The sequence below is a fragment of the Neoarius graeffei genome, chromosome 12 (genome assembly GCF_027579695.1).
Source record: "Neoarius graeffei isolate fNeoGra1 chromosome 12, fNeoGra1.pri, whole genome shotgun sequence".
NCBI lineage: Eukaryota > Metazoa > Chordata > Actinopteri > Siluriformes > Ariidae > Neoarius > Neoarius graeffei.
This window is the reverse complement of record NC_083580.1, coordinates 75841410-75969110: the sequence shown is the minus strand read 5'-3', so window position 1 is coordinate 75969110 and position 127701 is coordinate 75841410. Positions and strand designations below refer to the sequence as shown.

The window sequence follows — 127701 nt, the reverse complement described above, 5'->3', positions numbered from 1 at the left end:
GGTTTCCTCCGGGTGCTCCGGTTTCCCCCACAGTCCAAAGACATGCAGGTTAGGTTAACTGGTGACTCTAAATTGACCGTAGGTGTGAATGTGAGTGTGAATGGTTGTCTGTGTCTGTGTGTCAGCCCTGTGATGACCTGGCGACTTGTCCAGGGTGTACCCTGCCTTTCGCCCGTAGTCAGCTGGGATAGGCTCCAGCTTGCCTGCGACCCTGTAGAAGGATAAAGCGGCTAGAGATAATGAGATGAGATGAGAAATCTGTGTGGTAGGCTCGCAGAGACGAGAGTCTTTACATCAGGCATAACACACAATGGCATGTTAATATGGTAAAATATATCATGACCTGCTCTGGCTGGATGCTTGATTGGGTGATGGGAACACACTCCTCAGCAATGATGAGATGCAGATGGGACCCTTAGGGCTGGCCAAGACAATTCAGTTACATTTGACCAGGTCTGGGACATGCGACAGAATGTCTGACGGCCGATTCCCTGCAGGCTACGATAGCCAGTCGAGGTCTCCACCCTCTCCACCAAAGATTCCTATTCTTCATCCCAGAGCCAGCAAGAGTCAGAAAGGCAGAGGTGGACAAAGAACCCAACTTCATTACTTACATCAAAGTACAGATCCCGCAGGCCAAATGTTACTCCGATACAAGTGAAAGTTGTCCAGTCAAATTTTTACTTAAGTTAAAAGTACTTGCTTTTAAAAATACTTTTCTGTCAACGCATCGTTGTATTATTACCACAACGCTTACAAAACCTATCGCCGTTACCAAAGACAGAAATGTGAATTCACAAAACGAACGCATGCTGTGCCGTCATGGTGGTTTAGCGTTAAGCTAGCTAGTCAGTGAAGCTCCACCTGACATGCTAGCAAACTCTTTTCAAACTCAAAATCATATTGGGTAGCTAACGCTACGAGAAAAGAAAGATTTCTACATTGTTTATTTCGCAAGATTATGCTAAAATATATTTCTGAAAGGACTTCAGATAAGTTAGCATGATTCATGTTAGCGTAACTCCGTTTATACATGCTAACTAACAGTGTCCAAGTTAACTAGCTATGTGTAAACATTATATAGAAAATTCTAAAGGGTTCACAAACTTTCAAGCACCACTGTACAGTGGTGCTTGAAAGTTTATGAACCCTTTAGAATTTTCTACATTTCTGCATAAATATGACCTAAAACATCATCAGATTTTCACACAAGTCCTAAAAGTAGATGAAGAGAACCCTGTTAAACAAACGAGACAAAAATATTATACTTGGTCATTTATTTACTGCGGAAAATGATCCAATATTGCATATCTGTGAGTGGCAAAAGTATGTGAACCTTTGTTTTCAGTATCTGGTGTGACCCCCTTGTGCAGCAATAACTGCAACTAAATGTTTGCGGTAACTGTTGATCAGTCCTGCACACCGGCTTGGAGGAATTTTAGCCCGTTCCTCCATACAGAACAGCTTCAACTCTGGGATGTTGGTGGGTTTCCTCACATGAACTGCTCGCTTCAGGTCCTTCCACAACATTTCCATTGGATTAAGGTCAGGACTTTGACTTGGCCATTCCAAAACATTCACTTTATTCCTCTTTAACCATTCTTTGGTAGAATGACTTGTGTGCTTAGGGTCGTTGTCTTGCTGCATGACCCACCTTCTCTTGAGATTCAGTTCATGGACAGATGTCCTGACATTTTCCTTTAGAATTTGCTGGTATAATTCAGAATTCATTGTTCCATCAGTGATGGCAAGCCGTCCTGGCCCAGATGCAGCAAAACAGGCCCAAACCATGATACTACCACCACCATGTTTCACAGATGGGATAAGGTTCTTATGCTGGAATGCAGTGTTTTCCTTTCTCCAAACATAACGCTTCTCATTTAAACCAAAAAGTTCTATTTTGGTCTCATCCATCCACAAAACATTTTTCCAATAGCCTTCTGGCTTGTCCATGTGATCTTTAGCAAACTGCAGACGAGCAGCAATGTTCTTTTTGGAGAGCAGTGGCTTTCTCCTTGTAACCCTGCCATGCACACCGTTGTTGTTCAGTGTTCTCCTGATGGTGGACTCATGAACATTAACATTAGCCAATGTGAGAGAGGCCTTCAGTTGCTTAGAAGTTACCCTGGGGTCCTTTGTAACCTCGCCGACTATTATACGCCTTGCTCTTGGAGTGACCTTTGTTGGCCGACCACTCCTGGTCTTGTGTGAAAATCTGATGTTGTTTTAGGTCATATTTATGCAGAAATATAGAAAATTCTAAAGGGTTCACAAACTTTCAAGCACCACTGTATGTTTGCAACATTATTGCTTGCTCTAAAAGCACAGACAATGGTCTTGAATTTCCTCCATTTGTACACAATCTGTCTGACTGTGGATTGGTGGAGTCCAAACTCTTTAGAGATGGTTTTGTAACCTTTTCCAGCCTGATGAGCATCAACAATGCTTTTTCTGAGGTCCTCAGAAATCTCCTTTGTTCATGCCATGATACACTTCCACAAACGTGTTGTGAAGATCAGACTTTGATAGATCCCTGTTCTTTAAATACAACCCCGATTCCAAAAAAGTTGGGACAAAGTACAAACTGTAAATACAAACGGAATGCAATAATTTACAAATCTCAAAAACTGATATTGTATTCACAATAGAAGATAGACAACATATCAAATGTTGAAAGGGAGACATTTTGAAATTTCATGCCAAATATTGGCTCATTTGAAATTTTATGACAGCAACACATCTCAAAAAAGTTGGGACAGGGGCAATAAGAGGCTGGAAAAGTTAAAGGTACAAAAACAGCTGGAGGACCAAATTGCAACTCATTAGGTCAATTGGCAATAGGTCATTAACATGACTGGGTATAAAAAGAGCATCTTGGAGTGGCAGCGGCTCTCAGAAGTAAAGATGGGAAGAGGATCACCAATCCCCCTAATTCTGCGCCGACAAATAGTGGAGCAATATCAGAAAGGAGTTCGACAGTGTAAAATTGCAAAGAGTTTGAACATATCATCATCTACAGTGCATAAAATCATCAAAAGATTCAGAGAATCTGGAAGAATCTCTGTGCGTAAGGGTCAAGGCCGGAAAACCATACTGGGTGCCCGTGATCTTTGGGCCCTTAGATGGCACTGCATCACATACAGGCATGCTTCTGTATCGGAAATCACAAAATGGGCTCAGGAATATTTCCAGAGAACATTATCTGTGAACACAATTCACCGTGCCATCCGCCGTTGCCAGCTAAAACTCTATAGTTCAAAGAAGAAGCCGTATCTAAACATGATCCAGAAGCGCAGACGTCTTCTCTGGGCCAAGGCTCATTTAAAATGGACTGTGGCAAAGTGGAAAACTGTTCTGTGGTCAGACGAATCAAAATTTGAAGTTCTTTATGGAAATCAGGGACGCCGTGTCATTCGGACTAAAGAGGAGAAGGACGACCCAAGTTGTTATCAGCGCTCAGTTCAGAAGCCTGCATCTCTGATGGTATGGGGTTGCATTAGTGCGTGTGGCATGGGCAGCTTACACATCTGGAAAGACACCATCAATGCTGAAAGGTATATACAGGTTCTAGAACAACATATGCTCCCATCCAGACAGCATCATGGCTGCGTAGAAGAAGGGTCCGGGTACTGAACTGGCCAGCCTGCAGTCCAGATCTTTCACCCATAGAAAACATTTGGCGCATCATAAAATGGAAGATACGACAAAAAAGACCCAAGACAGTTGAGCAACTAGAATCCTACATTAGACAAGAATGGGTTAACATTCCTATCCCTAAACTTGAGCAACTTGTCTCCTCAGTCCCCAGACGTTTACAGACTGTTGTAAAGAGAAAAGGGGATGTCTCACAGTGGGAAACATGGCCTTGTCCCAACTTTTTTGAGATGTGTTGTTGTCATGAAATTTAAAATCACCTAATTTTTCTCTTTAAATGATACATTTTCTCAGTTTAAACATTTGATATGTCATCTATGTTCTATTCTGAATAAAATATGGAATTTTGAAACTTCCACATCATTGCATTCCGTTTTTATTTACAATTTGTACTTTGTCCCAACTTTTTTGGAATCGGGGTTGTAAAACAGGGTGCCCACTCACACCTGATTGTCATGCCATTGATTGAAAACACCTGACTCTAATTTCACCTTCAAATTAACTGCTAATCCTACAGGTTCACATACTTTTGCCACTCACAGATATGTAATATTGGATCATTTTCCTCAATAAATAAATGACCAAGTATAATATCCTTGTCTCATTTGTTTAACTGGGTTCTCTTTATCTACTTTTAGGACTTGTGTGAAAATCTGATGTTGTTTTAGGTCATATGCAGAAATATAGAAAATTCTAAAGGGTTCACAAACTTTCAAGCACCACTGTATGTTTGCAACATTATCGCTTGCTCTAAAAGCACAGACAATGGTCTTGAATTTCCTCCATTTGTACACAATCTGTCTGACTGTGGATTGGTGGAGTCCAAACTCTTTAGAGATGGTTTTGTAACCTTTTCCAGCCTGATGAGCATCAACAACGCTTTTTCTGAGGTCCTCAGAAATCTCCTTTGTTTGTGCCATGATGTTCCACAAACATGTGTTGTGAAGATCAGGCTTTGATAGATCCCTGTTCTTTAAATAAAACAGAGTGCCCACTCACACCTGATTGTCATCCCATTGATTGAAAACACCTGACTCTAATTTCACCTTCAAATTAACTGCTAATCCTAGAGGTTCACATACTTTTGCCACTCACAGATATGTAATATTGGATCATTTTCCTCAATATATAAATGACCAAGTATAATATCCTTGTCTCATTTGTTTAACTGGGTTCTCTTTATCTACTTTTAGGACTTGTGTGAAAATCTGATGTTGTTTTAGGTCATATTTATGCAGAAATATAGAAAATTCTAAAGGGTTCACAAACTTTCAAGCACCACTGTATGTTTGCAACATTATCGCTTGCTCTAAAAGCACAGACAACTTCGTTGCAAGCTTTCTCTTGGAACAAAACATTTATATACCTCAAACTGCTTCTGCAGCTGGTTGGATGGCGAGTTTTTGTAGGCCGTGATGTGGTTCGGTTTTGGCAAACATTTAAAACGAAACGAATCTTTAATCCTTTCCGAAAACTGAAACATGGGTTCTAGGTATGGCCATGGGTGTGTGTGCGTTCCCCAGAAGAACTGCCTCCTTCCATTCTGCCATCAACTGATCGTGTTCAAATAACGCTACTGAGAAATCATTGAACTTGATTTTATACAGTCTATGGACGTGACGTGATCCTAGAGATTACTGATCGGCTGTCTCAGTGTCACCTGTGAAAAAACCAATCGCATTTTAGAAAAAAAAAGAAAAATATCCATTTTCAAAGCCACTTCGTAGTAACGAGGACCTTGACAGAAATGTAGTGGATTGAAAAGTACGATGTTTGCCTTTCAAATGTAGTGAAGTTAAAGTCATAAGGTTCCAAAAAAAATAATCATCAGGAGGGCCCATAACATTATTAAGGACAACACACACCCACAACAGTCTCTTTACACTCCTGCCGTCAGGGAGACGCTACCGGAGTGTCAATTCAATGACTACAAGACTTACAGTTTCTATCCACAGGCTATCAGACTCCTGAACAATACAATACACTAAACACTGCACTCCCCATTCTCCAGCATCCCCACCGCAGCTACCTGCTTGCACAAAGCCACTTTACAAATTAACTCAGGTTTGTTTTTGGTTTTTTCTGGCACCTTTTACCTATTTATAGCTTTCCTACATTTTCTACTTTTATTACTTCAGGGTTTTTTTAAGCTTTTATTTAGTTTAACTACATTTACTACTTGCAGGATGCGATTTGTCAAAAAACCAGAAGGGGGGATGGTTTTTTTTTTTAATCATGAAACGTCACAAAATTAAGGTAACATAACAATAGGCTAACAGCTCAGTAACATCCGATGATATCAAATGAATAACACTAAATGAAAACGAACACTAAACCAGAGATAGTAAATTCATCTTCCTATCTCTCTGACTAAATACACGAACACTAACACAACAAAGTTCGCATTGCTTGTCGCGTTGCTGTGATGTTTCTCTCCCTCCGGATTAAATGGACAGTGACTTGAAAATCACTAAAATACATGAATACTAAATGAACAGTTTGCTCTGATGGCGCAGTTCACATTGTACGCAGCTTTCCGATTTAAACTGTTTTTTTTCTCATCCTTATACTTCCTGTTTCATGGACTGTAACGGATTTGCTTATTTAGTAATTTTAATACAGAATTTACTTTGAAACTATAATCAGACACTCCAACGCCCCCCCTAAAAAAAAAAAAAAAAATCGGCCGCGAAAAAGGCGGCATCCGCCAAAAGGCGCGCTGTTTGCATCCCTGCAGAACGCAAAGATATTGTTATTATCTACAATGTATCTATTTGCTGGGGACGTTCGTAAACATCAAAGCTGCCACTTCGGGTCATTTTGAAAGTGAGTGCAATGTAGACCATAGAAAACTGTGTCACAACATGCCTGTCATGTCAACTTTTTTTTTAGTTTGTTTGTTTTATTGACGGGGTTGTCCCCGAGGATTTTTTTCAGCAGAGATAAAAACCAGAGGGGGGGATGATCCCCACCATCCCCCCCAGCAAATCGCACCCAGACTACTTGTATTCCCTTCTTAGGCACATTTTTGTCATGTGTTTGAGTGTTGTGTGTAAGGAGAGCAGCAAAGTAAGAATATCATTGCATTGTCTGAACTTGTGTTTTTACTGTGCACAACTTCTTGAATCTTGAACGATGATGAATTAGCCTAACTAACTGCATGTCTTTGGACTGTGGTGGAAACCCGGGAAGAACGTGCAAACCCTACACAGAAAAGCCCCCGCCAGTCACTGGGCTCAAACCCAGAACCACCTTCTTGTGAGGCGACCGTGCTAACTACTGTACCACCGTGCCGCCCCAACTAGCATTGGAAAATAATAATAGTTTAACACTTTCCATCCATCCATTAGCCGTAACCACTTATCCTGTGCAGAGTTGTGGGCGAGCTGGATCCTGTTCCAGCTGACTATGGGTGAAAGGCGGGGTACACCCTGGACAAGTCGCCAGATCGTACAGGGCTGACACATAGAGACAAACAACCATTCACACCTACAGTCAATTTAGAACCACCAATTAGCCTAACCTGCATGTCTTTGGACTGTGGGGGAAAACCAGAGCACCCGGAAGAACCCATGCAGGCATGGGGAGAACACATAAACTCCACACAGAAAAGCCCTCGTTGGCCACTGGGCTCAAACCTAGAACCTTCTGGTTGTGAGGCGACAGTGATAATCACTGCACCACCGTGCTGTCTCAACTAGCATTGGAAAATATGTTATTTTCTCAAAATTTAAACTGAATGTTGGCCACTTTCAACAATCATGCATAAGTTACACGCAACACTAGTTTTGTAGTAATTGAAAACATATTTGCATCTTTGGAAATAAACTCCCGTTAAAGCCCGTTGGAAAAAAAAAGTTGCTCACTCACATTGGGACCCATAATGAGCCCACATGGACCCACTCAGTGTGGGCCCCAGATGGGAGAAACCTGGGTTGCCCAAGTGGGTTTTAGCTAGGGCCCACGTGAAACCCACCTTCAGCCCAACTGGGCTTGCCCACATGGGGCCACCATAGAACCCCCGGACAAAACTGACTGGAGCCCAGCTGGGCAGCCCATATCCAACCCATATGGGCTTCTTCCGTCCAGTTGTGTCCTCTAGACCTACAGGTACAAGTACAGTACCGGCTCGACATTGTTTCATCGTCTTCATCCTGCTGGGAAATCTCATAGTCCACACATTTGCACGTCTACATGGCAAACTAGCATTTAGGCAAGAGCATCGACCTTGTGCACATTTCCTGGCCTGCAGCTGCAGCTCACACGTTGCACAAGTGTTTCTGGAGCCGGTGATCAGGCAGTCCATACAAAGGTCAATTTTCCCTGGTCCACTTCCCAACCATGTCCAGTGGGTGATGGTGTGAGTATCTGCTGCTGTAAAGCCCTCTTGCGCACCACTTGCAATGTTGGGTCAGTGAATCTTTACAGCGGGGCAAGCTTTGTTCCCTAGCTGAAGTATTGGATGTCATTTATTTTGTGGGGTTTACTGTATGACCATACAAGAGGCAATCAAACTCTTCCAGTGAATTCAGGATGTCATCATCAACGCAAAACTGATTCCCCATATTTGTGAACACATTCTGGAATTGGGGGTTATCTTGAAGAACGTGCAGTGCTTTGTGCTTTCCTTTCCCATAAAAGGCACTTGTTGAGTCGCATCCTGTGAAGACAGACAATCCAACAAGACACCTACCTGCTTTGCATCCGTGTGAGACCTCTGCTTCTACCTGTACTCTTCTTTCCAGCCATGAAGATGACACAGCCACTCAAGCTTTCCAAAACGCTAAGGCCAACATCTGTATCTGGGCTACAGATTTTTTTTTTTTAATTTATTTGTCACAATGTATATAAATACAGTTAAAAATAAAATTAAACAAGAATCAAGGAATAATAAAATTTCTAAAACTAAATTTTGTGACAGGTAGAAGCTACAGGACTTTCGTCCCAATTGATAAACTTCTATATAAAAACAAATAAATTATATTTGTTAATAAATCTTTATATAACTTAATCTTATTTAAATTATCAAAGTTTATAAGCAATAAAATGGGGTTCAATAGTCAAGTAAAGAATTAATGAGGTTTACACTATGACAGTTGATTATGATAATACAGTGCCTTGCAAAAGTATTCATACCCCTTGAACTTTTTCACATTTTTCCGCCTTACAACCACGAACTTAAAAGTTTTTTATTGAGATTTTATGTGATAGACCAACACAGAGTAGCACATAACTGTGAAGTGAAACGAAAATGATAAATGGTCTTCAAAATTTTAAACAAATAAAAATCTGAAAAATGTGGTGTGCATTAGTATTCAGCCCCCCTGCGTCAATACTTTGTAGAGCCACCTTTTGCTGCAATTACAGCTGCAAGTCTTTTGTGGTATGTCTCTACCAGCTTTGCACATCTAGACACTGAAATTTTTGCCCATTCTTCTTTGCAAAATAGCTCAAGCTCAGCCAGATTGGATGGAGAGCGTCTGTGAACAGCAATTTTCAAGTCTTGCCACAGATGCTCAATGGGATTTAGGTCTGGACTTTGACTGGGTCATTCTAACACATGAATATTCTTTGATCTAAACCATTCCATTGTAGCTCTGGCTGTACTGTATGTTTAGGGTCATTGTCTTGCTGGAAGGTGAATCTCCTTCCCAGTCTCAAGTCTTTTGCAGCCTCCAACAGGTTTTCTTCCAGGATTGCCCTGTATTTAGCTCCATCCATCTTCCCATCAACTCTGACCAGCTTCCCTGTCCCTGCTGAAGAAAAGCATCCCCATAGCATGATGCTGCCACCACCATGTTTCACAGTGGGGATGGTGTGTGCAGGGTGATGAGCAGTGTTAGTTTTCCGCCACACATAGCGCTTTGCATTTAGGCCAAAAAGTTCAACTTTGGTCTCATCTGACCAAAGCACCTTCTTCCACGTTTGCTGTGTCCCCTACATGGCTTCTTATGCCTGTCTTTCAACAATGGCTTTCTTCTTGCCACTCTTCCAAAAAGGCCAGATTTGTGGAGTGTACGACTTATAGTTGTCCTGTGCACAGATTCTCCCACCTGAGCTGTGGATTTCTGCAGCTCCTCCAGAGTGATCATGGGCCTCTTGCTGCTTCTCTGACCAGTGCTCTCCTTGCTCGCTCTGTCAGTTTAGGTGGACGGCCATGTCTTGGTAGGTTTGCAGTTGTGCCATACTTTTTCCATTTTTGAATGATGGATTGAACAGTGCTTCTTGAGATGCTCAGAGCTTGGGATATTTTTTTATAACCTAACCCTGCTTTAAACTTCTCCAGAACTTTATCCCTGACCTGTCTGGTGAGTTCTGTGGTCTTCATGATGCTGTTTGTTCTTCAGTGTTCTCTAACAAACCACTGAGGCCTTCACAGAACAAGTGTATTTATGCTGAGAGTAAATTACACACAGTAGGACTCTATTAACTAATTAGATGACTTCTGAAGGCAATTGATTGCACTGGATTGTATTTCGAGGTATCAGAGTACAGGGGGCTGAATACTAACGCACACCACATTTTTCAGATTTTTATTTGTTTAAAATTTTGAAGACCATTTATCATTTTCGTTTCACTTCACAATTATGTGCTACTCTGTGTTGGTCCATCACATAAAATATCAATAAAAAACTTTTAAGTTTGTGGTTGTAAGGTGGAAAAATGTGAAAAAGTTCAAGAGGTGTGAATAGACACTGTAGCTAATTACATATTTGTTGAATTGCGATAGTTTCAATTTCATGAAGATCAAGATCATGCTTCGTACGCAGAAGTCGTCTGGTGTCTGCCTCTTTGCGATCACAGGAATCGTCTTTGCCCTCAGCTGCCTGACAAATGTCTTGTTTCCAAGTTAAATGATGGCAAGATGGGCCACGAGTCACCTTGATCACTGGACCAATACGGTATGTTCGCTTTCATGATTTCCTGATCTCATAACAAGCACCTGTTTGTTTGTACCATCTGACAGGGACTTTTTCCAATGGCTTGGCTGAAATGCCCTTGAGCAAGGGATCTAACCCCCACCTGCTGTAGCATAGCTGGCCACTGCTCTGGGTATGTGCATGCGCTCATTGCTCACATACACAGTAACCAGGGCTCAGAACCCTAGAGCTACGAGTTGGCGATACCACCAACGTCCAGTGGAATGGTGGGACAGATTACTTACACACCCTAGATTGAGAAAACCACCAAAGGGCCTGGACTAAAAGCTTCAAAATATGGCAATACGGGATGTTGCATGACCAAAAGTACATGCCTTGGTTGAACATCCCATTCCAAAGTTGAGCTTCCCCTTTACTCCTACAACAGCCTCCAATCATTTACATTAAATTTTGGAGCATGGCTGTAGGAATTTACCCATTCATCTACAAAAGCATTACTGATCAGACACTGAGGTCATGAAACAAAGCCTGGAGTGCAGATGGTATTCCAGGCCATCCCAAAAGGTGTTCTATGGGGTTGAGGTCAGGGTTCTGTGCAGGACCATTGAGTTCTTCCACTCCAACCTTGGCAAACCATGTCTTCATGGCACGCACTTTGTACACGGGAGCACTGTTGTGCTGGAACAGGTTTGGGCCTCGTTTCCACTGTAACGCTAGACACTCAAGACGATTGTCCGCTTGGGGAAAGAACCACACGTTGGTGTTTTGGTCACGTCTCCCCAAACCTTTGGTCATATAGCACATGCAAGTCCAGAGTTTGGATTCACTCCAAGCCTAGAAATTTGTGTAAGATCTTTGGGTCAATGTGGAGAAAATTAGATTAAAATCTTATTTAATTCCAGAAGAACTGATCAGTAAAAATGGGAACGTTTGGTGAAAAAGCAGTACAGTGGAGCTCAAAGTGAGCATCAGTTACACGAGTACAGCCCCGTGTCACAGGAAGCTGACTTTTCTTAGAATTCATCTATCATTCAGGAGGTATTATTTTACATGCAGTTCTGGAACAGTAGTTGAGACCTTTTATCCCAGCTTCTGCAATAAATAGAACAGTGCAGAAATAAAAATATCCACAGAATCTAGATTAACATTTATTTCACTCGCTCACTGACTGTTTCGATTGATCTTTTATTTTTCAAGGCCAAAAAGACGACCACAAAGTAACATGAATTTAAAAAAAAAATAATTTTTTTTAAATTACGCAAACAAAAACACCAAACACATGCTGGATTTCCAAACTTTATTGAAAGAGAAGAAAAAAAACAAACACTACAAACTAGAAATCAGAAGTAGCCAATTCAGAAAATCCCACCAAATTTCAACACACAAAATCTAAAAATGCAGAATTTTGTATATTTGAATCCCTAAACAAACTACAAAACATCCCCCTCATTATGAACCTCCCAGCCCACCCTCCCCAAACCTTAAATCCCTCTATTTACCCAGCTCCTCATGTGGATTCCATCCAAAGCAACTGATCCAGCCTCGCGGTTCCTGGCTCTGCTCCACTTTATACCAAAAACTCATCTCATAAAAGAAAAACAACCGCAGGATCCCTTCAGCGTGCGCCTCTGGTCTGGCTCCGCAAAAACAAAAACAAAAAAAAAAAGGGGGGGGGGGAATAAATTTGGTTCACGAAAGGCCAATTGAAAAGGTTTCCTGCTTTTTATCATCTCCATTAAGTGCGGTTTGGCGAGGGGGTTGGGATCCTCTCCTACGGTTCCCGCTCCCGGTAAATTGATCCTGCTCCATGTATGTATCCATCCTTATCCTAATCCTAATCCTGCTCCTGATCCTGAACTGATCCAATGATCCGGCTCCAAGGATCGGGAGACAGTGTGTCCCTCCTCCAATCCAAACCTTTGAATACCAGCAAAATCAAAAAGAGGGATCAAGTTAGAATCACAGCTACATCAAAAGCTTCTTAGAGATTATTATAGGAGCGGTGTATTGTGTGGTTTTTTTTTTTTCCAAAGCATAAAGGAGTATTGAACTATATATATGTATATATATGATAAAACTTTTAAGCACCAAATTAACGTTACACTACCATCATCATCAGACAACAATAACAAAAAAAAAAAAAAAAAAGCAACGTTTCCTTAATGGATTTGCAATTTACATTGGTACAAGTGTACAGGGCAAACCTTCTTCCATCCATCAGTACCTCCTGAGGGGTGTGTGTGTGTGAGATTGCGTGTGTGTGATTGCTCTAGAATGGCACAGTCCAAGTCCACTTAACATGACAAATGTTTTGTATTTGGACAAGCATTAAAACAAAAAACAAACGAACAAAAAACCCTGATGTATGCACGAGCATGGCATCAAGACAGAGAACACATGCATGATTGGCACTAAAGGCCAATTAAGAAAAGATCAAATTAAAAAGAAAAAAAAAAAAGAGAGGGGGGAAAATATAAAAGGAGGGTAAAATGGCAAAGCAAAAACGAATGTGTTACTTCACTAAGAAAATTTAAAAATTACTGAAAGTCTGAAGGGGGAGAAAAAAAAAAAAAACCTGCAATTTGTTTGAAGGTGACTAAAGACGCTTGTCATCATACCATTGCCAAAATTGAAATGCCTGCTCCTCCTCCTCCAAAAACGCTTTATCCTAATATGAATGAACTGTGCTTGACAATCCTTTATTCCAAAGCATTCTTTAATCCTGCTCCTCTGTTGTCTATAGAAAGACACATGAAAAGGTAAAAATAGAACAGTTTTGCAACAAAAAAATCCTAACCAACAAAATTAAAACCCTACTTACCCCATCCCAACCCCTAACAAAAACAGTAGCCAATTTCTCAAACAAGACATTTTTCGCGCATGGATATCTAGCCTAGTCTAACAAGTGTCATACAATGGGGTATGAAACACCAGTTAAAATATGGATGCAGAACAAAAGACATAAGGGAAGAGGGGGAGAGATATGATAAGACAGGATAGAACACTAGGAAAGGTGCTTTTTTTTTTCCTTCTTTTCTTTTTAAGATGAGGGAGGAGGAAGACAAACGGAAACATCCACTTAGCTACATTTCATTTTGATCTTGTTAGCTAAACCACTTTAAAAAAAAAAAATCTCAGGAAATTCCGCTGTAAACCAAAGACATCGATGTTGAGTCAAGAGGGTGATGAAGGACTAGTGTGGGTCCAGCAGAGGGCGACGCAGAGGGTGTGGTTGGAGAGCTAGGTGTATTGTGGGTGTTTAAGTGCGGGAGCGAGAGCGGCTGTGACGGGGGGAGTAACGCGGAGATCCTCTGCTGCGGCGTGGCGAGTAGCTGCGGCTACGGCTGTTGCTCCGGCTGCGGCTTCTGCTGCGGCTACGAGAGCGTGACCGCCCGTAACTTGGGCTGCGTGGGCCGTCCACCTTTACGCGGATGTAAGCTGTCTCGCCCTAGGAAACACATAACAGATCGCTTTCTAACACGGCACCAGCTATGATTTAGTAATTCAGGAATTACTTACCGCTTGCAGACCTGAAACAAAGCGTTAGTTTCACATTTTTCAGCCAAATTTCGCCACCTGGCAATTCTGCCAGCAATCGTCCGGCAGGCGAACACGTGCTTCCTCCGAGACACGTAAAGCCAACCGATCACATCTTTTCAAACTTCCGGTCATGCTGCGTCACAGGGCGGCGTAGCACGTTCAGAGGAAAATGCTATCCGCCCTCTTCTACATACATGAGCTCACGGACACCAATGATTGGTTAGTGTCGCTGTGATAGACGGGGGAGAGAGGGTCTGCCATCCTTCCCTCGCAGACAGCACAGCTAAATTTGCTCCAGGCCACGGATGGCTGTAGCACCATCACTTACTTTTAACATCTGAAGCTTCACCCCACACCACACCACACCCAAGATGAAATAATTGAGGCATATGAACGACAAAAAGGAATATACAGCATGAGTGGTAAGAAAGGGATGTCAAGAACAGTAGAAACTAGCACAAATCTTGGTGTCAAATACACAGCCCAATAGCAAAATCACTTACATTCAAGTAAGCCATTCCTTGGATCCTCCTAGTCCATGTGGCTCCACCACGGGTTTCTGACAACCTTACCTTGAAACATCCCAATCCTTAAGCTATGCCCTGTCCTGTTCTGTTCTGTCCTTCCCAATGGCGGTTCCTATTCAAAAACTCAAACGTACCTCGTGGGACCGGAACTTAGTGTTATCCAGCTTTCGCACTGCGTAGGTCATGTCTTCTTTGCGCACAAACTCCACAACACCGGTGCCATCTCGGAAAACATCAGCGTAACATACATCACCTGCTTCACGCATGTGATCCTTTAGGTCCTGCCAGCTTCCGCTAGGAGGGAGTCCTGTATACCAACAAGAGCGCATTAACACACAGCACTAGGACTTCACCTGCAAGAAGGTAATTTGTTCCCCTTTATTAATAACGAGCCGGATAAAATATGCAGAAAACGGTCATGGGAACAGGCTGAATAAATGAAAATACTTAGAGCCGGCTTCGGTCTCTGAACACAATGAGGGAAGATCTTAAGAACGCACTAACCTGAAACTATGACCCTGTACTCAGAACGGCGGGACGGAGGGCCATATCTGCCTCTGGGAGCCCCAGCTCCACCTCCCGCTCCACCTCTTCCTCCACCTCTGCCACTCCTGGGGAACTCCACCCGCAAACGATAGCCATCGTAGTCATAGCCATCTCTTCCATACACAGCATCTTCTGCATCTCTAAAGAAAGAGAAAGCAAATGTGTTTGACATCCATATACACACACACTGTATCGCTGTTTTTTTTTTTTAAATCCCGATACGCTGTGGTCAGAAATCGCAGGGAAAATTAGGGTTTTTAAAAGTGGGGGAGAGAGAGACAGATTCGGCAAGTCCTTTCAGATAGAGAACATGTGATATCACTGAATGACAAATTTATTCAGTAACTTTAACAAACTAGAACTTTGAACTTATTTTCATAACCTTCAGTTGGGCAATTCCATGTAAATGTCAACCTCACCATGCAAAAATAAAGCAACATGTAATACATCAAAACCACTCCCAGAGATATCACCTAGGCCTGTATTTTACAGATGTGAATAAGTTGAACCAATTTGTAACCAACCTAATACGTCACTGTCAGTCTTTCTTTCTTATAATGTAAAACCCAAGCTAAAATCAACTTTGATCATGTACAATTCTATATTATTGCCACAAGCCACAGAAATGTATGCTAAAATCCACAAAACAGCAAAACAATAGCCATCCTAAATATTATTTAAGAACTTTGATAGTTTTAGCTGATATTTAGAGAGTTTTTCAAAGGGTTATGGTGGTTAAATTGCTGATTTTCTAAACGTATGCCATGTCTATTTCAGACGCGTCACATCCATAACGGAATTTCGTCACATCCATAACGCTGACTTTTCCTTCCGAAACTCTGCATGAAATACAAAATATTTTAAACAAAGGTTTTTTAATATTCACCTTGGACCCCTCTATCAAACGGATATCTCCATTTCGACATTAGGTTTACGATTTCACAGAGTTTGATAAAAATGTACAGTCACCCAAGAAAAGTGATACTTTTGTGGGCAATTCCAGCGTTATGGACGCGACACTTGACACAAAATGGCAACAAATGACCCAGTGCATGTTTTATTGTCTCCCAGTATTTAAACAGGTGTTGCATATTTTAAGGCTGTACCATACTGGAGAAGTGATAGAACAAGAACAATTCCCATAGTACATCTAGGGCATGCCAGAAAATGCCAATAAAAGATGCGTTATGGATGTGACAGAAATTGTAATTAAAGTGCCACATTAGTTTTTCACTACTGCCATCTACATATGTACGTGTACATTATATGTACATGTAATAGTAGAAATGAGGAAAAAGAAAAATTCAACTTTTTAGCGTGAGCAAAGTCATATATGGATTTATAAAATTTCACCATGGGGGGAGGGGGATCCCCCCCATTCCACCCACCTAATTTCCCCTGGAAACCTGTTTCTTTAATCTGTGTACTCGAACATAAAAATGACGACGCCTACAGCGTAAAACCAAAGCCAGATGGAACACTGACTCTTGCATTATGCAACAGCTTTCCAGCTCACATCACAGCAGCTGATCCTTACCTGGGTCCAATGAACCATCACCGATTGCCTGTTTCCCAGCAACCAATCACTGACCACCACCGTGCACAACGGCCAATCACTTATCACCTTTCACTTTGGTTTTCATTTTAAACTCTTCTTGGCGATATTTACGATGAATACAAAACTTTTAATCTATCCGTAACAAGTTCAACTTCATACTTGTTATTCCTAAATCAACTACAAGGTTATTGATGAGGCTTCGTTTTCATTTTAACGATTCCACTTTCGCTTCTCGATTCTGAGCGAGTTCTCATTTCGATTCCAAAAGAGAAAAAGGGAACAAAACAAAATGTTTGACCGTTTACAACAGGATTTTTCACCGTTGTGGTGTTAGACATGCGTGCTAGCTCGCGTCTAAACAGACAGACGTGCTGTTACATTGATGAGTAACAGTCATGTAGACAGGTCATCGCAGATCAATACAATATGTACATCCTTGCAGATATGCAGCTTCTGCTTGCAGTAATAACGGGTTCACACAGAACTGGAATTCTTTTTTTAAGTAAATACAAGCACCATACTTGGTTGGCACTGTGGATTCGATTTTAATTTCGAAGCACATTTTAGTTTTGCTTGGAGATTTTGTTCATGTTCTTGTTATGTGATGATTCTGTAACTATTTAATGGGTTTAAATATATTCCCTTAGGTGTAACCCGGTACAGAAAGTATGAACCAGAACGGGATGGTACATTACGATAACGTTACGTTTTCTAAATATTCAGGGATTTCATACTTAACATCTTGTACTCACACGTATCACTCATGTATTCTTTGATTACCCAGTATTATTATATCCCTTCACATTGTATTAATGTTATATTCACAATATTTTCAATCAAAGTTGATCTAAAAGCCCGGAACTCCAATTACGGAATATACCTCGGCGTGACGTCACAAAGAAATCCTGTGTAGCGGAATGAGCGCCATCTCGAGTAAAATGTGATCACACTGACTGAAAACGTGGGTCATAAAACAGAAGCACAGATCAAAAAAAAAAGATAGATAAGAACTTGAAATGTATACAATGTCGGCTGAAGAAACGAAAAGGGAGAGTCAAGTCGGTTTATTTGTATAGTGCTTTTAACAACAGATGTTGCTACAAAGCAGTTTTACAGAAAAATAAAGACTTTAAACATCCATCCATCCATCCATCCATCCATCCATCACCTGTAGCCGCTTATCCTGTTCGGTAGGGGAAGAGGCAAGAAATTGCAAGATAGATGAATAACTAGTCAAGTTATATGTTTTGACAATAAAACAATATATTTTGTTTTTCTTCTAACGTTATCAAATCATACGTGACAGGTGGGATAACTAACGTAAGTACCGATTAATAAAATGGTGGACATAACGGAGGTCTCCATGAAACTGGAACAAAAAAGATAAGATTATACATTATGTAAATAAACATCATAAAAATGGTATTGCAGAACAGAACTCCTGTTATACATCAGACGGAACAGCATATAAAAACCCGGAAGACACCACATTAAAGTGCATATCTTGGACCAAATTCTTTATATATAGTATGTCCCTCTACACACTCATCCAGAAGGGTAATTTTGCACAAGGCCATCTGTCTACAGCAGAAAAAAATAATAAAATAACAAAACGTGTCTGGAAAAATCCCAAGGGAGTCTGGAGCCAGATTAGTGACGTCACCTGCGAAAGCGCCAGCAGGGTGCGAGAGCTTTGCACGGTTTCAGTGCACAGCCTGTGTAGACCAAGTTTAGCAGCTAACGATTTTGCATTGAAATATGGAATTGTCACCTGAGCGCAATGTGGGAAACGATGAGTGCTAATCCCATCAAGATTGGTATTGCTACACCGTCCTACGATACGTCTGTTAATCATTTAAACGTTGAAGAAATTTGCAGAAAAACACCAGGTCGTTTTCTCATAAATAAACCGCGATGTCACGAAAATCAATGTTTGCCAGGAAACCCAAATGGCAAGTTTTTTCAGAGGCGGACCAATTAATCTCAAATGGCTTGATTTCAGCTGAATTTCTCTGGTATTGCGCAAGGTTAAAAAAAAATAAATTGCACAAAATGCGACAGATATTTGACCAAAGTTTAATATAAAATAGGAGGATTACATTGAGCTTGCTCATGAATTTACCCGTGATATGCACTTTAAAATACGCAAAGGCCTCTGCATGCTCTTGCGACAAGGCTTTCGCAGATAGCTTTTCACAGACAGTTGTAATTTATCGTTGAGCGGGGAGTAATAGGCGTGCGCGATGTTATTCACCGCCACAACGCAAGGGGGCGCGAAGTCGCTAGGAGTAGTTGGTGGGTGTGGTTAGTCGAGTGTTTGTCCTCCGGTTACTTATAATGACTAGAACTGGAGTCGTATAGATGTACGTACTTCCTCACTTCCTCGATCAACCGCTCTTCGTGCTGCTCCATCTTCGCTCGTGTTTTTAAAAATGGCGGTAGTGAAAACAAAAACCGGGAAAGTAGGGAAGCGGAAGTGCGTGTACAGCGGATGTAGAGTGGACCAATCAGAGCCCTCTTGTCTGCGAGGCTTCTGCGGTGGTCAGAATTTTTGGGAGGTGCGCGCAGAGTGTCTGCGAAGGTGGGGGGGCTATGCAGACGCCGTCTGCGAGGCCTGGGCTGTCAGCATAAATTGGCCTTAACGGTACTGTACAGTTTCCGTCCCGTACCGGGTTATGGGGGACGCGTTCCATTATGATTCAACAGTTCTCATTCCTATAAGAAATCAGCTTTCTATTCTGATCTTCATGCAACTGGACAATGTCTAATACCTCTCCTGCTGGACTTTATTATTATTCTTTTTTTTTGTATCTGTAAATAATTTATCTAAAAGTTTTCTATATTGTCTATTCTCTGTTTATCTTGTAATGATGCTACTGGAATTTTAATTTCCCAAAGGGATCAATAAAGCTCTATCTAATCCTATTCGACATTCAAGTGTTTATGAATATTCATGATTATGCAAATTAGACCCTGCGTCATCCAGAGGCCTTTTTGAGCACGCTGACTACTACACCCTGAAGAAAAGAAAAAAAAAGTCTCGCAACACTGGCTTTAATTTCCTTTCCAATCATGCCATATCCTTGATTGTTTAAAAAAAAAAAAAAAGCACAATTTGGATTTAGAGATGTTACTTTAATGCATTCAACAGTTGTTTAAAGCTTAACTCTCGCCCCTCCCCCTCCACACTGTCTCCACAGTTAGCCACCTAGCTAAAATAAGACGCTGAGGCTTTTGCGGTTTTTCTTTTTACCTCGGGTCTTCAAACTCAACAAAAGCGAAAGGTGGTCCTCCTCTTCGGTTTTTCAGGTCGATATCACGGATCGCTCCGTATTTATAAAACACGTCCTCGACGTCTTTGGTGCGAATATCAGGAGGCAGATTCCCCACATAAATCCGACAGTCGTTGTTTCCTGCAGGTCCTCGGATCACTCCACCGCTAGACATATTCTAATAAAAATAAGCAAACCGGTTACAAATATACACTTCAAATAGTGAAAAAACACACAACCGTCGTTATTATTTAACACCGTTTATTAAATTTATCAATATAAACGCAACACTTACCAGAATTTAGTTAACAAAAAGGTTTCCGAACACGCTAAGAACAAAAACACGTCTTACACCTAAGATGGCGCCTTCACGGTTTCCTGCTCCACTGCGCATGCGCTGCAAACCAAGAACGAAAATCAAAATGGCGTCCTACTAAATAGCCTACCGCCCTACTATATAGGCGTACTACTGTTTTATACAGCCTATGTAGTGCACTACGTATACAAACAGGTGCCATTTGAGATTTAACCAGCACGGTCACGTACGTACATGCCTCAGTGAAAGTAATTTTTTTTTAAGTGTAAAATTTTCCATAGTTAATTTGTTTGATTCCAAAATAAAATGCAGACAAAAGACGAAATGCAGGTGCATTTTGTATAAGCACTTTAAATTACCCACTTAAGTCTCTTTTAAATGTCTTTCGAACTGCTATATTTATTTTTAAAGGTGCAATAGTCGATTTTTTTTCTCCATTTCTTACTCGTAGAAATGACCTGGAAGATATTTAGGACATGATTTAAGAAAAAATAAAATAAAATTTAAGCCATGAGTGTACCAAGTGGCTCAGAAAAGCTCACTTCCGGTTCAGAGCCACTTCCGGTCAAGAATGCTAGTTTGTGTTTGGATAGGCCTTCTGTCAATGATTTTACTCCAGGATCAGACTACAGCAATTCAGCCCAATTTCATCATGGCCGATAATATTCCAACGTCAGGCCTGAATATGAACGTTGGGAATGACGAACAGGCCGTGTAGTGGAACATAATCGAAGTATAGCTTTATAGTGACACCATGACTAAAAGTCGAGCATGTCAGAATGTTTTGTTTTTTCTATTTTGACATGGTCCTTCTGTAGCCACGATTGACAATTTATTGACCCTCCTCCATGCAAGAACGTGAATGATGATTGGTGTGGGTCAAACTTGTAGGGTCGCCAATCTCCCGCCCAAGGCACGGCAAGAACGTACGGCACTATAATTGGCTAATCTGACATGGTGACCATCATGAAAGACGAACAGTAGTCTGATCCCAGCATTGTAGACACGCTACAGGCCAGGGTTGAGCCTATGTCGGAAGTTCATGAACATGGATGAGAACTAGGGGGTCACAGCTAATCTTACATAATGTACCTTTAAAGAATTTGCATTCAAAAAAAGAAAACTATATGGATGGGATTTCTCATGCACAGTTTGGATATTTCATTAAACAAATCACTACTTAGATTTCTATATTTTTGTGTCACTGTTCCAGACACATTGTATCTCCATGCCAGCTTTACTTCACTGATGCTCATGGCATTATTCCATAGGTGTTGTTTCATAATATTAAAGCCTTCAAGTAATATTTTCACAGACCTTGGGTTCTGCTTGGAAAATAACAGAAAAAATACATTAATACACAAGTAATATCACAATTACAGAGAAAAAACAAAATACAAATTCCAGATTTTCACATCTGGAAACATCAATCAGATATTGAGCCCATAGACTACACTGGTTATAAATGTAATTTACAGCCTTTTTTCCTACATGTATAAAAAGTCTAAGATACATTTTCCAATAAAAGAAATTTAATCACGTAAACGCAACAAATTATTTTATAAAACAGATCTTGTTTTTACACCCTGCCTTCTAAGTGTTATTGGGGGGGGGGGGGGATACACACACTGGCCATTTTATTAGGAACATCCATACATCCACCTGCTGTCTTCTGCAGTTATCTAATCAGACAATCACAGCACAATGCATCAAATCATGCAGATACAAATCAAGAGCTTCAGTTAATGTTCAAACATCAGAATGGGAAAAATTGTGATTTCAAAGTCTGACTTTCTGTTGGTTTGAGCCAGATGGACTGGTTTGAGTATTTTAGAAACTGCTGATCTCCTGGGGTTCTTTTTCTCTCTCTCTCTCTCTCTCTCTCTCTCTCTCTCTCACACACACACATCTCTAGAGTTTACATAGAATGGTGTGAAAAACGGGGGCGCCGTGCCGTGGGTCCGGGGACCCGGGTTCGGTTCCGACCCGAGGTCGTTTCCCGATCCCTCCCCGTCTCTCTCTCCAGCTCGTTTCCTGTCTCTCCGCTGTCCTATCCAATAGAGGTAAAGGAAGCCCCAAAAAAAAATCTTAAAAAAAAAAAAAAAAATGGTGTGAAAAACAAAACACATTGAGTGAGCGACAGTTGTGTGTGTGGCGCGTGGTGTGGGGGGAAACAAACAAACAAAAAAAACCTTGTTGATAAGAGAGAGGTCAGAGGAAAATGGCCAGGGGTGGGTTTCCCAAAAGCCTCTTAATGCTAAGAGCATCTTAACTAGGAGAGAGAGAGTGCTCATTGTGATGCTCGCTCTACCATTTAACAATGATCTTTGTGCTGCAATGCTTTTGAGAAACCCACCCAGATTGGTTTGAGCTGCCAGAAAAGATACAGTAACTCATAGCAACTCTTTACAACCGTGGTGAGCAGAAAAGCATCTCAGCATGCAACAGCAGAAGACCACATTAGGTTCCACTCCTGCCAGTCAAGAACAAGTTCCTATTAAAGTGGCTGGTGAGTGCAAGTAGCTTGCAAAAAAAAAAAAAAAACCTTCTCTCTCATATACTATAAATATTAAATATATCTCAGCTGTTTGGACAACGTATCTCACTTGTTTCAACAAACGAACCACTTTCTGCAACCATCGACTACAGTGAACAAAGGAAAGCGGCAAGTTTGAGATGTTTCTAAACGTGTATCTGCTGAGAAAAAGAACCACTGATGTACTGAAAAAATCAGGAGATGGAAACGAGGATTATGAAGTGAGCAATGTTCATACAAAATGAGGACAAAAAGGCTCATTCCAGATACTGATACTGTGAATCAGATCATTGGTGCACATCAGTATGACTGGTTTCCCATGCAACCTTTGAGAAGTAGTATTAATATCACTTTTCCAATATATACAAACATTTTAAGCTAGCTGCAGGTCTTTTGTGAGGTTCTTGAGATGTAGCTAGGCTGTAAATTGTGCTGAACCCTGACAAACCTGGTTTGTTGAAAAGGAAGTAACTAGTGATAAATGTCATCGATTCTGCGACAAACACAAAAGTTTTTAAAATGCATGAATGGGCCACATGAACACTGATATGACACTCCTGTCCTCTCCGGACCCCCCAAAAAACACCTGAAAACGCAAATATTTAGATCAGAAGGTGAATTTTAAAGTCGTTTTGCTTTCTAGCCTTTAAACGGAAAATACAGTCCTTGTATCGGACTATAAATATCTCCATAACAGTGTTATATCTTTCGTAACGACTTACAGTGTAATGAAAAATCAGTGCATAGAAACAACATCCACAGGCGCCAACAAATACCGCGTGTGTATTTGTGTTCCCTCAGTCCGTTTTGGCCAGCTTGTCAGCACGTTTCTGTCTAATCTCGTTGACAATCTTTAGCAGCGAGAGCACAATGGGAACACACATGGGCAAGAAGAGAGGGATGTAAATGGCAAACTTCTGGTCGTCAGGAAAGTATAAAAGATGCAAAAGAGAGGGGTCGAAAAACGCTTTCTCAGAAGCCAGTATGGCCTCCCGACTGTACTGCAGGGCAAAGGCCAAGTTCCCGGCCTCCAGCTCAGCCACGGCAGCCTGGACCGACGTCACCGCACTGGACACCTACAACAGGAAGACAAAATATCGCAAATTTTGTCTCCGATGTCTTCTCCATTACACCAGTAGAAACAAACAAAAATGTAATTACCATATTTGGAACAAATTTCAAATATACATCATGTTGTTAAAGAAAGTAACATTTATGGTCTTGGTCTCCTTTTTGAGATAAAAATAGATGACTGCTTTGTGGATATACAGTATAGCCAAGTGCAGAATTACATGAGGAAGGAAACAACAGAACATGCTGTTACAGGAAAATAATTAATGACGTGGTCATTATTTTCCACTAACAGCACATCTCAGGGGTTTCAAGTGGTTCTTTTATACCGCAGCAATTTGCCATTGATTAACCCTGTGTCCGAAATCGCTCCCTACTCACTGTATTGGGCGCTATAGAGGGCTACCGCATGACGTCACCGCGCCGCGAGATTTTGTTAGGCGCCATATTGGAAGACCAAGTACATGCACTCACAATATAAAACAAAGCACGAGCGAGAGTAAAGTGACACGATGGATGATAATTCGGGTTATGTGAGTACATTACCAGCTGCAGAAAGGCCACGGTATGTGGAGAAACTGGCTGTGATTGATGAGTTTGACCCATATAAGACAAGACTCGCGGCAAGGGAGAATGGAAACATAAGGAGGACCGGACACCAATTCTGCCATCTGTTTGCTACCCAGACATTGTAAACTATTTATTGTTTACACCCAGTGCCTACACTGCTGATGACTTGAAAGCCTACAAAGGGCTACAGGCTTACAATTACCGTATTTTCCGGACTATATGTCGCTCCGGAGTTTAAGTCGCATCAGCCAAAAAATGCATTATGAAGACGAAAAAAACATATATACGTCGCACCGGACTATAAGGCCGAATCCCATTTCACCCCTTGGACCAACCCCTTGGCCCTTCCCCTCCATTTTGCGCGTTCACGTGAAGGGGTAGGGGTATCCCAATCCCAGTTAACGCGGAGGGGTAGGGGAAGGGGGAGGGCTTCTGTACCCCTCCAAACGGAGATTTTCCTGGAGCAGACTCCGAACGAAGGGGTTTGAGTGATTTCCCACAATGCCATGCGGATTTCAGCGAGATTTCATGCGGATTTCAGAAAGATGGCGGTTCCCGCGGCAAAAGATTGTCATAAATGTATTTTCTCCATTATTTACGTGTTTTAAGTTGTTATCCAGAGGAAACACGCCGCTTGATTCGCTTTCGAGCTGAGAATGAGCAGCGATTTCTGAAATCCAAGCTGCTGCTAAAAAGCTTTGGGAGTGAGTATTGTTTTCGGTTGCTTGACTGCGTACGTTTTGTTCTGTTATTCTCGCTTTTATTGTTTACATGAGTGTTCTGACACCTCATTCTGTCGGATGTGGTGCCAAAGATATCCCATTCAGTGGTGTTAGTTAACAAATCACACCCTGCCAGCAGAGATTTCTGGCTCTGACTGTAGCGGCTGGTCGCAGCCAATGACGCATTTGGTTGCGTTTTGCTAACGTAAACGCTGACGGAGGTACGCGATGACGTATGCGATCGTTGAAGGGGTATCCCAATACGTAAGGGTTGAATTTCAAGCCCTATCCCTTGTAGCTCAGTTTCAAGGGGAAGGGCCAAGGGGAAGGGCCAAGGGGAAGGGGGAGGGGTAGAAATTAGAATTGGGCCTAAGTCGCACTTTTTTGAAGGGTTATTCTATCCATAGAATCTGTGATTCTATCTGATAAGCGGCGCGCGGTTACTGCGCGACTGCATTGTTTATTTAATAAACGAACAGCTGAGCAGTGATAACGCGCCCTTTGCCCTGCAAGTAGCCTAGTCTGATTATTTTAAATATCTACTACTATCTTTAATACTATCACTATCATTATTACTAATAGCCTATATTATTATTATAACTAATATTAGTAGCCTATTACTGATGCATTAATCAGTTTGCTTTTAGAATATTTTTACCGGTAGGGCTTATTATCGCCCCATGGCTCTTTCATCTGTGTTATTAAAGCTGTAGTCATCATCGAGGAGTGTCATTCTTCATTTTTGTCGAATTTTATTTCATCAAATCAGAGGTCAAGTAGGCTATAGGTATATCATCTCCAAAGACAGGTACGGTAGTAAAAACAACCGTCTAGTGAAAAAAAACAACAACAACCGCTTTTAAATCCCCTACTTAAATCCTTAAAATGAGTCATTTAACTCATGTCTTGTGTGATCTGATCTCCAATGGTGAAATAAACCGGTTGTGATGAGTACAGTCTGTTATTTTAGAAGATAAATGTAATATATAATTTAATATATAGACTAATAAAAATTAATATTTTATAATATAATATCACGACATTACTGTCTGTAACTGTTTGTCACTAAAGCGTTTTCTAAGATCATAATGTCTGATATTATTTTTTATTTTTTTTTACACACACAATAAGCGCATGTGCGTAAAGTTATAGTAAACCATCCCCCGCCTTTTTTTTTTTTTTGAGTCGCCGGACCCACCCACCTCCTGCGTTCTGGGACCTCCCACTTCATAAATTAAGCACTGCCTAAAATCACTACATAACTTATTTAAATAACTATAGGCCTATCATTAATAATAAAACACAGGTCAATCAAGTTTATCAAGCTGATGATTTCACTCCAAATCAGCAAATCCATTGAATTCCTCATCCTCGGTGTCGCTTCTGAACAACTCTGCCTCCAGCGGCAGATGAAGCGCCGTTTCCTCTTCTTCTGCGTGGCTGTCGTCAGACTCAGCATCAGCTCCAGTTATTCCGCGGTGAAAAAAAACCCAAAAAAAAACATATATACGTCGCACCGGAGTATAAGTCGCATGGCCAGCCGAACCATGAAAAAAAGTGCGACTTATAGTCCGAAAAATACGGTATGTTGTTAGTGGCTTGGTTCGTGATATTACAGCTGTTATTAAGAATAACCTACACATAGTTATGGCCAAGGTAATCTTGTTGATATTTATCTTTTAATAATATATCTTTTCAGTTGAAAAATTAATACTTTTTGTTCCTATTAAGGCAGGGGTTCTCAACCTTTTGCAACCTGGGCCCCACCAAAGCTGGTTCATTGCAGTTGGGGGCCCCTCTTCTCGCCCCGCCCTCATCCCCCCCCCCAAACACACTCACCCGCAGTGACGCCACCCGACCTACAGCACCTTATATTGACAGATAGATAGATAGATAGATAGATAGATAGATAGATAGATAGATAGATAGATAGATAGATAGCCCTGGGCTAGATTATTATTATTATTATTATTAGTAGTAGTAGTAGTAGTAGTAGCAGTAGCAGCAGTAGTAGCATTATCCATTCCATAGAAATACATAGGCCTATTATCATTATTAGGCTATTGTTATAATTGGCAGTAGCACCACATTTCTAATCTGCTTTCGGGCATTATTATAATTATAATTATTATAATTATTATAATTATTGTTATTATTATGGCCTATTATCATTACTAAGCTGTTGGCAGTAGTACAAGACTTATGTTCTTTCAGGCATTATTATTATTATTAGGCCTATTATTATTATTATTATTATTATTGCTGTTGTTGGTTGTTGATATTATTATTATTATTATTATTATTATGCTATTATTATTAATAGGCATTATTATTATTATTATTATTATTATTAGTGTTTTTATTAGGTATTTTATTAGGCTTATCATTAGCTGGCTATTGATATCATTGGGAATTGGGACCAGGCGTGAATTTAGGTTTTACTTTTTACTGTGCCTTTGTGATCTGCATTTGCGTTAATGCGAGACCTGAGCCTGCTTTGCCTTACAAAGATCCTCGATTCTTGGCGAAATGTTTGACAAGCACAGTCTCAAGTCATCCTCAATTTGCGCACGATTGCGATATTTCGTTTTGAGCGCAGTCATTTTTGAAAATCCTGCCTCACACAAGTAGGTCGATGCGAATGGGATGAGCAGTTTCAAGGCTACGTCACACAGTTGCGGGTACTCCTGCATCAGTGCTGCCCAGAATGTCGAAAGAGGGCATGAGGTGAAGACTGCCTTAAATCTACTGTCACTCTTCAGCTCAATAAGCTGTTCCTGCATGTCAACTGGAAGTTCGTCAGCAGTACACACAAATGGATCTCGAACCCACGCAAAAGAGCGATAATCCTCTGTGAAGTATGCCGCAAACTGTTTTCTCATTACCGACAGGTGCTCTGACGCTGCTTGAAAGACAGATGAGAAATCGTGGGAAGTGCCTGCATTACTGATAAAGTCTGCAAGGCTTGGGAACATATCACAGTTCCCCCGACTGATGCGGCTACACACACAAGATTTTATGATAGATTGATGATAGATTTTATAATAGTATTGATTTGTATGTAATAGTCCAATGTCCTGCATTTTGACATGGGTAAATGTGTTGCATCTGCTTAGCTACTATAGCCTGTTAGCCCCAGATTTTTTTTTTCCTCCATACATGAAGCCTACTCGCGACCCCCCTGGAGTACCTCCGCGCCCCACCAGGGGGGCGCGCCCCCCCGGTTGAGAACCACTGTATTAAGGTATCCATAATTTAGGTTAATTTATCCAAATTATACATATGTATTTATGATATATGCCTACACAACAACTATGCTTTATTTATATAATAGGAGGGAGAGCAAGCCCCAAACCATCCTAAATTATTATTATTATTAAATTGTAGAAGTCTGGGAGGCTTGCTCCTCATACAGTTATCAACTTGGGGCCAATTTAGCATGTTTTAAATCTGAATTTCTTGCGTTTGCTTACCTCAAAGTGTCCGCAGATCATGCACAGACTTATCCATTATATCCACAGTTTTTTGCCAAGTCTCACACAGGTTTCTTTCAAGTCTACTGTTGGGCCAATAAATCATCAATAAAACAGCTCAGATTTGTTTGTTTAAGTCGTTTGCCACTCCACTTTATTCTCGTGGGTTCACATACCGCTGCCGTTATTTCCCCTAATCACGAGTTTGTTGGTCTTCCAAAATGGCGCAGGGTCCGTTTACTTTCGGTTTCAGGTGACGTCAGTGAAATCCCTCTATATAGTGAGGACGCCATTTTGTAGCGCTGTCCGAAACCTTAGTGAGGATTATTTACACCCTATATAGTGCACTCAAAAGTATCCCACAATGCATCACGAAAAGTAGTGTACAACCGATGGTCACTAACCAAAGCAATATATCCCATCATGCACTACGGTCACGCTGAAAGGAATCAAATTAAAAGTCTCAAATGTGATTTAATAAAAGGCAGCGGCAAAGAAGAAAGTATTCAGCCTTGATTTAAAAGAACTGAAAGATGCAGTTACTTTGTATCGATTAATGCGGGAAATGCGCCCAGTATAATATGGATTTATCACAAAAACACATGCATGTATTTATTATTTTGAAAACCCATCAGCCGACTGATCTGGCACGGTTTAATTGTGCGACAGTAATGATGTAAATACCAGCGCGACGGACTAGTGTCCGAAAGCGGATTTTTTTTTCTTTTTCATTTTACCAATGAGCTCACTACATAGTCCTCTATATAGTAATTCCCTATATAGGGAGTAGTGAACGAGTGAGCGATTCTGGACACGGTACTTTTTTTTTTTTTAATTTACTAAGGAACAAGACATACTATCTGCTTGTTAAATCTGACGTCAGCAGCCATTTCTGGGTCCAAATGCTTGCTTGCCAACGTAGAGACATTGCCACTAGATTTCTCATCTCATCTCATTATCTCTAGCCGCTCCATCCTTCTACAGGGTCGCAGGCAAGCTGGAGCCTATCCCAGCTGACTACGGGCGAAAGGCGGGGTACACCCTGGACAAGTCGCCAGGTCATCACAGGGCTGACACATAGACACAGACAACCATTCACACTCACATTCACACCTACGGTCAATTTAGAGTCACCAGTTAACCTAACCTGCATGTCTTTGGACTGTGGGGGAAACCGGAGCACCCGGAGGAAACCCACGCGGACACGGGGAGAACATGCAAACTCCGCACAGAAAGGCCCTCGCCGGCCACGGGGCTCGAACCCGGACCTTCTTGCTGTGAGGCGACGGCGCTAACCGCTACACCACCGTGCCGCCCGCCACTAGATTTAACAACCTTAATTTAAATAAATAAATAAAAAGCCTAGCGACAAATCTAGCATGTTTTCAGCGCACATTAGTAATTGTCTTGAACTCAATATGGTTCTCCAGCTCACATCACAGCCGCCGTTATACAAGATTAGAAAGCAGGTTCGCTTGACTGATCGTGTAAGGCCCTGCAGTTGTGACCGACCATCCTTTGTCCCGCCCACGAGCAACCGCCGGCGACCACCCTTTGTCCCACCCACAACCACCCATAATCAACCACTGAACCACTCTTTGTCCCACCTTCTTGCCTCTATTATTTGTTTTAAACTTTCTTTTTAGAGATATATTACAGAAGTACTACTAAAAGTGACTAAACGTTTTCCTTTATGATAACTGCATTGACTTTGAACTCGGATCTATTCCAACAACGAGGATTGCAACACCGCGGCATGCTGAGAAGACGAGGCTTGGACCTGGAAACGCAGTAGTTGCATCACGTCCTAATAACCAGGTTATTTATCAGTTTCTACTGACGCTTAAAGTTGTAAAATACGAGTTAATTCCTGTTACACTATAAACAGCTCCAGTGTACCCAATCACTCCTTCACCAGACTCTTTTTACTAAGCCGAGAAACTGCACCAAGAAACTGTGCCAGAAAGCATAACAAGCTGTTCGTTCTCTCCGGTGAGGGGAAAACTTACTGACTGTACAAAGCATCTTTATTATGCCTCAAGAAAATGATAGTAAACCAGATTTATTCTCAAAGCCTACTTCAAAATCAGGATTCCGGCTTCGAACTGTTGTTCGTATTGAGGAGTGATGAAGCCGTGCTGTGAGCCGTGAGCTCCCTCACCTGCTCGGCGATGTTGTCATTTATAACGATGTTGCTGATCTGGTCGAGGAGCTGAGTGAGCGAGGTGATGGTGGTCGTAGCAGTAGCCACGTTCTCTACACTGCGACTCCACAGCAGCCGATCCAGCTCCCAGTCGGCCAATCCCGCGCTGCCTGGGCTCTGCAGAACGAAACCGGGAGGAGGTTGGGTCTTCTGTACTCCCAATAACAGCCTGAGAGAAAGACAGAACTGGGTGTCGAAAAGCTGCACGCTGGATAGTCGTGCAAAACGTAAAAACCGTACACTTCAAGACGGACCTCAACTGTGCCAAGAAGACGCCCATTACTTTGGCCATGTCGATGTTGATATCGACAGGAAATTCCACCTCGGGTCCGTACAGCTCATTCACATTGTACACCTGAAAACAGATATAAAGGAAAACACATTAACCGATTAAAGAAAACATGCACAGTGATGGAGAAGAAAACAGACTGTACCATTATCCCTCCCCAGCGGGGGCTGTGGAAGGCGTTCGAAGGCACTTCCTTCTTCCTGTGGTCTTTGATGAAGAGTGGAGAGTGATGGGCTTCGGGTACATACAGCAGGAAGTTCAGCACCGGGTATGAAGACGCAGCATTGGAGCCTAGGCAAGAGAACACAGCATGAAGTCCCTCATGACATCATCGTTCCATTTTAATTCCAGCAAACTACTGAACGCACGAAGGACGGGTTCTTCTTGCTGGATGCAAATACATTTGAGGTCATGTTAAGCTGTTTAAAAAAAAAAAAAAAAAAAAAAAAAATCACCCGTGTTTGTCTAATCTACGATTAGTTTAATACACGTTCTAGAAAACGTCCAAACCTAGTCTGGCCTCCACAGGATTGATGACGTGTGCCAGGCTGGCTGCGTTGAGAGTGTACGCTGAGACGGTGTTGTCAAAACGAGGATTGACACCCAACACTGCGTAGTACAGGATCTGACGGGAAGAAACGGGTTCGTATTTGTACAACGCAACAGCTAGTAGAAACTGCAGAAAGAAAGATTTATATTTACACACACAATGAACGAAGTACCTGCGAGTCCACGGAGAAGTTTGCTATCGGGGTCAGTTTGTTCAGAAGAGGCTGGATGTAGCTATGAACCGCTCCCTCGATGTCCCAGTGCAGCCTGTGGGACTTTGGGTCAGGGTTCAAGAGGCTGAACGTGATTTCATAACCTGAGGGGCAGGAAAAAGAAATAATACACGTCAGAAGAAAAATCAGTTAATCATCCATTACTGTTTCACAATTCTTGATTCTGATTGGTCAAGATTGCTTTATTGTCATTGTAGAAGAGACACAACAAAATTCAGTGCACTGCCTTACGAAACGGTCCTCAGATAGATATAGATAAATAAAAGATACAAGATTTACAACCATGAAAGATGTACAGACAAAGGTTTACAAGTTTACAAAGATAAAATATGTAATACCGGATATGTACACTACCGTTCAAAAGTTTGGGGTCACTTTGAAATGTCCTTATTTTTGAAAGAAAAGCACTGTTCTTTTCAATGAAGATCACTTTAAACTAATCAGAAATCCACTCTATACATTGCTAATGTGGTAAATGACTATTCTAGCTGCAAATGTCTGGTTTTTGGTGCAATATCTCCATAGGTGTATAGAGGCCCATTTCCAGCAACTCTCCCTCCAGTGTTCTAATGGTACAATGTGTTTGCTCATTGCCTCAGAAGGCTAATGGATGATTAGAAAACCCTTGTACAATCATGTTAGCACAGCTGAAAACAGTTGAGCTCTTTAGAGAAGCTATAAAACTGACCTTCCTTTGAGCAGATTGCGTTTCTGGAGCATCACATTTGTGGGGTCGATTAAATGCTCAAAATGGCCAGAAAAATGTCTCGACTATATTTTCTATTCATTTTACAACTTATGGTGGTAAATAAAAGTGTGACTTTTCATGGAAAACACAAAATTGTCTGGGTGACCCCAAACTTTTGAACGGTAGTGTATATAAGGAATAAAACTTGGAATGGTGTGCTGTTATAAGGGATACAAATACAAAAGACTTCATTGGATTCCCAGACAGGATCTTCAAATCCAATTTACAATATAACGAAGAAGAAAAAAAAAAAGTCTATATAAAAATCTCATCTCATCTCATTATCTCTAGCTGCTTTATCCTGTTCTACAGGGTCGCAGGCAAGCTGGAGCCTATCCCAGCTGACTACGGGCGAAAGGCGGGGTACACCCTGGACAAGTCGCCAGGTCATCACAGGGCTGACACATAGACACAGACAACCATTCACACTCACATTCACACCTACGGTCAATTTAGAGTCACCAGTTAACCTAACCTGCATGTCTTTGGACTGTGGGGGAAACCGGAGCACCCGGAGGAAACCCACGTGGACACGGGGAGAACATGCAAACTCCACACAGAAAGGCCCTCGCCGGCCGCTGGGCTCGAACCCAGGACCTTCTTGCTGTGAGGCTAAGCAACTCATAAATCAATAATAATAAACCTAAAGGTAACTATGATTATTGGTTAAAATATTGCCATAAATTCCAATATGCAAATATTAACTCGTGAGCCGATCACTGAGCAAGTGGTGTCTCAGCCGGTGCTTAAAACAGGCCACTATTGAGGTATTTCACCTGACGTCACAGGGTCATGTGACGCCCCGGTGTCCGCCATTTTGGACGGCAAGCTAGCTAATGTCAACAACAGTAGCTAGTATGTTACTGTAGCAATGTTTACGTTCAGTCATTTGGATGACTTAAAACCTTTCAGTCTCAAGTTTTTCCTTTACTGGATTTACTAGCTCGCCGGCCAGCGAGCCCCGGAGCGCTAGCTAGCTAGCCGGCCAGCGAGCCCCGGAGCGCTAGCTAGCTAGCCGGCCAGCGAGCCCCGGAGCGCTAGCTAGCTAGCTGGCCAGCGAGCCCCGGAGCGCTAGCTAGCTAGCCGGCCAGCGAGCCCCGGAGCACTAGCTAGCTAGCGCCAGCCAGTCCCGGAGCGCGCTCAGTAAACTAGTAAATACAGTAAAGGAAAAACTTATAACGGGCCATGTCTCAACAGACTAAGAAGTTATTTCAATGACATTTAATAACATTTTGTTTATCCTGAGGACCGAAAGTAAATGAAAATGTGAACAAATCTTAGCTGTCAGTGAACACAGGTAAGCGTCGTTCTCTAAGCCTGCTAACCTCAATTTTTGCAAATACCTCTCCCTCTGCTCGCCCTGTAAATGCCCTACGTCGCTGGATAGTGAAGGTGTTTTCTGCATCTCGCTCCTTTTTCTTTTATGTTTTTCGTTTGTCGCCTTCCTCGCATTCAAACTGATTCGAGCCGTGCCGTCCAAAATGGCAGCATCACATGACTTGGTCACGTGAGTGAAATACCTCAATAGAGCAACTCTATCTCATCAGGCAACGAGTTCCAGATTTTTACACCTCTGTAAGAAAACGAGTTCTAAGCTAGAGCAGTCCTGCACTTAGCGAGGTGCAACGAGTCCCTTTTTCTGGCATCGTAGTCGTGAGTTTGCGATCTCTCATTGAACATGTTGCACAAATAGCTGGGTGCTAATCCATTAAGGCACTTGTGCATTTGCACACCATCTCTGAGACGAAGACAATCCAATACAGGAAGAAGTTTTAACTGTTTCAGTCTAAACGTGGTCAGATTTCCGCCTTCCTGAAAGAATGCGGGCAGCAAAGTTCTCACTCACTCAGGGCGGCCTCAGCCGAGTCACACGCCTGGAAGACCAGTCCTCATGGTCAGCCATGCAGGACTCCAGCTCGGACGTGGTCGCTGCACAAACATCCTTCTTTAGAAGGTTGATGAATGTTGTTGGTGGGCGGCCCGGGTTCCTGTGTCCATGGGTAGGCTCCCAGAGTAGTAGCTCCCCAGCAGGTAGTTCTTTATGGCGGAAACAGTGGCCGGCGAGTCCCAGCCTCCTCCAGGCCACTTTGTCCGAGATTCTGGGGAGCGTTCCGTATAGATCTTCATTTGGAACGAAGCTCTGCCAGCTGATGTTAAGTGCTGTTCGCAGCATACGAGTGTAGGCACCATCGAGTGACTTTTCAAGGGTCGATGTCAGAGACCAACACTCGCACCCGTAGAGTAGAACTGACTCTACTGTCTTCACGAAGAGCCTGATCTTTAGATCCCGGGAGACACTTGACTTCCAGATTGTACTTAAGTCACTGAGCACTTTCCAGGCAAGGGCTTTCCTGACTTTTAGATCTTGTTCAGTCGAGTTGACCCAAGAGCCAAGATATTTAAAATCTTTGACCTCCTCGATAGCATTCCCCTCACTGGTTACCAGTGGACCAGAAGCAGAAGATGGCAAATTACAAATGATGACTTTGGTCTTCCTGTCATTTAGGACTAGGCCAATGCGATTGCATTCTTTCTCGACGCTAAACAGCAGCCTCTGAGCCTGATCGAAGTCACTGGATAGGAGAGCAATGTCATCGGCAAAGTCCAGGTCTGTTATGGTCTTTTCAGGGTTTCTGCGTGACCGTCTTGGTGTTATTGTGAAGCAAAGTTCTGGACTAATTGAAGTTTGGAGATATTATGCTTACTGGTACCAGCCCATATGGAGGAACAGTAAAACAGCTTGGAAAATACGAGTGAATTGATTACGGTGTCCAAGATCACACCTAGGACCTTCACAGAGTCTTCTACGTTCAATTCTTCTCCAAGGAAAGTCATTACAGGAACTGAAACTTGATTCAGCATTTTGCTTGATCCAAAAACGCAAAATTTGGTCTTCTCTGGGTTAACGAGTAGGCGGTTAGATCATCAACGATGGGGTAGTATTAAATGGTCTATAGCGAAGCTGAATATTTTCCCAGAACATCCCAAAGTGTTTTATTCCTCCTACACCACACCTGTCCGATGACTGCAATGTTCCATTTATTTGTTGTGCTTTTTAAAAACGTTTATAGCTACATTTACTGTTGTCGAAGGGACGTTAGTAATCCAATATACCAGTATATATCCAATATAATTTCAACCAGAGGCTCTGGTTGAAATTATGGATTCTACTATTTTGTGAGGGGCGCAGCACGATTCCAGTCACCTCAGAGAATCCATAATTCCCAGTGCCTGGTATATCTGATTTATATCCCTCATCAAAAACTTCCAAACTAAATGTGTTAACTTTCATCTAGGAGATTGAATCTCAGTATAAACTCACTGGAGGCAGCCACGTTTTTTTACATCGGCGCGATCTTCGATCTGAGCATATGCAATGCATCATGCTATCGCTTTTTTTTTAACATTTAATTAATTTTACCATGCTATCGCCTGCCTCGCCAGGTATGATCATGATACGTAGATCTACACACACAGAAATGCTCGCAGAGCCACAGCCGTAACTTGAGTCAGTTACTAAACAGTTATTTTTGTATTTGAAAATGAGACCAAGCAGGACATAAAAACAAACAAGTGTTACCAGGCAAAACAAACCTCGCCCGGTAGCGCTTATGATGAATATGAAGGAAGATATCGTGAAAAAATAAGTACCCTATGGGTCCATGTAGCTACTGCTTATAAATAAAATCGTTTTCTGATCCCGTGTCCATACAGTAAATATAGCATGCATATATATATATATATATATATATATATATATATATATATATATATATATATAGAGAGAGAGAGAGAGAGAGAGAGAGAGAGAATATATATGAGAGAGAGAGAGAGCACGTGTGTGTATATATATATATATATATATATATATATATATATATAGAGAGAGAGAGAGAGAGAGAGAGAGAGAGAGAGAGAGAGAGAGAGAGAGAATATATATGAGAGAGAGCGTGTATATATATATATATATATATATATATATATATATATAGAGAGAGAGAGAGAGAGAGAGAGAGAGAATAAAATATATATATATATATATACACACACACACACACACAGAGAGAGAGAGAGCTATACAGAGAGAGAGCATATATGAGAGCGTGTATGTATATATATATATATATATATATATATATATATATATATATATATATATATAGAGAGAGAGAGAGAGAGAGAGAGAGAGAGAGAGAGCATATGAGAGAGAATATATATATATATATATATATATATATATATATATATATACACACACACACACACACACACACACATACAGAGAGAGAGAGAGCGCATATATCATATATATAGCATATATATTTATATATATATTTACTTTATGATGCAGCAGCCACAAAAATGAAGCTTAATCCAAAAACAAACAATTAAAAAAAAAAAAAAATCACAGAAGTAAAAAAATATACCAAGTGTCTGTACTTTTTATTATTCTATTCTTACAGTTTTCGAAACTGAAACCTCCGAGCCGAGGCTGACATACACACGCTGTCACCATGACCCAAACTCTTATTTCCCGGAAATGGCCCGACGCTAGAGCTCAGTGGAACGCACTTTCCCTCTGTAATAAGCATAAACATGTCTGAAAGCGATTTCTTTAGTCTCGTCCATTTATTCTGAATGGCGAACCGAATTGTATACACTCACCGGCCATTTTAACCGGAACACGCGTATGCGCAGTGCGTGATCGTTACACTCTTACAGCACGATGACGTAGTGGCTAGCGCCTCTATACGAGGCAGTAGCCACAACAAAATGATTGACATTTTTGGTAACCTTAACTGGATGACTCTCAAAATGTTGGAGGTTCTATTTGAGACCGATGCCCATCTATCCTTAAAGTTTCATGAAGATTGATCCAGCCGTTTTCCCGTTAACAAAAACAATACCTCGCCCCACTTGCTCCATAGCAGGCAAGGTAATTACTGACTCACAAAGCTGTTAAAACTATTGATTCGTGTGGTTAGTTGAAAATCCCCATGGCTGAAATGTTAACGTTTTTGTTTCGATTGTATTAAGGACTCCTATTTTTGTCTTTTATTGTACAAAAAAAAAAAAAAGACTCTAGTCAGCCGTATAGCTTGAAACTGTGACGTCAGTTAATGGTATATCCAGGATATACCACGACTGACTCACACCATATCCTTTTTTTTTTTTGACGTCATGAGAGACATTGCTTCAATCAATGATGGAACTATTTTATGTCACATGAGCCATCCTTATCCGGGAATTTTTTGATGAGAGATATAATTCCTGTTATCACGTACATTACAGCAGCTGTAAACCCTCGTTCCTTCACTAGTCTCTTTTCAAAGTTAACAAGACAAAAATCTAGCCTCAATGAGGCTGTAGCTCATACCGGCCAAGACGCCCATAAAATCGTAAATATGACGGGAGGCGCCGCCATCTTCACAACTTTTATGCACGCCTACCTGGGGAACACTATGCGAGTTTGATCACAATCCAATCAATCTTGTAGGAGGAGTAACGATTTTTGTAAATTGTGGCTGGACGACGACGACGGACGGACGACGCTATGATTGGATAAGGGCCGGATGAGCTAAAATCCTGTATCTTTTCATGTTACAGAGAAACCAAAAAGCGCAAACTCATTCTTGTTCTGAAGACTTTTCCATGGACAAAAACCTCCTGACTGTTACAAAGCACTGACCCTGGAGACTCCGCCCATAATTGTTAAACAAACATTATCTCCTTAGGCCAAACAAAATAATGTGTGTTTCCTGTTTCCTGGGTTTTCAAAATAGGGTAGGTAGGGAAAAAAAATTTGTTTATCCCAAAAGTTTACGACAAATTTTCTAGGGTAGGTAGGAAAAAGTGAGAAGTTTCCTTTGAAAACTTTTTTTGCAAAATACTCATTAAATGTTTGCAACTGATCCCAGAATGTCAGGACTGTGTGATTTGTTGTAGGAAACAATGTTGTAGTTACTCTATACATCTTCATTTGGAAATATTTTTAATTGTTGTGAATATCTTTTGCATTGCAATAGGCTGATTTGACAAGCAAACATTTCTGTCCACTGTGTCGCTTTTTGTTCCGAGGCGAACCTCCATTTTATAGGCACCCGAAGAATCGATGAAATATACTGCGCATGTTCAAGCAGTCATTTACATCCGACCCTTCAAGGCATGAACACAAGGGTGGCCAGTTTTTCTACTTAAAAATCTAAGATAATCATCATCATTGTAACACTAGCAAGAATACGCAGCATTGTTCAGCTATGTATTCGATTGCATCGAACGGTGACCCCTGTCTAGAAATGCCTACGAAATTTGGCTTTGCTGCGACCTTCGGTGTCCGAGTTATAAACGTTTAAAGGTGGGCTGGAGCCATGGATCAAATCAAAACTTAAGTCGCTGAGCAGCGCTTGCACGGTGGCGAATGACTGGCCGAGGCACCGTCCTACCAGGCCGTGCCCGTGCTGGTTTGAAAGGGCTGGGGTAGAGGGAGGTGCGTGTTGGTTGTCAATTTACTCCTGACGGGCCTCGTGTCTTTCGGCAAATACCGAGTGGTTTATATGACACGCCCTAGCAGTTCTCGTTTGACTCGCCAGGTAGGGTCGGGCGCGAGAAATAGTTTGTTTATAAATAAACAAGTTGAAAGTCATAAACAGTTGAAGGGTCACAGTGTTTTTACAGGGTTGGTCGGGTAACCGGAAACACATATTTTGTTTGGCCTTACAGAAAGCTTCACCAGATCACATTACTTAAATTATACAGTGGTGCTTGAAAGTTTGTGAACCCTTTAGAATTTTCTATATTTCTGCATAAATATGACCTAAAACATCATCAGATTTTCACACAAGTCCTAAAAGTAGATAAAGAGAACCCAGTTAAACACATGAGACAAAAATATTATACTTGGTCATTTATTTATTGAGGAAAATGATCCAATATTACATATCTGTGAGTGGCAAAAGTATGTGAACCTCTAGGATTAGCAGTTAATTTGAAGGTGAAATTAGAGTCAGGTGTTTTCAATCAATGGGATGACAATCAGGTGTGAGTGGGCACCCTGTTTTATTTAAAGAACAGGGATCTATCAAAGTCTGATCTTCACAACACATGTTTGTGGAAGTGTATCATGGCACGAACAAAGGAGATTTCTGAGGACCTCAGAAAAAGCATTGTTGATGCTCATCAGGCTGGAAAAGGTTACAAAACCAGCTCTAAAGAGTTTGGACTCCACCAATACACAGTCAGATAGATTGTGTACAAATGGAGGAAATTCAAGACCATTGTTACCCTCCCCAGGAGTGGTCGACCAACAAAGATCACTCCAAGAGCAAGGCGTGTAATAGTCGATGAGGTCATAAAGGACCCCAGGGTAACTTCTAAGCAACTGAAGGCCTCTCTCACATTGGCGAATGTTAATGTTCATGAGTCCACCATCAGGAGAACACTGAACAACAATGGTGTGCATGGCAGGGTTGCAAGGAGAAAGCTGCTGCACTCCAAAAAGAACATTGCTGCTCGTCTGCAGTTTGCTAAAGATCACGTGGACAAGCCAGAAGGCTATTGGAAAAATGTTTTGTGGATGGATAAGACCAAAATAGAACTTTCTGGTTTCAATTAGAAGCGTTACTTTTGGAGAAAGGAAAACACTGCATTCCAGCATAAGAACCTTATCCCATCTGGGAAACATGGTGGTGGTAGTATCATGGTTTGGGCCTGTTTTGCTGCATCTGGGCCAGGACGGCTTGCCATCATTGATGGAACAATGAATTCTGAATTACACCAGCGAATTCAAAAGGAAAATGTCAGGACATCTGTCCATGAACTGAATCTCAAGAGAAGGTGGGTCATGCACCAAGACAACGACCCTAAGCACACAAGTCGTTCTACCAAAGAATGGTTAAAGAAGAATAAAGTTAATGTTTTGGAATGGCCAAGTCAAAGTCCTGACCTTAATCCAATGGAAATGTTGTGGAAGGACCTGAAGCGAGCAGTTCATGTGAGGAAACCCACCAACATCCCAGAGTTGAAGCTTTTCTGTACGGAGGAACGGGCTAAAATTCCTCCAAGCCGGTGTGCAGGACTGATCAACAGTTACCAGAAATGTTTAGTTGCAGTTATTGCTGCACAAGGGGATCATACCAGATACTGAAAGCAAAGGTTCACATACTTTTGCCACTCACAGATATGTAATATCGGATCATTTTCCTCAATAAATAAATGACCAAGTATAATATTTTTCTCTCATTTGTTTAACTGGGTTCTCTTTATCTACTTTTAGGACTTGTGTGAAAATCTGATCATGTTTTAGGTCATATTTATGCAGAAATATAGAAAATTTTAAAGGGTTCACAAACTTTCAAGCACCACTGTATGTAGATCCACCACGAGTTCCTGTGCAAGTTGTTACTATGGAAACTATATACAGTAATCTGGTATAATTTTCTTCAGCTTTAGGGTTGTAAATTCATCACACCACACTGCCACTGATTATTTTCCTAGATCAGCACATCCCCAAGTCTTTTATTCCTTCAGCTAAAGAGCTAATATCAGACCTGGACTGGACTTGATGGCCCTCATGCTGTCGACCAGGCTCTCCTTGCTGACCTGGCTGATGCGGATGCGGTCGCTCAGAGCGCCCATGATTTCCTGGTGGCTGAAGGACATGGTGTCGATCACCTGGTTGACCTGAGGCTCCAGAGCGGAAAGCACCTCCTTCAGACTCCCGGCAAGAGGAAGCGGAGCGGCACGTAGCAGGGCAGTGCGCCACTGACCCACGTATACTTTCACATCCTTTGTACAGACACAGAACCGACGGTTATCATTCTTAATATCAATAACAAACCGTAGCTCATGATTTACATCAGAGGGTTCGAGTTCAGTATCCATGAGCCGAGCATAATATATCAATCAATCAATCAATCAATCAATATAATGTAGGACTTCAAAACTCAAAAACCACACTCAGAGCTGTTTTTTTTTTTTACCCTTAAGTCATTAGCAAGGTCAAAAGGAAAAAATAGTTTCCTGAGAGGAGGAGACAGAGAAGATATTATCAAGATAAGAAAAGAAGCCATGGCAGTAAAAATGTAAGAATATACAATACTGTGCAAAAGTCTCAACCCCCCTTCCTTTCCCCCCTCCCCATACAAACTTTATAAGATTTCTATTTTATGACTTTGACATTGGGCGGCACGGTGGTGTAGTGGTTAGCGCTGTTGCCTCACAGCAAGAAGGTCCGGGTTCGAGCCCCGTGGCCAGCGAGGGCCTTTCTGTGTGGAGTTTGCATGTTCTCCCCGTGTCCGCGTGGGTTTCCTCCGGTTTCCCCGGTTTCCCCCACAGTCCAAAGACATGCAGGTTAGGTTAACTGGTGACTCTAAATTGAGCGTAGGTGTGAATGTGAGTGTGAATGGTTGTCTGTGTCTATGTGTCAGCCCTGTGATGACCTGGCGACTTGTCCAGGGTGTACCCCGCCTTTCGCCCGTAGTCAGCTGGGATAGGCTCCAGCTTGCCTGCGACCCTGTAGGACAGGATAAAGCGGCTAGAGATAATTAATGGATGGACGGACTTTGACATTATCAAGTCAAAACATGACAAAAACATTCTAGAGTTCCAAATATTCATTCCCCCCCCAGCACAAAATTAAATGTTACAGGAGAAAAAAAAATTATAATATGTCTGAGCAGCATATTCCATAAGGAAACACTTTTCAGAAAAAAAAAAAAAAAAAAACACATAATGAAGGCTGCTGGGTTTTGGTGCAAAATGAAGAAGCGAGTCTGACAGTCAAAGTGTCCAGAAGAACTGTGGCTGGTTCTGTAAGATGCTCAGTAAAACCTACAGATCATTTCCTTATCAAACTGCACTCACTGGACCCGAGTGTTGTAAATTTTTTTTTTAAGCAAAGGGTCGTCTCACACCAAATACTGATTTTGTTTCATTTATTATTTGTCAAGCCGAGAACCCTTTATCTGTCTCACGTCCACTTAAGCACAGACTTAAGCACACAGTGAAATTTAACTTCTGCATTTAACCCATCTGAAGCAGTGAACACACACATGCACATACCGTACAAGTGAGCACACACATACCGTACATACCCAGAGCAGTGGGCAGCTATAGCCTCGGTCACAACCGGCCGAACGTGCTCCTACGGCCGGTCTACGTGCAAAAAACGCATGGAGGGCGCGCATGTGACGTGCTGATTTTCGAGCTGTAGACTGGCCACAGAGGTTCTTTGTCATGCCAAACAAACTCTACGGGCGCTTACGTTTTTTTCAGGTTGCAAGACAAACTTACGGCCAACATGCGTCTTTCTCCACGAACAAAAAAAACCCAAAACGCAGCGATTTGGGAAACGCCAAAAATCTTACGGCCAAAAAATCGTACGTCCGGTTGTGACCTAGGCTTAAGCTACAGCACCTGGGGAGCAGTTGTGGGTTAGGGTGCCTTGCTCAAGGGCACTTCAGCCCAAGGCTGCCCCATGTTAACCTAACCACGTCTTTGAACTGGGGGGGAAACCGGAGCACCTGGAGAACATGCAAACTCCATACAGAAAGGCCCCGTCGGCCACTGGGCTCAAACCCAGAACCTTCTCGCTGTGAGGCGACAGTGCTAACCACTACACCACTCTGCCGCCCATTATGGCTTCCTGCTTACTGTTCATAGTATTTTATTTTTTTAAAATGTTGAAACATTACCATACATCTAAAAAACACTTTCAAATCAGTCATTTTTATAATAACGTCACAGAAAGATGTAGCAACGTAAATATTTCTTTACTGTTTGTGAATAATCTTAGCTAATACTAAAAGGGAAAGGACTCTGGACTTTTTTCCCCTCCGTCAATATAAAACTGAATGAACATAAAACATATGTTCTCCAATAAGAGCCTGGATTTAAATCTAGAGAATCTTAATCTGTAGAATGGTATTGAACAGATAACCTTCCTTTGACATTTCTATACCCATTTGACTTTTTTTTTTTCCATCCAGTGTTACTGTACGGTTTCTGTGTCCGTCTTTTTTTTTATACATCTTGTATTTATTCATCAACACATACATTAATTCATATCAGCACAATGTTTTATTGTTTATTATCATTATAGTGTAATATTTGTATTAACACGTTTTAGCATTTCGGGGTTAGAAAGCCATCGGGACGCAAGTCTTGTTCCTTTCATCGTTCACATTTCATTTGTTCGTAATTCATATTCTTCTTCTTTTTTTCCTCTTTCTTTGTATTGTGTAAATATGCAAACCCAAACTAAACTAAATGCAGTTCTAATAATAAGTTAAAGAATGAATTAGTGATGCTGTTTATCCCAAAGTGTCAGTGTGGCATTTTCAGACTGACACCGCAAGTGTGTGTACGAATCTTACAGCTGGCAGCAAGGTGGAGGACTCGGGGACGACGTACACCACGACAGAGCCACACGCACTCTCACTGAGCATGTGCAGAGCACGATCTGCCTCTGTGTAAAAACAAACAGTAAATCTTGGCTTTTTACACCAACACGACTCATGAGCTGATTATATTTCTTAAGGGTTGTTTTACAATCAGGGTACAAAGTTTGTGTCACAGGGGTCCAAAATTCTAACTGATTCAAACTGGTTCTTGTACCAGTTTTTAAGTGAAGGACAAGTTAAAGAACAGATAGGCATGTGTAATACAACCCCGATTCCAAAAAAGTTGGTACAAAGTACAAATTGTAAATAAAAACGGAATGCAATAATATACAAATCTCAAAAACTGATATTCTATTCACAATAGAACACAGGCAACATATCAAATGTTGAAAGTGAGACATTTTGAAATTTCATGCCAAATATTGGCTCATTTGAAATTTCATGACAGCAACACATCTCAAAAAAGTTGGGACAGGGGCAATAAGAGGCTGGAAAAGTTAAAGGTACAAAAAAGGAACAGCTGGAGGACCAAATTGCAACTCATTAGGTCAATTGGCAATAGGTCATTAACATGACTGGGTATAAAAAGAGCATCTTGGAGTGGCAGCGGCTCTCAGAAGTAAAGATGGGAAGAGGATCACCAATCCCCCTAATTCTGCACCGACAAATAGTGGAGCAATATCAGAAAGGAGTTCGACAGTGTAAAATTACAAAGAGTTTGAATATATCATCATCTACAGTGCATAATATCATCAAAAGATTCAGAGAATCTGGAAGAATCTCTGTGCGTAAGGGTCAAGGCCGGAAAACCATACTGGGTGCCCGTGATCTTTGGGCCCTTAGACGGCACTGCATCACATACAGGCATGCTTCTGTATTGGAAATCACAAAATGGGCTCAGGAATATTTCCAGAGAACATTATCTGTGAACACAATTCACCGTGCCATCCGCCATTGCCAGCTAAAACTCTATAGTTCAAAGAAGAAGCCGTATCTAAACATGATCCAGAAGCGCAGACGTCTTCTCTGGGCCAAGGCTCATTTAAAATGGACTGCGGCAAAGTGGAAAACTGTTCTGTGGTCAGACGAATCAAAATTTGAAGTTCTTTATGGAAATCAGGGACGCCGTGTCATTCGGACTAAAGAGGAGAAGGACGACCCAAGTTGTTATCAGCACTCAGTTCAGAAGCCTGCATCTCTGATAGTATGGGGTTGCATTAGTGCGTGTGGCATGGGCAGCTTACACATCTGGAAAGACACCATCAATGCTGAAAGGTATATCCAGGTTCTAGAGCAACATATGCTCCCATCCAGACGACGTCTCTTTCAGGGAAGACCTTGCATTTTCCAACATGACAATGCCAAACCACATACTGCATCAATTACAGCATCATGGCTGCGTAGAAGAAGGGTCCGGGTACTGAACTGGCCAGCCTGCAGTCCAGATCTTTCACCCATAGAAAACATTTGGCGCATCATAAAACGGAAGATATGACAAAAAAGACCTAAGACAGTTGAGCAACTAGAATCCTACATTAGACAAGAATGGGTTAACATTCCTATCCCTAAACTTGAGCAACTTGTCTCCTCAGTCCCCAGACGTTTACAGACTGTTGTAAAGAGAAAAGGGGATGTCTCACAGTGGGAAACATGGCCTTGTCCCAACTTTGAGATGTGCTGTTGTCATGAAATTTAAAATCACCTAATTTTTCTCTTTAAATGATACATTTTCTCAGTTTAAACATTTGATATGTCATCTATGTTCTATTCTGAATAAAATATGGAATTTTGAAACTTCCACATCATTGCATTCCGTTTTTATTTACAATTTGTACTTTGTCCCAACTTTTTTGGAATCGGGGTTGTAGTTTGTATTATAACAAGATCAAGTAAGCAGGGCTGGGAGAAACAAATGAAGTGATTCTCAGAGAGGACAATTTTTTTGGACAATTCAGAATCCACTACTTCCATAGTGCTTTTAAATATAAGGCTGTAAGCTTTGTGTTAGTTGTCTCTAATATTTATGTCCCAATATCTTGACCACATTTTAGGATGAAAATAATCATTTTAGATATGTTACTTTATATTGAAAAATCAGCCGTCTCGGAGAGGACATTTTTTTGACACAATTACATACTAATTTGATCAAAAACTTACTGGCATTCAACATTAAAACTTAACTATGTTTCCAATGATATGGAACCAAATATTTGTTTTATGGTATAAAGAATGATGTAAGTGCATCCCTTTTGGAGCTACCTGTGGTCAAAAAAGCACTTTTTCTAAATGACACGAGTAATTTTGCTAAATATGACATATTGCCATACATTCACCAAAAATAACGTTATCACCAATTTTTTTTTGCATGGTAAATAGAGCGATCACAGGGCTACAATAAACAACCAAGTTTATTTAGTCAAGCCTTTTGATATTGAAGATAATAAGTGTTAAATGTGATTTTTAGCTTGCGTACCCTGATTGTAAAACAACCCTAAATTGTCTACAGTTTAGGAAGTACCTTGAGCTGTGGGCTGATTTAAAGCGTCTTCTTCCATGATCGTAGCCGTGCGATACTTGGTTTCATACCTGTACCGCAGCCCATTCTTAGCTAAAATCATAGAAACAAATCAGCGAACCGGTTTTAACCAGTATATAACCAGTGGGTGGGGTTTTTTTTCCCCCCCATACAAAAGAACCTTTCATTCACTCACCATCTACCTGATGCTCCCGCTCTCTGGTTTGACTGAGCGGGACCTTCTTCTGCTGCTCTGGGCTCAGGGTTCCTCGAGAAAACACCACCTCGACCTCGACGCTCAACTGGAGCTTTGGAGACAAACCAGAAACGCAGCCATCGTGAATACAAAAGGGTAAGTCCAAGCCAAAAAGACCCAATATATACGTAGAAAATTGGTTGCAGCAATATTTTTATTTTAATGGTGGAAGTTACCGATGAAAATATATGCAAATCTAAATTAGTTTTCAAAATTTCAGCTTTCTAGACCCAGAGGGGTGGGTTTTTTATGCATGCCATTTTGAAAAATTACTAAATTAGACTAGAATGCAGCCCCTAAATCCTCACCAGGGATTTTAAATGCATTTTTCTCAGCTTCTAGGCTACACAGAGGTTTTAAATTTTGTTAATATAACTTTACTTGTTGCTAATCTGGTAGGAAAACATAGAGAGTCTTCCATCTAAAAAATCCTGGCCATAGGTACTTCCTAAAAATGCTAAAGGCACTCACGAGTGGGGTTTAGGGCCCTAAAAATACTAGAAAACAAACATTCATCTCCTATCACTACCTGGTCTTATTATAAACCAGATTGCCTGGTCACTTATGCCGCTTTTCCACTACAAACGCGGCTGAGCCGTGCCGTGCCGAGTCGAGCTGAGCGGGGCTGTTGGAGTTGCATTTCGACGACAACCGCGCTGAACCGTGCTGGCTGGAAGTGGGTGGACACATTGGGTGGAGTTAGCGAAAGTGGGTGGACGTCACGTGATGTCGTTAAGCAGCGCAAACAGTGACATCAGTGATCTTTTAAGCGGTAGTCTCACGACCCGAATAGTAAACAATAAACATGGCGGACATGGAGTCGTTAGTGTTGCTGGTCTTGGTGCTGTGGCTTGTTGTCACCGACAACGCCAACAGATACTGGCAAGAGCGTATAGATGAGGCGAGGCGCATAAGGCTTCAGAAATTCTCGTAATTCGTAATTCTTCTTCTTCCGGGTTTACGGTGTTTACAGATCCCAGCGTGCTCGCGGGGCGTGTGTGGGCATGTGAGGACACTCCTCCTCACCAATCAGTGCACAGGGGTGTGTCTGCTCACGCCCCCAGCCTCACTCGGCACGGCTTGGCTCGCTTCAGCCCCACTCCAAAACCGTGCGAGTTTTAGGGGCTAAGCAGGGCTGAAACGAGCTGAGTCGTGCTGTTCTTTGGTAGTCGAAACGCGAGCCGTGTCGGGCTGAAGTGAGCTGAAGCGAGCTGAAAAAGGGTAGTGGAAAAGGGCCATTACAGTGGTGTGAAAAAGTGTTTGCCCCCTTCCTGATCATCAAACAAATTTAAATATTAGACAAAGATAACACAAAATGCAGTTTTTAAATGAAGGTTTTTATTCATCTCATCTCATTATCTCTAGCCGCTTTATCCTGTTCTACAGGGTCGCGGGCGAGCTGGAGCCTATCCCAGCTGACTACGGGCGAAAGGCGGGGTACACCCTGGACAAGTCGCCAGGTCATCACAGGGCTGACACATAGACACAGACAACCACTCACACTCACATTCACACTTACGGTCAATTTAGAGTCACCAGTTAACCTAACCTGCATGTCTTTGGACTGTGGGGGAAACCGGAGCACCCGGAGGAAACCCACGCGGACACGGGGAGAACATGCAAACTCCGCACAGAAAGGCCCTCGCCGGCCACGGGGCTCGAACCCCGGACCTTCTTGCTGTGAGGCGACAGCGCTAACCACTACACCACCGTGCCGCCCAAGGTTTTCATTATTAAGGGAAAAAAAAAAAATCCAAACCTACATGACCCTGTGTGAAAAAGTGATTGCGCCCCTGCACACGTCCCCCCGTTAAAACATATATTAACTGGTTTATCACATCTTTGGAAAGCTGAGTTCAATTTCCTCTAGCCACACCCAGGCCTGATTACTGCCACACCCGTTCTCAATCTAAATAAATAAATAAATAAATAAATAAATAATCACTTAAATAGGACTTGTCTCAGTTTTGCCAGAAAACATCTTGATGATCTCCAAGACTTTCGGGAAAATACTCTGTGGACTGACGAGACAAAAGTTGAACTTTTTGGAAGGTGTATGTTCCATTACATCTGGCATAAAAGTAACACAGTATTTCAGAAAAGGAACATCATACCAACAGTAAAATATGGTGGTGGTAGTGTGACGGTCCGGGGCTGTTTTGCTGCTTCAGGACCTGGAAGACTTGCTGTGGTAAATGGAACCATGAATTCTGCTGTCTACCAAAAAGTCCTGAAGGACAATGTCCGGCCATCTGTTCGTGACCTCAAGCTGAAGCGCACTTGGGTTCTGCAGCAGGACAATGATCCAAAACATACCAGCAAATCCACTTCTGAATGGCTTAAGAAAAACAAAATGAAGACTTTGGAGGAGTGGCCGAGTCAAAGTCCTGACCGGATTCCGGTTGAGATGCTGTGGCATGACCTTAAAAAGGCGGTTCGTGCTCGAAAACCCTCTAATGGGGCTGAATTACAACAATTCTGCAAAGATGAGTGGGCCAAAATTCCTCCACAGCGCTGTAAAACCTCCACAGTGCCAGTTATCGCAAACGCTTGATTGCAGTTATTGCTGTCACGTGACGTGGTACACAAGAAGGGGAACCTGCCGATGACATCACGTTTCACTACCGCGCGGAAATTAAAAGGGTAGGTGACTTTGGTCGCAAAATTAATATACTTGTCGTTGTCAAATTATGTTTGATATATCATTTTGAAGCTAAAAGATTTCTCTGTCTAGTCATGTTGTCATAAAATATATTGTATTTTATGCCAAAGAATACATCCAATGGTGGAATGGCACTTTAAGTATTCTTGTTATTTTTAAAGTACATCTTTAGGACCCTGAATGGAAATGAAGCACAGGTCTGCAACTTGGTAAACAGTTTCATTAATTCAATCACTACAAACATGTGAAATATTATCTTATTTGTGCATCTCACTCTTTTTTCAATCCCAAATCATCCATTTCTAATTCCCTTGAATTTGTTGGTTGTGTATTTAGACCAGGGGTGGGCAAACTTTTTGGCTCAGGGGCCACATTGACTTTTGAAATTTGCCAGGCGGGCCGGGCCAGCACCAAATTCATACATATCGAACATAAACCGGAAAAGCTTTAGTGTTATTGTAAGGCCTTCACTGACAGAGACCCAAATGCAGATCAGATTGACATTTATTTTAGTTCTCAGTCAACAAAGGCAGAGCAGAAAAATGCTTGCAGTTCAATAGATTGGCACTGGATCCATCCAGAAAAGTAACACACACACACACACACACACACACACACACACACACACACACACACACACACGTGACAGTAAGAAAAGTAGCACACTTAATTCTTAAATTACATCTTTGAGCTGCCAGGATGAGTAGGATGCCAGTGTATTTGTATATTTGTATCATTTTATACATACAACTAAATTGCATATCATTAAATTGAACTAAATTACATATCAGTACATATCATTTTTGTACATTTCACTGAACTCGTAGATTTACACCTGAGTGTTTTTTTAACCATCCACTTCCAGCCTGCCAGTACAACCAACCACCATTAGTAGGAGAGGCACCACACCATTCCAAAATGTTTGCAGTTCAACAGTTTGGGTACCACCCCATGCCAACATGTTTGCAGTTCAACAGTTTGGGTACCACCCCATGCCAACATGTTTGCAGTTCAACAGTTTGGGTACCACCCCATGCCAACATGTTTGCAGTTCAATGGTTTGGCACTGGATCCATCCAGCCCACAAAATCAAACAAAACAGCTCAAGAAAGCAAAAAACTCCAAACTGGTTTTCAGGTTCAAAGTCACTCACTGAAATATTTCCAGTCCTCAAAAAAAATCAAAAACACAGGTTCCAAACAGGTTTTCATATTCCAAAAGGCCACTCATAGATCAGAATAACCTCCACAGGCAAAAGTCCAGGAACAGATATAAGCAGAAGCAAGGTCAGCTGCTCATAGCAGACAGGGACATAAATGAGGGGCGGAGCAGACACCCAAAAACACATGGTACTTAAGCCTAGGTCACAACCGGACGTACGATTTTTTGGGCGTGCGATTTTTTTTGTTCGTGGAGAAAGACGCGCGTTGGCTGCAAGTTTGTCTTGCAACCTGAAAAAACCGTAAGAGTTTGTTTGACATGACAAAGAACCTCTGCAGCCGGTCTGCGGCCAGTCTACGGCTCGAAAATCAGCACGTCACACACGCGCCCTCTGTGCGTTTCTTGCGTTTTTTGCACGTAGACCGGCCGTAGGAGCACGTACGGCTGGTTGTGACCTAGACTTTAAAAACAAACACCAGCACTACAGCAGCCACCCACGACAACCAAAATTACTAAGAGTTATACTTTTTATATTATTATGTCTGTAAACATGTTTCTACCATCTTATTACAGCTCCAACATAGTTTTAAAAAGAGAAAGTGTTAATACTCACATTCACTCAGCAACCGCTGAGCTGTATTCGTCCGTGCTTGCGCTGACTGGTTGTTAGCATAATTAGCATGCTTGGAGGAAAAGTGCCGTTTGATGTTATATTCCTTTAAAACTGCAACGGTTTCTTTGCAAATAAGGCATACGGCCTTTGATCGGACTTCAGCAAAAAAAATATTTAGTTGTCCATTCTTTATTGAACACCCTGCACTCACTGTCCACTTTTCTTTTTTTAGGACCACCCACTGTAAAGTTTTATCCTGTGTTCTCGAGATCATCAGTGGCACGGGCGCCAGAATGACTTCCATGGCACGCGCTGCACCACTCTGCAAATGTAATCTCGCGTGAATACGACTGACTGGAAAGACGGATCTCTAGAACACCTGTCTACGTGATAACACTGACGCTTATAGTTTATAGATCTGCTCAATCGCGTTTATATGATTGTCTTCCGCAGGCCGGATTAAAAACGCCAACGGGCCGGATGTGGCCCGCGGGCCGTAGTTTGCCCGCCTCTGATTTAGATGAAAACAGAAAGGAAATAATCATCAAATAAAAAGGGATATAAATCATATGCATGCATTTTAAAATACTGGTGTATACATGATCTATGGAAAATTATAAATACTGATATAGTCTCTGTCAGAAATGCAACTGTAAACAGACAATACAACCAAGATCAGTCATGACAAACATATGAATAGGAGAATGCCGCATCTGTGATCGGGCAATTCCATGTAAATGTCAACCTCACCATGCAAAAATAAAGCAACATGTAATACATCAAAACCACTCCCAGAGATATCACCTAGGCCTGTATTTTACAGATGTGAATAAGTTGAACCAATTTGTAACCAACCTAATGTCACTGTCAGTCTTTCTTTCTTATAATGTAAAACCCAAGCTAAAATCAACTTTGATCATGTACAATTCCATATTATTGCCACAAGCCACAGAAATGTATGCTAAAATCCACAAAACAGCAAAACAATAGCCATCCTAAATATTATTTAAGAACTTTGATAGTTTTAGCTGATATTTAGAGAGTTTTTCAAAGGGTTATGGTGGTTAAATTGCTGATTTTCTAAACATATGCCATGTCTATTTCAGACGCGTCACATCCATAACGGAATTTCGTCACATCCATAACGCTGACTTTTCCTTCCGAAACTCTGCATGAAATACAAAATATTTTAAACAAAGATTTTTTAATATTCACCTTGGACCCCTCTATCAAACGGATCTCTCCATTTCGACATTAGGTTTACGATTTCACAGAGTTTGATAAAAATGTACAGTCACCCAAGAAAAGTGATACTTTTTCTGTCACATCCATAACGCATCTTTTATTGGCATTTTCTGGCATGCCCTAGATGTACTATGGGAATTGTTCTTGTTCTATCACTTCTCCAGTATGGTACAGCCTTAAAATATGCAACACCTGTTTAAATACTGGGAGACAATAAAACATGCACTGGGTCATTTGTTGCTATTTTGAGTTCAAGTGTCACGTCCATAACGCTGGAATTGCTCGATCTTAAATTACTTTTTCATGGTCAAGTATATCATGATTTGTGAACTGTAGGGTACATGTAACACCAAAATATATAAAACTTCATGAATAAGAAGTTGTTGTACGGGAATAAGGATCTCTTAAAAGGTAAGAATCAGCGAATAAGTGCCTCTTGAAGGTATGAATTAGGTGGACACATTTTTGAAAGCACTTTGGCAAACGGAATTGAAAAGCGTGAACCTGAATGTTCAATTGTGGGTGGTAAAAGAGAGCGACTGGACTTGCTTGAAGGTTCTTGAAGACGTTTCACCTCTCATCCGAAAGGCTTCTTCAGTTCTGTCTGACTAGTAGGGAGTATCAGGTATTTATCCTCTCAATATTTATCCTCTCAATAGAGAGGATAAATACCTGATACTCCCTACTAGTCAGACAGAACTGAAGAAGCCTTTCGGATGAGAGGTGAAACGTCTTCAAGAACCTTCAAGCAAGTCCAGTCGCTCTCTTTTACCACCCACAGTTACTATGACCCGGATGACTGAGAATCTTCACTCCATTTCTATTTCAATGCCTCCACAGCTCCATTTCAAGATTATGCAATGCTGGAGAAGCTGTAAAATATTTGCGCAACGCTTATGGACGTGTTATAAAGGATACGACTTATGCACACTACATGGCCAAAACTTTGCGGACACCTGACCACCACACCTACACTACCGTTCAAAAGTTTGGGGTCACCCAGACAATTTTGTGTTTTCCATGAAAAGTCACACTTTTATTTACCGCCATAAGTTGTAAAATGAATAGAAAATATAGTCGAGATGTTTTTCTGGCCATTTTGAGCATTTAATCGACCCCACAAATGTGATGCTCCAGAAACTCAATCTGCTCAAAGGAAGGTCAGTTTTATAGCTTCTCTAAAGAGCTCAACTGTTTTCAGCTGTGCTAACATGATTGTACAAGGGTTTTCTAATCATCCATTAGCCTTCTGAGGCAATGAGCAAACACATTGTACCATTAGAACACTGGAGTGAGAGTTGCTGGAAATGGGCCTCTATACACCTATGGAGATATTGCACCAAAAACCAGACATTTGCAGCTAGAATAGTCATTTACCACATTAGCAATGTATAGAGTGGATTTCTGATTAGTTTAAAGTGATCTTCATTGAAAAGAACAGGGCTTTTCTTTCAAAAATAAGGACATTTCAAAGTGACCCCAAACTTTTGAACGGTAGTGTATGTCCTAGTTGAACATCCCATTCCAGATTTCGTCTGCCTTTGCTGTTATAATAAGCTCCACTCTTCTTTCTGGGAAGGTTTTCCGCTAGATTTCAGAGCACGGCTGTGAGGAGCATTAGTGAGGTCAGGCACTGATGTCTGGGGTGCCGTCAGCGTTCCTGTTCATCCCAAAGAGGGAGTGCTGAGTGGGGTTGAGTTCAGCCAGGGCTCTGTGCAGGACACTCGAGTTCTTACTATCCAACCTTGGCAAACCATGTCTTCATGGAGCTCACTTTGTGCATACGGTCATCCTGGAACAGGTTTAGGCCTTTTAGAGCCACTGTAGGGAAACTAATTCTACAGCATAGAAAGACATTCTGTACAACTGTGTGCTTTCGAGGTCGCTGCTAAAACTTGTGACACGGAACAGGACGTGACACATTGTTGCTCAGGCAGTGACCTCCCCGCAATATGGGACTGGACATACAGTATGGGACAGGATACCTACCTTATTGTCAGTAATGGGATATAATTTGTTAATTAATAAATAATTCACTGAAAAATTATTGTGTTGACTTGACATTTCTTCTTCTCATGTCATACTCATGTAATCTATGGGTCATCCTGGCATTGTAATACTGCGACATGAAGACCAAAGAAGAAATAAATATTAACACATACACACTAATTTGGTTTTCTTCTTTCTTTTGATTATTCTTAACTAACTAGATTAATGTTATCCAAACTATACCATGACAATGAAAACTATAGGCACGGTGGTGTAGTGGTTAGCACAGTTGCCTCACAGCAAGAAGGTTCCAGGTTTGAACCCAGCGGCCGGCGAGGGCCTTTCCGTGTGGAGTTTGCATGCTCTCCCTGTGGGTTTGCTCCGGTTTCCCCCACAATCCAAAGACATGCAGTTAGGTTGACGTGGGGTGCCCTTGAGCAAGGTACCTGACCCCTGACTGCTCCCCGGGCGCTCTGGTGTGGCTGCCCACTGCTCTGAGTGCGCGCACGTGTTCACTGCTTCAGATAGGTTAAAGGCAGAGGATGAACTTCACTGTGCTTGAAGTGTTTGAAGACAAATAAAGGTTTCTTTCTTTCTATAGTAGATTATCCAAACGAGACCATGACAGATAAGGTAAGATCACCCGGGACGGGACAAGAGTTCAATGTCCGTGGCAATTATTCTGGTCCGTAACGGGTTTTAATAATCGTCTGCTTTCACCTTTGTGGCAACGATCTGATAAAGAACCGCAGATGTGTGTGTTCATGGGCTACGCTTATGATCCTTTTCGCCAACATCTGATAAGGAAACAGAAAATTCACAAAAAACACAACTCATCCTTGCGGACATAAAGGAATGGATGAACCATAACAAGCTTAAGATGAATGATTTCAAAACTGAATTCATCTACTTCGGCAGCTTTGCCCAATTACAAAAGTGCAGTTTGGAGAGCATACGAATAAACCAAGCATCAGTGTTTCGTTCTAAATGCATCAAATACTTGGGTGTAGTCCTCGATGAGCAACTAAAATTTAAAGAACTAGTCCTAGCCAAATGTAAAATAGCATCTCTCAATCTCCATAGGTTATCTTCAATAAGGCAGTATCTGTCTTTGGAAAATGCTAAACAACTTGCTACTACTTTAGTTCTCCAATACTTAGACTACTGTAACTCCGTGCTGTCTGGAATTTCAACTGGTCTTTTACGAAAACTTCAGCTTATCCAGAACCGTGCTGCCAAACTTGTCCTCAGAAGGAAACGGTCCGACAGTGCCACTCGTGCACTATATGACCTACACTGGTTGCCAATTGCCTTCAGGATTGAGTTCAAGATCACTCTCTTAGTTTTCAAGTGCCTCCATAATCTCGCCCCGAAGTACCTTAGTGACTTACTTAGTGTCAGGGAATTTACGAGATCAACTCGAGTATCAGGTCAAGGTCTTCTTCTTACCATTCCTAAAACTACACGGAAGACCTTTGCTGACAGGTCCTTTGGTGTTTGTGGTCCTAGACTATGGACTAACCTCCGAGTATCCTTAAAATCATTTGACTCTTGTGAGGAGTTTCGCAGCAAATTGAAAACTCATATTTTCTCCAGGGCTTTCCATAATATGTTGAGTTAAAATTCAAATCATAAACAGTCCCGGTCATGTTCATAGGCTACAAACGTGGCCAGTGGATTTTTTAAGATCTTAAGTTGTTAAATTACCCCTTAATTTCTATTTATTTTCATTTTATTATTCTTAATTTGTTAAATTTATTTCTAGTCGGCATTTTAATTTTACTTTAAATTTTATCTCTATCATTATTTTATTATTTAAAATTATATCTAGTTTTATTCTCATCTCATTATCTCTAGCTGCTTTATCCTGTTCTACAGGGTCGCAGGCAAGCTGGATCCTATCCCAGCTGACTACGGGCGAAAGGCGGGGTACACCCTGGACAAGTCGCCAGGTCATCACAGGGCTGACACATAGACACAGACAACCATTCACACTCACATTCACACCTACGCTCAATTTAGAGCCACCAGTTAACCTAACCTGCATGTCTTTGGACTGTGGGGGAAACCGGAGCACCCAGAGGAAACCCACGCGGACACGGGGAGAACATGCAAACTCCACACAGAAAGGCCCTCGCCGGCCCCGGGGCTCGAACCCAGGACCTTCTTGTTGTGAGGCGACAGCACTAACCACTACACCACTGTGCCGCCCTAGTTTTATTCTATTTTACTTTTTACATTTTGTTAAGTCCCATAGTGTGTATCTATATTGTACAATTATGTGCGCTATATAAATGCTAATAAACTTAAACTTGATGGTCAACTGAGCAACTGGGGGAAGAGAAGTCTCTCGTCTCACTTTACCTCGCTCATTTGCTGTGTGTGTGTGTTTAGTCTATGTCTAGTTCATATCTAGTGTGTTTATACCGTTTATATTGTCTGTTTGAGTGTTTAGTCTGTGTGTAGTTCTTATCTAGTGTTTACACTGTTTATATTGTCTGAGTGTTTAGTCTATGTCTTGTTCTTATCTAGTGTTTATACTGTTTGAGTGTTTAGTCTATGTCTAGTTCCTATCTACAGTGTTTATACTGGGTTTTTTTTTCAATTATTCTATTTTTATTTATTGCATTGCCTGTTTGCACCGTGGGTCAGAGAGGACTGATATTTCATCTGTGCTGTATGTCGAGCATGTATAGCATATTTGACAATAGACTTGACTTGAGAAGCAGTTTTGTGACCAAAAGGTCACTGGTTCGATTCCCTGGACCAGTTTGCAGAGCTGGACTACCATTGTGACCGTCTCAGCCTGGGTTTTGGTAGCAAGTCAGACTGATAACTAATGTATTAATGCTGCATGTGTTGTGTTGAGGAAAATGGACACCTGTAAGGAGTCGAGCTCAGAGATCTGGGAGTATGGGAGCCAGGCGCGGTATGTTTCTGTGGTCTTCCACCATAATGGCAAGCCAAGAAGGATGACCACAGAGGCGATAGACAAGGCAGCATTCCTCCCACGCCGCTTTTCTGGAATTGCAGCACAACAAAACATAAAAAAAAGTCAGTGCTTATTCAACTGTAAATACTCAGACATAAATCTCCTCAAAGTCGCCATTAAACAACAACCTGCTGTTTCTCAGCAGAGGTTATTCTGACTAGATGAGCTTCACGCTTATTTATCCTCCAAATGTCTACAAATAATTTGTTTAAAAAAAGAGTGATTGATATATATATATATATATATATATATATATATATATATATATATCTCGGGAGGAAAACATTAACACAACACTTCCATTTGAGAAAATGTTTATGAGTTTCTCACCTGTCTCCATTGCTACCCCAAATTACTTCCGCATATGACGCAGCGCACTGACCAATCAGAGAAAAACTCTGCATATGGTTAGTCCAATCAAATCAGAGAAAAGGCGGGCTTAGTTTCTTCTACGGAAGCCTTACTAGGACAAGTGGAAAACGGAGATTCACAGAGGACCAGAAGTTGGTATTATTTTATCTTGTGTGCACAAGATAATAACTTTTGCGTACCAGTTAAATGCAATATAAAGTTTTGGAACTTTAGGAGCTGTGTAGAAACATGAGTAGTTTGTTTTGTTATTTTTGTTCTTACTGTATTAAAAAAAATAAACACACAGATGCAAATGTTAAAACAGATGTGTTACTTTTGCAAGTCAAAAAAGAAATTTTCTTTTTCTTCTTCTTTGCCACACCAGGCCCATCCATCCATTATCTGTAGCCGCTTTATCCTGTTCTACAGGGTCGCAGGCGAGCTGGAGCCTGTCCCAGCTGACTACGGGCGAAAGGCGGGGTACACCCTGGACAAGTCGCCAGATCATCACAGGGCTGACACATAGACAACCATTCACACTCACATTCACACCTACGGTCAATTTAGAGTCACCAGTTAACCTAACCTGCATGTCTTTGGACTGTGGGGGAAACCGGAGGAAACCCACGCGGACACCATGCAAACTCTACACAGAAAGGCCCCCATCAGCTACTGGGCTTGAACCCAGAACCTTCTTGCTGTGAGGCAACAGTGTTAACCACTACACCACCGTGCCGCCCCCACAGCAGGTCATTCTTCCCAATTTATGATCCGCATATTTGATCTGGCGTAGGTTTTTACACCGGATGCCCTTCCTGACGCAACCCCCCAACCTATCAGGGTACTAAGTATGCACTAGCTTGTGCAGCTCCATTGGCTGGGTATTTTACCTAATCTGCATGTCTTTGAACTGTGGGAGGAAACCAGAGCACCCAGATGAAACCCATGCAAACTCCATGCAGGTTGTGAGGTTCAAACCCAGAACCTTCTTTCTGTGAGGCGACAGTGCACCATTGCACCAGCACCAGCAAAGTCCTTCCTATGCCACAAGGCACATCGGGCAGCGCCGATCTCCATTTCTACAGCCCTCAGCCTCTTGCCTATTACATAGCTAGGGTTACATTTGTATCATGGTGCCTCACCAGATGGTAGTAGGTACCATTTTTATGATGGTCTTTGGTATAATCTGACCACAAGTAGAACTCACAATCTCCTGGTCGAGAGGTGGACACACTAGATTTGATTTTTTTTAATTAGCTTTGCCATAGCAAGATATATATATATATGTGCATACATTATGGCTGGGAAACCACTACAGCTTGCGCCAATTACAGTGGCCCCATTGTACCGAATCTGCATGTCTTTGAACACTAACCACCAGGCCAACTGCAAACTACCCTGCTGCCTCAAAAATGAAATTGTAAACAAACTAAAAGAAAAGAGAAGGGACTGTTTTTCTGAAGCCTGTAGTTGTCATTAATGGGGCCATGAACTCATTATCTCAAGACCAACAACAAATAATAACATGAGATTTGAAATTATAAGAGAATTCATTTTAATTGCACGTCAAATTCTTTTTCCATCAGCATCACTTATTAAGCATTTCTTATCGAGCATTTCACTTTTGCTGTTACTTTTTTTTTTTGCACCATTCTGCGTCAACTCTAGAAACTGCTGTGTGTGAAAATCCCAGCAGTTTCTGAAATACTCAAACCAACAACCATGGTTAAAATCATAGAGATCACATTTTCCCCTCCATTCTGATGTTTGAAGCTCGTGACCTGTATCTGTGTGATTTTATGAGTGTACCACCACCACGTGATTGCCTGACTGAATAACTGAGCAGGTGTGAATCTGCAATCTTGCCACATGCTTTGTTAATCTGTGTGTGATTCTCCTCTGTTGAAGAAATCCTGCATCGAGTAGAATTAATCGCCGTTTGACATGAATCACTTTGAACTGATGCAAGGTGAAACACCCTGGAGAGAACTGCAGTACTGGGATGGAGGTGTGTGTCTTCATCCATCAGTACTTTCAGTCGCTCCCACACACACACACCTCAGAGTCTGGGCTGAAGTCCCAAAGTGTTGTACTCCTGCATTTAATGGGGTTGGGACATCAATCAACGCTTTTAGTTTCTTTCAGTGTGCCTTTTAAGTGTATTGGCTGAAACAGTGTGGTATGCTTCCAGACTTTAAACTATCGCGTCTGTATCCTGGACATCACTGGATCGTCTCTGAAACAGTTTGTACTCTTGGCACGTTTCCTCCATGTGCCTCAGTGACAAGGTGATGTGAGATCTCAGCTCCAGCGTACTGCTGCGCCATCCACCTCTAATCACTAATCAAGTTACGCTGCACAACTGCAATATCAAACTCTTTTATAGTACTTTAGTGACGTTATAGTAAAAATATTTAATGTCGTACGTTATCTTTTTAAAAGATTTACACTTACATGATACAGTCCCAATCTCCACACAAGCCTGATGACTTGCCTTTTGAAAAAGGGGAGGAGTGATGCTACCACCACCATGTCTTTACAATAGGGGTGGTGTTCTCATGCTTAGCTACACGGATGGTCTTGATCATGGCCCACAAAAATGACTTACTTCACATCATTTTTCAACACATGCCCTATGGTCAGAGCCGCCCGTTTTTGCTCAGGAGACTCAGGTCTTTCAGCGCCTGCAGAACCATCCATCCATTATATGTAGCCGCTTATCCTGTCCTACAGGTTCGCAGGCAAGCTGGAGCCTATCCCAGCTGACTATGGGCGAGAGGCGGGGTACACCCTGGACAAGTAGCCAGGTTATCGCAGGGCTGACACACAGACACAAGCAACCATTCACACCTACGGTCAGTTTAGAGCCACCAATTAGCCTAACTGCATGTCTTTGGACTGTGGGAGAAACCGGAGCAAACCCATGCAGACATGGGGAGAACATCCACACAGAAAGGCCCTCGCCGGCAGCGAACCCAGGACCTTCTTGCTGTGAGGCGACAGTGCTAACCACTACACCACCGTGCCGCCCTGTCTGCAGAACCATGCTGCAGATATTTTATCACTCTGTGGTGGCCAGCATCATTTTCTACGCTGTGGTGCGCTGGGGCAGCAGGCTGAAGGCAGCTGTTGCCAACAGACTCAACAAGCTCATCAGGAAAGCTGGGTCTGTCGTCCTGAGGGTGAAACTGGAGTCGTTGGTGGAGATGTCAGAGAGGAGGATGCTGAGGAAACTTCTCAGTATTATGGACAATCCCTCCCACCCCCTGCATGACATAGTGGAGTCACATGAGAGCACCTTCAGTGGGAGACTGAGGCCACCGAGGAGCAACAGGAATGCCACAGGAGGTCTTTCCTACCAGTGGCCATCAAACTGTATTCAAACTGTATGGCCATCATCTCATTATCTGTAGCCGCTTTATCCTGTTCTACAGGGTCGCAGGCAAGCTGGAGCCTATCCCAGCTGACTACGGGCAAAAGGCGGGGTACACCCTGGATAAGTCGCCAGGTCATCACAGGGCTGACACATAGACACAGACAACCATTCACACTCACATTCACACCTACGGTCAATTTAGAGTCACCAGTTAACCCAGTGGTTCCCAAACTTTCTCTGCTGGGCCCCCCTTTGGTAGATAAGAAAACTTTTGCCCCCCCCCCGACAAAAAGAGAAAAAAAAGATAAACAGGACACACATACACATACAGTGGTGCCTGAAAGTTTGTGAACCCTTTAACATTTTCTATATTTCTGCATAAATATGACCTAAAACATCATCAGATTTTCACACAAGTCCTAAAAGTAGATGAAGAGAACCCAGTTAAAGAAATGAGACCAAAATATTAGATTTGGTCATTTATTTATTTTGGAAAATGATCCAAAATTACATATCTGTGAGTGGCAAAAGTATGTGAACCTTTGCTTTCAGTATCTGGTGTGACCCCCTTGTGCAGCAATAACTGCAACTAAACGTTTGCGGTAACTGTTGATCAGTCCTGCACACCGGCTTGGAGGAATTTTAGCCCATTCTTCCATACAGAACAGCTTCAACTCTGGGATGTTGGTGGGTTTCCTCACATGAAATGCTCACTTCAGGTCCTTCCACAACATTTCGATTGGATTAAGGTCAGGACTTTGACTTGGCCATTCCAAAACATTAACTTTCTTCTTCTTTAACCATTCTTTGGTAGAACGACTTGTGTGCTTAAGGTCGTCTTGCTGCATGACCCACCTTCTCTTGAGATTCAGTTCATGAACAGATGTCCTGACCTTTTCCTTTAGAATTTGCTGGTATAATTCAGAATTCATTGTTCCATCAATGATGGCAAGCCGTCCTGGCCCAGATGCAGCAAAACAGGCCCAAACCATGATACTACCACCACCATGTTTCACAGATGGGATAAGGTTCTTATGCTGGAATGCAGTGTTTTCCTTTCTCCAAACATAACGCTTCTCATTTAAACCAAAAAGCTCTATTTTGGTCTCATCCTTCCACAAAATATTTTTCCAATAGCCTTCTGGCTTATCCACGTGATCTTTAGCAAACTGCAGACAAGCAGCAATGTTCTTTTTGGAGAGCAGTGGCTTTCTCCTTGAAACCCTGCCATGCACACCATTGTTGTTCAGTGTTTTCCTGATGGTGGACTCATGAACATTAACATTAGCCAATGTGAGAGAGGCCTTCAGTTGCTTAGAAGTTACCCTGGGGTCCTTTGTGACCTCGCCGACTATTACACGCCTTGCTCTTGGAGTGATCTTTGTTGGTCGACCACTCCTGGGGAGGGTAATATTGGTCTTGAATTTCCTCCATTTGTACACAATCTGTCTGACTGTGGATTGGTGGAGTCCAAACTCTTTAGAGATGGTTTTGTAACCTTTTCCAGCCTGATGAGCATCATCAACGCTTTTTCTGAGGTCCTCAGAAATCTCCTTTGTTTGTGCCATGATACACTTCCACAAACATGTGTTGTGAAGATCAGACTTTGATAGATCCCTGTTCTTTAAATAAAACAGGGTGCCCACTCACACCTGATTGTCATCCCATTGATTGGAAACACCTGACTCTAATTTCACCTTCAAATTAACTGTTAATCCTTAAGGTTCACATACTTTTTCCACTCACAGATATGTAATATTGGATCATTTTCCTCAATAAATAAATGACCAAGTATAATATTTTTGTCTCATTTGTTTAACTAGGTTCTCTTTATCTACTTTTAGGACTTGTGTGAAAATCTGATGTTGTTTTAGGTCATATTTATGCAGAAATATAGAAAATGTGAAAGGGTTCACAAACTTTCAAGCACCACTGTATTTTGTTTTCAGACTCCATTGCAGTTTATTAATACAAACCTCAACCTTTTTTGAACAAATAAAAGTAAACTGCCATAAACTACAGGTTGCAATATAATTATTTTAGGTATAACTGTTTTCAAGCACCTTAACTGTATAACAGGTTTCTTTTTTTAATATTCAACATTATCAATGCAGTTTTCAAACATTGCCTCTCTGCAAAAATGGGTTTTAAAACATGACCAACTCCCTGAGAAGAAAAAAAACAAAAACCTAAAGATTTGTTGTGCAAAAATGACACCTTTTAATCCTCGCATCTTTTCAGTGACTGGTGTGGGCCTGCTTCATGCTGCAGATCTTCTCAAATCTGGGTTGCAGTTTTGAGATTGCCACTCTGAGTTCATTTTCAATGTCCAGCTTTGATCTGTATCTTGTCTTGATTGAGGTCACAGCAGAAAAACCTCTCTCACATAGGTAGGATGTGGCAAAAGGAAGAAGTATGGCCAGGGTTCTCTTACCTCGCAGTGGGTAATCTTTCTCCACTCCAATCCAAAATGCAGCCAGTGTCTTTGACTGAAACTGCAGCCTTATTGTTGAATCAGAGGTGACATCAATGAACTGTTCCTCCTCTGACGTGCTGGAGTCGGCAGGTGGTGTTGCACTGAAGGGGTCACGGATCCAGTCATATTCTTTGGGATCCTGCAACAGGAAATATTTCTGGAAATGGTTCTGAAGGGCAGAGATGTGTGCTTTCATGCATGGGATCACTGTGTTCTGCAGTTTGTTGCCTTCAATGAATGATTTCAGGTTCTCAAATGAGTCCACATTTCCAACCTTCACTCGCTGCAGCCACATCTCAAGTTTTCTGGTGAATGATGTGATTTTATCTGCCAGATGTGGGAGGTGTGTATTTGTGCCCTGCAACTGCAAATTCACTTCATTGAGTTTCAGAAACATGTCACTGAGCAGTGGCGGCTGGTAGTCTTTCAAACAGGGGAGGCTGGTCGGTTACGATATTTCCAGATTTTAAAAGAAAAAACACATCAATTTTGCCCATACTCTTGCCTCTGATCTGGCTGATTGTTGGCAGCGTCACAAACTGTGAAATAACAGGTGCTTTTGGCCCATTAGCCTACTGTCCAATATACATGATGGTGGTGTTGGGGGGGGTATGTTTTAACATTTTATATTTTAAAATTGTGGCATGTTGTTTAAAAATTGATCATTATTGAAAGCAGCTCTTTGTCAAGAACCTCAGCAGTAACAGCAGAGTGTTCTGGAATAGGCACAAGCACTGACTTTGGGGAGCCAAACATAGAGCTGGGTGCCACACATTTCATTCAATGACACTTTCCCTATATTTTACTTATTTTGACTGAGAAATGTTTTATTGACAATTTTGATAACCCTTCACTTTTAATCCAGGTCTGTAGTGTGAAATGTTCTCGGCTGTGTTTTTGTTTAAAAATGTTTTCCAAATTGTAGCTGTGTTTAATTCATATCCAGAAAAATCTCTCATCTCATCTCATTATCTCTAGCCGCTTTATCCTGTTCTACAGGGTCGCAGGCAAGCTGGAGCCTATCCCAGCTGACTACGGGCGAAAGGCGGGGTACACCCTGGACAAGTCGCCAGGTCATCACAGGGCTGACACATAGACACAGACAACCATTCACACTCACATTCACACCTACGCTCAATTTAGAGTCACCAGTTAACCTAACCTGCATGTCTTTGGACTGTGGGGGAAACCGGAGCACCCGGAGGAAACCCACGCGGACACGGGGAGAACATGCAAACTCCACACAGAAAGGCCCTCGCCGGCCACGGGGCTCGAACCCGGACCTTCTTGCTGTGAGGCGACAGCGCTAACCACTACACCACCGTGCCGCCCTATCCAGAAAAATATATATTCCAATATAATATACTCAGCATAAACATTTTAAATAGATTCTATATTTTTGGTCCATCCATGACATATTACTAAAGTAGCCTATTTACTGTTGTTGATGTGGGTCACTTGCTGTTAGCCAATTCACTTTCTCGTACCAGGAGAGCTGAAAGGAACAAGTATTATTCCCTACCTTTTTCACCAAGTCAATTTGAGGCGTTGGTCTACCCTGCTCTTTAATTTTAATTTTTTCCTCGAAAGGAAGACTGGCAAATGGCTTTGCCAAAATTAAATCAGCAATGCTTGGCATCCGTGCGCAGCTTTCTTGCTAGCTGACTAGCCCCCTCAAGTTCAAGTTCAGTCACTCAAATAAACAAAATTTCTGGAACTAAGATAGCAAACTTGACAACACTATATTTACACTTTATTTACAATGAAAATATATACAAACTAAAAAAGCTGGTAGAAACCGTATGTAATGAATGAAATCGAAATGTAAGCTGATCTCTTACAATACACCACAGCACTTGCGAATCCGCATGGGACTGAACTGAGATTCACCGCTGCCTGTCTATAGTTGAAACGAGCTGTCAATCAAAGAAAATATCCGGCCGCTTTCACCAATCACCAGTCTCCTCACGGAAACTGCCATGTCCCTCCCACTGTGAGGCTGGGAGTCTGGTGGGCGGGCGTTTTTGCAGTATTTGTCCAATAACCGTCTTGCATTTTGAGATTGAAAAGCGCATAGCTCCCAAATGCCATTGAAGTCCACTGAGGCTGGGCTGCATTGTGCTGTCACGAAGGGGAAAAACTCACGCACACATTAGGCGAACTGGGGAAAGTTATAACGGAATGATTTCGCACTGTAGTTGGGTTGAGCACATATATTTCTATGATTCTGGATCTGAAATAGTAATGTTATAACATTGCTATTTTAGATCCAGAATTTTTAGAGGAGGCTGAGCCTCCCTCGTTGTCTTAGAGCAATCGCCCGTGTCACTGAGGTATGCAAGTTCCATGAGGAACTTGTTACAGTAAAATTTGTGGGCAAGATCATTGCCCTCTTACTTCAAAAAGATGCGGATTTCATCTCGCAGTTCAAAGACCCTGGACAGCACCTTCCCACGTGACAGCCATCGGGACTCGCTGTGAAACAGAACAGCTGTGTGGTCGGAGCCCATTTCCTCGCACAGTGCCGAAAAAATCCGGGCTTTGACAGATCGTGTTTTGATGTAGTTGACGGTGGCAATAACGTCGGTCATTACATTATTCAGCTCGGGACTCGGCTGTTTAGATGCCAGTGCTTCGCATTTATGACATGTCATAAATGCGCCTGCCGATGGTGGTGTTGGACAGAGGAATAGTCCTTATGGCCCTTTTCCACTACCCTTTTTCAGCTCACTTCAGCTCACTTCAGCACGACACGACTCGCGTTTCGACTACCTCAGAGCAGCACGACTCAGCTCGCTTCAGCCCTACTCAGCACCCAAAATTCGCACGGTTTTGGAGTAGGGCTGAAGCGAGCCAAACAGAGCCGAGTGGGGCTAGGGGCGTGAGGAGACACTCCCCTGTGCACTGATTGGTGAGGAGGAGTGTCCTCACACGCCCACACATGCCCCGCGAGCACGCTGGGATCTGTAAACACCGTAAACCCGGAAGAAGAATTACGAATTACAAGAATTATGAAGCCTTGTGCGCCTCGCCTCATCTATACGCTCTTGCCAGTATCTGTTGGCGTTGTCGGTGACAACAAGCCACAGCACCAAGACCAGCAACACTAACGACTCCATGTCCTCCATGTTTATTGTTTACTATCCGGGTCGTGAGACTACCGCTTAAAAGCTCACTGATGTCACTGTTTGCACCGCCTAACGACCTCACGTGACGTCCACCCACTTTCGCTAACTCCACCCAATGTGTCCACCCACTTCCAGCCAGCACGGTTCAGCGCGGTTGTAGTCGAAATGCAACTCCAACAGCCCCACTCAGCTCGACTCAGCCCAACTCAGCACGGCACGGCTCAGCCCAACTCAGCCGCGTTGGTAGTGGAAAAGCGGCATTAGTTTGCTGGCTGCAGTGTCATCAAGCATAGTTGATACCATGTCCATAGCACAGGGAAGTACTAATTCCTCCGCTATTGTGTGCGGCTTTTTACACTGTGCCACTCGGTAGGCAACTTCATATCAGGCGAGTTGAGCATTTGCGGGCAAGGATGCAGCTTTAGTAAATAGGGACTGTTGAGCACGGCAGTTTACAGGTTTTTGTCTGAAAAACTCAACTGGCTTGTCTTTGTGCTCTGGATGTTTTGTCTCCAAGTGGCGTCTTAGCTTGTTCGGCTTCAAGCTGTCACAAGCTAGCACTTTAAGACAGACAACGCAGTGCGGTCTCTCCTCATTACCCACTGTTGTACAGGTGAAGCCAAAGACAAGATATGTGTCGTCATATTTTCTTGTCTTTGCCTTGGAATGAACTTGCTTTGGAAGCACATTTGGCGATGCTTCATCCTCTGATTTGCGTTTACGTGGGAGCCCCGCGTCCCCCGCCAAAAACTTCTCCATGTTATGCTAGCAGTGTAATTTATTGATTGATTCATTCATTCATTCCATCCATGCCCCGCGCCCCCCCTGCAATGGCTCTGCGCCCCCCACTTTGGGAACCATTGAGTTAACCTAACCTGCATGTCTTTGGACTGTGGGAGAAACCAGAGCACCCGGAGGAAACCCACGTGGACACGGGGAGAACATGCAAACTCCACACAGAAAGGCCCTCGCTGGCCACGGGGCTCGAACCCGGACCTTCTTGCTGTGAGGCAACAGCGCTAACCACTACACCACCGTGCCGCCCTCCTGCAATATTATGTGCAATATTATGTTTTCCAAACATCATGTGCAATATTTTCACTTTCACCATCAGGTTAGTCTCTTACATAACTTACCTTATTTCTATTGTTAGAATGCTAACTATCTAGGCACTGTTTATTCCCCCATCTTAATTTTGTAGTTTAGCCCGTGATGTAACCGACAGTATTTCTATTGTTATTTTATTGTTGTTCTATTAGGCACTTTTTTTTTTAGGCATTTATTACCCCACCCACGACAGAGTAAGCAGGGCGAGGTATTGTAATCAGTGTGGTTGTTTTTTGTTTGTGTGTGTCTGTTAACAATCTAGCGTCTAGACCAGAGGTGGGCAAACTACGGCCCGCGGGCCACATCCGGCCCGCGGAAGACAATCATATAAACACGATTGAGCAGATCTATAAACTATAAGCGTCAGTGTTATCACGTAGACAGGTGTTCTAGAGATCCGTCTTTCCAGTCAGTCGTATTCACGCGAGATTACATTTGCAGAGTGGTGCAGCGCGTGCCATGGAAGTCATTCTGGCGCCCGTGCCACTGATGATCTCGAGAACACAGGATAAAACTTTACAATGAGTGGTCCTAAAAAAAGAAAAGTGGACAGTGAGTGCAGGGTGTTCAATAAAGAATGGACAACTAAATATTTTTTTGCTGAAGTCCGATCAAAGGCCGTATGCCTTATTTGCAAAGAAACCGTTGCAGTTTTAAAGGAATATAACATCAAACGACACTTTTCCTCCAAGCATGCTAATTATGCTAACAACCAGTCAGCGCAAGCACGGACGAATACAGCTCAGCGGTTGCTGAGTGAATGTGAGTATTAACACTTTCTCTTTTTAAAACTATGTTGGAGCTGTAATAAGATGGTAGTCACATGTTTACAGACATAATAATATAAAAAGTATAACTCTTAGTAATTTTGGTTGTCGTGGGTGGCTGCTGTAGTGCTGGTGTTTGTTTTTAAGTACCGTGTGCTTTTGGGTGTCTGCTATTATAGGTGTATTATGAACAGCTGACCTTGCTTCTGCTTATATCTGTTCCTGGACTTTTGCCTGTGAAGGTTATTCTGATCTATGAGTGGCCTTTTGGAATATGAAAACCTGTTTGGAACCTGTGTTTTGAATTTTTGAGGACTGGAAATATTTCAGTGAGTGACTTTGAACCTGAAAACCAGTTTGGAGTTTTTTGCTTTCTTGAGCTGTTTTGTTTGATTTTGTGGGCTGGATGGATCCAGTGCCAAACCATTGAACTGCAAACATGTTGGCATGGGGTGGTACCCAAACTGTTGAACTGCAAACATGTTGGCATGGGGTGGTACCCAAACTGTTGAACTGCAAACATTTTGGAATGGTGTGGTACCTCTCCTACTAATGGTGGTTGGTTGTACTGGCAGGCTGGAAGTGGATGGTTAAAAAAACACTCAGGTGTAAATCTACGAGTTGAGTGAAATGTACAAAAATGATATGTACTGATATGCAATTTAGTTGTATGTATAAAATGATACAAATATACAAATACACTGGCATCCTACTCATCCTGGCAGCTCAAAGATGTAATTTAAGAATTAAGTGTGCTACTTTTCTTACTGTCGTGTGTGTGTGTGTATATGTGTGTGTGTGTGTGTGTGTGTGTGTGTTACTTTTCTGGATGGATCCAGTGCCAATCTATTGAACTGCAAGCATTTTTCTGCTCTGCCTTTGTTGACTGAGAACTAAAATAAATGTCAATCTGATCTGCATTTGGGTCTCTGTCAGTGAAGGCCTTACAATAACACTAAAGCTTTTCCGGTTTATGTTCGATATGTATGAATTTGGTGTTGGCCCGGCCCGCCTGGCAAATTTCAAAAGTCAATGTGGCCCCTGAGCCAAAAAGTTTGCCCACCCCTGGTCTAGACAGTTGCACCGATTGACTTGAAATTTTCAGGCTAGGTGGGCAATAGTCCGTAGATTACCTGATTTAAATTTTGGCTGTAATCGGGTCAAGGTCACCGGAAAGGTCAACCTTTCGGTCAAAATAACACATTTTCTATTATAACTCAAAAACGGTTGCCGATAGACAAATGTTTACTATTATGAGTATATAGGAACTCCTACTGTATATGGCCTTTCATTTGGCACCATGATCTTTGACCTTGAAAGGTCAAACTCAAGGTCATGGATTTTCAGAGGGCTGTAACTTGAAAACGGTTGATGGTAGACCGATATTTACCATTATCAACTTCTAGGAAGTGCCTTATGAGCTTTCATTTGGCACCATGATCTTTGACCTTGAGTGACCTTCAAAGGTCAAACACAGCCTGGTCATGGGTTTTCAAAGGGCTATAACTTTAAAATGGTTCATGATAACCAGATGTTTACCATTATCAACTTATAGGAAGTGCCATATGGGCTTTCATTTGGCACCATGACTTTTGACTTTGAACAACTTTGAACTGTCAAACTCAAGGTCATGGATTTTCATAGGACTATAACTGGACATCTGATGATTGAGAAATATTACTATTACCACATATAGATATAAAATAAGCGCTGCCAGGCGATGTTTGTTTTGCCTGACAACACTTGTTACCTGTACAGTTTATTTTCAGCTTGTATTGTTCTGGCACAAGATTAATAAAGTTTTCTCCCATCACTCTTTCATAAAACCCAGCTTTGTGGAGCATTCAGGCTCTGGCTGTCCTGTGGACCGCCGCTTCTGCCAGTTCCTTCAGAGTAAACCTCGGCATTGTGGTTGCTTCTCCGGTTAACACCCTGCATTTCTGATCGTGGATTTTTGGTGGATAGCTTCCTCTCAACCATATTCTTTCCATATTTTAACTAGAAGGGCACTCTGAGAACGCAGACCTCCACCAATGCCAAATGCTGCATCTTACAACGTTAGTGAAAGTGTAATTAAATTCATGGATCCACCCCGTGCCTCAGATCCTCTTCAAAATTTAATGGCTTCTTCCTTAGCCCATTCTACACCTTTCCACCAAGATTTATGGAAATCGAGCTGGTTGGTTTTTTTCTTTAAATGACCAAACCCGGCGGCACGGTGGTGTAGTGGTTAGTGTTGTCGCCTCACAGCAAGAAGGTCTGGGTTCGAGCCCCGTGGCCGGCGAGGGCCTTTCTGTGCGGAGTTTGCATGTTCTCCCCGTGTCCATGTGGGTTTCCTCTGGGTGCTCCGGTTTCCCCCACAGTCCAAAGACACGCAGGTTAGGTTAACTGGTGACTCTAAATTGACCATAGGTGTGAATGGTTGTCTGTGTTTATGTGTCAGCCCTGTGATGACCTGGCGACTTGTCCAGGGTGTACCCCGCCTTTCGCCTGTAGTCAGCTGGGATAGGCTCCAGCTTGCCTGCAACCCTGTAGAACAGGATAAAGTGGTTACAGATAATGAGATGAGATGACCAAACCCTGATGGATATTTGGTCCTGGAGCGGTTTTAACAGCTCTTCGGGACTCATGATGGCCTTCTTGGATTCTTCCAGGAACAGGAATATTTATATTGATGTCACCCAACACTAGTTACATACTGGTCGACTCCATTCAGTTAACTCAATCTCTGGGAGAAACCGGTTACACCATATCTAATTCAGTGATGAATACTTAAATTACAACTTTTCCTTTTTTTTTTTAAATAGCCAAGTAATTCTACAAACTATATTGATGTTCCCTACCTCAATATTTAAGTTATTCCATGAAACCAAGTCGTACATGAGCTGATGGCTGACGAGGCGCGTAGCACCGAGTCGACTATAAGCAATGTACGATGCGATTGAATGGAACAACTGTTATTCTATCCACATTCGCTGGATTTTTAGAAAAAGACAGCATTTTTATTTTTTGCAAATTCGATAAATAACTTTATATGCAACGTCTGACAAAAGAGTTTCTACTGAGAATGTAAACAAACTGGTGAAATGACCGGAACAATTTGTGAAAAATGCAGTAATTATTCTTGGAGAGAAAAAAAAAAAAAAAAGTCCTATCAAAATACTTTCACTCCATATTTTGTTACTTTTTTGTACTTTTGTTTCTTTTTGGGTTTTGTTTAAGTATTTATTTATTTTTTTTAAATGTCGTCCTTGGTTGGTTCACCAACACTCCGCCATTTTGTTTTTCTCTACTCACGGTATATGTGCCGACAGCCTAGCAGTAGAGTAGCCAATCAGAGCGCACGGTTGCTCATATCCAGTGAATGTGGATAGAATAATATGGCATATTTTCTATCGATTCATGTCCTATAATCCATATTAAATCCATTTCAGTTGAATATTTCTATAAAAGAAAGATCTTGCCCTGTAATAGTTGCGGTACGTTAATGTTTGATTAATACCATCAATTGCAAATCAGAGTGACACATTAACTAAGATTTTGATTGCTTTATTTTGTATATATTTTTTCCTGATTAAAACACCAAGTGTTTAGGGAATAACACCACAACATCACAGTTTATCCAAATCAGCAGTGACCGCTCTCCTGGAAATGCTCAATAGTTAGGTCCTTACCGGCGCATTAAACCAATAAACTTTGTCTCTGCATCACTGTGCTACAGATGGAGAGGGAGAGCGTAATAGATTCAAGCATACGACACAAACAGCAAACTAATACAGTTAGTATCCTAGGATTATCAAAAACAGTAGATGAGCAATCCATAACACTTTGTACTACAGATTAAATAACGTTCCTCTGTTGGTGGGAGTCAATTGGTCGTTAAAACTGTTGTGATGGACACCGAAGTACACAGTCTCGTCTCCTTCTCATTCCCTCTCTCTCTCTCTCTCTCTCGCTCACACACACACACACACACACACACACACACAGAGAGAGAGAATGCCCTGCTCAGCGTCTACTCTACTCCTACCTTCCTGCAACGTCTCGGACATACAGTACACGACGTCTGGAATGGATAACAATGTTTGCTCTCCACAGTTCTGCACTCACACCCACAGCACATCGACCAGGAGTTACAGGAATAACAAAACATGAGCACTACAGAACCTAGAACTGCATCTTGGAATTGAATACTAACCAAAAAAAAGAAACGTTTTTGAAAATGAAACACAATTTGAATCGGGTGTTAATAATTCAGCCATGCAGGCAACACTATTTAATTAATATTTCAGAACCACTGTCACAAAATGACCTTTTAAGATCTCCTCGTTCTGCTTCTCAACCTTCCCTCCTACCGCGTTGAAGAAATTTTAGCAAGACAGAATAACAGACGACATTTTGACAACTCTTGCACAGAGGACACACAACAGCGCAGCGCAGGCCTGCGATTGACTGGTGGCACAGAGAAAAGAGCTGCTGTGGAAGATACTACTGGTCGGCAGAAGCTGGAGAAAGCATGGAGATGGAGGTGGGGTTTAGTAGGCGTGGTTGGCCACGAACAGAGACTGTGCTGCAGCTCCGGCAGTTCCACTGGACACGTACTTTCCCTGAGCAGCCAGGCCATTAGCCTGCGGGGAAAAGCGAACAGTCACGTTACAGCAAGTAAATGAATAAAAAAAGTCAGTAAATTTCACCAAAGATCAGGTTATATAATCTCACACACACAAAAAATAATTTTTGAACCAGTTCGCCATTGACGACGCACGTCTAGTCAGCCGGAAAACACTGGGAGTGACATATCAGGAATTATCCATACAGGAGACTTTCAGTGGAATAAAAACATGTTCTGTTCCGTTGATTTTTGGTTCGATAGCATGCAATATTGTCAGCATATCGCTTATCCTACGCGTATTACGTCACTCTACCCCAGGGGTGGGCAATTATTTTTTGCATAGGGCCACATGAGAAACAGAAAATTTTGTGGAGGGCCGAACCATAAGGCTGAACTAAATTCTGCATAATATTAATTGTATTTCTTTATATAAAGCAATAAATATTGTTTTTACAAGCTGCTAAGACTGGTAAGAGTATGGAAAAAAAAAACGAGGTTGCCTTACAAAAAAAAAAAATGTCCTTTATTCGATCAAATTTCCCAAAACAATGGTTAACAAAATGTGAACGTTTGTACCATTTTTTTCCAGTCACGTTCACCCCAAAACACAATAAAGACATCACAATATTGTCTTTCTACTCCAAATATCAAGCAAGATACATCGTATTATAATAATGATGCCCACATTTGTAGTCTAATCACCTCATTTGGTGTCTTATTTGTTCAGTGAGAGAAATCTCGTCTCTGTTGGTCTTTAACGAGTGCATCAGAGTCAGGTTGAATGTCTGAGGTGGAGATGCGAAGCACAGATGATCATCAGTCGATTCGGTGTAGGAATCAGATCTACAGATCGGCTCGGGCTCCGGCGCCTGCTGGTGACGTCACACTATGTGATTGGCTGGACCGTTTGAAGGATGACATACAAGTTTGTGGTTGGTCTGGACAAATTACGGAAGTAGTTATCGCGGGATTAGGTTTCGTGGGATTTCATGTCATGTTCATGTCGCGCGCATTGTGTTTTTGTTGAACACAACTTCAAAATAAAAGCAATGCGCATTCAGTCCATGCATGAGGTGAAATTAGAAAATAAGTTTATTTTGTAATTTCTAATTAACCTTACGCGGGCCGGTCAGAATGAACCAAAGGGCCGGATGCGGCCTGCGGGCCGGAAAATGCCCAGGTCTGATCTACCCAATGGAGAATGAGCGTTGAATATGGTTTACGATATTGCATGGTTGTCAAGACAACATGACGTCACGCGTCGGAGACGTCAAACTTCTACGCTAGCGAGCGACCGGGACAATTTGTAAGCAAACATGGCCGCCAGGTTTCCTTCGTTACAAAATATGGAAGATTGAGAGAATTTTGAAAGAGAAAGATGCGTTGAACACCTTTCAGACCCGAGTGTTTCACTGGGAAATACATTGGGACACGGAGAACCAAAACTGTGACAAATCTCTATAGGTCACGCGTGAAGAAATCGACGAATTGTTTCAATAAATTTGGGTCCTTTTTGTTTGTGAACGTGTCTATGATAAAAATAAAAATCGCGTCTTTCATATGAAATACATCATGGATCTGGGCGACACATTTTAAATCAGGCATGAAAACTGGTCAGGGATGAAAAAGGTGAGAAGGGTGCGCGAGTGGTGACGTGGCCTCTGGTGTTGTTTTATTTTGTTTGGGGGGTCCTCCCTCAGAATAAATATTATAGCCTCCTTACTAAGTATACTGTATTGACATTTGCACAAGGACATACAGTACAAATACATGTAGCTATAGTGAAATTATGCCCTGGAAAAAAATGCGAATAATAGAACGAAGAAAGTGGAACACACAAGGAATAGTGATCATTTTTTCCTTTTATTTGCCTGGACCACCAGTGTCTCCATGGCCCGCTTTCGCCGAGTTGCCACGTTTCAGCCTTGCCCGCTTCTCTCCTTCAGCAGTCGGTTTCTTGGCCTGCTGAGCACTGCAAGTTGCTTGAGAGCCATACTTGCTCTGCTGCTGCTGCTTTTCCTCCTTGTTCACCCTCTGCTGGTGTTTGTATGTGGCTGCTGCAGAGTTAATGTTCTTGCACAATGTTCTGTCCACTTCCCCAAACTTCACGTCCTCCCTTCTAAAGAGCTGCATAGCTGTCTTCCCCCTGGACATCAGCGTCTACTTGACCGTCTGTATTGCATTAAATGTTTCCACATTCATGTTGCCACTCCTTTGATCAATTACATCATTCATCAGACTAAATGAGGACTCAACTCTAGGTCCATGAAAGATGGAGAGGCAACACTTAACCAGTGCACCCAGGGAGGGGCACTTGTCTGGTTTGTCGAAGACATGACCCCCACCACTCCACGATGCTCTCTCCCTCCTTGAAGCTGGAGATGGTCAGGTCAACACTGAACCGCACACGTTCCCTCTGGATATCCTGGTCTGCTGGCAAGAGGTGCCCCAGCATACCACTCAGCCTGCCGAGATATGGAAGTACCTGCAGCTTTCAGTTCTTTTTAAATCAAGGCTGAATACTTTCTTCTTTGCTGCTGTCTTTTATTAAATCAAATTTGAGACTTTTAATTTGATTTCTTTCAGCAGGGACAGCACTACAAAATGGCGTCTCCACTATACAGTGCCCTATATAGTGAGTAGCGAGCAATTTCGGACACAGGGACTGTCAAAAGACGCGCGCGCCCTCTTTCGAATGCTGACGTAATCAAGCCGGAAGTTGTTTGTTTTGATGGCAAATCAGGAAAGTTTGAAAAAAGTAGGAAATTCAGTCCGATGACTCAATCCAGCTTCCAGCGGTCTGGTCTGCACTCTGACTGATGTGTGCACGCTCTGGCCAGCAGGAGAAGAGGCGTGAAATGATGCCGCTTGCCCTTCGCAGCGAGATGTACTCGTCGCTATGGCGTCAATATCAAAGCAGGAGGAGGAGGCGCAAACCGGCACGAACTGTCTATGGGTGCGAAGCAACCTAACCCCCCCCCAATTTTTTTTCTCATCGGATCTACACAATTCACGTAGGTCACCCATTTTGGTTTCAAAACGGCGAATTTCGCCGAAAGGTGAGGGATTTTCATGCATGTTAAATAAATATTGGCTAGCTTTTTTTTTTTCCCCATGGTATATCAGATATATTCCATTCAGCTAGCATGATACTGAACGAGTCGAAGACGAGTAGCTGAATGAAATGCATCTGACAGACCACGAAGAAAAAAAAAAAAGCCAGCCAATATTATTATTATTATTATTATTATTATTATAATACATTCCTTTCAGGTGTTCAACACGTCTTTCTCTTTCAAAATTCTCTTAAAATCTTCCGTATTTTGTAACAAAGCAAACCTGGCGGCCATGTTTGCTTACAAATTGTCCCGGTCGCTCGCTAGCGTAGAAGTTTTACGTCTCTGACGTGTGACGTCATGTTGTCTTGACAACCATGCAATATCGTAAACCATATTCAACGCTCATTCTCCACTCGGTAGAGTGACGTAATACACATAGGATAAGCGATATGCTAACAATACTGCATGCTATCGAACCAAAAATCAACAGAACAGGTGTTTTTATTCCACTAAAAGTCTCCTGTATGGATAATAATTCCTGATATTTCACTCTGATGACGTCACTCTCGGCGTTTTCTCGCTGACTAGATGCGTGTTGTCAAAATGGCAAACTGGTTCAAAAAAAAAAAAAAAAAAAAAAAGTGCGCGGCGGTATAATCTAAAGAATGCTACATGATCACACAAAGATATTCAGTTTATCTTCTCATGTTGAAAATATTTTCACTCGTTCACTCATGATCTATACCAGACCTGGGCATTTTACGGCCCGCATCCGGCCCTTTGGTTCATTCTGACCGGCCCGCGTAAGGTTAATTAGAAATTACAAAGTAAACGTATTTTCTAATTTCACCTCATGCATGGACTGAATGTGCATTGCTTTTATTTTGAAGTTGTGTTCAACAAAAATGCAATGCGTGCGACATGAACATGACACGAAATCCCACGAAACCTAATCCCGCGATAACTACTTCCGTAATTTGTCCAGACCAACCACAAACTTGTATGTCATCCTTCAAACGGTCCAGCCAATCACATAGTGTGACGTCACCAGCAGGCGCCGGAGCCCGAGCCGATCTGTAGATCTGATTCCTACACCGAATCGACTGATCATCATCTGTCAGCTGTGCTTCGCATCTCCACCTCAGACATTCAACCTGACTCTGATGCACTCGTTAAAGACCAACAGAGACGAGATTTCTCTCACTGAACAAATAAAAAACACCAAATGAGGTGATTAGACTACAAATGTGGGCATCATTATTATAATATGATGTATCTTGCTTGATATTTGGAGTAGAAAGACAATATTTTGATGTTTTTATTGTGTTTTGGGGTGAATGTGACTGAAAACAAAATGGTACAAACGTTCACTTTTGTTAACCATTGTTTTGGGAAATTTGATTGAATAAAGGACATTTTTTGTAAGGCAACCTTGTTTTTTTTCCAGACTCTTACCAGTCTTAGCAGCTTGTAAAAACATTGATATTTATTGCTTTATATAAAGAAATACAATTAATATTATACAGAATTTAGTTCAGCCTTATGGTCCGGCCCTCCACAAAATTTCCTGTTTCTCATGTGGCCCTATGGAAAAAATAATTGCCCACCCCTGACCTATACATTCACCACTCGAAGACAAACTTCATATCTCCGTGCCGCCGTGTAATAGCCTCTCTGTACGGCTGTTGTATTTTCATAAGCAGTCAGTGCCTTCATGTACAGGACAAGAAATACATGGACATTCAGAAACTGATTATTTGGTGTAAAATTAAAAAAAAAAAAAAAAAAAACGACATGACAAATACTGGGGTCTCGTTTATACAAATATGCTTGGAGCAGGTCTACTGTGAGTGCTTTAACATTTAATTGTTTTAAGTTCCTACAGATGTTCGTAAGTTCCCACACGTATTCCTAAATCCTTCTTACCCATGGACAATCATCTCAAAGCTTAAAATGAGAACAAGTATATTGACTCCACCTTGAGAAAACCCTCAAAGTAGAATAATTCAAATTAATCAAATCAATCGTAGCAATTTTTCTGTTAAATGGTCACAATGCAGCCTAGTAAACTCGACCCAACCGCCTAGCGGCCAAAGATATTTTTTGCCTAGCGAGTGGGTCTAGCCTCGCACCATATAAACAAAAACACCCCGGGCATCAAATCGTGCCCGCCAATCACAACGCAAGGTTTTTGTTTGGATTCTTTGGGCGGGCTTTTGCAGGAGTGACGACAAGGCTGCACGACGCTGGAGAAAGCGCAACAGGAAAGATGGCTACGGCTAGTGAACAGCGCGCGTTTGACTCCGCTTTGGAATCAGTTTTAGAAGAATTAGACTTGGAGTTTTCGTTGAAACATGAGCAGGAAGAGGCTCTCCGCTCATTCCTTTTCAAGAAGGACGTTTTCGCTGTTTTGCCGACCGGCTATGGCAAAAGTCTGATCTACCAGCTGGCTCCGCTCGTAGCCAAAAGGATGGGGCTAGTTTGTGCAGTACGAAGAATTAATAAACAGCTTTGAAACATTACTTTTTGATTGTTTCTTATTTTCCCGTTATTTTAAATTTAAGGGAAATTATTTCACCAAACACCACTAAATAAAAACTCTCAAAAACAGTTTAAGCAAACCCTTGAAAAACACTTGGAAAAAAATGTGTATGTGGTACAGACTCCAAACTTGTGGTCATTATCTCCAAACTTCTTAATATCTAGAACCTGTTTATTAATTAATACGCATTTTGAAAAATTATTTAGTTTCAAGGTCTCCCCCACTGCTTTCTGTCGCTCTGACTACGTCACTGTTGCGCTGATTGGTCAGAGCGTTGGCCTATACGCACAGAGACAGTTTGAAAGACAGCGGGTTGTTCCTCCGACCCGCTTCGGAAATGTCTACGGATCGAGGCCAGACTAAATATTCACATTTAGTCTGGCTTGCCAGGCTAGTCACAATGGACAGCTCTTGGTAGAGGATTAGGACATCTGGAAATTGAGTTCGTCTTGGAAAATACGTTCTCCGTTATAACGCGATATTGGTCTTCTAACAGCGAGTCGCTTGATGAACATTTTGATCAATTCTGTCGTAACAAGCAAACAAGCGCAGGCAGAAACTCCAAAACCCACCTCAGCGCGCTTGATGAACTCCTCCGTGGCGGCTTTCGTGTTCTCCTTGACCCCGCGCCAGGCGCCGAGGGCTGAAGCCTGCAGAGCGCGGCCGTAGGAGAAGGTCAGTGCCCACGGCTTGGTCAGGGGGCAGGTGTTGATGGCGTTCAGGTTGACTGATGCCTCCTCCTCACTCTGTCCTCCAGACAGGAAGGTTACGCCTGGGTGAGAAAAGGCAATCGATTAGCCACACTGTTGAGTAAAGGTCAGCACTTAAACTGTTGTACAAGTGTAAAGCTAATCATCTACTGTGTGGAGACCACGAAGGGATTAAATCTCTCCCTCTCACACACACACACACACACACACACACACACACACACACACACACACACAAAAAAAGTAACACAGGTTACCCAGAATGACGTCCAATATCATTCAAGAGCGTAATGCTAATTTAAGACAAATGCAAGCGCTACGATTCGTTACCTGTGACTGCTGGAGGAACGGTGCGGCGCAGGGCGGTGACTGTTGCCATGGCAATCTCCTCAGAGGAGAACTTGGTGGGGCAAGAGTGTCCGGCGGTCACCATGTTGGGTTTGAGCAGTGTGCCCTCCAGGTAGACATGATGGTCAGACAGAGCCTTGTAGCAGGCAGCGAGGACCTGGAGCACAGTAATGCATCAGAAGGTGAAATGTATTAAGCCTCGGTCACAACCGGCTGTACGTGCTCCTACGGCCGGTCTACGTGCAGAAAACGCAAGAAACGCACGGAGGGCGCGCGTGTGACGTGCTGATTTTCGAGCCGTAGACCGGCCGCAGAGGTTCTTTGTAATGTCAAAAACTCTACGGGTGCTTACGTTTTTCAGGTCGCAAGACAAACTTACGGCCAACGTGCGTCTTTCTCCACGAAAAAAAAAAAGCAGAGATCTGAGAAACGCCAAAAATCGCACGGCCAAAAAAAAAAAAATTGTATGTCCGGTTGTGACCTAGGCTTTAGAATGCATTGTTGGCTTATAGCTTCTGACCACTAGGGGCACTGCTGAGCACCAAATACCATAAAGCAGATCCTTGAACAGGGTTTCTGCAGGCTTGAATAAGTTCAATTTAAGACCTTTTTAAGACCATAACAGGTTAAATTTAAGACTTCTCATATCATCTGTAGCCGCTTTATCCTGTTCTACAGGGTCACAGGCAAGCTGGAGCCTATCCCAGCTGACTACGGGCGAAAGGCGGGGTACACCCTGGACAAGTCGCCAGGTCATCACAGGGCTGACACATAGACACAGACAACCATTCACACTCACATTCACACCTACGCTCAATTTAGAGTCACCAGTTAACCTAACCTGCATGTCTTTGGACTGTGGGGGAAACCGGAGCACCCGGAGGAAACCCACGCGGACACGGGGAGAACATGCAAACTCCACACAGAAAGGCCCTCGCCGGCCACGGGGTTCGAACCCGGACCTTCTTGCTGTGAGGCGACAGCGCTAACCACTACACCACCGCGCCAAATTTAAGACTTATGCCGCACAAAAAAAAAAAAAAAAAAAGAAGATTGGATGAGCCTGAATTACTTTCAAAATAACAAAATTTATCATTCACCAATGAACTCATTACATCCCTAGGGTGCGCTCTTGCATTAATGAGGAACTAAGTTGCAGCGGAGCCAAAGACATCCCGCAAATCACTTGAGGATGAGGCATTCGATTCCGTACGGTTTGCGTGTTGTAGCGTTGCAGTTTGCACGGAGTTAGCTGATACACCGTCCCGAGATGTGCTTGGACCTGACAACGGTGAACAAAATTGAGTCATGGCATGCGATTGTTGCAGACTTTTATGGGCAGCCTGGTGCTTCTCCGCTTTCGCGGGCGATTCCAGTGCCTTTACACCCAGGGTGCTGAGTTTGAGTGTTCTTTTGCACAATGTGCAGTACGCCTCAAACGGATTGTTTGGTACACGTTTTAACCAGTCTACGAAATCATTGCGTTCAAGCCAGCAGTCGTTAAACTTGCATTTGCCCATTTTGCTACAAACCGTGACGATCTCCCTCGCTTCTTTTAGGCTCTACTGTCCAAATGTGCGCGTGCCATGCCCTGTGCATCACCATGCCAACCGGGCTAGACGCCGGATTCCACTGTCTCATTTGTAGTTTGCAGCGTAGCCTACTGATACTAAGTAGGCCTAGCCTATATGACCAATTATGAATATCACCAACGCATTTAACAAAAAAAATGGACGCAAGGATTTAAGACTTCACAAAATTACATTTAAGACCTACAATGCAAAATATGCTCGTATTTTAGACTTTTTAAGGCCGTAAATTAGGATTATCAAATTAGACTTTAAGACTCCGCAGAAACCCTGTTGAAACATGAACATCAGGGCAGCTGCTGGAGACAACGCTGGCTGAAAAGACCAACGTTATAAGAAACTGTTGTGAAGAAAATAAAAAAACAAACCCCCCAAAAAATACTGAAGTAAACTGGCACAACAGAAAACCCTGAGAGATGGCATTATTTTTCCGTTCACCTGTGAGAAGGAATAAAACGGCATCTTCTTTAAAAGGTGCGTGACGTAAAATTTGTGAAAAATAGATCTCTTATGCTTAAAAAGGTGTTTTTGAATAAGATATTTTTTTTTTTAAAACCCATTGAGCCTACCCGCATTTCTACCCACGTACACAAAGTTCCTCCCTCCAAGACTTAGGCCGAATCCCATTTCACCCCTTGGACCAACCCCTTGGCCCTTCCCCTCTATTTTGCACGTTCACGTGAAGGGGTAGGGGTATCCCAATCCCAGTTAACGCGGAGGGGTAGGGGAAGGGGGAGGGCTTCTGTACCCCTCCAAACGGAGATTTTCCTGGAGCTGACTCCGAACGAAGGGGTTTGAGTGATTTCCCACAATGCCATGCGGATTTCAGCGAGATTTCATGCGGATTTCAGAAAGATGGCGGTTCCCGCGGCGAAAGATTGTCATAAATGTATTTTCTCCATTATTTACGTGTTTTAAGTTGTTATCCAGAGGAAACACGCCGCTTGATTCGCTTTCGAGCTGAGAATGAGCAGCGATTTCTGAAATCCAAGCTGCTGCTAAAAAGCTTTGGGAGTGAGTATTGTTTTCGGTTGCTTTACTGCGTACGTTTTGTTCTGTTATTCTCGCTTTTATTGTTTACATGAGTGTTCTGACACCTCATTCTGTCGGATGTGGTGCACGAAGCGCCAAAGATATCCCATTCAGTGGTGTTAGTTAACAAATCACACCCTGCCAGCAGAGATTTCTGGTTCTGGCTCTGACTGTAGCGGCTGGTCGCAGCCAATGACGCATTTGGTCGCGTTTTGCTAACGTAAACGCTGACGGAGGTACGCGATGACGTATGCGATCGTTGAAGGGCTATCCCAATACGTAAGGGTTGAATTTCAAGCCCTATCCCTTGTAGCTCAGTTTCAAGGGGAAGGGCCAAGGGGAAGGGGTAGAAATTAGAATTGGGATTGGGCCTTATAGTGGTTCAACTTGAGTTAGCAACCACGTGATCAAAACGTGCTACGCCGTGCATGTCCGCCACGATGGTGGATATACAAAGCAACCAGGATGGCAGCTGCTGAAAGCGCGTCTGTAAACAATGCTGAATTTTCTCAGCATTACCACGATTTGAACGATCGGGCGAAGATAGAGGTGTCGTTTTGACCCACTTTTTTTTTTTTTAAAATAAAAGGTCAGGCTTTTCTGAAGATGCTTCTACTGACCACAGAGTACAAATACAGGCCATTTCGTCCCATGACCACTTCGTCCAAAGCCTTTTTTCATACGCACGATTGGTTATTTTATATTTCAGGTACTTGTTTGTTCGAAAAAAGAAGGAATTCTGAACGGAATTTGACCGAAGCAAAACATTTTTGTAAAGCAAATGAGTGCCATAGTATGGATCACGTTAAATCTTTAGGTGCCGAGGAATGCTCTCGCGGCGGCTCTATTCGTGAATCCCGGGCCGAGGCGCGGTCCTACTGACCCGAGACCGTGCTCTTTCCAAGGTGGCGGCTTAGAGGGAGGGGCCTGTAAAACTTGGCTTCGCTGGGAGCTTCGTTAGCAGGGTTATTAATTTTTTTTTTAAAGCCGGTTGGATCTTTAAGCGTGGAGCAGCGCTCTCGTGGGGCTTTCATTCTTGAACACAGGAATACCGGAAATATAAAATAATTGATCGTGCGTATGAAAATGGCTTTGGACGAAATGTCCTGATCCCCTCGTCTCCTCTCCGTACTAAGCCTCAGAGTTTCCTCGCTCTCTTTCTGAATTGTGGACGGGATTCCAAACAAACAAACCCCGGAACGTGCCACGGTCACGGTATAGCTAAAAGAATACTTAAAGCAGCCGACAAACAACGAGAGCTGCGCACGCGTGACTACGTTTTGTATGGAATTTTGCTTGACCCTGCATTTGTATTTACATCCACCAACATGGCCGACATCCGGGTTTCTATTTTGCCTTGATGTCACTTGCAAGTCAAGAATATTAACAAAATCCCACTTTTAAAGGAAAATAATCAAAACACCAGCGTGCAGTGGCACAAAACACAAAGCCGTTACCTTCAGCACATCACCGTTTTATTCCTCTTACATGGTTACAATTACACGTCAAAACATTATTTACCTTCTCCGTGACGTACTGGCAACGCTTGAGGTCATGATCTCCATCAGGCAGGATCTCGGGCTCTACGATAGGCACGATGCCGTTCTACAAAAACAGAACAACGAGGATAGAATTACTGGATCTCTCGTTTATCACCATCACTGTACAAACTGCGCAGCTTGAGGTGTTTCAGCGCCCACCTGCTGGCAGATGCTTGCATAGCGAGCCAGGACATTGGCGTTCTCCTTGATCGCCAACTCTGAAGGAGTGGTCTCGCTGATCCGCAGCACACAACGCCACTTGGCGAAGTCAGCTCCGTCCTTCTTATACTGAGCACAGCGTTCCGACAGGCCGTCCAACCCTGCACGCACAAGACAGGAAAATCAGGTCTGACGTCTTCACGACCTCATCACCTACTGAGGGTGCCAAACATGTTCCCTGTGGGCTGGAACCATCCCGGTCAAGGCTCAAATACACCCCGTTAAAAGAATAAAAAAAAGTCTAGGTTTCAGATTAAAGACTGTAAAATGAGCAGAAAAATGAAAGAGTGAACACTTGGGTCACAAATTGTAGTACTTTTATTTGCGAATAATTTTGCAAATTACGTTTCCTGACCCTCCCCCAGCGCTCGAAACTAACGGTGTCCCGATGTCCCGGGGACCATAAAAAATGTCATCGGGACACAAAATTATCATATCTGGGACAATCCCGGGACAATGGAAAAAAATAGACCTAGAAAAAAAGTTCTACATTAATATTATTTACAAAGCCGTAACACACACATAGACATTCACCTAATTTGTCAATTTTAATTTTAAAACGTTAACAGCGAAAAATACATAGTAGCTACACTTTCGATGCACCTGCATCCGTAGGCTACAGAGCAGCGCATTCTGTTCTAGAATCTTCGGCCGGTGTCCGCATTATATGGACTTGGAATGGAATTGCTACCGCACACGCTGCGCCGACTCTTGCCAGAACAAAAATGCTGAAGTGGTTGAAGCGGACCGACCGCGGGGAAGAAACTGAAAGCCCAGACATAACGTCTCCGGGACCTTCAGGATCCAAAGTGTCATCGCCTGGTCTGCAGGCAACGCTAGCAACTGAATGAACTGAATGAACACTGTTAGACACGTTATAAAATACAACAGGAATGATGTGGATGATATTGACGGAAGATACCGTTCAACAGAATAAGTGAGTTTTCTTGGTGTCTTTCTAGTTCAGAAAGTTTAGTCAGTCAGCAGCACAGCTAGGCTCGGACCTGGCACTATGCTGATGTTGCTAACGTTTGCACCTGGCAGCGAAAGTTCATAAAATGGATAACGGAAAGTTCATAAAAATGGATAACGGTAATGGATAACGGAAAGTTCATAAAAATGGATAACGGTAATGGTGAAAATTATAAGTTGGCCTTATAAGTGCCAACAGATATTCAAGGTATAAGTAGATGAAATGAACATAAAAGGGGTCTTATTTTCAACTAAAGTGTACTGCAGATGTAGGGAGTTGAAACATTTTCTGAATGAGCTAGTTGGCCCCTTTAAATAAACGGGTATCTATTCATACAGTGAGATCGCCAAAGTTTAATAAACGGAAAATGCAATAACTGTAATTTTGAAGTAGATGATGTATTGGACATGTGTCGCTTGTGTCTTGTGACTTATTGTAAAAATGATATAAAGGGTTCAAAATCGCATAGTTACAAATATAATAGTAACTTCATATGATAATATTAACCACTGGTTATTTCAGAGAGGAAAAAAATGGGGACACTATTGCTTCCATTCGGGACAATACAACACAGAATTCGGGACCACTGGGGGACACAGAAAAAAAAAAAAGTTAATTTCGAGCCCTGCCCTCCCCACTTCAATATTATGGGCAATTCTGTGATTCAGGACATCCCAAACCGGTAGGGGTGTGAATACTTGTTTAGTAAATGATGTCTTTACCCTGTGTTGTGGTTTCACCATTGGTCCCTGCCAGAGGAACGACACCCTTGTCAACCTACAGGGAAAAAACAATCTTTAGCAGTGGACCGTGAAAAGAAAAAAAAAAAAAAAAGAAAAAAAATTGACTTAATTCCTAAAAGGCAGCATTCTTACCAAGGAACATACAGTACAGTGAGAGGAAATAAACATTCACACGCTTTTCTTGGACACCCTTCATTCTCCAAATACAACAAGTTGAATAGAATTATGCTGCGTTCATGTGCTATGGGAAGATGATATTTTCCCATTGGGAAGTGGTATTTACCAGTGTGTTGTGTTCACATGCTTTTGTTGTTGTTGACAAATTAAAGATGGTGGACCAGATTCAGAATCAGGCCTGTTATTTGGCTAAAACAATCAGATTCAGGGATGAGAATGAGAAATTGTATTTTCAGCTGAAAATTTAAATCGGGGGTCTGGGGACCATCGGCCCCCAGCCAGGTCCAGGGTGGAGCCTGGTCGGGGGTCCAGGGGGCCAAAGGCCCCCGGAAGCTAATGAGTTTTATACATTTTAGACCACTAGAAATGGTCTCAGATTGCCCAGTTGAATAATATTTTCAGTCCAAAGAAGCTTGAGTTTTGGACACTAATAAACAAAAATAGTCTCAATAATGCTCAGCTAAAAACAATTTTTAACTTCATGCTAGAATGAAAGGAATGATGAATATAAATTAAACATATAAAGACAGAATATTTGACATAATCCTGTAAATGTTTCAGTTACTTTATTAAAGAATGCAGTTACCTCTTTTGCAGTGAACTTGTCTCAACAGAAACACAATTTCCCTGTTGAACAGTTCTCTCAGCTCCCAAAGTCACAATCACATATAACCAGCAACACTACTCTAAGTTTTCAACATATTTACAAAGTTCTTTTTCTAGGAATGCTTCATTGCAGAGATGTTTTTTTTTTCCTTTTAGCAGCTAATCTGAATAAGCGATTCGTTTTCTTTTGTGATAATTTTCACCATTTTGAAGCTCTTATTCGCTGTTACATCCTCAATCTCCGGCCTCGTGGAGCGCCATGTTGAATGAGTAAGAAAGCGAAACGCGAAGAACCAACCAGAACGAAGCTTGCATGTGACATTTTGGCCTTTCCTATCTATGCTCGTTTACCATACTCGCGATATTTCTCTCTCAACGGCCAATCAAATACAGCGTACGTTCTGAACTGCCGATGTAAACAGAGCCTTGTTCCCGATGGTTGACCGGGTCAACACATACCTAACCCCCCCCCCTAAATATTTTCTCCTCGGATTTAGACGATTCACAAAAATGACCCCTGGGTTGATAAAATCCGCGGAATTCCGCGGAAAATTCCCATCCCTGTAGATTGCCTTGTTAATCAGCTGCAGCAGGAATACGAGTTATCAAAAGTCAAAAGGTAAATAATGCTGAATATTTCCTCATCATGACAAGTAGAGATTTTCTTAACACACCGAATGCCACGCAGTTTTTGGAAATTTGGCTGTAGCCACAATGAGAGTAGCCAGTATCTAGATCATTGTTGGCGTTCTTTGGACAGCCACAGAATATTTTGTATTAGGTTATAATATACATATTATAACATAATATACATAACATGACTCGTTTAAAAGGTGAGAGTCAGCTTTCCGTAGGTGAAAACCACTTCTTTCTTGGTTCATAAGCTAGTCTTGTACTGCTCGCCGCCATGTTGAAAAGGTTAAAGTTCATCTCATCTCGGCAACCCGTGTATCAAAATTTTCTACGAGTTGCCCAGTGGAAAATACCACAAGAGGGGGCGTTCATGTGTGCTTTCCATGTCGGCGTTTGGTATTTACCATAATTCCCATAGCACATGAACGCAGCATTACCATCAAAGACTTCTACATTTGTTTCACCAGATCAGTGCCGGGTTTCTCAAAAGCCTCTTAATGCTAAGAGCATCTTTAAGAGAGAGAGAGAGAGAGAGAGAGAGAGAGAGAGTTCATTGTGCTGCTCGCTCTACCATTTAACGATCTTCGTGCTACGATGCTTTTAGGAAACTCGGCACAGATTATATTGAACCTGAAGATCTTCTTAGCAGAGGAGTTTTATATGTGGTGTAGGAAAAGAGATGACCGCGATGCAGCTCATTGCTTATGGTTTGTTCCTGCTGCTTTCAGGTCGTCCTGCAACTCCTTTCCAGTGGCTCCTCTCTAACCTTCCTTAATATTAGTCGGAGAGCAGGTTGTAAAATCTTGCCTGATGGACCTGTCTGGTTCCATGGACTTTCCAGCTGCACGTTATCGAACCGGTTGTACCAACCGGGACGTTTAAGATCATTGCTATGGCTCTGTAGTAAAGGTTTTTCCATTTGAGTACTGTTTAATAAGGTTCTTAAAAGGGGAACTGAAGTCATTTTTAAACGTGCTTTATTTCTTAATTAACGTGTTATTCAATTACGTTTTCGGTTTTAGTAACCTTATAGCGTGACTCGTATTGGTAACTAATTGCAATTAAACATTATACTTATCGGCCTATTCAGTTTTTAGCCGTGTTGAATTTAGTTCGTTTGGTCCACAGTAGGCGTCGCTCATCCGTGCGATCTTCACGAGACTTGTGCGAGACTTCGAAACGTGAAGCGTCAGCCAGGTGTCAGTGCCGCCATTTCGAAAACCGTTTTCCAAACGAAATATTGCACAAAAACGAGTTTAAATGACGATTACTGCCTACTTTTTTCAAACTTTCCTGATCGCTACCAAAACAAACAAAACTTCAAGCTTGATTACATCAGCGTTCGAAAGAGCACGCGCGCATCTTTTGACAACCCGTGTCCAAAATCGCTCCCTACTCACTACATAGGGCGCTATATAGTGGGGACGGCATTTTGTAGTGCTGTCCGAAACCTTAGTGAGGATTATTTACACCCTATATAGTGCACTCAAAAGTATCCCACAATGCATCACGAAAAGTAGTGTACAACCGATGGTCACTAACCAAAGCAATATATCCCATCCATTGCGGTCGCGCTGAAAGGAATCAAATTAAAAGTCTCAAATTTGATTTAATAAAAGGCAGCAGCAAAGAAGAAAGTATTCAGCCTTGATCTAAAAGAACTGAAAGCTGCAGGGACTTTGTACTGATTAATGTGTAAAATGCGCTCAGTATAATATGGATTTATCACAAAAACACACGCATGTATTTATTATTTTGAAAACCCACCAGCTGACTGATCTGGCACGCTTTAATTGTGCGACAGTAATGATGTAAATAACAGCGCGACGGACTAGTGTCCAAAAGTGGGTTTTTTTTCTTCTTCATTTTACCAATGAGCTCCCTATACAGTCCTCTATAGAGTAATTCCCTATATAGTGAGTAGTGAACGAGCAAGCGATTTCGGACACAGGGTCACTTTGATTTCCGCTGTACGTTTTACTTCCGTTCTACGATGTCTCGCACAGGTCTCAACGAATCTCGTTTACGGCCGTTGCTTTGGACTGATACATTACAGAGCATATTTCAAAACACTCAACTTGCTCTAGCAGTGACAAAATAGCGATCAAAAACACATTCCGATATTTAATAAAATGAGAAATAGAATTTTGATAAAACATTTGCCTTCGGTTCTCCTTTAAGAACTTCGAGACATCGGGTGTTATTTTGGTGGATACTTGCACTGGAAATGTGTTAAATAAGAAAAATTAAACTGGGAATCCTGAATACTCATTTCACCTCGCTGTTACATGTTGGCCGTGTTAAAGGAACAGTCCACCGTACTTCCATAATGAAATCTGCTCTTATCTGAATTGAGACGAGCTGCTCCGTACCTCTCCGAGCTTTGCGCGACCTCCCAGTCAGTCAGACGCGCTGTCACTCCTGTTAGCAATGTAGCTAGGCTCAGTATGGCCAATGGTATTTTTTGGGGCTGTAGTTAGATGCGACCAAACTCTTCCGCGTTTTTCCTGTTTACATAGGTTTATATGACCAGTGATATGAAACAAGTTCAGTTACACAAATTGAAACGTAGGGATTTTCTATGCTATGGAAAGTCCGCACTATAATGACAGGCGTACTAACACCTTCTGCGCGCTTCGGCAGCGCATTGATATCTGAGCTCCGTATCAATGCGCTGTCGAAGCGCGCAGAAGGTGTTAGTACGCCTGTCATTATAGTGCGCACTTTCCATAGCATGGAAAATCGCTACGTTTCAATTTGTGTAACTGAACTTGTTTCATATCACTGGTCATATAAACCTATGTAAACAGGAAAAACGCGGAAGAGTTTGGTCGCATCTAACTACAGCCCCAAAAAAATACCATTGGCCATACTGAGCCTAGCTACATTGCTAACAGGACTGACAGCGCGTCTGACTGACTGGGAGGTCGCGCAAAGCTCGGAGAGGTACGGAGCAGCTCGTCTCAATTCAGATAAGAGCAGATTTCATTATGGAAGTACGGTGGACTGTTCCTTTAAGGAGAAATGTAATTCGCTGACGGAAAATTTCCTCTTCTGCACCCACTGTCTAACATCTTTAATAATTAAATCATGTAGTCAGTCAAAGAGGCAGCATTTCACTCCAGTTGCCACTTTGTACGGTCACCTAATCCCTAATCCTAATCCCGCACTGGCCATTTTATTTACACTCACTGACATTTCCTCCTGCTTCCATGAGCTCTCAAAAGCAAGATTTTTCATTCATATATAAAATAAATTCAGCATAAGAAAACACTGTCTTGATGTTCTCATGCCACCTGGGTGGATGGGGCTGTAATTATACCTTAATGCCCACGACAATGCCCTTGTCCTTGATAATCTTGGTGAAAGGAGTGCCATCATCTGCCTTCTGGTAAAGCGTCTCATGGAAGAAGATGACGCCGCCGATGCAGTTGTTTATGCGCTCATCAGCCGTGAAGAGGAGCTGGCGGTACAGACGGCGGTTCTCTTCCGTGTTCTCAACGCTGATAGGGTTCAGGCGCTTGGCCATGCTGCCTGTTTGCACACACACACAAATTTATTGCTTCATGCCAAGAGGAACTGCTGCAAACCTCAAACTTCTGTAACCGTTGCGAAAAGTATATCGAAAGTGATTATTACTACTACAAGCCTCATCCGATGTGAAAACTAGTTACGGGTTGTTTTACAATCAGGGTACACAAGCTAAAAATCACATTTAACACTTATTATCTTCAGTATCAAAAGGCTTGACTAAATAAACTTGGTTGTTTATTGTAGCCCTGTGATAGCTCTATTTACCATGCAAAAAAAAATTGTGATAACATTATTTTTGGTGAATGTATGGCAATATTAGCCTGGCAAGCCAGACTAAATGTGAATATTTAGTCTGGCCTCGATCCGTAGGCATTTCCGAAGGGTGTGGGAGGAACAACCCGCTGTCTTTCAAACTGTCTCTGTGCGTATAGGCCAACGCTCTGACCAATCAGTGCAACAGTGACTGTGACGTAGTCAGAGCGACAGAAAGCAGTGGGGGAGGCCTTGAAATAAATAATTTTTCAAAATGCGTATTAATAAATAAACAGGTTCTAGATATTAAGAAGTTTGGAGATAATGACCACAAGTTTGGAGTCTGTACCACATACTTAACATACACCTTTTGTTCAAGTGTTTGCTTAAACTGTTTTTGAGAGTTTTTATTTAGTGGTGTTTGGTGAAATAATTTCCCTTAAGTTTAAAATAACGGGAAAATAAGAAACAATCAAAAAGTAATGTTTCAAAGCTGTTTATTAATTCTTCGTACTGCACAAACTAGCCCCATCCTTTTGGCTACGAGCGGAGCCAGCTGGTAGATCAGACTTTTGCCATAGCCGGTCGGCAAAACAGCGAAAACGTCCTTCTTGAAAAGGAACGAGCGGAGAGCCTCTTCCTGCTCATGTTTCAACGAAAACTCCAAGTCTAATTCTTCTAAAACTGATTCCAAAGCGGAGTCAAACGCGTGCTGTTCACTAGCCGTAGCCATCTTTCCTGTTGCGCTTTCTCCAGCGTCGCGCAGCTTTGTCGTCACTCCTGCAAAAGCCCGCCCAAAGAATCCAAACAAAAACCTTGCGTTGTGATTGGCGGGCACGATTTGATGCCCGGGGTGTTTTGTTGATATGGTGTGAGGCTAGACCCACTCGTAGGCAAAAATATTTTTGGCCGCTAGGCGGTTGGGTCTAGTTTACTAGGTTATGGCAATATATGTCATATTTAGCAAAATTACTCGTGTCATTTAGAAAAAGTACTTTTTTTGACCACAGGTAGCTCCAAAAGGGATGCACTTAAATTAGGGCTGCACGATTATGGAAAAAATGATAATCATGATTATCTTGATCAAACTTGTAATCACGATTATTAATCACGATTATTCTTGATGTTAGGGAAATCACTTAAATTTTATTTCACTATATTCAAACAAACAATATGAACAGCTTTCAGTGCAGAACGAATTTTAAAAGAGAAATTCTGATTTCCAAATGACAAATAAATGAAATTTATCCAAGAAATTACCAAAGGATGAAGGAACTGAAAACTCAATTGCAACAATTACACAGCATTATACTGAGGCCTACAAGTTTTTAGCTAGAAAGACCAGCCTATCAACATGCTCTGGCTTTAAACATGAGCGAAGGCAGGTCACAGCATTGCCTCCAGTGCTAAATACGCTCAATCTGTTACCTACTCTCACGCTATCACCCCTTGAAGAAGATACCGCCAGTGTTGCCAGATACTGCTGACGTTTTCCAGCCCAAAATATGTTCAAATCTGCCAAAATGCACTTAAAACTGCCCAATCTGGCAACACTGGATACTGCTGCACTGAAGCTCTGCGCACTTGGCTTGCTTGCTTATTTAGGCGGAGTAATGAAACCTTACATGCGTCAGTTCGCCCCCTAATGGTTTGGCGGAGTACTGGTCAAAAAGTGCTTGATCAGATATGCAGCAGAGCTCGCATTTTAAACGGAAATAAATCGCAATTTTCATTTAATTTAATCGTGGCAGCCAAAATCGCGATTTTCGATTAAATTCGATTAATTGTGCAGCCCTAACTTAAATCATTCTTTATACCATAAAACACATATTTGGTTCCATATCATTGGAAACATAGTTAAGTTTTAATGTTGAATGCCAGTAAGTTTTCAGACTATTTTGATCAAATTAGTATGGAATTGTGTCAAAAAAAAAATAAATAAATAAATAAAAAAAAAGTCCTCTCTGAGAATCACTTCATTTGTTTCTCCCAGCCCTGCTTAAAGCTACACTTAATCTTCTTTATCTTATAGCAGATTACACAAAACTACCATACACACACACGTCAAAAAATTACCTGAAATCTGTTCTTTAACTTGTCCTTCACTTAAAAACTGGTACAAGAACCAGTTTGAATCAATTTGAATTTTGGACCCCTGTGACACAAACTTTGTCCCCTGATTGTAAAACAACCCTTACACAAGTCGCTTATGGGCGTTGAGCGACACAGGACAGGCTTGAGGAAATATTCGAGCCAGTCGTTTAGATTCTGCACTTTATTGTCGATTCGTACTCAATTTGCATAGAATTGTGAAACTTAGTTCAAATGTACATACATAAACAGACTTGCTTTTTCGCTAGCTCTTAAGAACAATCATTTCAAGAATCATATTGATAAAAAACATTTATATTTTAGTTTAAAGCTAGACTGCCTTTCAGATTTTTCAAGTTGAGGTCATAAAAAGAATTTCTCAACACCCAATTATTTGTGTTCAGCTACTGAATTCGAATCACAGACTTCCAATTTTATTAGTTAAAAAAAAAATTAAAAAAAATTAATGAATTTAAGGCCATGTGGCCCTAAATTCTCCGCTGTTTGTTCCTGCTTCACTGTGACCCAATTCAAGATACAACATTATGCATCACATCATGTGGTGGGCTTTCCTCGTTCACGCAAGGCATTGTGGGATACAAATTTGAAACAGGAGAGAAAAATGGAGGACGTGAGTGCGCGAATGAAACGTGAAAGACCGACTACAGTAACGGAAAGAAAGCGAGAAGAAAAGACGTTATGTTATATACGAAGGAAAGGAAACGCAGGAATTATCAAACTAATAAATATCGGCGGTCAGCGAGCACCTCGGTGTGATCAGCTGTTCATTTAGCGACAGAATGATGGAACTGTCAGTGCACGCTCAAAGGTAAACCTGCGCACATGGACTTCCTCTGTCTGCTCGACTGCGTGAAGTGAGCGATTTCATGCACATTATTTGCTTTAATCCCTTCAAATTAAATAACTTCCCAGTCACAGAATGGCCTGATATTTTGTGAGATATTCCAGAAATAAACATATAAATCACAATGACCACATTTCAGACGGAACTGAATTTCACAAACTTGAAAGGCCGTCTCATTTTAAAGAAGTGGCGACCATCAGGTTTAATTTCAACAACATGATTCCCCAATCTCAGTCACTGAGGTGCCAATAATTCTGCAACAGCTTTTTTTAATAGAAAATACTTGAATCATTTCTAGTTTAGTGGACAAGTGTAATTATAGTCAACATAATTTTTGCCTGTTCACTTGAAAGATGCTAAGAATTGTGTTTTTAGCAGTGTGCAACTTAAAGGAGAACTGAAGCCATTTTTAAACTTGCTTTATTTCTTAATTAACGTGTTATTCAATTACGCTTTCGGTTTTAGTAACCTTATATCGTGACTCGTATTGGCAACTAATTGCAATTAAATATTATACTTATCGGCCTGTTCGGTTTTTAGCCGTGTTGAATTTAGTTCGTTTGGTCCACGGCAGGCATCGCTTAGGCCAAAAAAAAAAAAACACACAAAGTGTGTTTCCGGTAACCGACCGATCGAGAATTTCCGCGTCAAAATTGCCGACCGTAAAGTTATTACAAATTTCCCTCGATATTTTAGTGTAAGCGGCGTTAGTTTGTCATAATTTTTTGTTTCAACGAATTCAAGTTGTGAAAGAAACGATAAAAAGTAAAAATGTTTCGCCACTTCTATCAGCCCTCCTGCATAAACTGAGCCGAGCCGCCATTTTGAATCCTCATTCAAGGCTGTAATGCAAATTGCTTCCTTTTCAGTATACAAGTGCACTTCCATGGCAGGGAAAAACACTACATTTTGCCGCCTATGTAGTCCCCTATTTATACAAATAGGAGTCATTCAGGATTCCACCATGTTTTTGCTCTGTGTTTTTGCTCGACCCAAGTTCGACAGTAGGCTAGGCCGTCTGCTTTTAATGGAAGTAGCCTAGGACGTTATTTTCACTTTATTTCTTGATAAGGTGTTTTCACATTATTACATGAAAATATCATGAAGTATCGCTTCTGGAGATCATAACTCGAACTCTTGCGATTTTTTTTTTTATTCGTTTAAAGATTTAAAACTTATTTTATTATATGTGGTATAAAGGATTCTGTGCCAAAATACTATTTTGTAAGATGTTTACTTATGTTAATTTTTTTGAACAAAAAAAAAAAAACAAAAAAAAAAAACCTTTCCTACCTACCGACCTTATTTTAGTATTTCATGTTACCGGAAACACACTTTTTTTTTTTTTTGGCCTTATCCGTGTGATCTTCACGAGACTTGTGCGAGGCTTCGAAACGTGAAGCGTCAGCCAGGTGTCAGTGCCGCCATTTCGAAAACTGTTAAACAAAATATTGCACAAAAACGAGTTTAAATGACGATTACTGCCTACTTTTTTTCAACCTTTCCTGATTGCTATCAAAACAAACAAAACTTCCGGCTTGATTACATCAGCGTTCGAAAGAGGCCGCGCGCGTCTTTTGACAACGTTGCAAAGTGACCATGTTGGTCACTTTCCCTGTGTCCGAAATCGCTCCCTACTCACTATATAGTGAGGACGCCATTTTGTAGTGCTGTCCGAAACCTTAGTGAGAATTATTTACACCCTATATAGTGCACTCAAAGTATCCCACAATGCATCACGAAAAGTAGTGTACAACCAGTGGTCACTAACCAAAGCAATATATCCCATCATGCATTGCGGTCACGCTGAAAGAAATCGAATTTTAAAAAAAAGTCTAAAATTTTATTTAACAAAAAGGCAGCGGCAAAGAAGAAAGTATTCAGCCTTGATCTAAAAGAACTGAAAGCTGCAGGGACTGTATTGATTAATGTGTGAAATATGCTCAGTATAATATGGATTTATGACAAAAACGCGCGCATGTATTTATTATTTTGAAAACCAACCAGCCAACTGATCTGGCACGGTTTAAGCCTCGGTCACAACCGGCCATACATGCTCCTACAGCCGGTCTACTTGCAAGAAACGCACGGAGGGCGCGCGTGTGACGTGCTGATTTTCCAGCCGCAGAGGTTCTTTGTCATGTCAAACAAACTCTACGGGCGCTTACGTTTTTTTCAGGTTGCAAGACAAACTTACGGCCAACGTGCATCTTTCTCCACGAACCAAAAAAAAAAAAAAAAAAAAAAAAAAAAAAAAGGCAGCAGCGATTTGGGAAACGCCAAAAAAAAAAAAAATTATATATTATATATATATATATTATATTAAAAAAAAATACGTCCGGTTGTGACCTAGGCTTTAACTGTGCGACAGTAATGATGTAAATACCAGAGCGATGGAGTAGTGTCCGAAAGCCTTTTTAAAATTTTTTACCAATGAGCTCACTATATAGTCCTCTATTGAGGTATTTCACTCATGTGACGCTGCCATTTTGGATGTCACGGCTCGAATCAGTTTGAATGCGAGGAAGGCGACAAATGAAAAACATAAAAGAAAAAGGAGCGAGATGCAGAAAACACCTTCACTATCCAGCGACGTAGGGCATTTACAGGGCGAGCAGAGGGAGAGGTATTTGCAAAAATTGAGGTTAGCAGGCTTAGAGAATGACGTTTACCTGCTTCCACCAGGATTGTTCACTGACGTACGGAAGTACACGAAGCCCTCGTCTTTACCTGACTTCGGCCCACATGATCTGTATACCTATGTCGTTAAAAACCCATCGCCATACACAGGTATTGATCTGAAAGCGTATAAGAGTTTGGATACCCACAAATATTTTGTGTCAGGCTGGGTAACATGCCTACATCAGTGGGTCGTCCCTGGAGCTGGTGGTCGCCATCTTATTACAGCTAAGGTTTGTTCACATTTTCATTTACTTTCGGTCCTCAGGATAAACAAAATGTTATTAAATGTCATTGAAATAACTTCTTAGTCTGTTGAGACATGGCCCGTTATAAATTTGCTGTTACCAGGCAATGACCAAGAACTGTATTATTAGGGTTGGTGTAGTTGTAGCAGTGTATTAGCAACTAGCTGTTAGCACTAGCTAATGTCAACAACAGTAGCTGGTATGTTACTGTAACAATGTTTACGTTCAGTCATTTGGATGACTGTTAAAACCTTTCAGTCTCAAGTTTTTCCTTTACTGGATTTACTAGTTTACTGAGCTAGCGCGCTCGGGCAAGCTGGGAGCTAGCGTGCGCGCTGGCCGGCCGGCGTGCATGCTAGCTCAGTAAACTAGTAAATCCAGTAAAGGAAAAACTTGAGACTGAAAGGTTTTAACAGTCATCCAAATGACTGAACGTAAACATTGCTACAGTAACATACCAGCTACGATGTTGTTGACATTAGCTAGCTTGACGTTCAAAATGGCGGACACCGGGGCGTCACGTGACCCTGTGACGTCAGGTGAAATACCTCAATATAGTAATTCCCTATATAGTGAGTAGGGAATGAGTGAGCGATTTCGGACGCAGGGTCACTTGATTTCCGCTGTACGTTTTACTTCCGTCCTACGATGTCTCGCACAGGTCTCAACGAATCTCGTTTACAGCTGTTGCTTTGACATACGGACTGATATATTACAGAGCATATTCCAAATACTCAACTTGCTATAGCAGCGACAAAATAGCGATCAAAAATGCATTCTGATATTTAATAAAATGAGAAATAGAATTTTGATGACAAAAATTTTGCCTTCAGTTCTCCTTTAAATATATAGAAACAAGACAAGGCTGACTGTAAGCTGTTCCTGCATGTTCTGTACAGTATGCATCTGCATAAATAAAAAGTCAGTCCTATCCTAGGTTGTGAAGCGAATCTGCGAGACCTGTGGACTCATCCGCAGCGAGGATGCCTTTGCCGGGTGCGACGATGCGCTGGGCGATGTCCTGCAGCTCCTTCTTCTGCTCGGGGGAGAGTGCTGGGTACTGGTGCGTCATGATGCCTGCTGCTCAAAACAACCTGAGAGAGAGAGAGAGAGAGAGAGAGAGAGAGAGAGAGAGAGAGAGAGATATGCACTGTGAGACTCACTTGCTCATACTGCTCAGGTCCACTAATTTGACTGGACGAGCAGCGAATAACTGTACGAGTCACGACAGCTCTGGTACACATCATTATTTGCATCACACCACTTGTCGGTGTTCGCTACAATAACTCCAATTCAACCAATACTTCGTTAGTTGTAACATAGTACTAACATGTTACTCCAGCAGAGTTAGCGATATCAGCAGCACAGAGCAATCGACGCGTTTTTCATGAACATAAGAAAATTTTTTTTTTTTGGAAAAAAAGAAGGGATGCCATTTTCACCAGATGCACCTTTAACAGGAATGTACATGTGTGGGGCCCAAAGAGCAACAAGCTAGCTAGCAGGCTAATCAGCGAGTCCATGTGTTGGCATGGCAACACCAAGTCTGTAGCATCTTCGAGCTCCGTTTCCATTTGCAAAAACACGCTATTTGGCTGTACGACGTACAGGTGGTCAGTTAATCGATAGTAATTCTCTTGGTTTCTAAAACGTTTGAATAAACGCAACATCAACATCGCAGGAGTATTGCTGTAGTGGCTTCTTTAATATACGCAACACAACGGATGGGTAAATAATTTAAGAGGCTAACGAGGCGGTCGGTCCGTGAATTAAGATTCAATCCAGAATTAAAATTAAGAAACAAAAGCTGGTCGCGTCAATCAGCAGCCGCTACTGTATCGTAGTAGACTCTGTAGCATCGTCAAACATCAAATCGCTGATTTAAAGGAACAGTCCACCGTATTTCCATAATGAAATATGCTCTTATCTGAATTGAGACGAGCTGCTCCGTACCTCTCCGAGCTTTGCGCGACCTCCCAGTCAGTCAGACGTGCTGTCACTCCTGTTAGCAATGTAGCTAGGCTCAGTATGGCCAATGGTATTTTTTGGGGCTGTAGTTAGATGCGACCAAACTCTTCCGCGTTTTTCCTGTTTACATAGGTTTATATGACCAGTGACATGAAACAAGTTCAGTTACACAAATTGAAACGTAGCGATTTTCTATGCTATGGAAAGTCCGCACTATAATGACAGGCGTACTAACACCTTCTGCGCGCTTCGGCAGCGCATTGACACGGAGCTCAGATATCAATGCGCTGCCGAAGCGCGCAGAAGGTGTTAGTACGCCTGTCATTATAGTGCGGACTTTCCATAGCATAGAAAATCGCTACGTTTCAATTTGTGTAACTGAACTTGTTTCACATCACTGGTCATATAAACCTATGTAAACAGGAAAAACGCGGAAGAGTTTGGTCGCATCTAACTACAGCCCCAAAAAATACCATTGGCCATACTGAGCCTAGCTACATTGCTAACAGGAGTGACAGCGCGTCTGACTGACTGGGAGGTCGCGCAAAGCTCGGAGAGGTACGGAGCAGCTCGTCTCAATTCAGATAAGAGCATATTTCATTATGGAAGTACGGTGGACTGTTCCTTTAAGAATTGTATCGTATCATACCCGAGCCTGATGTTTAAAGTCTATCGTCTGGGTTTCTTGACCATCACCGTCGCGATTGGGTTCTTGAACCGGTTCCATTCCGGATCCTTTGAACCTTGGTGCCAGGTCGCGAACCAGCCCACGCTGTAATCAAGGATGCATCAAGAACACGAGGCGTTGCGCGATACACGATAGCAAAGTGCATTGATTATACTTGCGAACTTTCGCTTCGTTATTGAAGATATTCGGTTTTTATTCCATTTTTCTGAAGATGCCTCCTTTTCTGTCGCGTTGTCCATCGCTGCTTTCCGTTTCCTCTCTCAACGAATGGACACGCCCACTTGTGTCACTGCTTTCTATGGAAAACCCAGCTATACTTTGGTTCCCAACCAATTTAGCACGCAAACCAGAGCGGAAGCCGCTCCCTGTTGGTGGAAAAGGGGTACGAGTCACCGTGTTACTATCTTCATGTCTCATCGTCCCATGTTAAATGAGTTATCGCACCATGATTCTGACCGAACTACTGTACATCTTTTTCCAAACATTACACTTGTATGTGATGAGAAAGGATGATCTGAACACCACTGCACTTTGCCTCTGAAGCGAAACAGAAAACGGTGCAATGCATTTCTACACGGCTTTGGAAAGTGTCGAGCTAGCAAACTCGCTCTGGTTAAAATTCCTCCTCCGTTTCCACACAAGCTCCCAGGACAAGGCTGGATTATACAAAACGACGGCTGACGCCCCACTGAGCAGCACAGAGATTACCAAAGAGGGGTTAGGAACTTACGCTTGTCTAAACACTGCTGTCAGAGCTCATTACATTGCTATGTGAGAAACGAAGCGTGTTACTTGAAAGCAGGGCGATAACTTTATCTCAACAAAGAATACAGCTAACACAGGCTTGAATTAGTCTCAACTTTTATCATAAAATCACCAGCCCTTTCCGTCAAGGCTTCATTGACCCTCCGCTCACGTTCTCCTCATTGCTCGCCTCCTGACCAACTGCGTCAAACAAGACGAGCTCGAACCAGCATCAACTGGCTGCGATTAACTGTTGGATGCCTTCACATGGTAAACACCCCATTCCGTTTAACGCTGAGTAAATCGGACCAAAACCTGTGTGTGTGTGGGGGGGGAATTATTAATGAATCAACAGACATCATAGCAGTGAAGCAGCAGGAGTCTCACGTTCCCATCTGCACTCATCCGTGAATCAGCTGCCCTGTTCAACAATCCAAAGTTTCCACTGAAAAACAAAGCCTGAGCCTTGGCAACCCTGCCTCGTTCATTACCACCGTACACCAAGGGCATACGTAGGCCTCCGCTGTTCGAGAAACACTCGTCTCCTTGCCAACCTCCAATAACAGCATGTGGGCTTTCAAAAGAATGGCACACTGCTCAGGATTTAACCCTTTCCTTCCAACTCGCTACTCCATCACCATAATGTCTGAACGGAGTAGAATCTGCTTCCTTGTAAACTCTCTTCGCTTTGAAGGAATAATTTAAAGTGCATATCCTGGACCAATTTCGTTTTTTTTTTTCTAAATATGAAAAGTGTCTCTTTACACACTCATCCAGAAGGGTAATTTTGCACAAGGCCATCTGTCTACAGCAGAAAAAAATAAAAATAAAACATGTCTGGAAAAATCCCAAGGGAGTCTGGAGCCAGATTCGTGACGTCACCTGCGGAAGCGCCAGCAGGCTGCGAGAGCTTTGCACGGTTTCAGTGCACAGCCTGTGTAGACCAAGCGCTCCCATTTCTCTCTCTCATTGTCCGGTCTTTTGGGAAACGATGAGTACTAATCCCATCATGATTGGTGTTGCTACACCCTCCTACGATACGTCTGTTAACCATTTTAATAATTACGCGATAACGTTGAAGAAATTTGCAGAAAACCACCAGGTCGTTTTCTCATAAACAAACCAGCGCTGACGTAGGGTTCAAAAGGAGGCGTCCCACACGCGAAGTCACGAAAATCAAACGTTTCCCAGGAAATCCAAATGCCAAGTTGTTTCAGAGGCGGACCAATTCGCCTCAAATGGCTTGATTTCAACTGAATTTTTCTGGTATTGTGCAAGGTAAAAATAAATAAATAAAAAAATTAAATTGCAGGGAATGCAAAATGTGACAGATATTTGACCAAAGTTTAATATAAAATAGGAGAATTACATTGATCTTGGGGGCGGCACGGTGGTGTAGTGGTTAGCGCTGTCGCCTCACAGCAAGAAGGTCCGGGTTCGAGCCCCGGGGCCGGCGAGGGCCTTTCTGTGTGGAGTTTGCATGTTCTCCCCGTGTCCGCGTGGGTTTCCTCCGGGTGCTCCGGTTTCCCCCACAGTCCAAAGACATGCAGGTTAGGTTAACTGGTGACTCTAAATTGAGCGTAGGTGTGAATGTGAGTGTGAATGGTTGTCTGTGTCTATGTGTCAGCCCTGTGATGACCTGGCGACTTGTCCAGGGTGTACCCCACCTTTCGCCTGTAGTCAGCTGGGATAGACTCTAGCTTGCCTGCGACCCTGTAGAACAGGATAAAGCGGCTACAGATAATGAGATGAGACATTGATCTTGCTCCTGAATTTACCCGTGATATGCACTTTAAAGGAGAACTGAAGGCAATTTTTTTTAATCATCAAAATTCAATTTCTCATTTTATTAAATATCGGAATGCATTTCTGATCGCTATTTTGTCGCTGCTATAGCAAGTTATGAGTGTTTGAAATATGCTCTGTAATATATCAGTCCATATGTCAAAGCTACGGCCGTAAACGAGATTCGTTGAGACCTGTGCGAGACATCGTAGGACGGAAGTAAAACGTACAGCGGAAATCAAAAAGTGACCGACGTCTGCTAATGTTGTCAAAAGACGCGCACGCCCTCTTTCGAACACTGACGTAATCAAGCTGGAAGTTTTCCGTGTGTCCGAAATCGCTCCCTACTCACTATATAGCCCTTCCCACACCTGTGGCACATAGGGCGGTGCCGATCTCCGTTTCCGTAGCCCTCGGCCTCTCACCGAGTACATAGCTAGGGTTACACTGGGGGGCGTGTCCTCTGGTAACCGCAAGAGTTTGACTCCCCACTCGCATCTGTATTGCAGCACGCCTTGCCAGATGGCAGTAGGTACCTTTTTTTTTTTTTAATGATGGTCTTTGGTATGACCCGACCGTGAGTCGAACTCACGATCTCCCGATCGAGAGGCGGACATGCTAACCTGCTAACCACTAGGCCACTCACCGGTTCACTATATAGTGTGGATGCCATTTTGTAGCGCTGTCCGAAACCTTAGTGAGGATTATATGGGAAATGCGCTCAGTATAATATGCATTTATCACAAAAATACATGCATGTATTTTATTATTTTGAAAACCCACCAGCCGCCTGATCCGGCATGTTTTAATTGTGCGACAGTAATGACAAATACCAGCGGGACGGACTCGTCCTTATCCTGTCGTCTTTCCAACTTCTCTATTCCACGCTGGTTCGAAGTCGTATGGAATAATCCCCATCACTGATGAAGCTTGCAAATCTCGAAATTAATCTAAATTGGAACGATATGGCGATCTGGCCGCTGTGTAAACAGTTTTCAAAATGGCGGCGCTGACACTTCACGTTTGAAGTCTCGCACAAGTCTTGTGAAGATCGCGCGGATAAGCGGCGCCCGCCGTGGACCAAACGAGCTACATTTAGCATGGCTATAAACCAAAAAGGCTGATAAGTATTATATAATATGCCAATACGAGTCACGATATAAGGGTAATAAAACCGAAAACGTAATTAAATAACACGTTAATTAAGAAATTAAGCAAGTTTAAAAATGACTTCTGTTCTCCTTTAAGCTAAACACCACTGAATTGTTGAAATTATTAATTTCCCAAGCATTTCTACTTTACAGAACTCGACTGCCTCTACAACACCATTTTTGAGATCCTGATAAACATGTCCTAGTTCCTCCTCACTGCTGGGTCATTTCCTGTCCTTGGCAGTTTGTCAGGTTTTAAATATCTGGCCACAAATACATCCTTATGGAAAAAAAAAAAAAAAAAGTCACATATAGTAACCACGATGACTGAAAACTAGGGCTGTAACGATACACCCAACTCACGATTCGAATCGCGATTTTTGACCCACGATTCGATACACCCACGATTTTTTTTAAATGTATTTTTAAAGTAGTAAATTTGACTTATTAACATTTACTTACTTACATTAACTATTTAATAACAAATAATTCAGACCACTGCAGAGAATGAGTAATATGTATGCAAAAATGAACAAATGTATATCCAAAGATTGTTTTATTTCTCAAAATAATACTGTTGAGCCGGAAGCCCTGTTTTTTTCAGTTCTGAAAGTCATTTTTCCAAATCGTGTAAATCCGTTAAGATTTTTTGGGGGGGGGGGGGGGGGGGGGGGGGGGGGGGGGGCTCTCTCACTGTCTCACTCTCATAGGGCCAATGATTTTCTGTGATCGCGGAAAACAGATGGAAATTACGGAATTTTTATGGTGAAACATTGCTCGCGTGTCAAAATGTAACTGCCGCAGAAGGCTTCCGCCCAAGCAGACATGCCTTCAGTGTTGCCAGATATTGCTAACGTTTTCCACCCCAAAATATGTTCAAAACCAGCCAAAAAGCACCTAAACCCGCCCAATCTGGCAACACTGCATGCCTTTCCGGTCAAGTGATTGTGATTGGCTTGTGGCACACCTAGCCAGCCAATGAGCTGCTTGTTTACAGATTCGCTCCCCGCGTCGCAACCAGAATGGCGAGCGCTTAAAAGAAATGAATGCTCTGCCAGTGGCGAGTGTGGACGTTGCGTGACTCGCAGAAGATTGTCGCAGGTCGGCGAAAAAGCGACTTACTAATAGATATAAAAAAATAAAAGTAATTTAAGTAAGTTTAAAATGTAATTTAAATAAAAAAGTATTCATAAATTGAAGTTTGGAAGCACCTCTGTTTTTGGGCTGAGGAGAAGTTTGAAAGGGTGTACCGCGATTCTGCCTTCTTGTATCGCGATACGGATCGTGGCTCTGCGTATCGCGATTTCGATAGGGGATGGACATTTGACCTCACAGTAATCGTGACCTGGTGAAATTACTTAGCCTTGGAGATATTGTGTTCACAAGGTTTTCAGACAGACATTTGACCTCACAGTGACCTTGACCTTAGACCTTTTGATCTCGAAATCTACTCAGTTCATGTTTGTCCCAAAGCACACAAATGATGAAAGTTTGGTGAAATTCCTTTCATTAGCCTTTGAGATATCGCGTTCACAAGGTTTCGGGACAGATGCACGCACAGACAGATGGCCAACCCAAAAACATAATGCCTCTTGCACCTTACGGTGGCATAAAAATTTTTTATTTGAGATTTAAATATCCCAGAAACTACATCATCTAGACAAATGAAACTGCACAGGTTTAATGCTGAGCAATATAAGATTTATTCCTCAAAATTTGAATGAGAAATTCAAAAAAGGTATGTGGATTCCATAAACAACTTCACAAATTTTTGACTTGTTCGACTGTACTCCAACACACAAAACGCCTTTTCTTTTCCAGTGAATGGCATTTCTATACCTAAAAAGATAAAAACCAAAAAAAAAAGACCCATTTCTACACATGCAGCTGAAATTTGAGGTCGACTGAACAAGAACTGGCAAAGTTATTAGATTGTAATTAATTCAATTTAAAAAAAAAAAAAAAAAAAAAAAAAGAGGGGCACCAATAATTCTGGCAAGGCACTGCCAATGATAAATACCCTACATGGCATTTCAAACATCACAGATCAGAGATCTGCTTAGAAACTGAGCTTCCTTTAATTTCGGATAACTTTTCACGACAATTTTAGAATTTTTCATTTGATTATAAAAAATTTTAGAAGAAATATTATTATTATTATACGTCACCGACTCCCTAGAGTTCGACATTCTGGTGGGATCTAAATCGGAATTCAAATCATTTTTATTCAGGATTTACAAAAAGTAGAAGTAAAGCAACCTACCTCAAGGAAGGGTAGAAAATTGTACGTAATACAAACGTAAACATTTTATTGTATAAATGTCTGCGTATGTTTAAAAAAATAAAATATGGGATGTATAAACTATATATAAAAAAAAAGCAGTAATATAGTTTTAAAAAAGTAACAATTAAATGAGATTACTGTGCTACAGGATAACAGCCAATCAGCTACTTCGTATTCTACTCGTCATGATCACGCTGTGGTTTATACAAGTTGGTGTTTTTTTTTCTCATCATTGGACTAAACGTCTTTTCAGTAAAGCATAAAGTTCTAATAATATACACACGCGCACAAAACCATCAGGTTGAGAATGAAAAGGCTGAACAAATGAAAAGAATCGTTAACCAAATGTTTTGGCACCCTGGCGACAGCGCAAACGACAAGCCTGGTCATAAGAGAGTAAAAAAAAAAGTGTTTGACTCGCACTGTGTTATAACTTCACATTAACTTGAGAATTGATCTAAAGTTCTACGAAGACCAACATCTGCTTTGCATGCTGCTGTAAAGCAAATGCAGGAAAACATCTGGGATCAAGCCCATTACAGTTTATTCAAATTATAAAACATGCAGGAAGAAAATCGAGATGTTTTGAGATCTTCGCTTGAACTGAGTCATGTGACTGCTGGTCATTACAGCGATGCCTGAGCTCAAAATGACTGCCTGTAGACTTGGAGGACAAATACGGGTCCTGAGAAGGTCATCATAAGGCCATTCATCTCATACTGTTTATTTCTGTTTGCACCGAAGCGAATGTTGAGTTCTCAAACCTGATTGGTCAGAAGGCAGAGACTCATTTCATAGAAGAGCGCATACAGTCAGTGCGTTTACATGCACATAGAGAAAATCTAATTTCTCTCCGTAGCTCGACTGAAATCGAAGTTCTAAATGCCATGGAAACGCCTTAGCTCGGCTGAAATCGAACCGAACTGGATTTCTCGTAATCGAGCTACGCGACCTAGATTATGCGATTGTAGCCGAGCTACTTAGTGCATGTAAACCCTATCGAGCTACGTAGTCGAGCTACTTACTTCAGCGCTGCCCCTTCCGGAAGTGACGAGACCACAAGCGGGAAACACAACAGCCTCGGTTGGCATGACAACAGTAGTAGAAACGTGTACTTCTGGAGCAATGAGGAGATAGAGTTCATGCTCATTCAGCTTAAGGAGTTGAAATAAATAAATATCTATCTCGATGTTGCTGTCCTCGTCGTCGTTCTTCTTGTGAACACGGAACTGATAACTTTGTTTATACTCTTGAATAGCTCTTCTTCATGACGACAACCGGAAGTGTACCAACACGATGGGGTGTGTAGCGCCACCTGTGCCTCGGGTGCACAATGTACCTCACACAATAGCTCGATTAACTTGTGTGCATGTAGGATTGGATTTCTCTGGCACCCCTGCTGGGACCCTTAGCTCGATTACCGACAGTAGCTCGATTTGGATGTGCATGTAAACGCACTGACTGAAGGTTTCTGTAACGAGATACTTAACATTTATGGAAGGAGTCACCAATATCAGTGCAAATTTTAGGGTTAGACAAATTAAAACGTACATGAGGTCTAGGAGTAATTTTCTATATATTACAGGTGCACCTCTGGGACTTGATTTCCATCCGGATTGGCCATGTCAAATGGTTTCCTCCGTCCTCCTCTGAGAATATTGAAGGCAAGAACTGCCTCATATTGGGTGGTGGTGGTGGTGGGGAGGCCAGACAGCCCTAATTTAAATATTGCAAAATCACTGGTAAATTGATGTGCTATAAAAGAAAAACACATTAGGGTGTGCTGTTATAGGAAAATAATCCACTTCCTTGTGTTGCAACAAGGCCTCCGATTCACGTCGGTCAGCATCACCCCACCCCGGCAGTGATAACTCATTGTGTATATTCCTTATTCAACATCTATAACATTTGTCAATTCTTGTGACTTTAAAATTATAGGCTTTGTTTTACATGAAACCTGAGCTGTTTTTCAGGAACATGTTCCAACAGACCATCGAGCACTTGACATGTTTTATGAGCCCCCTCCTCACGCCAACACTTCAGTAACAGCTCAGACGTTTCTAATTGCAGTACATGTCTCCCGTGCATCCTGTCACGAACACTGTCTGCTGTGGTTCTGCACCGTGTCACTCCCAGGCTGCCTCCCACTCATGTACCTGTGACATTCATCACAGCAAGAGAGGCTGTAATGGCCACCAGACAGACATCGAGCAGATAAAACAAGATTTACAGCCTTGCAAGAAGCAGCTCCAGCAGGACGGATTCTCCTACTTGATCAACACCAGCTGCATAACCTAACCTGAGGGTAGAGAGTGACTAATCACTGGGATTGAACATACTACATGCCTGAATTACCATGGGAGGTGCCAAAGTCATATAAAACTTGAAAAAATTATTTATTTTGCAACACAGGAAGAAAATGAAATGCAATGCCAACACGTCTGACACTGTGATTAACAGTACCAGAGCACCCCAGGGCACGGTGCTGGCCTCTCTTCTCTTCACCCTGTACACCACAGACTTCTGCTACAACTCGGAGCTGCGTCACATTCAGAAGTTCGCCGATGACACAGCCATCGTTACGTGCATCAGTGGCGACAGAGAGGAGAAGTATAGGAGCCTGGTGTGGTGTTGCCATGTGGTGCAACAGGAACCATCTGCAGCTCAACTCCTCGAAGACCAAGGAGCTGGTCATTGACTTTGGGAGGTCCAGACCAAGGTCACGACCAGTTCTGATCGAAGGAGTCGAGGTGGAGGCTGTGGATTCCTACAAGTACCGTGGGCTGTGACTGGACTTGCAACACCAACCACTTATACAGGAAGGGACAGAGCAGGCTATACTTCCTTAGGAGGCTGCGGTCCTTTAACATCTGCAGGAAACTCCTGTGTATGTTCTATCAGTCTGTGGTTGCCAATGTCCTTATGTGCTGGGGGGGGCAGCACATCCAAGAAGGACGCATCCAGGCTGGACAAACTGATCAGGCGGGCCGGCTCTGTGGTCGGCATGAAGCTGGACTCTCTGGTGACGGTGGCAGAGAAGAGGACTATGGACAAACTACTGAACATCATGGACGATGCCAGTCACCCTCTGCACACCGTCATCAGCAACCAGAGGAGCCTGTTCAGTGACAGAATGCTCCTTCCCAAGTGCAGGACGAACAGACTCAAAAACTCCTTTGTCCCTCACGCCATCAGACCGTACAACTCCTCTCTGGGGGGGGGGCAGGAGGGGGAACAGGAGGACAGAGGACGGGAAGGAGCAGTAGCCTAGCCTAACAATAAGCAACACCGGATAATGTGCAATATCTCTCCTACTGCCCCCCCCATCTTATTCTTTTTATATTTGTATACGTAAATACTTAATTTAACTTAACTATTAGTTTTTTCTCTATTTATCCTGTAATGATGCTGCTGGAATCTTAATTTCCCTGAGGGAACCCTCCCAAAGGGATCAATAAAGTTCTCTCTCAACATACATGTTCTTCCGGTCATCCAAACAGCTTTTTGAAATAATTTTAGTACCAAATATAAGATGTAAATGCAAAGAAAAATCCTCAGAGTCAAAGCTCTCAAGGTTAAGACTGGATCAAGATGGATTAATATGGATGGGTTAACTAAACAGCCAATGACATGCGCAGTAGGACTCTGGATATACACTATAGTCCTATAGAAGCAATGTTAATCCTGTGCATCCAAGATGCGTCACATCAGCGCAGACTTGTCCCTGCTTTGTTTGGTTTGATGTCTGCGTTTTTGCTACGCCGCGTTGACGTTTCCCGTATACGCCATTTTGCGACGGTTTCTCAATAATAGCTTAATGAAATTAGGGGTTTTACAGCCAGGCAAGACATCTCTGGATGATTGCAACTAGTAACCCAGGGGAAGGGTTTAGTCAGTTTTGTTTCCTGTTTGATGGGTTTAGAAACATGTAAAGGATTACTCAACCTCTGGGTAGCAGTTTTTCCGGACAGGCTAGGCTAGGCTAAGCTAAGCTAAGCTAAGTGGCGCCCACTGCTCATGGAAATGTGTACGTGCACATAGGCAGGAACACACCCCTCATCCATCCATCCATCCATCTCCTGAGTGTTCAACCAATGAGAAAATTCAAACGGTTGCTACAAAAATAAAAGTAGGATTGAACTGAAATGAATTAAAAATATTCCCAATCTTTTTAAAATATCCTTTCTGTACTTGAAGCCAGAATGCGGAAGAGAAGGAGGATAATGTCCTAACGTGTCTTCAAGGTTGTTACTAGTGATGGTGCTAACATTTCCCCCCGATGCTTTTCTACAACTAACTAACTAACTAAAACATTAACATTACACTTTATATTGTATATAACCCTTGCTTCCTTAGCTAAGCTACACAATTAGCTACAAAATCCGTATTACTGACTTAAGCATTAGTAGAAACCTTGTTCGCACATTAATTAATTTTAGAAATTATTTACCATACAGATATACTAACATCTTACCTAACTGATGTATAAACGCTGTAAAGATGCTCACTGGCCGACACGCGCTGCTGTTCTGATGCCGCAACGCAACGTGACTACTTACAAAAGCCCTTTATAAATATTCATGAAGCGTCCTCTTCTACGTCCTTACGTCACAAGTTTCGTCACGACGTATGTACTGTACCCTGATCTGAGGCATGTCCTTCTGGCACGTAGGCATTAAGGATGATGACTTGCTATATTGTAAAATGTCTTGAATTTTGCCCCATACTGTATATATAATATTATTATACACACTCTAAACTGCATTTGAATGCACTTCATGGATTATTTTAGGGTTTTTTTTTTTTTCGAATGGATGATATTAATTGCAATAAAATAATACAACTAAAGCTTGTGTTGATATGACCTTCAGGAGGGTGTTTCATCATCCTCAGGTTGCTCCATGAGGTCTTACAGTCTCACAGGGTTTAAACTGACAAAATGTCTGTTATATCCAAGTAAAATATACTTCTGACATGTCAGGTCAGATGAGAAAACTAGTGAAAAACACTTGAGGCAAGTAAATAGGTTGGATTAATTTATATGGTGCAGTTATTTATTATGGGGCGGCACGGTGGTGTAGTGGTTAGCGCTGTCGCCTCACAGCAAGAAGGTCCTGGGTTCGAGCCCCGGGGCCGGCGAGGGCCTTTCTGTGTGGAGTTTGCATGTTCTCCCCGTGTCCGCATGGGTTTCCTCCGGGTGCTCCGGTTTCCCCCACAGTCCAAAGACATGCAGGTTAGGTTAACTGGTGACTCTAAATTGACCGTAGGTGTGAGTGTGAATGGTTGTTTGTGTCTATGTGTCGGCCCTGTGATGACCTGGCGACTTGTCCAGGGTGTACCCCGCCTTTTGCCCGTAGTCAGCTGGGATAGGCTCCAGCTTGCCTGCGACCCTGTAGAAGGATAAAGCGGCTACAGATAATGAGAGAGAGAGAGAGTTATTTATTATATGGAAATCCTAAGCAAATGCAAAACACAGAACAGTTATCTTTGTCTAAAAAAGGGGTCACAACAACAACTTGACCCAAAACTATCTTTATATTCCATCCATCCATCCATCCATCCATCCATTATATTTGCCGATGACACAGCCATCGTTGGGTGTATCAGTGACGACAGAGAGGAGGAGTATTGAGGTTTTTCACCCATGTGACCAAGCCATGTGATGCATCGTTAGGCTGCCATTTTGGACGTCACGGCTCGAATCAGTTTGAAGGCGACAAACGAAAAACATAAAAGAAAAAGGAGCGAGATGCAGAAAACACCTTCACTATCCAGCGACGTAGGGCATTTACAGGGCGAGCAGAGGGAGAGGTATTTGCAAAAATTGAGGTTAGCAGGCTGAGAGAACGACGCTTACCTGCTTCCACCAGGATTGTTCACTGACGTACGGAAGTACACGAAGCCCTCGTCTTTACCTGACTTCGGCCCACATGATCTGTGTCGTTAAAAACCCATCGCCATACACAGGTATTGATCTGAAAGCGTATAAGAGTTTGGATGCCTACAAATATATTTTGTGTCAGGCTGGGTAACATGCCTACATCAGTGGGTCGTCCCTGGAGCCGGTGGTCGCCGTCTTATTACAGCTAAGGTTTGTTCACATTTTCATTTACTTTCGGTCCTCAGGATAAACAAAATGTTATTAAATGTCATTGAAATAAGTTCTTAGTCTGTTGAGACATGGCCCGTTATAAATTTGCTGTTACCAGACAATGACCAAGAACTGTATTATTAGGGTCGGTGTAGTTGTAGCAGTGTATTAGCAACTAGCTGTTAGCACTAGCTAATGTCAACAACATCATAGCTAGTATGTTACTGTAGCAATGTTTACGTTCAGTCATTTGGATGACTGTTAAAACCTTTCAGTCTCAAGTTTTTCCTTTACTGTATTTACTAGTTTACTGTAATTATGATCCGGCAGCTATTTACACCGGATCCAGTGTAAATAGCTGCCGGAGCGCGCTCCGGAACCTCGGCCGGAGCACTCCGGGAGCAAGCCGGAGCGCGCTGCTTAATTTGAGGGGGAGCAAGCCGGAGCGCGCTCCGGCAGCTATTTACCCTGGATCCGGTGTAAATAGCTGCCGGATCATAATTACAGTAAACTAGTAAATACAGTAAAGGAAAAACTTGAGACTGAAAGGTTTTAACAGTCATTCAAATGACTGAACGTAAACATTGCTACAGTAACATACTAGCTACTATGTTGTTGACATTAGCTAGCTTGACCTTCAAAATGGCGGACACCGGGGCGTCACGTGACCCTGTGACGTCAGGTGAAATACCTCAATAGAGAGCGTGCACGTGACGTCACGAGGTCACGTGATATTTGTTTATCTGCCATCTTGGACGGCATGGCCGCTCATAGAACTTAGACGAACCCGTTCTAATTATCAAGTGTGCGGGAGTAGATCTTTCGAGAATGGTTATATCTTGTTCAGCATTTGGTTGTACCAATAGACAGGGCCAAAAGGAGGGCTTGTCATTTTATAGATTCCCCGCAGACGAGGAGAGACGCTGCACCACCTATCACCAAGTTGTGATCAAAAAAATATAACTGGTTTTCACATGGACGTGTAATGTTAATGTTCTTAATAAAATATGTATACAAATGCATAACTTGTTTATAAAGTTCTTCCTATCAGATTGTGTAAAGTACTGAAAAAGAATATGTATGTTATTTTAGGCACATAGAGGTGCAAGAAAATATTTTTTTAATTTGTTTGAATATAGAAGCTGGACATATCTGTGACCCCTATACGTTTATATCTGATATTGAATAATAATTCTGCACAGATAAAGATAGCGTGATTTGTGATTTTTTTTTTTTCAGACAAAAACATACATATTTACAACCCTGTCATTATCTGGAACTGAGTTTAGATTTCGAACATTCTTACGATAAAACGTCCTGCATAGTCTCTTTATGATAAACGTCTTAATGCCACTTACCCGTGAGGTTATCAAGTAGACATTCTTCTTTGGAACCTGCCAGAGGTATAGTTGGGATACCCATCCCGCAACAAAATATTTATAAGCTTCCAGGCTCTTGTAAGCTTTGAGGGCTTTGCCAGTGTAACACGATTCATGATTAACAAGAAAATTGTAAATGTGGCCGGTAGGCCAGATCGGGCAAATCGCCGGCACTGCAGCTCCGAATTTCCCTGAACAAGGATTGCGGCAAGTTGTACGGATCTGCAATCCCCAACCTGGAACACTTCCACGTAACGCTGCCTCACATCACCTTCAAGATGCTGAACAAACTTAGACAAGTTATTGCGCGATGTAGATGGGGTATTTTCCGAATTTTCTTGGGGATTACTCTCTGGATCCATTACGCTCGCGCAAAGTAAACAATCCTGAAGCCGTCCAATATGGCGGAGTAAACACGGACGGGTCACGTGACTGCACATTCTCTATAGGAGCCTGGTGAGGGACTTTGTTGTGTGGTGCAACAGGAACCATCTACAGCTCAACACCTCGAAGACCAAGGAGCTGGTCATTGACTTTGGGAGGTCCAGACCAAGGTCACAACCAGTTCTGATCGAGGGAGTCGAGGTGGAGGCTGTGGATTCTTACAAGTACCTCGGGCTGTGGCTGGACTTGCAACACCAATCACTTATACAGGAAGGGACAGGGCAGGCTATACTTCCTTAGGAGGCTGCGGTCCTTTAACATCTGCAGGAAACTCCTGTGTATGTTCTATCAGTCTGTGGTTGCCAATGTCCTTATGTGCTGGGGGGGGCAGCACATCCAAGAAGGACGCATCCAGGCTGGACAAACTGATCAGGTGGGCCGGCTCTGTGGTCGGCATGAAGCTGGACTCTCTGGTGACGGTGGCAGAGAAGAGGACTATGGACAAACTACTGAACATCATGGACGATGCCAGTCACCCTCTGCACACCGTCATCAGCAACCAGAGGAGCCTGTTCAGTGACAGAATGCTCCTTCCCAAGTGCAGGACGAACAGACTCAAAAACTCCTTTGTCCCTCACGCCATCAGACTGTACAACTTCTCTCTGGGGGGAGGAGGGGTAACAGGAGGGCAGAGGACAGGAAGGAGCAGTTGCTTAGCCTAACAATAAGCAACACCGGACAATGTGCAATATAATGTGCAATATAAAGTGCAATATCTCTCCTGCCGCTGCCCCCCCTTTTCTCCTTTTTCCCCTCCTTCTCCCCCCTTCCCCATATCTTATTTTTTTATATTTGTATGTGTAAATAATTTATTTGAATTTATCTAGAAGTTTTCTCTATTTATTTTCTCTGTTTATCTGTAATGATGCTGCTGGAATCTTAATTTCCCTGAGAGAACCCGCCCAAAGGGATCAATAAAGTTTTATCTAATCTATCTAACCTAATCTAATTATCTGTAGCTGCTTATCCTGTTCTGCAGGGTCGCAGGCAAGCTGGAGTGAATCATCCCACTTTGACAAGTTGGGATGGCTGAAGGTAAAGGATCGTGTATCTCAGATGCAGCTATGTATGGTACATAGGATTGTTTATGGGGGCGTACCCAATTATTTTAGAAATTATTTTAATAGAGTAAATGAAGTTCACCGCTATTCCACTAGGGGAAGCTTAACAGATTTTGTACCACCCAGAGTTAAGACGAATTTGGGTAAAGATTCTTTTCTTTATGTTGGAACTACCCTTTGGAACAGGTTACCTGGTTCACTCAAATCAGTCAGTGCGTTTACATGCACATCCAAATCGAGCTACTGTCGGTAATCGAGCTAAGGGTCCCAGCAGGGGTGCCAGAGAAATCCAATCCTACATGCACACAAGGAAATCGAGCTATTGTGTGAGGTACATTGTGCACCCGAGCCACAGGTGGCGCTACACGCCCCATCGTGTTGGTACACTTCCGGTTGTCGTCATGAAGAAGAGCTATTCAAGAGTATAAACAAAGTTATCAGCAGTGTTGCCAGATACTGCTGACGTTTTCCAGCCCAAAACATGTTCAAATCCACCAAAATGCACTTAAAACCGTCCAATCTGGCAACACTGGCAGTTCCGTGTTCAAGCTGTTAGGCTTGCTCTAACAGACTGTATGGCTACAAACTGTCCTGCACAGACCACTGTTTTGTAAGACAACTTAGGTGGGGTTTACATTAGACCGTATCAGTGGATCATCAGATTAACGTTTTTAAAATGATTAGTGTGCACACAGCAACGCCAATACACGATTCGCGTGCACACAGCAACGCCAATACACGGATACGCTCGGCTCCGCAGGCATCCTGCGCTCCAAATCACTCCGCCCTGAACAGCGAGTGCCCTCTGGAGGGTGCGCACTCCGGCCCTGCGCAGCTCACACAGCGCGCGAGTGAAGTGCACGAGCCACGATTCGGGACTGAGCCGCTGTGTGTGTGATCCCAGCACATATCACTTACCACTTGCAAGTGGAAGGATGGCAAGCCTAAAGACAATCATAACTACACAATGGGCAGTATTTGCATCAGTATTTGCAGTATTTTCATACTTTTATACTCTTTAATGAAAGGTGATACAAGGCGGAAGTCTGCGCCGTTTTTCAGCAGTTGTGTCACATGACCAACGCCAGCGAATCAGGAAGGTGGATGTCACAGTGATGTTGTCCAATGATGACGCCAGCTAGAGCTCAGCACAGCGTATCCGCGTATTCTCAATGTTTACACAGCACCGGAGCTGACACGATCTGGATTGAATACGTGGACCCTGGCGGATTCCCGTTTCCCGGCGTTTCCAGGCGTTTTAATGTAAACGGACAGTGCATCCGCGAAGAAAACAAGACAGATACGGTCTAAAGTAAACTTGGCCTTATTTTGCACAATTGTATATTTTTCTAAAGTCCATTTTTTGCTTACAATTTAACTTATGTCTTAATAAACACAAAAAGTTCAATTGTTTTGTTTTTATTGACATTCTTCAGATGTTGGACATCTATATATATATATATATATATATATATATATATATATATATATATATATATATATATATACACACACACACACACACACACACAAATACAGTGACTTGTTTATGTGCACAATTCACAGCTATGCAACAGCTGTACAGATGTATTTGGTGATACAGTAAGTGAGCAAAATTTTAACAGTGCAAACAATGCCACAAAAAGAAAAAATTCATGCCGTTGTCATGCCGACCGAGGCTGTTGTGTTTCCCGCTTGTGGTCTCGTCACTCGTCACTTCCGGAAGGGGCAGTGCTGAAGTAAGTAGCTCGAATACGTAGCTTGATAGGGTTTACGTGCACTAAGTAGCTCGGCTACAATCGCATAATCTAGGTCGTGTAGCTCGATTCGGAGAAATCCAGTTCGGTTCAATTTCAGCCGAATTAAGGAGTATACATGGCATTTAGAACTTCAATTTCAGTCGAGCAACGGCAGAAATTCGATTCTTTCTATGTGCATGTAAACGCACTGTAAGCATACAAGCATAGGCAGTTTTAAACAGGACTTGAAAAAATGGCTTAGACACCAATCTTAGGCATTTGCCAATTTGTATTTGTTATGTATTATGTAACTGTAATTCTGTTTCTATGTGACGTGTGGTCTGTTGCTACTTGCTCTTGTCTCCTGCTCTATTGCCCCTTTTCCACCAAAGCAGTTCCAGGGCTGGTTCGGGGCCAGTGCTTAGTTTGGAACCGGGTTTTCTGTTTCCACTGACAAAGAACTGGCTCTGGGGCCAGAAAAACCGGTTCCAGGCTAGCACCAACTCTCTGCTGGGCCAGAGGAAAGAACCGCTTACGTCAGCGGGGGGGCGGAGTTGTTAAGACCAACAACAATAACAAGACCGCGAAAGGTCGCCATTTTTAAGTGACGAGAAGCAGCAGCTGTACAAACGCAAAGTCATCCATTATTATTATTGTTGTTGTTGCCGCTGCTGCTTCTTCCGTGTTGTTTTTGCTTTGATAGTCGCGCCAAGGTTTATGCAAACGTAGCGATGTAACTGACGTATACAGCGACGTAATGACGTATAGACCCTTTTCAGTCACGTGACCTTCGTAAATGCGACCGCCATTTTGGACATGTAGTGGACTTCGGCTCAAATCAGTTTGAATGCGAGGAAGGCGACAAACGAAAAACATAAAAGAAAAAGGAGTGAGATGCAGAAAACACCTTCACTATCCAGCGACGTAGGGCATTTACAGGGCGAGCAGAGGGAGAGGTATTTGCAAAAATTGAGGTTAGCAGGCTTAGAGAACGATGTTTAGCTGCTTCCACCAGGATTGTTCACTGACGTACGGAAGTACACGAAGCCCTCGTCTTTACCTGACTTCGGCCCACATGATCTGTATATCTATGTCGTTAAAAACCCATTGCCATACACATACACGCCAATGTCCGAGGTTCCGGAGCGCGCTCCAGCTTGCTCCCCCTCAAATTAAGCAGCGCGCTCCGGCTTGCTCCGGAGCAAGCCGGAGCGTGCTGCTTAATTTGAGGGGAACCTCGGCCGGAGCGCGCTCCGGAACCTCGGCCGGAGCACTCCGGGAACAAGCCGGAGCGCGCTGCTTAATTTGAGGGGAACCTCGCCCGGAGCGCGCTCCGGAACCTCGGCCGGAGCACTCCGGGAGCAAGCCGGAGCGCGCTGCTTAATTTGAGGGGGAGCAAGCCGGAGCGCGCTCTGGAACCTCGGACGTTGGCTCCGGCAGCTATTTATACTGGATCCGGTGTAAATAGCTGCTGGATCATAATTACAGTAAACTAGTAAATACAGTAAAGGAAAAACTTGAGACTGAAAGGTTTTAACAGTCATCCAAATGACTGAACGTAAACATTGCTACAGTAACATACCAGCTACTTGCTGACATTAGCTAGTCAACAATAGCTACTACAGAAGAACAAAGAGGTTACAATGGGTTATTTTAACCTATTTGGTTACACACTCGCCGCCACAGAATGTTAACAGCAATGTAATGCCTTTTCTGGCTAATTTTATTCGTCTTACCTCCAACAAAGTGGTCACTACACAAGCGTTGGTATGCCGAGGGCTGCCAATCTTTCCTGTTAATGGCCGCTATCCATCTTCTCCGTCGGGATCCGATAAAATGATAACCCTTGCCTTGTTTGTTGATGGCTACTACATCCAGGTGCACAACAATATAGTGGCATGATGGAAGTCTTGCTGAAAGTAAAAACTTTCTTTGCTGCTGTTCCTCAATGTTGGCTGTGGTAAACTACTGGTAGTACATGTCCAAAATGGCGGCCGCGTTTGTCGTGACGTCACGTGAAAAGGGTCCATACAGCAACGTAATGACGTGGCTCCACTTAGCCCCGCGAGCTATGGAAAAGCAAACTGTTTCTCAGCTGGCTCGCAAGTTGAACGAGTTGTGCACCAGCACTGGCTCCGAACCAGCCCTGGAACTGATTTGGTGGAAAAGGGGTATATAGGGACCACAATGGAAATAAGCCTGTGGGCTTTATTGTTTTATCCCTGACTATTTATTTATGTATAATTTATGATGCAGTTTGCTGTTTCATATTTTTTATATTTAGAATGGTCAATAAAATCAATCAATCAATCAATCAATCCCAGCTGACTACGGGCGAGAAGCGGGGTACACCCTGGGCAAGTCACCGGGTCATCACAGGGCTGACACATAGGCTACGTTTACACTAGACCGTATCTGTCTCGTTTTCTTCGCGGATGCACTGTCCGTTTACATTAACCCCCCTGGAAAAGCGGGGAAACGGGAATCCGCCAGCGTCCACGTATTCAATCCAGATCGTATCAGCTCCGGTGCTGTGTAAAAATTCAGAATACGCGAATACGCTGTGCTGAGCTCTAGCTGGCGTCTCATTGGACAACGTCACTGTGACATCCACCTTCCTGATTCGCTGGCGTTGGTCATGTGACGCGACTGCTGAAAAACGGCGCGGACTTCCGCCTTGTATCACCTTTCATTAAAGAGTATAAAAGTATGAAAATACTGCAAATACTGATGCAAATACTGCCCACTGTGTAGTTATGATTGTCTTTAGGCTTGCCATCCTTCCACTTGCAAGTAATAAGTGATATGCGCTGGGATCACACACACAGCGGCTCAGTCCCGAATCGTGGCTTGTTCACTTCACTCGCGTGCTCTGTGAGCTGCGCAGGGCCGGAGTGCGCACCCTCCAGAGGGCACTCGCTGTTCAGGGCGGAGTGATTTGGAGCGCAGGATGCCTGCGGAGCCGAGCGTATCCGTGTATTGGCGTTGCTGTGTGCACGGCTAACGGTTTTAGTGTAAACGCGAATCATTTTAAGAACGTTAATCTGATGATCCGCTGATTCGACGTAATGTAAACGTAGCCATAGACAAACAACCATTCACACTCACATTTACAGCCATCAATTAGCCTAACCTGCATGTCTTTGGACTGTGGGGGAAACTGGAGCACCCGGAGGAAACCCACACAGACACGGGGAGAACATGCAAACTCCACACAGAAAGGCCCTCGCCGGTCGCTGGGCTTGAACCCAGGACCTTCTTGCTGTGAGGCGACAGCGCTAACCACTACACAACCGTGCCACCCGGCAAGTAAATTTATATGGTACAATTATTTATTATTTTCATCTGTATGGAAATCCTAAGCAAATGCAAAACATAGAACAGTTATCTTTGTCTAAAAAAGGGGTCACAACAACAACTTGACCCAAAACTATCTTTATATTCTGAATATTATATATTTTTTTATTCAAATACAAGAGGTATGAGGCAAATACTGTAGTGTCAGAATCTTCTTCTTCTTCTTTCAGCTGTTCCCGTTAGGGCTCACCACAGTGGATAATGTCCCTCCATCTCCGTCTGTCATCCGTATCTTTTTTTGTTGCACCAACCGTTCTCATGCCCTCCTTCACCACATCCATAAATCTCCTCTTTGGTCTTCCTGGTTTCCCTCTACCTGGCAACTCCATCTCCAGCATTTTTTTCCCAATATACCCTGGATCTCTCGTCTGTACGTGCCCAAACCATCTTAATCTTGCCTCTCTCATTTTATCTCCAAACCCTCCTACATGTCCTGTCCTTCTAATATTCTCATTTCTAATCCTGTACAACTTTGTCACTCCCAATGAGAATCTCAACATCTTCAACTCCGCTACCTCCAGTTCAGTTCAGCCTCCTGTTTTTTTTTGCCAGTGCCACTGTCTCCAAACCGTACAACGTCGCTGTTCTTACTACTGTCTTGTACACTTTCCCTTTCAGTCTTGCTGGCAATCTTCTGTCACAAATCACTCCTGACACACTCCTCCATCCATTCCAATATTCCAACCATTCCACTTCTTTTCTGCACTCACCATTGCCTTGCATACTTGACCCCAGATATTTGAACTCAACTGTAGTATCAGAAGCAAGAAGTGATGTTTGGAACTCAAATTTCCAGGGACATTGTAGTTTTATTTAGAACAAAATATAATAAAGAACAAAAGGTACTACTACTACTACTACTACAATACTACCTACTATAGGTAGTACCTATTACCTAGTACTTACTATATTCTGTAGTAACAGGATATAGGGTGCTTATTAAAACAACAAGGTTTTGTCAGGGGGAAAAATCTGCAGTACCGTTTGTTCCTTAATATGTTTTATTCAAAATAAAACTACAATATCTCTGGAAATCTGAACTCAAAATACCACTTCTTACTTGTGCTATTCATCACCATCTGTGTTTATATCCCTCCGAGGGCAGCCGCAGCCGCTGAATGTGAGAGGAGTCACAGCAAGGCTGCAGACACAGCACCCTGAGGCATTTATCATAATTTCTGGGGACTTTAATCATGCTATTTTGGACTCTACTTTGGCTGCTTTTTACCAGGTTGTGGATTGTCCAACAAGGAACAACAGGACAATTGATTTGCTGTATGCTAATGTGAGGGATGCATACAGAGTCACACCCCTCCCCCCACTAGGGAAGTCTGACCATAACCTGGTTCTTCCACAGCCGAAGTACACCCCCCTGGTTCAAAGGCAGTCTGCAACAACTAGCTCCATCAGGAGGTGGTCCCCTGAAATGGAAGATGCCCTCAGAGACTGCTATGACATCACGGACTGGGATGTGCTGCTTAGCCCACACTGTGAGGACATAGAGGGGCTGACAGACTGTCTGATGGATTATCTCAACTTTTGTGCAGACGTGGTTTCCCCCGCTAAGACTGTACGGTGTTACCATAATAACAAGCCATGGGTAACACAGGAAGTCAAAGCTGTCCTCAACAGGAAGAAGGCCACCTTCAGGAGCAGGGGCAGGGAGGTGATGAAAGCAGCACAGCAGGAGGTGAAACGCTGCGTGAGGGAAGCTAAGGACAGCTACAGGAGAAAGGTGGAGCAGAAGCTGAAGGAGAACAGCATGAGGGCAGTCTGGGAAGGTGTGAAAACCATCAAAGGCCACAATACAAAGACCAGAGTCGTTGAGGGGACAGTGGAGAGGGTGAATGAGTTGAATGACTTCTTCAACCGGTTCAACCAGCCCACATCCCCCCCCACCCTCCCCCTCATTGCAGCCATCTCTCCTTCTTCCCTCAACACACCTCCCCCCAGTCATTGCAGCAGCCCCCTCCTTCCCCACCTCAACACAGACTCCTCCATGCATTACTGCAGACCAGGTCAGAGGTCAACTGAGGAAGCTTCACCCCAGGAAAGCAGCAGGCCCGGACAAGGTGTGTCACCGACTACTGAAGACCTGTGCTGCTGAACTGGGTGAACCACTCCAATGCATCTTCAACCTCAGCCTGCAGCTGGTGAGAGTGCCCACCCTCTGGAAGACATCATGCATCGTTCCAGTTCCCAAAAAGAATCAGCCCAGTGAGCTGAATGACTTCCGACCGGTGGCACTCACTTCACATCTGATAAAGACATTGGAGCGGCTCTTCCTCAGCCTCCTCAGACCCCAGGTACAACATGCCCAGGACTGTCTGCAGTTTGCATACCGGGCAGGTGTTGGTGTGGAAGACGCCATCCTCTACCTGCTACACTGAGCCCACTCGCATCTGGATAAGGGAAATGGCACAGTGAGGATCCTCTTCTTGGACTTCTCGAGTGCCTTCAACACCATCCAGCCCCTTTTGCTTCAGGACAAACTGAACAGGATGCGAGTGGACCCCTGCCTGGTCACCTGGATCTTCAGCTACCTCACCAACAGGCCGCAGTCCATCAGGCTGAAGGACATCACATCTGACACTGTGATTAGCAGCACCGGAGCACCCCAGGGCACGGTGCTGGCCCCTCTTCTCTTCACCCTGTACACTGCGGACTTCTGCTACAACTTGGAGCTGTGTCACATTCAGAAGTTCACCGATGACACAGCCATTAATGGGTGTATCAGTGATGACAGAAAGGAGGAGTATAGGAGCCTGGTGAGGGACTTTGCTGTGTGGTGTAACAGAAACCATCTGCAGCTCAACACCTTGAAGACCAAGGAGCTGGTCATTGACTTTGGGAGGTCCAGACCAAGGTCACGACCAGTTCTGCTCGAGGAAGTCGAGGTGGAGGCTGTGGATTCCTACAAGTACCTCGGGCTGTGGCTGGACAGCAAACTGGACTGGACTTGCAACACCAGTCAGTCAGTGTGTTTACATGCACATAGAGAGAATCGAATTTCTGCCGTTGCTTGACTGAAATCGAAGTTCAAAATGCCATGTATACACCTTAATTCGGCTGAAATTGAACCGAACTTGATTTCTCGGAATCGAGCTACATGACCTAGATTATGCGATTTCTGCCGAGCTACTTAGTGCATGTATACCCTATCGAGCTAGTAGTCGAGCTACTTACTGCCCCTTCCGGAAGTGACGAGTGACGAGACCACAAGCGGGAAACACAACAGCCTCGGTTGGCATGACAACAGTAGTAGCGAGCAGCAGAAGAGGTCAGGAGGAACAAACGAAGAAGAGAAAATGGCGAGCAGAAACGTGCACTTCTGGAGCAATGAGGAGACAGAGTTCATGCTCATTCAGCTTAAGGAGTTGAATATATTAAAATTCATGGACGGGAGAAAAACGCGCAATGGAGAACACGGAACTGATAACTTTGTTTACACTCTTGAATAGCTCTTCTTCATGATGACAACCGGAGGTGTACCAACACGATGGGGCGTGTAGCGCCACCTGTGGCTTGGGTGCACAATGCACCTCACACAATAGCCCGATTTCATTGTGTGCATGTACGATTGGATTTCTCTGGCACCCTGCTGGGACCTTCAGCTCGATTACCGACAGCAGCTTGATTTGGATGTGCATGTAAACGTAGTCACTTATACAGGAAGGGACAGAGCAGGCTATACTTCCTTAGGAGGCTGCGGTCCTTTAACATCTACAGGAAACTCCTGTGGATGTTCTAGCCTATCAGTCTGTGATTGCCTGTGTCCTGTTTTACACCGTGATGTGCTGGGGGGGGCAGCACATCCAAGAAGGACACATCCAGGCTGGACAAACTGATCAGGCGGGCCGGCTCTGTGGTCGGCATGAAGCTGGACTCTCTGGTGATGGTGTCAGAGAAGAGGACTATGGACAAACTACTGAACATCATGGACGATGCCAGTCACCCTCTGCACACCGTCATCAGCAACCAGAGGAGCCTGTTCAGTGACAGAATGCTCCTTCCCAAGTGCAGGACGAACAGACTTAAAAACTCCTTTGTCCCTCACGCCATCAGACTGTACAACTCCTCTCTGGGGGGGAGGAGGGGGAACAGGAGGACAGAGGACGGGAAGGAGCAGTAGCCTAGCCTAACAATAAGCAATACTGGACAATGTGCAATATAATGTGCAATATAAAGTGCAATATCTCTCCTGCTGCCCCCCTTTCCCCCCTTCCTCTCTTCCCCATATCTTATTCTTTTTATATTTGTATCTGTAAATACTTAATTTAATTTATCTAGAAGTTTTTTCTCTATTTTCTATTCTCTGTTTATCCTGTAATGATACTGCTGGAATCTTAATTTCCCTGAGGGAACCCTCCCAAAGGGATCAATAAAGTTCAATCTAATCTAATCTAATCTAATCTAATCTAATCTAATCTAATCTAATCTAATCTAATCTAATCTAATCTAATCTAATCTAATCTAATCTAATCTAATCTAATCTAATCTAATCTATTTATATATAGACTAAAAGTTTGCGGACACCTGTCTGTCACACCTATATGTGCTTGTTGAACATCCCATTCCTTATTTAGTCCCTTCTGTGCTGTTATAATAATAACTTCCACTTTTCTGAGAAGGCTTTCTACTAGATTTTACTGTGTGGCTGTTTGGATTTATGTTCATTCAGCTACAAGAGCATTAGTGAGCTCATGTACTGATATCGGTGTTCCAATTCATCCCGAAGGTGTTCAGTGGGGTTGAGGTCAGGGCTCTGTGCAGGACACTCAAGTTCTTTCGCTTTACCCTTGGGAAACCATGTGTTCAGAGCTTGCTTTGTGCACAGGGGCAATGCCATGCTGGAGCAAGTTTGCACCTCTTAGTTCCACTGAAAGGAAATTGTAACGCGACAGCATACAAAGGCGTTCTATACAATTGTGTGCTTCCAACTTTGTGGCAACAGTTTGGAGAAGAACCACACATGGGTGTGATGGTCAGGCGTCCACAAACTTTTGGACAAACAAGCAAACAATTGTTCCAGTACTTGGTCACATCCTGTTTCTCTCATTGTAATCTTGATCAGTGAATTTTGACTTGAGATTGCTCCATGGGGATCATGATAATAAACTTTCCTATGAGATCCGATATGCTGAGTTGAATAATATAATAGAAATATTTATTACATCATACTTGGTGTGCTCATTAAAGCGCAAATCCTGGACCAATTTCGTTTTTTTTTTATTTATATGAAAGTATGTCCCTTTACACACTCATCCAGAAGGGTAATTTTGCACAAGGCCATCTGTCTACAGCAGAAAAAAATAAAATAACAAAACGTGTCTGGAAAAATCCCAAGGGAGTCTGGAGCCAGATTCGTGACGTCACCTGCGGAAGCGTCAGCAGGCTGCGCAAGCTTGCACGGTTTCAGTGCACAGCCTGCGTAGACCAAGTTTAGCAGCTAACGATTTTGCACTGAAATATGGAATTGTCACCTGAGCGCGATGTTACTTCACCTTTGGATGAAGAATATAAAGAGATGTCAGAATTGGAGCTTCATCTGTTTGGATTTGATGATGATTCAAGTAGTGAAGACGACAGAGACAACACCGGGGATGTAAATAATACGGCGGTGGAAGGGCTGCGGCCCTACCGGTTTGAGCCTCCTCGGCGTGATCGGCAAACAGCCCCGAGCCAGAAAGACGAAGAAGAATCTCAAGAAATGGAAACAGGAGAACCCAGGGCCAACAATAATGAATGGTAAGATTGTTCAAGCAGTATTTTATCAAATTTTCTAACCCAATAATGCGTAGTTGGTGGATTTAATTGTGAATTATCGGACTTAGAAGAGTACTGGCTACTGTAGGAGAAAGATTTCATAAGCTACACACATGGAATTGGCTAAGCAGGGTTGTATATACATTTAATGTGTTTGACAGGTCCCAAGATCTCAAGCCCGGACACGCATATCCCTTGATACCTGTGAAGTAAGTGTATCATCACCCAGTGCTTTCGTGTTCTTTACTTTTGTGTGTGTCAATAAATAACATTATCCATGTACCACACAAACACAGGAACACCTAATTTAGGCCCTGTCCACACGGCAACGGATTCAGGTGAATCCGATACAATTGTTTATCGTTTCGGCCTGGCGTCCACATGGCACTGGCGTTTTGGGTGCCCCAAAACGCAATCTTTTGAGAACGGGTCCCAGAGTGGAAAGATCTGGCAACATTGCCGTTGCGAAGTCGTCTGGATGAGTAGAACGGATTTGTTTACGATGACGTCACAACCACATGACTGTGAGTGCTTCACGCCGGGTAGAAGTGTAACGAACTCGATGCGAGTTGTCAACAAATCCTATAACTTGGTTCATGAAACGCGCTTACAAAATATTTTCACTGTGAATATTTATTGTGTAATGGTGCAAAGTGAGAGCGAGAGAGTGAATAGCCCTTAGGGCAGAGTCAATCCCGCCAGCAAAAATAGGGAAAAAAAGGAGCGATCTCACCTCTTCAGATGTTGGTTTAAGTCCTACAATACATTCCTCAAAAAGGGCGTAGAACAACAAATTAATCCATCAACGTGTAGCATTCAATTTATTCCGGACCATTAAAGACGCCGCCTTCCGCGTAGAATCATACGTCATCCTCGCCGCCATATTGGATAGGTCAAAGCGGAGAATAAAGATGCCTCATTCATGTGCTGCATTTAACTGTACCAACAGGTTTACCGTCCAAACGAGATCACATGGGATTACCTTTCACAGGTGAGACTGGAAAAATACTTTTCATTGTATTTGGTCATTATAATGTAATTTTACGAACAGATTTTCCTGACTTTGTGGCTAATATGAAGTCTCGCGCATAATAGTTTATGCGCATGCGTCCTTACTTCTTCTATTGTTCTGGTGTCTCCGAAGGGACCGTCTTACAGCGCCCCTAGAGGTGTGGCATGTGTATTGCATCGTTTTCAGCAAGCGTTGCGTTGCCATATGGACCTGATATTTTACTGATCGTTGCCCATTTGGACGCGATATTTTTTTAAATAACATCTCGTTGCCGTTGTCATGTGGATGTAGCCTTAGAGTATAGTCCCTCTTATTTCTTACCCTGGCAACAGTCAACTAGTGAATTGCCGATTTTCTTGGTCTTTTTCTCGGCTCTGCTTGGTCCTCGGCTTCGAGGGCCTCAGTGGATGTGACACTTCGCCTTCTGTCAGGGGAGACGAACACGGCTGGCTCCTTTGGTGACGCTGATGCAGATGGATACGGTGTTGCTTTGAGCGTTCTGACAGATGGAACTGCACTTTTTTCAGATCAAGTTGCCTCGCGAAGCCCATTTCCCACTGCAAATGGTTCTCAAAGTCGTCGGGCCTTGTGAAGTGAGCACCGCAAATAATGCTGTAGTCTGTAGCTTGTAGCCAATTTTTCCGGGTGCCTCGCACAAAGCGCTCCCATTTCTCTCTCATTGTCCGGTCTTTTGGAAAACGATGAGTACTAATCCCATCAAGATTGGTGTTGCTACACCCTCCTACGATACATCTGTTAACCATTTTAATAATTACGCGATAACGTTGAAGAAATTTGCAGAAAACCATCAGGTCGTTTTCTCATAAACAAACCAGCGCTGATGTAGGATTCAGAAGGAGGCGTCCCGCACGCGACGTCACGAAAATCAGTGTTTGCCGGGAAATCCAAATGCCATGTTTTTTCAGAGGCAGACCAATTCGCCTCAAATGACTTGATTTCAACTGAATTCTTCTGGTATTGCGCAAGGTAAAAAAATTGCACAAAATGCAAAATGTGACAGATATTTGACCAAAGTTTAATATAAAATAGAAGA

General features: G+C 42.6%; 3 protein-coding genes across 4 annotated transcripts; all 3 read right to left on the bottom strand.

Annotated features, from left to right (window-relative positions):
- Nucleotides 1-11818: 11818 nt before the first annotated feature.
- On the bottom strand, nucleotides 11819-20563 carry srsf1b (serine and arginine rich splicing factor 1b). Of its 2 annotated transcripts, XR_009655798.1 has the most exons (6): nucleotides 20274-20563; nucleotides 19960-20156; nucleotides 15107-15288; nucleotides 14737-14909; nucleotides 13154-13983; nucleotides 11819-12452 (listed from the first exon to the last, which is right to left on the bottom strand). XR_009655798.1 is itself a non-coding variant. In XM_060936432.1 (5 exons), the coding sequence occupies exons 2-5, from the start codon at nucleotides 20151-20153 to the stop codon at nucleotides 13795-13797; spliced, it is 738 nt and encodes a 245-aa protein (XP_060792415.1). In that variant the 5' UTR covers nucleotides 20154-20156; nucleotides 20274-20563; the 3' UTR covers nucleotides 11819-13794. The 2 variants fall into 2 exon arrangements, 1 of the variants encoding a protein (XP_060792415.1); XM_060936432.1 differs by having other exon boundaries at nucleotides 11819-13983.
- Nucleotides 20564-21808: 1245 nt separating this feature from the next.
- pigs (phosphatidylinositol glycan anchor biosynthesis, class S) lies at nucleotides 21809-57886 on the bottom strand. Its single transcript, XM_060936431.1, has 12 exons — nucleotides 57851-57886; nucleotides 57410-57549; nucleotides 46799-46910; nucleotides 46606-46695; nucleotides 44061-44152; nucleotides 41235-41472; nucleotides 31881-32023; nucleotides 31669-31783; nucleotides 31304-31449; nucleotides 31124-31224; nucleotides 30828-31038; nucleotides 21809-23906 (listed from the first exon to the last, which is right to left on the bottom strand). Exons 1-12 carry the CDS (start codon nucleotides 57858-57860, stop codon nucleotides 23628-23630), a joined length of 1677 nt encoding a protein of 558 aa, XP_060792414.1. The 5' UTR covers nucleotides 57861-57886; the 3' UTR covers nucleotides 21809-23627.
- A 14372-nt stretch (nucleotides 57887-72258) lies between these two features.
- Nucleotides 72259-110377, bottom strand: aldocb (aldolase C, fructose-bisphosphate, b). Its single transcript, XM_060936424.1, has 9 exons — nucleotides 110273-110377; nucleotides 98139-98272; nucleotides 90832-91043; nucleotides 86073-86127; nucleotides 84318-84478; nucleotides 84139-84222; nucleotides 79979-80153; nucleotides 79511-79710; nucleotides 72259-73353 (listed from the first exon to the last, which is right to left on the bottom strand). The coding sequence occupies exons 2-9, from the start codon at nucleotides 98248-98250 to the stop codon at nucleotides 73261-73263; spliced, it is 1092 nt and encodes a 363-aa protein (XP_060792407.1). The 5' UTR covers nucleotides 98251-98272; nucleotides 110273-110377; the 3' UTR covers nucleotides 72259-73260.
- Nucleotides 110378-127701: the final 17324 nt, after the last annotated feature.

Bases quoted from the DNA above. Each gene is read 5' to 3' on its own strand.
- aldocb (XM_060936424.1), bottom strand. From the start codon at position 98,250: ATGACGCACCAGTACCCAGCACTCTCCCCCGAGCAGAAGAAGGAGCTG. The intron at 84,223-84,317 runs GTGGGCGCTGAA...CTGTTTTTGTAG, and splicing joins ATGCAAGCATCTGCCAGCAG to AACGGCATCGTGCCTATCGT. The intron at 73,354-79,510 runs GTGGGTTTTGGA...TTTTCCCCGCAG, and splicing joins AGTTCATCAAGCGCGCTGAG to GCTAATGGCCTGGCTGCTCA.
- srsf1b (XM_060936432.1), bottom strand. From the start codon at position 20,153: ATGTCTAGCGGTGGAGTGATCCGAGGACCTGCAGGAAACAACGACTGT. The intron at 15,289-19,959 runs GTAAAAAGAAAA...CTCTTTCTTTAG, and splicing joins GTTGAGTTTGAAGACCCGAG to AGATGCAGAAGATGCTGTGT. The intron at 13,984-14,736 runs GTACGTTTGAGT...TGTGTTTCCTAG, and splicing joins CTAAGTTCCGGTCCCACGAG to GGCGAGACAGCTTACATCCG.
- pigs (XM_060936431.1), bottom strand. The intron at 31,784-31,880 runs GTACTTCGTTCA...TCTTCCCGTCAG, and splicing joins ACTTCTCCGTGGACTCGCAG to ATCCTGTACTACGCAGTGTT. The intron at 31,450-31,668 runs GTTTGGACGTTT...TCTCTTGCCTAG, and splicing joins TCCTGTGGAGGCCAGACTAG to GCTCCAATGCTGCGTCTTCA.